At 46.3% G+C, this 132,409-nt stretch overlaps 3 protein-coding genes and 1 non-coding gene across 4 annotated transcripts in view; 1 reads left to right on the forward strand and 3 right to left on the reverse strand.

The window, feature by feature from the left end:
• Nucleotides 1-1,932, reverse strand: part of LOC109731943 (protein NRT1/ PTR FAMILY 8.3-like) — a 2,545-nt gene extending 613 nt beyond the window's left edge. The window contains exons 1-3 of the mRNA XM_020291121.4: nt 1,654-1,932; nt 1,159-1,261; nt 1-1,051 (exon numbers count right to left, since the gene is read on the reverse strand). The exon at nt 1-1,051 is cut by the window's left edge and continues 613 nt beyond it. Of these exons, the coding sequence (XP_020146710.1) occupies nt 1-1,051; nt 1,159-1,261; nt 1,654-1,698 (1,199 nt within the window). The 5' untranslated portion in view covers nt 1,699-1,932. The remainder of the gene's footprint in view (nt 1,052-1,158; nt 1,262-1,653) is intronic.
• A 20,936-nt stretch (nt 1,933-22,868) lies between these two features.
• On the reverse strand, nt 22,869-23,023 carry LOC120967730 (U1 spliceosomal RNA). The gene has a single exon (XR_005761451.2). It is a non-coding gene; the product is annotated as a U1 spliceosomal RNA (small nuclear RNA).
• A 7,828-nt stretch (nt 23,024-30,851) lies between these two features.
• Nucleotides 30,852-33,112, forward strand: LOC141026100 (uncharacterized). The gene is made up of 3 exons (XM_073502066.1): nt 30,852-32,412; nt 32,455-32,520; nt 32,688-33,112. The coding sequence occupies exons 1-3, from the start codon at nt 30,852-30,854 to the stop codon at nt 33,110-33,112; spliced, it is 2,052 nt and encodes a 683-aa protein (XP_073358167.1).
• A 3,495-nt stretch (nt 33,113-36,607) lies between these two features.
• Nucleotides 36,608-90,908, reverse strand: LOC109731946 (protein NRT1/ PTR FAMILY 8.3-like). The gene is made up of 5 exons (XM_020291124.2): nt 90,840-90,908; nt 90,285-90,599; nt 56,690-57,036; nt 54,906-54,962; nt 36,608-37,144 (listed from the first exon to the last, which is right to left on the reverse strand). The coding sequence occupies exons 1-5, from the start codon at nt 90,906-90,908 to the stop codon at nt 36,667-36,669; spliced, it is 1,266 nt and encodes a 421-aa protein (XP_020146713.1). The 3' UTR covers nt 36,608-36,666.
• Between the last annotated feature and the right edge of the window lie 41,501 nt (nt 90,909-132,409).

The following is a 132,409-nucleotide window of genomic DNA, read 5'->3' on the forward strand; positions in this document are numbered from 1 at the left end:
CAGATCACCTCGAAGGAGGCCAGCGACGCCGCGGGCACCGGCATCGACAGGATGGTCATTTCCATGGCGCTGCCCTGCTGCACGAACGTGGTGTTCATCTGCGAGAAGGCCGATGACACGATGACGCTGGTGATCCACACGGGCAGCAGGCGGAGGAGGATCTTGAGCTCCTCCACCTGAGTCACGGTGCACAGCTTCCACGAGGTCGCTGCCTCCGGCCTCTCCTCCATGTCCGACTCCGTGACGATGGCCGCCTTGTCGAGGAACTTGAAGTCGCTGGTGTGCGCGATTTTGGGCTGGGGCGAGTCGATCTTGTCGCTGACCTCGTAGAGGTGTCCGGCTTCGGCGGGCACCTTGACGCTGATCTTCTTGCACGCGGCAGCGACGACCTGGCAGAGGCTCTTGAGCGGCGTGCCGGCGGGCATGCGGCGCTTGTACATGGGCGTGGCGAGCACGAAGGCGGCGAAGGCGAGAGCGATGCAGGCAGTGGCGATGCCGAAGCCGAGGCCCCAGCTGATGTTCTGCTGGATCCAAACGAGGAACACACCGGAGATGATGGGGCCGAAGCTCACGCAGAGGTAGAACCAGCTGAAGAAGGACGCCTTGCCCTCCCGGTCCGCCGCGCTGTCGTCGTCGAACTGCTCCGCTCCGAACGGCAGAAGCGACGAGCGCACCCCACCGCACCCGATCGCCACGAGGTAGAGCCCCACGAAAGCCACGGTCTGCGAGCTCAGCCCCCACGTGCCGGCGGTGCCGGCGCACGACGCGCCCGCCGCGCACAGCGCCGCCGTGGTGGTGGGCACGAACGCGGAGAAGGTGACGAGCATCATGCCGAGGAGGTAGACGACGAGGGAGACGAGGATGGTGTTGTAGTTGCCCCAGAAGGAGTCGGCGATGATGGCGCCGAAGACCGGGGTGAGGTAGCTGGTGCCGAACCAGGTGGCGACGTTGGAGGCGCTGGCGAGGTTGGTGCCGTGGAGGATGGTCTCCAGGTACACCACCAGGTTTGTGGAGATGCCGTTGAACGCCGTGCTTTCCAGGCATTCGAACACTGCACCAACAATGGCGAAACTTCAGTTAAACCACTAGCTCCTCTCCATTTAATCCACATTTTCTGTAACTGGGAAAACATTTAGATGAACATGTAGCTTTGCTTACATAGAATAACTGCTGGTGCCTTGCTGCCGCCGCGCTTCTTGTGCTTCAGGAGCGGCACCTGCAGCTGCAGACTGTCGTCCTCTTGAACCTTTTGGCCATGACTCTGTAAAAGAGATAGATTGCAGGAATTGTTAGCAACCAGAACAGAATCTGTATTTTTCTTAACAAAATGCATCTGTATTGACGAGTTCTGGATATGATGCTGCAGCACGACTGTGACGTGGATGTGCATGTCTGATTAGGAAAGGAAGGGGCCTGAATATGCATGTTGTATTAACCACGTGTTAAAGAACATTTGGTCCCTTTTCTTTTTTCTGTTCTTGTAAGTTAAGACTCGGTCTAATGGAGGTGCACAAATGCTCTTCTTGTGTGGACGGATGCTGAAGCGTGGTTCTGGATTTTGCATTTCAGTTTTCATTGTGATCCTCCTTCCAGAACGAACAGGGCGGGCGCGGAGGAGGAAGAGGAGGATGGTGGCAGGGAGCTAATCGTTACCTCGGGCAGGAGCGGCGCGCGCTCGCCTCTCTCCAAGGCGTCCATGTCGCCGACGAGCTGTGTGTCTAGCGCAAGCGGAAGTTTGAGCTAATCCTAGCTAGTAGCTAGCTTTCAGTTTGAGCTGTGAGCTTTTTCTTAGCTCGCCTCAGGCTGTGGCTGCTGCTCTGTCTGTCTGCTGCTGCTGTGTTTCTGCTGCGAGACGGAGCTTATATAGCAAGCAGGATCAACTTGGACTTGGACAGGATCCAGTGGCTAATAATAATCAAATCTCTCTCACCAACAACTGCTCATGCGTGCGCATACGAGTTTGTTCTCAGCCGCACCGCACGACTCCGCTCGCCATGCCGCGAAGTTTCCACGCAGTAGGCGGTGGCTAGCTAGGTGCTTGCAGCCTGCAGGCTCGGGTTGCATGCAGCCACTCATCGCCGGTCTCCGGTCTCCAGAGTGTGTGCCATGTCGGATTGTTTATCTAGTGTAGTACGTAAGTACGTATAATACTCCCAGAAACGTGGTGATTTGCTTGGCGCCGGAAGGGGGACTGAACTGGGCGTGGCGCCAAGTTGGGATCGAAGGGACAAACGGACAGAAGTCGGGTTGATGTCTCATCCAGTGGCGCGGTAGGTGCAGAGGCTGTGAAGGATGATGAGCTGATTCTGTCAAGCGGAGAGAACGATGGTAGGTCAAACTTGTCGTCGACTGCCGCCAAGGCTGCGTGGTACACAATCGTGTACTAGTATTTTCGTGTCCATTCAGTTTGTAGGTGAGCTTCTGAACTGTTCCTTCCTTGATTTGGAGGATGCGATCGGAAAGGAAAAAAAAAACAAATATCAGTCAATCAATGTGTGCTGAAGAGTGCAACAGTGTATTTGACCCCCTCGAGGACCACGAACGGTCTGTATGCACCTTGCTGACCGATGATCCCAGCTCTAAGGTCATATGCGTTTGACTTCACCTAGCGGCTAGCATTTGTTGAGCACCTACACACTTAAAAGTCTCCAAACACAGTCAGGCTGCTCTTTCTTCCTTCCTTCATTCAGACGTTCCTTCTTGCCTTTTCCCTCCACTTTTGTTGACAGGATATTCTCCACAAGGGAAGCTCAGTCCTGCAATCAAGTTCCTACTCTTCTCTTAGAGCATCTTGAGCCGGACATAGCCCATTTGTTCGCGTCGTAGTCATCCCTCTTATATCCAATCCCTCAAATCCATACAATCTCATGCAACGTAGATCAACACAACATAGATAAATTCAACACATAGCATACGATTGGACATAGCAAGTTCATCATTACAACTTGACATAGCAAGTTGACAAAATATGGACACTTCGACTACCATAGCATTGCTAGATCTACACTAGATTGATATACTTCACCACTTCCTTGCCGGGCCCTTCCCCTTAGCGTCGGCGTTAGTAGGCATTGAAGTCCTCGTCATACGAGTCAGCATCCGGAGGGCCACCGTCGTCGCTAGAGGTGCTGGAGGACTCGAACGAGAAGGGTGGTCCGGCCAGACATCGAGTGGGGTGGGGCCTGCTCCTTGTCAAGGCAGCTAACTTTAGCCGCAGCGGCCACCTTCTCCTTGGCGAGGCACTTGGACTCATCAAGCCACAATGCATTGGCATTTTTGCGGCGACGGATGAGTACATTTTGCTTCACTTTTTAGCCCTTATTTTTGCGTCGTAGTCATAGGATTTTCAGAATTTTATCGCATTCGCGCTACCTACTTTGTTGTTTTTGTCAGAATCGCAAAGAAGCAGGAGATTTAAGCATTGATTGGAAATCACCTATTTCTGGGTGAACGCCATGCTAATTGATGTAATAATAACCTAACATACAGAGAGAAAATCAAAGTGGGAAGAAAACCAGCAATGCAAGCCTTACCAGGAGAGAAGGCGGTGTGCAGTACGGCCAGCTCCCCATGGTCAACGATTTCATCCACATGTGATCGGATCTCGCATTCGGCGAACAGAGAGGCCACAACCATGAAACAGGAGTAGAAAATCACCTCCAAGAGGGATCTAGAGGGGAAATCAGCGGAAGGGCATCGCCACACCATCACCTCGACAAAAGGAGACTACGACATCAACTATCATCATCATCATCATCCACATCCTTGCCATTGACCCCTCCATTCATTTCTTTGTAATACCGAACCCTAGTGTGGATTCATGCGCATGTTGTATTAATCATCCATCTGTAATTGCCATGAACACCATGATGATGTTTATTATCTCTATTTCTGAGTAGAACCCTAGTTCCCACGGATATGGAGAACCCCTAGTATGTGTACGAACTGAACACCGATAAGAGGCAATGATTTCTTATATGTTTGAGTTAATTATTATTCATTATGTTGTGTGAAGTCGATCACACAACATTTGCCTTAGTGGAAATGAAGGATGTTACTATTAGTGGGAAGCGGGGATGTGGAGGTAGTGTTGTGACAGATGTTATCTCCCTCCTTTGCCGAGCTATGATAAGGGAAATAACAGAGACCCCAAAGCCTTAATCTGCATCCATTGGAAGACCCTTAATCATCATTGCTTGCACTGGCAGGAGGGGATGGCGGTGGCATGCGTGATATAGAGTTGCGGCAGTATGCATGTATATTTATGTCGCTCTGCCAACACATTAAACATATAACATGGATTGGTCAATCGAGAATTGTGCTTGTGCGTAATAAAATAGCAAGCATACCAGTGGTGAATCTGGACTCCTTAAGAAACTCTTAGCCCTATTGTAGTTTCCATCACTTTTCATTACTCTTTTGTTCTTTACTACTTTTCTAGCAACACACTTTAGTTCTCTTTTAAACACTCTTGCGGTGTTTCTTCCTTCACAAAGTTTTTGCTTTGGATCGCAAATAACTTGCGGGCACTTAATGATAAACCTCTATAAGAGGCAAAGGCCATTTCTTAAGCTTTTTGTGGGATCAATACTCTTACTTCGAAAAGGCTACAACTGTATCTTGTATACTTAAGACATCAAGCTTTTACTAACGTTGTTGTCGGGGAGCTATGTGCCTTTGGTCTTAATTTGCTTTGAGTTTTGCACTAGTAGAAAAAGGCCCATTTATCCCGGTTTATAAGGCCCATTTGTCCCGGTTCAGGAACCGGGACTAAAGGATCGGGACTAAAGCCCAGTACCTTTAGTCCCGGTTCTTATACGAACCGGGACAGATGTGGCTCCACGTGGCCACTGCGGCTTGCCCAGGCAGGGGGGCCTTTTGTCTCGGTTGGTAGCACCAACCGGGACCAATAAGCACCCACGCGTCAACAGTTCAGGGGCTAGGGTTTTTGTTTTTTTTCTGAAACAGTGGGGGTTTTGGGGGGTTTTGTAGGGTTAATTTAGGGGTTTCATATATTGTGTTAGCTAGCTAATAGAGAGAAGTGTCCTCTCTTATCTCCGTGCTTGGTCGACGCTACGTACTATACGTATAGAGAGGACTCGACACGCTAGCTAGTAAGTAAAAAAGGAAACCATTAAGTACAGAAGATCGTCATGAACATATACAGAGAGAAGTGATCGACCTCTCCTTCTCCAAGAGATTGGTAGAATAACAAGTTTTCGTATATCTATCCGACGCTACTGGCTACATATATATATATATATATATATATATATATATATATATATATATATATATATATATATATATATATATATATATACAATGTGTAAGATCTCTTACAATACCCTAACATCTGAACTCAAGTTCCACATGATATTCTCCGGCTTTATTGATGACGTGGTTAAGAAAGAATCCCGCCAATTCCTCTTGAATTGCTCGCATGCGATCTTGTGGTAGGAGTTCATTCCGCATCTGTGACATCTAATTTGAAGAAGGGGGTCAATACATATATATGAATGAAACTCAACAAAAATGATGGTAATAAAATAAAATTATGAATATTTTTGCTTACGCACTTCATATTGTCTTTTAGAGTAGCCCCGCCTATTCTTGGTCGTCGCGTTGTAGATGAACTCGCAGACGTAGTATCCACAGTAATTATTCCCGGCTTCTTGCCACAAGCACTTTACGAGAAATAAAGGTCAATCAAACTGATAATGAAGCATTATAAATGGCATTGATGAAAGTAGCTAGAATCAACGGGAGATGCGCGGAACTAGCTAGCTAGCTAGTAGTACTTACTTTTGGGTATTTCCATCGCAGATCCCGCGGCAGTCCCAGAACTTGTGTGGTGAATACTTTCCAAACCCTGCGAGACAAAGAAAACAATTACTTGATATCAGGAAATGAACAAAGTTGCCGATATGGTGCGATAATGATCGATTGAACTTACTTGTCGAGCATTTTAGACATGTCCGCATAGTCCTCGGGATCTTTTCGTCTCGAGTCTAAGACGGTTACTAGTCCCTGCTCAAGCTTAATCTCTAGGAGAATATAGTGGAACCTGCACACACATGCATAACTCATCAATTACATTACTATAACCTCAAGTAATAATTAAGGGAAACCGAATATGCACAAGACAGTAACACTCACTTGAAGTTGTAAGGAAAGAGTATTGTATCTTTGTTTTGATTTAGTACCAACAATTGTAGCAAGTTGGCCTCGGTTTTTTTGGCATGAAATGTAACCGTAAATTCATCTATGAGATTTGTGTTAATGAACCCAATATCATAGATTTCAGCTTTTCTGCATTCGATGATCTTCAATCTGCATAATATAGTGAGGATAATTATATATACATGCAATGAAAGAGCTGAGCTATATATAGAGACTTAATGACAGAAGTAGTATTCATAGACAGTAGAAAGTGACCGTTAATTTATCGAGGGCCTTTTGATTGAAAAACTGGAAGAACTCCTCAAATGGAACAGACAACAGTTCAATTCCAACGAGGTCGTGCTCCTCTTTAACTCTCAGCGTCAAAGTATCCTTCCCAGACTCTCTGCAGGTTTCCATGTACCAATCATGGAATCTTCGCATCATCGTTGTTAGAGTAGTTCCATCTTTGACGAGAGGCTTCCTGTACTGGTATCTGAATTCGTCCACCTCCATTATATCAAAATGTGCATCGCCGTCATGCATGTAATCTGCAGGATTGGTGCCGGGCAAGATCCCTGGATGATTAGCGATGATATCGCTAGACACCTTGAGCGGGGGGCATGATTTGTTCGCTTGTTCGCCGAGCTGGGGATTTTTTTTCCCACTTCTTCGTTTTGCTAACCTTCGATCACTGCAAGTAGTTCCCAACCGCTCCGCTTCGATATATGACCTTTCAATAATGCGCTCATAGTTGGTTTGCGGCGGAGACGGTGGTGGTTTCTTCAGGGCATTGATAGTGCGCTTTGCTTTCACCAGAACTATCTTCTCCTCCGGAGGTGGATTTTTCTTTGCTTTCACCGTTTCAAAGAAGTCCCTCACTTTGGCTTTACAGATCTTCATGTTTTCCTCGTCGGTCCTCTCGTATGGTAACTTCTCTATAGGCTTGAGAGATGGACCGAATCTGTATTGCCTCCTGCCTCTTGCTGTACTGCTAGACGCCGGAGCAGGCCGAGCAGCTGCGGCTGTCTTCTTTCCTTGCTTACGAGGCGAAGAAGGAGGCGGGGTGCTACGACGCGCCGGAGTAGCCGGAGCGGGGGCGGCTCTCTTCCGCCCTTGCTGACGAGGCGGGGGAGGAGGCGGGCTGCTCGGACGCGCCGGCGCAGGGGGAGAAGGAGGCAGAGTGCCGCCACGCGCCTGAGCAGCCAGAGAAGGAGGCAGAGTGCCCTGATCACTTGGCGGAGGAGGAGGCAGAGGAGGAGGAGGAGTGCCCTGACTCGCTGGAGGAGGAGGAGGCGGAGGCGTCCAGTTAGGAAGGTTGATGAGCTCCTTCCGCCATAGGCATGGAGTCTTCAGAGCAGAACCATCCGAGTCTCCCCTTCACCGGTAGGGTGGTCAAGCTCGAGCTCCTCAAATCCCTCCGTTATTTCATCCACCATCACCCTAGCATATCCTTCTGGAATCGGACGGCAGTGAAAAGTTGCGCCGGGTTCAGGAGGTGCAACAGAGCCGACAGCCGCCTTGACTTTGAATTGCTGCCATTCCGTCATAAGGTGGCAATGTTGAGACTCCGTGATAGCATCCACGGGGTAGCTAGCAGGAGCCATGAAGACAGGCTCCTGAAGTAGCTTGGTGGAAGCCACGCTGCTTCTCCACTGAAATGGCGGGTAGCTTCGGCAAGTCGCTTGCTGCGAACTGCTTCTCGTTCCTCTAGCGCTTGTACCCTTGTGTGCAACGCCTGCAGTTGGGTCTACTCCACTTTCTTCTTCCTCTCCCAGCGTTTGTAACCGCCTGCGTCGGGAAACCCAGCCTTCCACGAAATGGAGCCTGGCGTGCCTTGTGTCCGTCCAGGGTGCTCAGGATTCCCGAGGGCCATTGTGAGCTCGTCGCTCTCTCTGTTGGGAACAAACGTCCCTTTCCGCGCTGCGGCGATATACTCCTGAAGCTTCGTGATGGGTATTTGTAGTTGCTCGTTCGTCCAAACGCACCTCCCTATTTCAGGGTCCAAGGTTACCCCAACCCCGAAGAACCAAGTCCTTGAACGGTCTAGCCAGTTGAATGTCTCTGGTTCGGCCCCTTTAGCAAGCAAGTCATTCTCAGCCTTGTCCCACAACGGCCGGGCTTTGAGGTAGCCACCTGACCCCGTGCGATGGTGATGCTCCTTCTTCGCAACATTTTTGTTGTTTGTCGTTGACATCTTCTTACTCTTGTCCGATGTCTTGTGGGCCACAAATGCGTCCCAGTGATCTCTGATCTTCTCAAACTGGCTGGTGAATTCTGGAGTCTTGTCTTTGTCGACAAACTTTGTTTTCAGCTCATTCTTCCACCTCCTGAATAGATCCGCCATCTTCTTAAGAGCATGAGCCTTGACCAATGGCTCTATAATTGGCTTCTCCGGATCCTCCTCTGGCGGTAGGGTGAAATTTGCCTTCAGCTCGGTCCAAAGATCATCTTTCTGCCTATCGTTGACATAAGACACCTGAGAGTCTTCGTTCTTAGGCTTATACCATTGGTGGATGCTGACCGAGATGATGTCCCTAACAAGAACCCCGCACTGAGCAGAAAATGCTTCCTTGGTCCGGATGGGTTCAATCAGTTGGCCATCGCGCGCGATTGCTGTGATCGTGAACCTTTCATCCTGGCGCAACCTTTTCTTCGGGCCTCGTCTCGTTACTGAAGTTTGGCTCGATCCGGAGGGCTAGAAAAGAAGAAAGAAGAGAGTTAATATGTGTACATACCAAAACAATTAATGCATCAATTAGCTATAGTCAGCACATGCTTAATTAATATATATACCTGGCCGGACTCCATTCGGTCACCGGAGCCGTCGTCACGGTGTCCTTCTTCCACCGGCATTCGGTCACCGGAGCCATCATAATCATGTCCCTCCTCCTCCATTGTTCGATCACCATAGCCCGCTTCTTCACCCTGTCCTTCCAGACCATTGTTGTCGTTGAGATACGACAAGACATCAGCTCCGGCTGCGATTATGTGCCCCAACACATGTTCTGCTTCCTTGTCTCGTCCGTGCTCCATAGTTTCTGCAAATATTACAACATGGCAATTATTATACAAACATGATAGCAGGTGGATATATTAGTGGCAAACGTAGAACTAGCTAGCTAATCACAGCAAGGAATCGTATTAGTGGCCTCGACGCTTCTCTAGGGTTTGGGGTGGCCCTCGACCCTCGACCGCTCGGCGATCCACGACCCTCTACCCTAGTTCCCGACCCTCGACCCCCTCATGTCACGTTTGTCTAGTGTCAAAGGATTCAACAAAACCATGTCTTCATCATTAGGCGAAAGTAATAGGCGCATGATGGTACGAACACTACTAGAAAACAGGTTATTAATGGCGCACATTAGGTGCGCCATTACTAGCACGCCATTAGTAAGTTTTAGTAATGGAGCACATTTGGTGCGCCATTACTATCCCAGACAGTAATGGCGCATCTAATAGTGCGCCATTACTAACCCTTAGGTGCCCTACTAGTAATAAAGCCAAGTGCGCCACTAGTAACCTTAGAGGTGCGCCACTAGCTAAAAAGCTAGGTGCGCCACCAATAAAGGCTGAAATGCGCCACTAATAGTATATTTGGAAAACAAAAAAAATACAAATTTACAAAAAACAACCTATAAGGAAAAATAATTTAAAAACAAAAAATGAAATAGAACCATCATTTTTATTATAGCAAGAATATTACCATGTCTTTATAAGTATCCAATAAAAAGAAAATTGCACAGAAATAAAACAAAATCCTATAACTAATCTTCTACTCCCTCCGTCCAAGAATACCTCTCGCAAGGGGAGGAAATTTTGAACTGAAGTGCATTTTACATTACAACCCGTCATATTTCAAATCAAAATCAATCGAGTCCACGTCCGATCGGCAACAGCGCCTCGTCCTGGCATCGAGGAGAGCCAGAACTCATCTCTTCGGTAGCTCGTCACCACCCTCCCGGCAGCCTCCGGCATCACGTACCCACCCTCCCGGCGTCGATCAACTGCTTTGAGGTAGCAGATTCCTCCTCTGTGTCTGCTCCTGCAATTAACACTTTGAATGCAATTAACAATTTGAATGTTAACATGGGGCAAAGACAAGATGGATCAGTATATAACAATGGAGTACATGCACAATTAGATGTTCAAGCTGTTTAATGTCACTCCCATCATCACAATTTCATCTCAGGAAATGGAGTAGAATAGATTTAATTGGATGTTTGAATGATATGGTTACTTACAAATGTCAGGGCTATTACGGTCAGTTAAGTTATTGCACCAGATTAAAGAGGAGCCAAAGAATTTACAAGTGGTCTAGTGCATATGCAAGTGCAAGTTACTCAGTTAAAATTCAGTACTCCATTGCCCAAAATAATTCAGTTAAAATTTTGTTAAAAGATCACTGAATTAACCAAGTACTCCAGGTTAGGTCCAGTTACTCAATGCATAATTTCTAAACCTATCATCAATGGAAGGTCACCAATTTTAATTGAGCAGTAGCTAATTGAGCAAACACACTGAGCTTATGCATAACACATTAGCTGCGGAAAGTACTCACCTTGCGGTGATTATTTCACAGGGATAAACCTCCAAATATAACCACTATACCACACTATATAAATTGTGAATCAAGGAACTGCTGCAATTGACATGAGAAGATCAACAATATATGCTCACCTCCAGGAACAAAGTCAGCTCCATATATATGCTAGCTCCAGGGTAAATATGCCACAATATCACACCTTGTGAAAAGAGCATCTTATTAAACAGTCGGTCACAAACATTCTAATTTCTTAACATAATTACAGTAAGTTACTTACTTGTGGTATACACAGGGGATAATTATCATATTAATTACCTTGTTTGAGGTAAATTAATTGCTAAAGTTAACATAAAAATGTAAATTAGATGAACTGTAAACTGTTCAAGGAAACAGAAAGTGCAAACCGCATAACAAACAAAAATAGCAAGATTAGCCTCTTGTTTACCATTAAGTTTGGACTTCGGACAAAACGTGTTTTGATTGATCATACAGTAGATTTACGGGGCATCTCGCTGAAGGACGGGTCCTTGGCGATCTGCTCCGCCATCTCCTTGATGCTCGGGTCCTGCACCCACGCCACAACAAAATCCACGATTCAAGTTAATTGTCACAGAAATTCCCATGAAATCGAAACAAATTCACAGGAAATTCGAGCTTGTGTAAATAAATCTTCCCAAGAACTCAACCTTGACAATGGAGAGAACAGAGCCGAGTATTTCTAGTTTTGCAGAAACTGTAAAATGCTTCAGTAGAGCTTGGATCCGCGCCGATACGGGGCGGGGGAGGCCACCGTGGCTGGTGGCGGAGGGGGTGGCACCTGTGAAGCTCGTGGGGCGGATCTGGCCGGTTCCCGGCGAGTGGAGACGGCGGCGGCTCCACCACTGCCAGATCCAGCGCCGCCGCTGCCTTCCGATCCGTCGCCGCCGAGCTCGGGCTCCTTGGCTGCGACTGCCGCGAGGAGGCGCGAAGGGGACCGAAGAGAGAGGAGGGCAAGGGCCGCCGCGTAGGAAGAGGAGGGAGCACTTGCCTACAAAACCACAATGGCGCATGGATCGGGGCTGGGGCGAGGCCGAGAGACGTGTGTGTGTGCGTGGGGTGAGGGAGAAGAGGATAGGGTTCTGTGCGAGAGAGAGAGGAGAGAGATGGTGGACGGTCGGGCTGCGGCACTTACCTACAAAACCACAATGGCGCACCTCCTAAGCAATGCGCCATTAGTATCAAAAATAGCAATGGCGCATCAGGGAAAAGTGCGCCATTACTAGTTACAACTAGTAATGGCGCACTGTGTCTGGATGCGCCATTAGTATGTTTGGACAGGCGCACTAGTTAAAAAAAACATACTAATGGCGCACTGTTCCACAGTGCGCCATTACTAGTTTAAACTAGTAATGGCGCACGGTGGAAAAGTGCGTCATTAGTAGTTTTGCAAAAAAGGGAATAAAAAATATAATAGAAAAAACAACATTAGTGCCGCACTTTCCGGCAGGTGCGCCATTACTAGTTAACTAGTAATGGCACACTGTGTCTGGATGCGCCATTAGTATGTTTGGACAGGCGCACTAGTTAAAAAAAATTGTTTTGATACTAATGGCGCACCCTGGGCCAGGTGCGCCATTAGTAGTTTCAACTCTAATGGCGTATCAGAAGGTGGTGCGCCATTAGTATATACTAATGGCGCACCGCTTGTCTAGTGCGCCATTAGTGTCAATCCCATCTATAGCCCTTTTTCTAGTAGTGGAAGCTCTTCAAAGTTGTTCTGGAACGGAGTCCCAGATATGATAATTCGCTTTTTGGTACAAAGTTCAGCAGGAGCCTTCCGAATATCGCTATTTGGAAGGCATTTGCTGAAATTCGTACCAAAAGGCAGATTATCCTATCCGGGACTCCGTTCCAGAACAACTTTGCAGAACTTCGTACCAACATGCCCCGGTTACTTCTGGCTAATGATGAAGGCATGGATTTCTTCAATACTTTGACACTATGCAACCTCTCGACCCCTCAGCGATCCTCGACCCTCGGCCCCTCGACGACCCTCGACCCTCAAACCCTCGGCCCCTCGACGACCCTCGAACCCTCGACCCTCGACCCCTCGACCCTCGAACCCTTGGCGACCCTCGACCCTCGAACCCTCGGCGACCGTCGACCCTCTACCCTAGCTAGTTCCCGACCCTCGCCCCCTCAAACCCTCGGCGACCCCCGCCCCCACCCCTCATGTCAAAGTTATTGGGGAGGGGGTATTGACCCCCCCCCTCATGTTGAAGTTATCGGGGAGGGGGTATATCGACAATGACATACCCGATAAAAAATAAGAAGAGGAAGAAGAAAAAAAGAGGAGAAGAAGAAAGGAATAGAGGAGAAGAAGAAAAAATAGAAAATATTCCTTCTTTATTCTATTTTTTCTTCTTCTCCTCTTCTTTTACTTCTTTTTTCCTCTTCTTATTTATTTCTCCTCTTCTCCTCTCCTCTTCTTCTCCTTCTTCTTCTCCTTCTTCCTCTTCTTATTTTCCTTTTTCCTCTCCTTCTTTTTCTTCTAAATATGAACATATACATAAATTGACAAAAAATATGCACAAAAACATATACATAAATTTTCCTATACATACACAATTGTTTGACAAATATGCACATATATATGAACATATACATAAATTGACAAAAAAAATACATTTATGAAAAAAAATGCTATGAACATGTACACACATATATACACATACACACACATATACAAAAAAATACATTTATGAAAAAATGCTATAAAATAAAAATGCAGGGCAGGGGCGGCGGGGGGGGGGCACGCGGCGCCAACGCAGGGTAGGGGCGGCGGCACAGCGGCAGCGAAGGGCAGGGGCGGCGGCGTGGCGGCAACGCGCGGCGGCGACGGCGGCCAGTACAGGGAGGAGGAGGGGATCGGGGCGGCGCTCACAGCAAGGTGGCGTCGGCGACGAGGAGAGGGCTCGGGGGCGGCGGACGGCGAAGGTGCGCTCGGGCCGAGGGCAGGGGCGCGCGGGCTCGGGGACGACGTCGGCGAGGCACGGGCGACAGCGACGGCGCGGTCAGGGGCGACGGCAGGGGCGGCAGACGGCGTCGGGGCAGCCTGGCGGCGTCGAGGAGGTCGGCGTCGTCGGGGGCAACTGGCGATGAAAACCAAAATTTTCACAAGTGTTTCTTATATAGCAAACCCTTTGGTCCCGGTTGGTGGCACCAACCGGGACCAATGCCCACCTTTGGTCCCAGTTCGTGCCACCAACCAGGACCGAAGGTCTCTTTTCAGCAGCTCAAAGGGCGGGAAACAAAGACCTTTGGTCCCGGTTGGTGGCACGAACCGGGACCAAAGGGGGCAGTCGTACCGGTTCGTCCCACCAACCGGGACCAAAGGTGGGCATTGGTCCCGGTTGGTGCCACCAACCGGGACAAAAGGGTGGCACAGCGGTGGTGTGGTGGGAGTTTAGTCCCACCTCGCTAGCTGAGAGAGCTCAGCACCTGTTTATAAGCTGCGTTGCGGCTCAGGTGCTGAGCTCCTCTCTAATATGCAGGCAGTACTTGCCTACCCTTGTCACTGCCATGTTGGGCCTATTGGGCCTGCGGGCCTGCATCCTGGCCCATGTACAGATGGGTTTCTAGTCGTATGCAGGCCGTGTGGCCCAGTAGGCGGCATTTTTTATTTTTTTCAGTATTTTTGTTTTATTTTTTGAATTATTTATTTTCTTTTGTTTTTTGCTTTATTTTTTAATTCTTTTTGCTTTTAGGTCAGAATAATTATAAACTTTCTGTTAGTGCCATTAGTTTCCAAATTTGAATAGTTTAAATTTGAATTCTTTGAAATTCGTGCGAATCACTAGTTTGTGAATAACTTCACTATAAAAATATATTTTGAGTGATTCTTTTTCCTGCTATTTAATATTACTGCGTTTTATCATTATATTCAAAAACAGATTTTGTTATTTTAGTTTCTATCAAAAAAATTCTTTATGAAAATTCTATTTGCTATTAAAGTTTCTAACAAAAAAATTCTTTATGATAATTCTTTTTGCTTTTCATGTTTTGAACAGAAAATACTTTGATAATTTTAGTTGCGTCAATTTTATATAATTCTAGTTTAAAAATACTAGAGGTTTATAAAAGCTTTTTAGTTGATTCCTTTTGCTATTAGAGTTTTATAAAAGTTTTTTAGTTGATTTTCTTTTTGCTATGAAGAATATTATAGTTTTGTTTTAGTTGATCATAACAGAATATTTTAATTGATTATTTTTAGTTCATTCTTTTAGCTATTAGTTCATTTTTTTGCTATTAGTTCATTCTTTGAGCTAAATGACCCTGAAATTGAAAAGCACTACAAATGAACTCTGAAAAGGTTGAAAGTTGGCCTCGTATCATCATTTCACCCACATAGCATGTGCTAAAAAGTTGAGAGGGTTACAGGAAAAAATGGATGCACTTCATGTACAAAATGGGCAATCTCTTTCGAAGTATCACAGTTTCGGACGAAACTCGTCTGTTACAAAGGGATTTGATTTTTTGAACTTATTTGAACTCTAGACTTTTTGTGTGTTCCAAATGCACCATTCAAAGCCACATCATCAATTTTCAACCCTTTCTGACTTTATTTGTTATTTTCCATGCATTTACTGATTTTTTTGAGCTAAATGACCCTGAAATTAAAAAGCACTACAAATGAACTCTGAAAAGGTTGAAAGTTGGCATGGTATCATCATTTCACCCACATAGCATGTGCTAAAAAGTTGAGAGGGTTACGGGAAAAACTGGATGCACTTCGTGTACAAAATGGACAATCCCTTTCGAAGTATCAGAGTTTCGGACGAAAACCTCATCTGTTACAAAGGGATTTCATTTTTTTGAACTTATTTGAACTCCAGACTTTTTGTGTGTTCAAAATGCACCGTTCAAAGCCACATCATCAATTTTCAACCCTTTCTGACTTCATTTGTTATTTTTCATGCATTTACTTTTTTTAGCTAAATGACCCTGAAATTGAAAAGCACTACAAATGAACTCTGAAAAGGTTGAAAGTTGGCATGGTATCATCATTTCACCCAAATAGCATGTGCTAAAAAGTTGAGAGGGTTACGGCAAAAACTGGATGCAATTCCTGTACAAAACGGACAATCTCTTTCGAAGCATCAGGGTTTCATACGGAAACTCGTCTGTTACATGGATATTCTAGATCAAAGGCATCATCATAATAGTCGTGGAGAGAAAGTCTTCACTTTTTCTTCGCTTCTGTCCTTTGCTTATTGCGCCGTAACCATGGATAATCTTCATCGTTTAACAGGGTGCTTGGGTCAGCCTTGACTTTGAAGGGAAGAATTTAATGAAACTTTTCATAATCTTCGGACATGTCTGTCTTGCCCTCCAGTCCCGCGGTGTCTCTTTTTCCTCAAGAAGTATGTGGCGCTTTGGCTCATCGTATGATGTGTTTGCTTCCTTACCTTTTCTTTTTCTCGGTTTGGTAGACATGTCCTTCACATAGGAAACCTGCGCCACATCATTGGCTAGGACGAACGGTTCATCTGTGTACCCAAGATTGTTCAGATCCACTGTTGTCATTCCGTACTGTGGGTCTACCTGTACCCCGCCTCCTGACAGATTGACCCATTTGCACTTAAACAAAGGGACCTTAAAATCATTTTTGTAGTCAAGTTCCCATATGTCCACTATGTAACCATAATATGTGTCCTTTCCCCTCTTGGTTACTGCATCAAAGCAGACACCGCTGTGTTTGGTTGGTGCTCTTTTGATCTTGGGCGATCGTGTAAAATGTATTCCCATTTATCTCGTATCCTTTGTAAGTCAATACAGTCGAAGATGGTCCCCTGGACAACGAGTACAGATCATCACAAACAGTGTTGTCACCTCTGAGACGTGTTTCCAACCAACTGCCGAAAGTCCTGATGTGTTCACATGTAATCCAGTCGTCACACTGCTCCGGGTGTTTGGAGCGCAGACTGTTCTTGTGTTCATCGACATACGGGGTCACCAAGGTAGAGTTCTGTAGAACTGTGTAGTGTGCTTGAGACCAAGAATGCCCGTCCCAGCATATTATTGAGTCCCCTCCAAGCGTGCCTTTTCCAGTCGGTCTCCCCTCATACCGCGATTTAGGGAGACCAATCTTATTAAGGCTAGGAATGAAGTCAACACAAAATCCAATGACATCCTCTGTTTGATGGCCCATGGAGAAGCTTCCTTCTGGCCTAGCGCGGTTACGGACCTCTCAAAGGGGAACATATTCTATTGAAATACAGGGCCCAGAATGGCAATCTCCTCAACTAGATGAACTAGGACGTGCGTCATGATATTGAAGAAGGATGGTGGGAACACTAGCTCGAAACTGACAAGACATTGCGCCACATCACTCCTTAGCCTTGGTATAATTTCTGGATCGATCACCTTCTGAGAGATTGCATTGAGGAATGCACATAGCTTCACAATGGCTAATCGGATGTTTTCCGGTAGAAGCCCCCTCAATGCAACCGGAAGCAGTTGCGTCATAATCATGTGGCAGTCATGAGACTTTAGGTTCTAGAACTTTTTCTCTGGCATATTTATTATTCCCTTTATATTCGACGAGAAGCCAGACGGGACCTTCATACTGAGCAGGCATTCAAAGAAGATTTCCTTCACTTCTTTGGTAAGAGCGTAGCTGGCAGGACCTTCATACTGCTTTGGAGGCATGCCATCTTTTTCATGCAAACGTTGCAGGTCCTCCCGTGCCTCCGGTGTATCTTTTGTCTTCCCATAGACGCCCAAGAAGCCTAGCAGGTTCACGGAAAGGTTCTTCGTCACGTGCATCACGTCGATTGAAGAGCGGACCTCTAGGTATTTCCAGTAGGGTAGGTCCTAAAATATAGATTTCTTCTTCCACATGGGTGCGCGTCCCTCAGCGTCATTCGGAACAGATAGTCCGCCGGGACCCTACCAAAGATTACGTGTAAATCATTGACCATAGCAAGTACGTGATCACCGGTACGCATGGCGGGCTTCTTCCGGTGATCTGCTTCGCCTTTGAAATGCTTGCCTTTCTTTCGACATTGATGGTTGGTCGGAAGAAATCGACGATGGCCCAGTTACACATTCTTCCTGCATTTGTCCAGGTATATACTTTCGGTGTTAGCTAAACAGTGCGTGCATGCGTGGTATCCCTTGTTTGTCTGTCCTGAAAGGTTACTGAGAGCGGGCCAATCGTTGATGGTTACAAACAGCAACGCGTGCAGGTTAAATTCCTCCTGTTTGTGCCCATCCCACACACGTACACCGTTTCCATTCCACAGCTGTAAAAGTTCTTCAACTAATGGCCTTAGGTACACATCAATGTCGTTGCCGGGTTGCTTAGGGCCTTGGATGAGAACTGGCATCATAATGAACTTCCGCTTCATGCACATCCAAGGAGGAAGGTTATAAATACATAGAGTCACGGGCTAGCTGTTGTGATTGCTGCTCTGCTCCCCGAAAGGATTAATGCCATCCGCGCTTAAACCAAACCATATGTTCCTTGGGTCACCTGCAAACTCAGCCCGGTACTTTCTCTCAATTTTTCTCCACTGCGACCCGTCAGCGGGTGCTCTCAACTTCCCGTCTTTCTTACGGTCCTCACTGTGCCATCGCGTCAACTTGGCATGCTCTTTATTTCTGAACAGTCGTTTCAACCGTGGTATTATAGGAGCATACCACATCACCTTCGCAGGAACCCTCTTCCTGGGGGGGCTCGCCGTCAACATCACCAGGGTCATCTCGTCTGATCTTATACTGCAATGCACCGCATACCGGGCATGCGCTCAAATCCTCGTACGCACCACGGTAGAGGATGCAGTCATTAGGGCATGCATGTATCTTCTGCACCTCCAATCCTAGAGGGCATACGACATTCTTTGTTGCGTATGTACTGTCGGGCAATTCTTTACCCTTTGGAAGCTTCTTCATCAATATTTTCAGTAGCTTCTCAAATCCTTTGTCAGGCACAGCATTCTCTGCCTTCCACTGCAGCAATTCCAGTACAGTACCGAGCTTTGTGTTGCCATCTTCGCAATTGGGGTACAACCCTTTTTTGTGATCCTCTAACATGCGATCGAACTTCAGCTTCTCCTTTTGACTTTCGCACTGTCTCCTTGCATCAACAATGACCCGACGGAGATCATCATCGGGCACAATATCGTCTGGTTCCTCTTGATCTTCAGCATCTTCCCCCGTTGCAGCATCACCATATTCCGGGGGCACATAGTTGTCATCGTCCTCTTCTTCTTTGTTGTCTTCCATCATAACCTTATTTCTCCGTGCTTGGTCCAAACATTATAGTGTGGCATGAGACCCTTATAAAGCAGGTGTGTGTGAAGGGTTTTCGAGTCAGAGTAAGACCTCGTATTCCCACAGCTAGGGCATGGACAGCAAATAAAACCATTCTGCTTGTTTGCCTCAGGCACTTCGAGAAAATTATGCACGCCATTAACGTACTCGGAGGTGTGTCTGTCACCGTACATCCATTGTAGGTTCATCTGTGTGCATTATATATAATTAAGTGTGTCAAAAACCATTACAGAACATCATTGATAGATAAGTGATCAAATTAATAGAAGTTCATCATCACATTAAAACCAAAGTACATACATAGTTCTCATTGGACAACATATAGCTCTCCAGAGCATCTAATTAAACCATACATTGAAACTATGTAAAACATTTCAATGCAACAACAAATGCGATCATAATTGCAACCAAGGTAACAATTGATCCAACGGCATAATGATACCAAGCCTCGGTATGAATGGCATATTTTCTAATCTTTCTAATCTTCAAACGCATTGCATCCATCTTGATCTTGTGATCATCGACGACATCCGCAACATGCAACTCCAATATCATCTTCTCCTCCTCAATTTTTTTATTTTTTCCTTTAAGTAATTGTTTTCTTCTTCAACTAAATTTAACCTCTCGACAATAGGGTCGGTTGGAATTTCCGGTTCACATACCTCCTAGATAAATAAAATCTATGTCACGTTGGTCGGCATAATTGTCATAAACAATAAATGAACCAAATAGTTATAAAAGATAATATATACCACATCCGAATCATAGACAGGACGAGGGCCGACGGGGGCGGATACCAAAACCATCGCACTATATAATAACAAGCAATAATAAAAGTAAGAAAATTAGATAAGTATCTATCTAAAGTAACAATTTTTTTCTTTCAGAAAGAAGATAAGAACAAGGGGTTCACCACGGTGGTGCCGGCGACGAGATCGGCGCGGGCGATCGACGGCGGTGAAGACGGGGACGGGACGTGACAGACCGCTAAACCTAGACAAATCTCGGACAAAATGGAGCTTGGAGGTCGAGCTTCGAGAGGAGAAAGCTTAACTTGTGTGGCTCGGGCATTTCATCGAACACCTCATGTGCATAGGAGGTGAGCTAGAGCACAACAAAGCTCTCTCCTCGCCGGCCAGAAAAAACAGAGCAGTGTGGACTGCTCTGCTGCGGCGATGGGGTATATATAGGCAACTCATTGGTCCCGGTTCGTGGCAGGAACCGGGACTAAAGGCCCCCTTCTGTCCCGGTTCCAGCCACGAACCGGGACCAATGGTTGTGGGCCATGAGCGAGGACCATTGGTCCCGGTTCGTGCTAGGAACCGGGACAAATGGGTCCAGACGAACCGGGACAGATGCCCCACGAGGCCCGGCCGGTCCCCTGGGCGCCCGAACGGGACGTATGCCCCCCATGGGTTCCGGTTCGTGACTAAACCGGGACTAATGGGCTGGCCAGGCCCCAACCAAAGCCCTGTTTTCTACTAGTGTTGGTTTGTTTTGTGTACTAAGTTTCTTCACAGTTTCTAAGAACCATGGACGAGTTCGAACATTTGTATCAAGGGCCGTATCCATTCTCCCCCTTAATTTGCGCCCACTATCATCTTTACCCCTAAAAAATTCAGTGCTCAACTTTGTCCCTCTTCCATCAAAAGCCCTTATTGAAATAACCTTTGGTGTCGTTTTTGTCCGGTCAAAGGGGCATCGAGACATCGCTTGTACATAGTTACCCCTCTGTGCATGTTTCACTTACATGTGGGACCTAACCTTGCAAAAAGAAAAGAAAAAAACTCTCTCACACACACACACCTCCCCCCTCTCTCTCTTACAGGTGGACCCACCCTAGAAAAAAGTCTCTTCTTTCTGCCGTTTCTCTCTTCCTCCAGAGCACGCACGAACCTGCCAGAGAGCAGGCCTTCTTATTCCCGCCTTTTATCATACCATGCCTAGTGCAATGTTTTTCTATGTAACAAACAGAGCAGGTTACCAATAGGAAGATGAACCACCTGTCTTGTCCATCCCATTAACAAACTGCTTGTTCTTCTTTCCTCTTCTTGGTGATATTGACTCCATCTTCGTATCTCCCATTCTATTAATTCAACTAAAGAAACACTGTCATTTCAGGTTAGCATGAATGGTTCGGATTACGTACTAAGCATAACACGTTATCCCTTAAGACGTCCACTGAATTTGTAATGCATCCAATTGTTTCAACGCCCTTATAAAAGGCACATATATTTACCAGTTTGCATCAGGTTGATTGTGATGAGGATCATTAAAAGTAGGTAAGAACAACAAAGTCAATAGTTCAGATAGCTATGTATGTTCAAATGGTTTCTTGTACCGATGCACCAACAAACTCAGAGAAGTTGCAAAGTTTTGACACCTCAAATTTACCATTACAGTTCTCGTGTTCATACTTCATAATCCTCTTTGTTTGAGAACAAAGAACACGTGCGACGAGAGATATGTAATGAATGAACGTGTTGAACGGTGAAATGCATGATTTAATTCCTGGTCTCTTTTAATGAGTAGGTTGAACGCTTGCATGTTTAGGAGAAACTTGGAATTCCGATCACAGGGTCGTTCCGGTTTCTTGGTTGTTAAGAGATCCCAAAGCTCGGCTATATTAAATTTCTAAGAGTAATAGAGCTACGCAATCAGATGTGAACTTAAAACCCAGGTTTGTTGACTGTTTCTTGGCTCTCCCTTCCCACACAATTAAGCTTCTGTTCTGCGCAGTCATCAATAACATTTGTAAGTAAATTTTCTATTGAGTTTGTAGCGTGCTTGAAGCAATCAGAGCCAATCATAAAATCAATTTGCAGACAGATGTGAGTTTTACCTAGTCCTATTTGGTATACTGGTTGTGTTTCCGCGGACGGGTTGGTACAACTAATTCCTGTACGTTTATCTTACTAAAATCTAACCACACCCATATTATCTGACCTGTGATTGATTTTGACCCAAGGTTTGGAAAATTTGGTGGACAAGTTGGTGAACAGGAGTGCTAGCCATAAAGATGCATGGAAGAATATTAGGGACCATAGAAAAAATGGGTGCGCTCATACCGTTGTCGATTTATTTTGGATAAATTGACCTTGTCCTGGTATGTAGATTCAAAGGAGGATAAATTAACCTTATCTTGGTATCCGTGAGTATGACATAGTGTTCACCAATAACTTGAGCCGACATAAACCATGGACGACGCGCGTTCAATCAGTCACCTACTTATGCTTGAATTTCTTTCCCTGGAGTACTGCACATGCATATTTGTCAATTGAGTCTTGAAGGAAGAGATGGAACATGACACCTGGATATATGGAATCCTTAATATTCAGTTCCTCGAGCTTGCACAGCATAATCTTCTTCAGATAAGAAACCAGGAAAAGAGCACAAAGCACATTTGCAGTCAAAGCTAGTTCTAAATTTCTCCGCATTGTTTGACGAATCGTCTCAATCTAAACCTGTCTCTTTCAAAAAGGGCAAAAAAGCGCATTCTGCATGAAAAGGAACACGTGCTACTAAAAGAAGCAGTATGTTGAACAGAATAAATCTTTGCTGTCAACATACGTTGCCTTGTTTTTCTTTCTAGTAAGCGATGTGTTGTGAACTGCAGTTGCTTTCACTCTTTTAGACTCCAGATATTGACGCCGTGAAGTGAAATTTGCTCTTAGTGCAGTTCAGACTAAGGGATCAAACTAGCTGCAAAATTCGAACTGAAACTTGGCCCGGTCAAAAACGGACAGGAGAGAAAACACACAATTTCAAAGACTTCATAGTTTAGAATAATAATAAGGAACGAACTGCAAATGAAAAGAACCAAAAATTTGAAATTGATATTTGGCAGGGGCCGCGCGAACGCGTACCCCCTCTAATCATGAGGTCCACTCTCTCTCAAAGGGGAGATGGTAGGCCAGCGCGCCCACAAAATGCAATGTAGGCCACTAGCCTGGGCTATGACTCTTCTTGATCAGCCATAGACCCCGTCCAGGTAAGTAAGTTTCAAGGTTGCCCAATGCCCTGCTAATATAGGATGCGCTGCCTCTGCTACCTCCCTCGACAGGCGATGTGGTACTAAACGAAACGGAAGTATTCCTCGCCTGGTGCTCGCTGCGGCTTTCCAGGACGAGGAGTTCGAACGGGCCACTGTGTATGGGCCTATTGGTACCAATTACCAACCGGGCCAAACTGGCATCGGAAAAAGAAAAGAGTTAACCGGGTCGATGTCGTCATCTATCCTGTGGCACGGTAGGTGCCAAGTCCCAAGAGGAGCAGAGGCTGAGAACTGAGATCGGATAGGAGATGTGTAGATTCTGTCAAAGTGTCAAACGAAGAACGATGACAGGTCAAACTTGTCGCCGAATACCGCCACGGCTGCGTGATCCTCTATAGTTTATCCCCCCTTTTCATTCATTCAGTTTCCAGGTGAGCTTCAAAACTGTTCCTTCCTTGATTAGTAGGAGGATGCAAATCGATAGGCTTTTCTGTGCTAACGAACAAATGTCAGTCAGTCAATCAATGTGTGCTCAAGACTGCGCCAGTGTATTTGAACGGGTTGTCCGTGCACGGTGTTCTGCTCTGAAGTGATACGCACTTGCCGTCAGGCTCCGCACCTGCAGCAGCTCAATGAAGTGTGCAATTTGTAGGCAGGGAAGTTTCAAAAAGAAAAATGTGCAATTTTTCTTTTTGAGTTTGTAGCTCGCTTGAAGCAGTCAAAGCTGAAGAGATAATTGATTTGCAGACGGGAATTAAACTAACCCTAAACAGAGAGTTTAACTAACCTAATTAGCTGGGGGTCCCACTAGTCAGCGCCTCAGTGGCTAGTTAACGGAGTCGTTGGCGACTAATTAAACAGGGACACGTCAGCCGGCCGGGCTTAGCTGCCGGCGACCATCCCGCGCGGCGGAGTACCATCGACGGCTGATGTGCTGGAGGCACTCGGGGAAAGCCCATATGTCACACCTGCTACTGCGTAGCGGTGGACTAGCAAGGAGAAGGAGAAGCTATGAGTGTGTTGGGCTGAGCCCACGGGTTCCGACTTGGGCCGTCTGTGGCCAAGTCTGATGGTGTGTGTGTCTGTACTTAAAAAAAGTAGACGTTCCCTCGCGCTAGGGTTTTCTTCCTCTCGGGGCGATCTCGGTCGCCGCCGTTGAGAACCTTTTTTTCCCTGTCTCCGCCGCGATCTCCTGCCCTCTCTCGGTTCGGGGGTGCTGCTGCGCTCATCAGCCTGAGGCGGGCTAGGAGAGGGGGAGGTCCTAGGGTTTCTGCAAGGCCCGAGTCGTTCTGATCGGGTTAGGTTTCGACAAATCATGGCATCGGATGGGGCTTCAGGATCTCGTCCGAGTGGAACGATGGAGACGGACGATGTTACAGCTCTGATGAAGGAGCTAGGTCTTCGGGAGGAGGATCTCGACGACGTGATTTTTGATGAGAAGGAGGCTCCGGTCGAGGCGGCGCGTTGGATTGCGTTGGCTAGGGTTCACTCGCCAAAGACATACAGCCAGTATTGGTTCTTCAAAAACATGAGAGCCGCTTGGGATCTTGCCCAAGAAGTTCAGTTTAAGCCCCTGGAGGATAATCTCTATACAGTGCAGTTCTCCTGCTTGGGGGATTGGGAAAGAGTAACGAGGGACGGTCCTTGGCACTTCCGAGGAGATGCTGTCATCCTCAAGCCGTATGATGGATTGACAAAACCGTCCACATTGCAGCTTGATACCATAGAAATCTGGGTGCAGATTCATGATGTACCTCCACTATATGCTCATCTGGTCCCTTCATTAGCAGCAAAGGTTGGCGAGGTCATCTACGCCGAACCCCAATCTCAAGACTTCGCTGGCAACTTCCATCGAGTTTGGGTCCGGATCAATGTTGATAAGCCTTTGAAGAGCGCAGTTTCTATGATAAGAGAGGGTAAGCGCCAAATATACAGGATCAAGTTTGAAAAACTTCCGGACTGGTGTGCGGTCTGCGGCATGTTGGGTCATCAATTCAAGGAGCATGGTAATGGTATACATCCTCCGTCAGCTTTGATCTTCAAGGATCTTAGGGCATCGTGGGTCATGAGGACAGGACAAGGCCCGGGAGGGGGACGTGGAAGAAGAGGAGGACGACGGGGTGGCCGAGGTGGCCGTGGAGCAAACCCCCGATCGGATCAGGATGATGGTAATGGTGGGAAAGACAATGAGAGCTCTGAATCTGATGCAGTTATGGACGATGCTGAAAACAACAGAAAGAGGGCACAATATGTGAAGCACTCGGCGAACAACGGAGCAAACAGATCTGGTCCGGGGGTGATGGTAGCGCTAACTTCTTCGGCGTCTATACCACATAGTCCGAGCAGCAAGCAAGACCAAAAGAGAGCCAAGAAAAACATAGACGCAGCGGATGAGGATTTGGAGAAAGGTGTCGGTCATGGCAATACCGTCACTTCTTTGGCGGGCTCCTTCGAGGAGCGCCGCCGAGCCCAATGAATGCGCTATGCTGGAACTGCCGTGGCGCGGGTAAACCTGCGGCAGTTCAAGAGCTTCGCGAATTCGCGAGGAAGTTTACCCCTACCCTACTTTGTATCGTTGAGACACAGATAGATGGTCAAAGGGTAGAATCTATGGCTAGCTCTATAGGCTATGATAATTCCTATGTTGTTGATAGTTAGGGAAGGAGTGGTGGAATTGGCTTATTTTGGAACAATGCAATAAAAGTTGAGATCCTCGGTTATTCGTGTTACCATCTTGATGTTTCAGTTACAGAACAGGGGGAGGATCCATGGCGGATGACGTGTGTCTATGGGGAGGCGCAGACCCATCTTAGACACCAAACGTGGACTGTACTTAAAAATATCAGTACTTTAAGTGGCCTTCCATGGTTATGCATAGGTGATTTCAATGAAGTGCTACGTCCAAGTGAGCATGAAGGTGTAGGAGAACGCAGTAATGCACAAATCCAGGCATTTAGAGACACGGTTGACGTTTGCATGTTGCTTGATTTGGGCTATAAGGGCTGTTTCTGGACCTTTGAGAAGAAAGTGACTGGTGGCTCTTTTACTAGATGCCGTCTTGACAGAGCGTTGGTAAATTCAGATTGGCTGGCGAGATTCCCGTTAGCCTCTATAACACACGAGGTTGCGGCGTCATCGGACCATGTGGCTTTGCTGTTGGATCTTGGCAGAGTTAAGCGCGAAAATGCAAAAAGGGAGTTTAGATACGAGACCATGTGGGAGACTCACGCAGGTCTGAGAGATATGTTGATTCAAAGCTGGGAAACCGAAGTTCCCTGCAACTCTATAGAAGATATACGAATCAAGATCGAGAACTTGGCTAAGGGACTGGACAGATGGAGTAAAGACACGTTCGGAAGCGTGCGGAAGGAGATCAAGTAGCTAAAGAAAATGCTAGAAGAGCTTCGATCCGATCCCTTACGGACGGGGCCGTCACATATTGAACTCAAAATAAACGAACGTCTCATTGAAATGTATCACCGTGAGGAGATAATGTGGCGCCAGAGGGCGAGGATAGATTGGCTCACGGCGGGTGACAAGAACACCAAATTCTTTCATCTCCGGGCGAGTTTGAGGAGGAAGAAAAATATGATAAAAGCGTTACATAATTCTGTGGGAGCGATTGTAGTAGATCCAGATGAGCTAAAAGCCATGGTAAATGATTTTTACCAAACGCTATATACTTCCGAGGAGGTCCAGGGGATGGATGCAGTACTTGCTCATGTGCCCAGGAAAGTGTCTGAGGAGATGAATGCCATGTTGAATGCATATTACACTAAGGAAGAGGTGAAAACATCACTGTTTCAAATGTTCCCGACAAAGGCTCCAGGGCCAGATGGTTTTCCGGCACATTTTTACCAGCACCATTGGGATATTTGTGGGGATGATGTAACAAGGGTGGTGCTGAAAATAGTCCATGGAGAAGAGAGTCCAGAAGGTATAAATGACACCGTTCTTGTTCTAATACCGAAGGTAATAAACCCCACCCTCCTTTCCCAGTTTAGGCCCATAAGCTTATGCAATGTGGTGTATAAAATTGCATCTAAAGTGGTGGCCAACAGACTGAAGCTAGTTCTACCAGACATTATTTCGGCTGAACAGTCTGCTTTTGTTCCGGGGAGGCTTATCACCGATAATATTATATGTGCATACGAGTGCTTGCATTTCATGAAGAGGTCTAAAGCTAAGACTAACAGTTATTGTGCTCTCAAATTGGATATGATGAAGGCTTATGACAGATTGGAGTGGTCGTATTTGAGGGCTATTATGATCAAGATTGGCTTCTCTCATCGATGGATTAATACAGTTATGAGCATGGTCTCTTCAGTGTCCTTTTCTGTTCTTTTTAATGGTGAGAAGCTTGACTCTTTCAAACCAACCAGAGGTATCTGACAGGGAGACCCAATATCCCCTTACTTATTCTTGATTGCAGCAGAGGGCCTATCGTGCCTCCTGAAATCCAGTACACAGTCATCAATTGCAGGTATTAAGGTGGCCCCAACCGCCCCAACTATAAACCACCTTTTGTTTGCAGGTGACAGCCTGTTGCTTTTTAAGGCTAATGTTGAGGGGTCAGTTGCAGTGTCAAACCTGTTGGAAACATATTGTAAGGCTTTGGGGCAACGTATTAATCATGACAAATCATCCATCTTCTTCAGTCGGGGCTGTCCAGGCTCTATGAGGGAAGCAATAAAAACCTCCTTGCAGGTTCATAATGAGTCCTTAAGCGAGCGTTATTTGGGCATGCCAACGGACGTGGGACACTCAAAGAATGGAACGTTCAAGTACCTGAGAGACCGGGTGTGGGAGAAGGTAAAAGGATGGATGGAAAAATTACTCTCTGCTGCTGGAAAAGAAGTCTTGATCAAGGCAGTTGCGCAGGCAATTCCGGTGTACTCTATGTCATGCTTCCGGCTTCCTAGAGGGCTATGTGATAGTATATCTGCCATCATTAGGCAATTTTGGTGGGGGAGTGAGCAAGGCAAACGGAAACCAGCGTGGGTTGCTTGGGATACTATGACACAACCAAAACAGATGGGTGGACTTGGTTTCCGTGATTTGGAGATGTTTAACTTAGCTTTGCTTGCGCGGCAAGCTTGGAGAATAATGAATGATGAACGCTCCCTCAGTGCTCAGGTTTTGAAGGCTGTTTACTTCCCAAATTGTACATTATTAGAGGCAGATTTGGGTGCTCGCCCATCTCAGATATGGTGAGCTATATTAGATGGAAGGGAGATACTAGCTCAAGGAATCATCAGAAGAATTGGGGATGGGGGCAGAACGGATATATGGTTACAAAATTGGATCCCTCGTGATAGTTTCAAAAGGCCTATTACATCCTTAGTGCCTAATCCACCTCGGCGGGTATCTGATCTTATTGACGCTACTACAGCACAATGGAAAAAGGGGCTGGTTCGCTCAGTTTTTGTCTCGTTTGATGCAGAGGAGATCCTAAAAATTCCAGTGTGTATGCGTAGGCAGTCGGACTTTTGGGCTTGGCACGAAGAACCAAATGGCTGTTTCACCGTTCGGTCTGCATATAGGATGATACTACGCACGAAGATGAGCAGAGAGGGATGGTGGAACGAGGCTGACGGCTCATCCACGGGGCAGACCAGCAGGATTTGGAGCACTATATGGCATATCCAGGTACCCTCGAAACTTCGTATGTTCCTATGGAGACTTGCTAGACATTCTATGCCCAGCGGAGAAGTGCTTCATCATCGCCATATGGCCGAAACAGATACTTGCTGCTTGTGTGGGGCTATGGATACATGGAGACATGCACTTCTCTCTTGTGCTCTCTCAAGAAGCGTATGGGCTTTCGCACCAGAGGAGTTGGTCGAGAAAATCATCACACACCAAGAGGAAGACGCAAAGGACTGGTTATTTGCTATACATGAAATGCTAGATGCTCATGATTTCACCGGTGTGGTGGTAACCATGTGGGCAATTTGGGCAGCAAGAAGAAAGGCAATTCATGAGGATATATTTCAATCTCCACACGCTACAGCGGCTTTTATTAATAAGTATCTGTCAGATTTGGAGATAGTTAACAAAAGGGAGACGCAAGCAGTACCAAGGAGATTCATGCGGAATGCAACGTGGGTGCCTCCAATCCAAGGTTGTGTTAAGATCAATGTGGACGAAGCAGTGGCCGTGAGGAGGAAGCACGGTTCTGTGGGAGCGATCTGTAGAGATCAACAGGGTAACTTCTTGGGGGCTTCGGCCATTGTTTTTGAGCATATCACAGAGCCCCAAACGTTGGAAGCCCTAGCTATAAGGGAAGCTCTCTCGTTGGCGGATGATCTATATGCACGAGATATACAGGTTGCTTCGGACTGCAAGGTGGTTGTCGACGAGCTGCATCATGGCAAGCTAGCTACTTATGGAGCTACTCTTCGGGAGATTTCGGAACACTCTACTAGTTTTTTCACTTGCAACATAGGTCATGAATTTAGGAGCTCAAACTATGAAGCTCACAATCTAGCGAAACATTCTCTCTCCCTCGCGGTTGGCCGCCATGTGTGGTTAGGACAGCCGGGAGATCTTCATTTCGTCCCTGTAAACATTGTGACGGGTTAATAAAGGTTTCGCGAGATTGTCTAAAAAAAATGTACTAATAGACCTGTCCTCTGTTGGGCACGGCATGAAGGAAAAACGTCTGAATTATTCTCATCTCCTTCTCCTACCTCACCCACTCTCTGTTCTTCCTCATCCCCACTCCGATCCCCTTCTCTGTGGCGACGATCTTCGTCGATCGGTCGTCACATTTGGTATCTCAGAGCCAGCAAATTTCTCCCGAAAAATTTTCCACCGCGGTTTTCCTCACTCCCTTGGTCCGATCGGTAACACCCACTGCCATAGGTGCGATTTCACTCCGGTGAGGTCGCCCGAAATCCTCGGCGGGTTCGATCTGCTCGGGGCGGGAACCACGGCGCCCTCCAAGCCCTCCGCGCAGGCGCGACAGGTGATTGCCGCCATGGAAGGACAGACAGCCAACCTCACTGCTCTTATGGAGAAGCTCCTGTCCAGATTTGACGAGGAGAAGGAATTGGCGGAGAAGAGAGCCGAGGCGCAGACAGCGTTCAACACTCAAGTCTCCCACGAGTTGAAGAGCCTGTCCAAGCAGATCGGGTTTACTCAAGCCGATGTAGACGATGTTCGCAAGGTTGCTTCCCCAACGGCCTATTCCGTCATGGCACCGGAGTCACAAGTGGAAGACCCCTCCACGGCGGGTGTGCGTACATCGGCGGCCCACCTCGGCCTCCAGCAACCTGCGCCGCCTCCAAGCGCGCTCCCAATTCCGCGGGCCATCACGGGCCATGCCTCCCTCGCACGGCTCACCAACGAGGGGCCTCCCCTGCTCGCCCGCCCAGATTAGCCTGGAGTAGTGGATCGGCTCCATCAACCACCTCTGCGCGACGAGCACAGCACCACGCCACGGGAAGAATACTCCGTCCGGCCACCCAAACACCAGTTTCCCCGTTTTGACGGCGATGCACCCCATGTTTGGCTGGATCGCTGTTTAGCTTATTTTGAGCTGTACAGGGTGCCACCGCACAACTGGGTAGCGACGGCAGCTCTCTATGTTGAAGGGCACGCAGCACTGTGGCTGAGAGCATTTCGTCAGACAAATTCAGATATCACTTGGGACAGGTTCCAACGTGCTGTAGTGGAGGAATTTGAGTCCACAATGCACAATCTGCTGCAGCTTCGGCAAACAGGGACAGTGGCAGAATATAGATGGCAGTTTGAAGTTCATATGTACAATTTGCTCGCATTGGATGCTTCTCTCAGTCCTAAGTTTTTTGTCACTCAGTTTCTGTTGGGATGAAGGATGAGTTACGAGCCGCCGTGCGTCTTCAGGCGCCCAACAGCATCACGCGCGCCACAGTGTTCGCTCGCATCCAGGAGGAGGAACTGGACATTCAGCATCCCCGTCTTCGGCCGGTGTCTGCAGGTAGACCACCACTTGTGGCTAGCCTGCTACTGGCGTTGGGCCGCCCTCCCCCAGCTCCGGTCTTGCCCAATACAGCAGCTCCCTCACAACGTGTTGTGCCAACTCTCAAACCTGCTGCTGACGATTTTGGACGCGAACGGCAGCTATGCGACTACCGACGACAGCATGGACTCTGTTTCAGATGTGGGGATAAGTACTCAAGAGATCATCAGTGCAAACGATCAACTCAGCTACTTACAATCAAGGTGGGAGATCATGGTGAAGTATTATCTAATGAAGCAGTCCGAGCATTGCAATTGTTAGACGAACCAGATGCAACAGCCGACCCGGTGTGCTGTCTACTCTCTGCACATGCTGTTGAAGGGACTGAAACCGCTGAAACTATCCGGTTGCAGGCCACTGTGGGCACTCAAACAATATTGGTGCTGGTGGATTCTGGAAGCACCCACAGCTTCGTCAACTCTTCCTTTGCAGCAGGAATCGGTGCAGCAACCAGCACAATATCCCCGATATCAGTGCGTGTAGCCAATGGCCAGAGATTACATTGCACGGCCATGGTGCCCCAACTGCAGTGGTGTATACAAGAGCACCAGTTCACTACAGATATGCGTGTGCTTGACTTAGGGGTCTATGATGCAGTACTGGGTGTGGATTGGTTAGCACGCCACAGTCCAATGCAGTGTGATTGGCAATTGAAAACTATGCAATTTGAGCGTAAAGGCAAAATAGTGCACCTGAAAGGAGTGCGATCAGATGGGCAGCCAGCACTGACTGCTCTAGATGCAGCTACTTTGTGGCAAATGCATGACGCCATTTGGGGGGCGGCCTTGCTGGAGATTCAGTTGACACCGCCAAGTTCAGACTCTAACCAGCCAATTCCACCTACCATTCAGCGTATTCTGACAGAGTTCAGTGACATCTTTGAAGAACCAACACAACTCCCTCCACACCGGCAGTATGATCACGCGATCAATCTGGAACCTGGTGCAGCACCGGTCAGTTGTCGACCCTATCGGTACTCTCCGTTACAGAAAGACGAGATAGAGCGTCAAGTGGAAGAAATGCTTCGCACGGGCATCATTACCCACAGTATGAGCCCTTTTGCTGCCCCTATCTTGCTGGTCAAGAAGAAGGATGGAACCTGGCGTTTTTGTGTTGACTACAGACGCCTCAATACTGTCACGATTAAGAACAAGTTTCCTCTCCCCGTCATTGATGAGCTGTTGGATGAACTCTTAGGCGCTGCTTTCTTCTCCAAAATTGACTTGCGAGAGGGGTGCCATCAGATTCGCATGTGTGCGGGCGATGAGGAAAAGACAGCCTTCAAGACACATCACGGCCATTTCGAGTTCCGCGTCATGCCCTTCGGCGTCACCACTGGCCCGCCTACATTTCAATGTGTGATAAACTCGGTGTTCGCCGGGCCAAATCGTAAGTTTGTAATCACTTTTTTGATGACATTCTTGTCTTCAGTGCTACCTTGCAGGAGCATGAAGCTCATCTACGCACGGTCTTCTCCATCCTCCGTGAGCATCAATTGTACGCCAAGCCGTCCAAATGCTCATTCGCACAACCTTGAGTTGAGTACCTGGGCCATGTGATCTCTAGGGAGGGTGTGGCCACGGATGCGAGCAAGACCAGTGCCATGCGCGCATGGCCGACACCGACAAATGCCATAGAATTGCGCGGTTTTTTGGGCCTTATAGGCTATTATCGCAAGTTCGTGCCGCGCTATGGGATTATTGCCAAGCCCCTGACTCAGCTCCTCACCAAGAAAGGATTCGCATGGTCAGTGCAAGCCCAAACAGCATTTGATCTTCTCAAGGAAGCCATGGCGAGCACACCCGTGCTGGCATTGCCTGATTTCACCCGCCCTTTCTCTATTGAGACGGACGCATGCGACACAGGGGTGGGCGCGGTCCTTGTTCAGGATGGTCACCCGATCGCCTACCTCAGGAAGGCGTTGGGCGTGCGCAACCAGCGTCTGTCAATCTACGAGAAGGAGTTCCTTGCAGTGATCATGGCCGTGGACAAGTGGCAAGCCTATCTCCAGCGCAACCCGTTCGTCATTGTCACGGACCACAAGAGTCTCTGTCACCTCGGCGATCAACAACTCGATACAGAGTTATAGCGCAAGGCTATGTCCAGGATGGTGGGTCTCCAATTCTCATTCAAGTACCGTCGCGGCGCGGACAATGGCGCGGCTGATGCACTGTCCCGCGTTGGACACATGCTCTCCCTAGATGCTCTCTCAGTCTGCCAACCCCAATGGCTTCAGGAGGTCAGCAATTCTTATGAAACTGACACAGACAGCCAGGATTTGCTGCAACGACTAGCTCTATGTAGCCCAGATGCACAAGGTTATGAACTTCGTCAAGGCATCATTCGCCTTCAGGACAAGATTTGGATTGGCGCCAATACATCCCTCCAGACCAAATTAATCAACGCATTCCATGCAAGTGCAATTGGGGGCCACTCCGGTGTGACAGCAACATACCAGTGCGTCAAGAAGTTGTTTGCTTTGCGTGGTCTGAAACCAGCAGTGGGAGATTTTGTTCGTCAGTGCCCTATCTGCCAACAAGCCAAGCATGAACACTTGAAGACACCGGGATTACTCCAGCCACTGCCAATTCTAACAGAACCGTGGCGGGACCTCACTATGGATTTTGTCGAAGGCCTACCGGTGTCTGAAGGCTACGAGGTGATCATGGTGGTGGTCGATCGCTTCACCAAATATGCCCACTTCGTTCCCCTTCGTCATCCCTTCACAGCAGCAACAGTAGCTCGAGCTTTTTGGGACAACATCATCAAATTGCATGGAGTACCTCACTCGATTGTATCTGATCGTGACCGGGTGTTCACCAGCGCGATGTGGCGTGCTCTCCTCGAAGCGGCAGGTACCAAACTCAGTTATTCCACAGCATATCACCCTCAGACGGATGGCCAGAGCGAACGAGTCAATCAATGCCTCGAGATGTATCTTCGATGCGCGGTGCATGACCAGCCCAAGAAGTGGCGGCAATGGTTACCTACTGCCGAGTTCTGGTACAACACCACCCACCACTCCTCTCTGAACACTTCACCTTTCAAGGCGCTCTATGGTCAGGAGCCCAATTTGGGAGGCTTGCCCACACTTGCCATCAAGCTGCTAGATGATACCAATGTTGATTTGGACTGGGCAAAACATAATGATGGTCTGCATGACCAGCTGGCTCGGGCACAGAACAGGTACAAGAAAAAGGCTGATCGTCACAGGACAGATCGCTCCTTTGAGGTGGGGGAACAAGTTCTGCTAAAATTACAACCTTATGCTCAATCTACTGTTGCAAATCGTCCCTGCCCCAAGCTAGCATTCAAATTCTTTGGTCCATTCACCGTCGAGCAACGGATTGGTTCCATGGCTTATAAACTGCAGCTTCCATCATACAGCCGCATCCATCCGGTCTTCCATGTATCGCAGTTGAAGCCATTCACACGAGACTACTCTCCAGTCTTCTCGGAATTGCCTCGTCCGCCCGACCTGACGGCTGCACCACTACAACCTGAGCTGATCTTGGATCGCCGCATGGTCAAGAAAGGTAACACCTCCGTCGTGCAGATTCGTGTGCAGTGGTCCTCACTCTCCCTAGACTCGGCTCCATGCTGGGGGGGGGGGCTGCGTAGCGGTTGACTAGCAAGGAGAAGGAGAAGCTATGAGTGTGTTGGGCTGAGCCCACGGTTCCGACCTAGGCCGTCTGTGGCCAAGTATGATGGTGTGTGTGTCTGTACTAATAGACATGTCCTCTGTTGGGCACGGCAGGAAGGAAAAACGTCTGAATTATTCTCATCTCCTTCTCCTACCTCACCTACTCTCTGTTCTTCCTCATCCCCACTCCGATCCCCTTCTATGTGGCGACGATCTTCGTCGATCGGTCGTCACACCATGCCCGCGCGCATCCACTGGACCCGGTGGTGGGTCGAGGGATGGCTGGGAACAAGGACGGCGACGACCTCGTGCGGCGAGCGCTATGGCTTCAACGGCGCCAGTGCTACGAAGCACTAGAAGGCTGGCTAAGGGGCTCATAGGCCTCCTGGTAGCTTCAAGAGTTTGGCTTCGTGCTCGGTTTGAGCAGCAGGGATGGTTAGCGATGGCGAGCTACGCGGCGGCGGCAGCGAGATCTCGGCCATGGCGGAATAGATAGCTAGGGCTCGAGCGCGAGAAGGGGAACAGGAGTAAAACGGGGAGGGGCTCCCGGCGCATCCGATGGCGTTGTCGGCGAGCTCGGGGGAGCGTTGACGGCGGCGAATCGACGCCGGCGATCGGTGAACAGAGGCGGCGGTGACGAGCTCAAAGGCTTGCTGTGGTGCTCCCGGGCTCGTGTTCATCGGTGAGGAGATGCAACATTGTTCGCCGGAGCTTTTAGACAACTTCGGGAGACGAGGCGACGGCGGTGGGCGCGGTGGTTCACGCCGGACGCGGTGGTGTAAGGCGGCGTCAGCGGAACGCCGTGGTGCCTACCCAATTTTTCAGGCTGGAACGACGATGGAAGGGGAACGGGCCCAGTGGGCCTCAACCGAGTTTTTCACGTGGCCGGTGCGGGTTGTGAAATCCATCGCTGCGCAGATTAGTACCGTACCGGAAGTTTAATTAGGACGTGACCAGTTTATTAGACGGAGCCTGCCGACTTCATCGTCAACACGGGGATAATGCACGGCTGTCAGCTGCGAAATATGCCAAAGCGCATAAATAAAGGAGGCCACTGAGCCCAACCCGTGATCCAGCATTATAAAGTGCACACGGACGAAAAGATGGCCTTCGAGCCCATCCGTGACCCAGCATCGATAAGTGCGCACGGACCAAAACAAATGCAGCGAAAAGATCCCCTATACGGGCACAGTTGCTAAACATTAGCACCGGGCTTTTTATTCAAATTCCTTTTTTTAATGGCAACTACTAGGCGCCGGTCACCGCGGGCCCTCTTCGTTTGCTGGGCTGCTGCTATGGTTGCAGCCTCGTGGCACTGGATGTCCGGCCGCGGTAGTCTTGCAGCGGTTGAAAATAAATAAAGAATCCTTCAATTTTCAATCCACACTAAACAAATCAGTACCAATCTCATAAAATAAAATAAAAACGGCCACATGTTGGACCGACTTCAAATGAAAATTTAGGCAACTTATACATATATCAAAACTGTATATGATTACGTATTTGAAAACTCCAAAGGCGCAGATAAAGAAAAGGACACATTTTAAAAAATATTGTAGATTTGTGTGACATGAATCGAGTCCCATTAAATAGGATACGATCCTACCTTTACCTTGACTATCCATTTTATACCCTTTGATTTAGCCACCTAAATTTTTTGCAAAGAAAAATATTTAGGCACCTGGATTAGTTAGTGTTCTCACTAAGCAAAGTTCTACTCGCATATTAAATGCAAATTTCTGTCCCTGGATTGAAATAGAAGAGAAGCACACATTCAGGCTGTCATCTTGTAATCTTTCTACAATCCAAGAAAGGGCACCAACAAAAATTCAAAAAAAGGTTCCTGCCATAGGATTACACTACGGGCATGAAAAGAAGAGAGAAGTGATATCCTACATTTTCTTCCTACTGTGTCTTGTGTACATATGTACCTGGCTAAGCTATTTAGTGTTCACCAATTGGCGATTGTGCAATGTAATCTTGAAGCCCTTTCCGAGCGATCACGAGATGATCGTCTTGAGCCTGTAGTTCTTGACGATTCCGCTGTACACGACGAAGTTGAGCGTGCACATTGCAGCCATGGCCCAGAAGAAGTAGTCGAGGTGGCCCTTGTTGAGGTCGTCGGAGATCCACCCAGGGCTGTCTCCCGTCGCCGTGAAGGCCTCCACGATGGCGTAGATGAAGGAGCTCATGTAGCTCCCCAGCGCGATGGTGAGCAGAGCCAGCGACGTGCACATGCTCTTCATGGTGTCCGGCGCCTTGTCAAAGAAGAACTCTAGCTGCACGATGTAGCAGAAGACCTCCCCTCCAGCAAGGAAGAAGTACTGGGGCAGCTGCCACGAGATGCTGATCTCTACCCCACGCGCCGCGCTGTCGAGCCGCTTCATTTCCACAAGCGCTGCCACCGCCATGGTGAGCGTCATGAGGAGCCGCCCCGCGCCCATTCGCTGCTGCTGCTGCGACGGCTCGCCGTCACCGCTCGAGGAGACACTAGTAGAAAAATGACCTAATGTGAAGCACATTAATCCTGGTTTGTAACTGAACCCGTTAGTACCGGTTCGTGGCGAATCTTTAGTACCGGTTTGTGCCACGAACCGGTACTAAAGAGACTGTGGCAGGCTGTTGGCGGGCTGGGGCCCACCAACCCCTTTAGTACCGGTTCATGCTACAAATCGGTACTAAAGAGGTTGCGGCAGGCTGTTTTCAGCATTTTTTTGTCCCACCTCGCTCCGCTAATAAGGTTTTTACCACCTTAAATATGTTACTTCTGAGACTATCACAAGCACTTGGTCTTCACTTGAACTTTATGTGTAGAATTTGTGGCCGCAATATGAGTCTTCACCAGTTCCTAAACTGATGAGCACTCATATTGACAATTCAGATTGTACACAAAAAGATCATTGATGATCAATGTATTTTTAATGTATATTTTTACATGTTTACACATAGCAGTAGCGCTACTGCTAAACCATTCTATCTTCCCCCAACTGGCCTCCCCTCACTCTCTCCTCTCTCCACTCACACTCACTCGGTCTCCCCTCTCAATCCCCCCGCGCCGGTCCTCTCCCACCGGCCGCCCCTCTCACTCTCTCCTCTCAGGCCTTGAGGAAATGGTGTAGACTGCATGGAGCTATGTCTCAGGCAAAAATTGGATGCACTTCATGTACAAACTGGACAATCTCTTTCGAAGTATCAGGGTTTCGGACGAAAACTCATCTGTTACAAAGGCATTTCATTTTTCTAAACTTATTACAACTCTAGACTTTTTGTGCATTCATTATGCACCATTCAAGGCCACGTCATCAACTTTCAACCCTTTCTACCTTCATTTTCTATTTTTCATACATTTATTGATTTGTTTTGAGCTAAATGACCCTAAAATTGAAAAGCACAACAAATGAACTCTTAAAAGGCTGAAACTTGGCATGGTGCCATCATTTCACCCACATAGCATGTGCAAAGAAGTAGAGAGGGTTACGGCAAAAACTAGATGCACTTCGTGTACAAACTGGACAATCTCTTTCGAAGTATCAGGGTTTCGGACGAAAACTCATCTGTTACAAAGACATTTCATTTTTCTAAACTTATTACAACTCTAGACTTTTTATGCGTTCATTATGCACCATTCAAGGCCACGTTATCAACTTTCAACCCTTTCTGCCTTCATTTTCTATTTTTCATGCATTTATTGATTTGTTTTCAGGTAAATGACCCTGAAATTGAAAAGCACAACAATGAACCCTTAAAAGGCTGAAACTTGGCATGGTACCATCATTTCACCCACATAGCATGGGCAAAAAAGTAAAGAGGGTTACAGCAAAAACTGGATGCATTTCGTGTACAAACTGGACAATCTCTTTCGAAGTATCAGGGTTTCGAATGAAAACTCATCTGTTACAAAGGCATTTCATTTTTTAACTTATTACAACTCTAGACTTTTTGTGCGTCCATTATGCACCATTCAAGGCCACGTCATCAACTTTCAACCCTTTCTGCCTTCATTTTCTATTTTTCATGCATTTACTGATTTGTTTTGAGCTAAATGACCCTGAAATTGAAAAGCACTACAAATGAAATCTTTAAATGCTGAAACTTGGCATGGTACCATCATTTCACCCACATAGCATGTGCAAAAAAGTAGAGAGGGTTACGGCAAAAACTGGATGCATTTCATGTACAAACTGGACAATCTCTTTCGAAGTATCAGGGTTTCGGACGAAAACTCATCTGTTACAAAGGAAATTCAAAATTTTAATAACTTACTACAACTCCGGACTTTTTTTGCGTTCAGTATGCGCCATTCAAAGTCACGTCATAACCTTTCAACCCTTTCTGACATAATTTGCTATTTTTAATGCATTTACTGATTTGTTTTGAGCTAAATGACCCTAAAATTGAAAAGCACTACAAATGAACTCTGAAAAGGTTGAAACTTGGCATGGTATCATTATTTCACCCAAAAAAGCAGAGAGGGTTATGCCAAAACTGGATGGACTTCGTGTACAAACTGGACAATCTGTTTCGAAGTATTAGGGTTTCGGACGAAAACTCATCTGGTACACCGGCATTTCAAAATTTTAATAACTTATTACAACTCCAGACGTATTACCAATTTGAATATAATGATAAAACACACTAATATTAAACATAAGAAAAAAGAATCACTGAAAAATCTATTTTTAAAGTTAAGTTATTCACAAACTAGTGATTCACACAAATTTCAAATAATTCAAATTTAAACTATCCAATTTTTGTACCTAAAGCAAAAATATTCACAAAGAAACTCTAAATGCAGCAAAAAACTACTCAGAAATAAATAGAAGAAAATATATAAAGCAGAAAAGAAAAAAACTATATAAAAAATTTATTTGCGCGCTGCCCAGTGGGCCTACTCGGCCTTGGGCGTGGTAATGCAGGCCCATAAGGCCCAGCAGGCTCACAGGGCAGCGCGGCAAAGTTAGGCCCAGAAGCGTGCTTTAGAGAGGAGCTCGAAGGAGCAGCCGCGGCTGGGTTTATAAACCAGTGCGGCTGCCCTTCGCTCGGCGAGGTGGGACTAAACTTTGTGCACCGCAGAATGTGAGCACACCCTCTTTATTACCGGTTCATGGCTCTAACCGGTACTAAAGGGCGGGTCTTTAGTACAGGGTGGAGCCACGACCCGGTACTAAAGAGGGGTCGCTTCCCGCTGCTTGGGCTGCCAAATTTGACCTTTAGTACCGGTTGGTGGCTCCAACCGGTACTAAAGGCCTCTCCTATATAAACAGCACTTACAAAAATTTCAGTTAGTTTATGTTCACCTGCAGCTTCGTCACGCCCGTCCCTGCGCCGCTCCCGTTGTGCGCGCCCCGTCGCCTCCCCAGCCTGTCGCTGTCGTCGCCGCCCCCGTCGCGCGCGCCCCGTCGCCGCCCCAGCCCGTCCCCGTCGTTTGCCGCCCCGCGTCGCGCGCCGCCCCAGCCTGTCCCGGCCCGTACGTCGTCGCCGCCCCCGTCGCGCGCGTCCTGTCGCCGCCCCGACCCGTCCCTGTCGCCTCGCATCGCCGGCCGTTGCCCCGCTGTAACATCGACTACCCCGGCGGCCCCCTGCCGCTCGCCGGCGCCCTCTGCACACACACACGCACACACAAGTAAACACACACAAGTAAATGTTAGATGAATTAGCTAGGTATTAATGTTAGATGACTTAGTTTTTTATAATTTTAGTTATAGATGAATTAGATATATTAATGCAAAATGTTAGATGAATTAGATATATTAAATTTAGGTATATGATATTTGATCATCTAATTAAAATTTTACTATATATAAACTAGATGAATTATTAGAACTAGTAAATGTTTTTTATACTTTTAGTTATAGATGAATTAGATATATTAATGTCAAATGTTAGATGAATTAGATGAATTAGATATATTAATGTCGAGTGAAGCCATTGGAAATCTCATACAGTTCAGTCATATACTTCAGTGACAGAGACGAAGTTCTTCTGGTCTCTAAGGAATTTGTTCTGACTGAGGAGTTAGGAATTCGCCAGTGCGGATTGCCTACACAGTGAGGAACATGATAGCCCTGAGGAATTTGAACCTCAAATTTCTGACCGTTGCTGTGCTATGCGCCAGCTGTCCCAAAATATCTACCCACCTAACGGTCATATCATTGAAGGGCATTTATGTCTTATCATGCGGGCTGCTCCATAGGCTATAAATAGCCGCCCCTACAACCACTAGCTGGTTGGCTGCTCCGAGAGAAAATTACACTTGTCAATTGAGAGCATCCCATCCTCCGAGGACTTTGAGCAAAAATCATCAAGTGAGGAAAAACCCCAAACCCAAACACCTACAAACCCAAAGAGATTGAGCATCACTGAAGAGATTGATCCTACGTGGATCCGACGCTTGTTACCTTTGAAGACTGTGCTTCTTCCAAACGGTTAGGCGTCATGGTCTAGGGCATCCAAGAGGAAACTGTGGATCGCCGAGTGACCGAGTTTGTGAAGGTTTGGAAGTCACCTGAAGACTTACCACGAGTGATTGGACGAGGTCTGTGTGACCTTAGTTCAAGGAGAATACGGTGAGGACTGTGTGTCCGGGACTGGGTGTCCTCAGGTTTAAATACCTAGCCGCTCCAACCAGACGTACAACCGAGACAACAGTTGGAACTGGTCTACCAAATCATTGTCTTCACCAAGCCAACTGGTTCTATTTCCTCAACTCTTTCATTTCCTCATTGCTGTGTTGTGCAAATTGTTCATATCTGTGTTTGAAGAATTTGACTGAAGACTTTCTCAATTTCCTCAGTCTGTTTGTGTTCATCCTGTGTTATCCTGTGTTTACGCTTTCTGTACTCTGTGCTTTTTTTCATTTCATCATGATGACTATGCTTGTGTTCTGCTATGCATACTTTTGAGTACTTATTCCGTTGCAAGTAGTTCTTCGCTAAGGAATTTCCTCACCCACAAATTCCTCAGTGAAGAATTTATAAAAATCGCCTATTCACCCTCCTCTAGTCGATATAACGCACTTTCAATTTTTTACTATTCTACTAGCGTATCCCCTGCCATGCAAGAATTTTTTTCTTGGATAAGATAGGTTTCAATCATATGAATACTATGGAGGTAAAGAGAGTTTACTTGAAGACCGAGCATGGTTATACCTTCGACGTCAAATTATACAATGCAGACACCTACACCTATTTTGAATGCAAAACTTGGCAAGCACTATGCAAGGCTTATGCATTTGAGCCTGATATGGTTATCACCTTTGATATTCGTCCGAAAGATGATACTGAAGGTAATAGAGACATCTGGGTGGATGTGCAGACGCCTCCAGTTCTACCATTATGTGAGTTTCTCAACCATATTTATGTCTTCGATATTGTTTATTCAAAAATAGTTGACAACTAATTTCTGTTGACAGCTTATTTCTGTAACGCCCATGATGCGGCTATATCTCCCACGTGTCGAGGCACGACTTAGAGGCATAACTGCATTATGGTTTTGTCGCAAGAAGGGTCATCTTCACACAATCCCATGTAATGAACAAGAATGGGATACAGAGTTGGCTTACAATTGCCACTTCACACAATACATAAATAAATCATACATCAATCAGAGTACACACATAGGTCCGACTACGGAACCAAAATAAAAGAACACAACCCCAAATGCTAGATCCCCGATCGTCCCAACTGGGCTCCACTACTGATCATCAGGAAACGAAACATAGTAACAACCAAGTTCCTCGTCGAACTCCCACTTGAGATCAGTTGCGTCACCTGCACTGGTATCATCGGCACCTGCAACTGTTTTGGAACTATCTGTGAGTCACGAGGACTCAGCAATCTCACACCCGCGAGATCAAGACTATTTAAGCTTATAGGAAAGGATGGGGTAATGAGGTAGAGCTGCAGCAAGCACTAAGCATATATGGTGGCTAACATACGCAAATAAGAGCGAGAAGAGGAGCAACGGAACGGTCGTGAAGCTAGCAATGATCAAGAAGTGATCCTGAACTCCTACTTACGTCAAACATAACCTAAAAACCGTGTTCACTTCCCGGACTCCGCCGAAAAGAGACCATCACGGCTACACACACGGTTGATGTATTTTAATTAAGTCAAGTGTCAAGTTCTCTACAACCGGACATTAAAAAATTCCCATCTGCCACATAACCGCGGGCACGGCTCTCGAAAGTTTATACCCTGCAGGGGTGTCCCAACTTAGCCCATTATAAGCTCTCACGGTCAACGAAGGATATTCCTTCTCCCGGGAAGACCCGATCAGTCTCGGAATCCCGGTTTACAAGACATTTCGACAATGGTAAAACAAGACCAGCAAAGCCGCCCAATGTGCCGACAATCCCGATAGGAGCTGCACATATCTCATTCTCAGGGCAACACTGGATGAGACATCCTACGAGTAAAACCAGACCTCGAGTTTCCACGAGGGGGCCCCGCAGTCTACTCAGTTCGGACTAGCACTTAGAGAAGCACTGGCCCGGGGGGGGGGGGTTAAAATAAAGATGACCTTCGGGAGCGCGACTCCCAAGGGAAAAGAAATAGGTGATAGGCAAATGGTAAAACCAAGGTTGGGCCTTGCTGGAGGAGTTTTATTCAAAGCGAACTGTCAAGGGGGTCCCATAAATCACCCAACCGTGTAAGGGACGCAAAATCAAGGAACATAACACCGGTATGACGGAAACTAGGGCGGCAAGAGTGGAACAAAACACTAGGCATAAGGCCGAGCCTTCCACCCTTTACCAAGTATATAGATGCATTAATTAAATAAGAGATATTGTGATATCCCAACATATCCATGTTCCAACATGGAACAAACTTCATCTTCACCTGCAACTAGCAACGCTATAAGAGGGGCTGAGCAAAAGCGATAACATAGCCAAACAACGGTTTGCTAGGAAAGGTGGGTTAGAGGCTTGACATGGCAATATGGGAGGCATGATATAACAAGTGGTAGGTAGCGCGGCAAAGCAATAAAGCGAACAACTAGCAAGCAAAGATAGAAGTGATTTCGAGGGTATGATCATCTTGCCTGAAATCCCTCTAGGAAGAAGAACGAGTCCATGAAGAAGACAAACGGATGTAGTCAAATGAATCCTCACAACTTCGGAACGAAACCGAAGGTAACGCGAGAAGCAACCCGGAAAGAAACAAACAACATAGTAAACAACCACCACATACACATGGCATGACGCATAAGCAAGTATGATGCATGCCCGATTTAATGAGGCATGGCATGGTAAAATGCAACAACCAATACTACAAATTAAGTGGAGCTCAATATGCAACGAGTTGCGTATTGACAAAACAGCACATCAATTATTTAGTTCGCTCTTGCTTATGCTACTCATCAATATGAAATGTTTTTAAACATGGCAAAAGGTGAAGCATAACAAAACTACCTATTTTGGCAAGTTTAAATGAGGCCGGATATAACAAACGACAATTCCGGAAAATCCTCATATGCATATTTTAGAGTTGGTACTGTTCTGCCATAACACAATTTTAATGTTGTTAAACAGCAAAATAAAGTGCACCAAGTTAATCTATGCATTTTTCTACCCAATTTACATATAAAGTTTATTAAATTCCGAGTTACGGTTATTAAGCTATGAAATAAATCATTTTAACATGGCATTCGAGCAAATTTAAACAAACTGCAATTTAAACATTTCAAACATGGATGAAAGTGGAAAATTATGAAACTAGATGAAATTCTAAGCATTTTACATGTTTGAATCATTTTAATCCGATGCACGGTTGATGAGATATTAAATGCATGAACATGGAGGGTTTCTCTGTAAAACTGCAATTCCCTGGATAATTAGCAAAATCGCAGATTTGGGAAAAAACGTACGCGGGCCGAATCTGGCTAGCCCGATAGTGCAAAGGAGAGGCTGGGGGCTGCTCACCCTGGGCCAAGGCCCGGCTGGAGAGGAGGAGGCCCAAGCGACGCAGATCTGGGCTTCGGGCATGCTTGCGGCCCAGGAGGCTGGCCATGCTGGCGCGGTCGAGGACGGGGTCAACGCGGGCGAGGCGCTCGTCTCCTCGTTCATGAAATAGGGGATCAAGCAGCAGGAGGAAGGAAGCGGCGGCGCTGGAGGGTGCTGGTGGCCGGATTCGGCGATGCGGCGGGGGCAGACAAGGTCCTGGAGGCGCTCGGGCAGAGGTGGGGGAAGTCCATGGCGCTGGAGCCTTCTCGGTTCTCGCGCACGACGCACAGGCAGAAGGCTGCAGCGCTACAAAGAGAACTGAGAGAGGGGATGAGATCTGAGTGGAGGAGGAGACCGAAGGAAGGATAAGGGCGCGCTGTGGGACGGCAGAACTGACCGGATCCAGGACAAGGACGCGATCTCCGGCGAAAGAAGGTGATTCCCGACAGCGGCGAGCTCCGGTGGTGGTGCCACGGTCTACTGCTGCTCCTGCGTGAAGAACACAGGGAAACGAGGAGAGTTTAGCACCGGGAGAGAGAGGGACGACGAGGGGGAGGCAAGGGACGCCGAGGCTTGGCCTAGTCGTGGTCGTGGTCGCCGGAAGGCACGTTGGATCGGGAATAGCGGCGAGCACGAGGGAGCGAGAGGTTCGCGGGGCCTCTGCTTGCGGGAGGCTGGGAGCAAGGCTGCGGGTTGGCTCGGGATGGATCTGGGAGGATCCCAAGGTGGGAGGCGAGTGGGTGGATGGCTGGCGGCGGGTGAGGGGATTTGGTGGATGGGACAAGCCTCCTAAAAACTAGGGTTAGGCTGTTTAAATAGCTAGGTGGACTAGCTTAAGGCAAAACGGACCCTCCGATCAAAATTGAACGGTTGAAAAAATAGGCTGTGGAGTCCAATAAACAAAACGGAGATGTTTTATAGATGTTAGGGGATGATCCGGACCCAATGGTAACGATAGTCCGGTTCGGGTTCGGGGAAGTTTTCGGACACGGGCGAGGGGTCGATGCACTGTGCAGAGAGGTTCAAATGGCCGGACAACAAAAGAACAATCGGTCTTGATAAAGGTCAACAGAGACGAGGAAGAAGCGGCAACTATCAACGGGTGCAAGTTTTTTTTGAGAACATGTGATGCAATGCTCATGATGACATGATGAATGCAACAAACGAAATAAAACACACGGCGAACACGAAATATATGGAAGGCGTCTGGAGCATCAGTCTCGGGGCGTTACAACACTCCACCACTACGAGAGGATCTCGTCCCTAGATCTAGGATGGCACCGGAGAAAAATGGAAGGGGGAGAGGTAAAACAAAGTTGCTTCGTTGACAAACGAGTGAAACCACGAACCTTGAGAGATTGAGCGAATTAAAAGATAGAATACAACGAAGATGAACAAAGTTGAAAACAATCCGTTAGAAAAGGGGAACAAGGAACATTACGGGAACCTTGTAGGTTGAAGGACATGAAACAAGAGCTTAACGGATCAGAAGGAATATGAAAGCACACCGGTAGAAAAGAGAAACAAGGAACTCCATGTGAACCTTGGAGTTTGCAAAGCTATGAATGACGAGAACAATGGACGAGAAGTACATGCAAGCACTCCGGTTGAAATGAGATGTACAAGGAACGATAATGATCAATTACGATAACACTCCGGTTGGAAATGGAAGGCATAGAATATGAACTTGGCAAAAAGAAAGCACTTGGATGAGACTCCGGTTAGAAGAGGAATGATAGACACAGCACTCCAGTTAAAACAAGATAAAGAAGGAATAAGAATGATATAATCTGGACAGCACTCCGACTGAAAATGGAAGGAATTAACATGAACTTGAGAAGATGGGATGATACTTGATGAAATCAACAACAAACTACCTCCGGAACTATTGAAAAATGGCACAAGGGGTAAGAAAGATTTCAGACAACACTCCGGTTGAGAAGGTAGGCAAAACTTGACAGAATGGGAAGAACTTGAAAAGAGGGCACGACACTCTGGTTGGAAATGGAGAAGCACGAAAAGAACACGGTCCTCACAAACCGAGAAGATGAGTGAAGAGAGCAACATCACAATGCCTCTGGAAGAAATAAATAATAGAAGATAGATCCTTGGAATAAAGAATGGAGAAGAAAATGACAACTTCTGCCACAAATGAGCTTGGAAAGCATCTTTCCAAGAAGGTTATAAGGGAGTTGTTGGGAAATCAACAATGAAAAGAACAAGCTTGTTGTGGGCTTATGGAACACATCTAAAAATTATGAGGTGACAACCCGCCACTAACGGAAACAATTGCTTGCTTGAGATCAACGAAGAGATGAAAACTTCTCTCGCCGAGAGGATAGGAGAAAACTTGGATCATTGATAGACACCACAATTAGCAACATTCCTTCGAGAAGGCTTTATGTGAAATCTATACTGAGATAACTCCAACAAAGAGATTGGTGGATTTAAAATATCTCATTCTTGACGACATGAACCGCGAACGGAAATTTTCAAGAATGACATAACACCATCTCAAGAGATAAGGTAGAAAGAATTGCACTTCGGAATGCAAGATGAAGAATGCTTGAACTCCTCAAAACAAAACATGTGTTGAGAACCATGTTTATTTTAGAGTATAGCTTGACGGATCTTGACTCCGAGAGAAATCTTGAAGAACAATTGAAGAATGAAAGGAATCCTTGATGAACCACCATGTAGAGCCTCCATGAAGAACTCCGGTAATAAAAGAATGATCAAACGAAAGGGAAAGTTGAAAAGAACTCCGGGAGAATCCTTGCAATGATTAGATGAAGCTTTGAAATGATATAATTGAAATAACTTCGAGCTACGGAAAGAAAAGATGAACAACTTGGAACCGAGAATTTGATATCATGAACGAACTCTGGAAGAAGGAATTAATCACTTGGAGGAAACAAGAATAAGAATTACATTACGCGTATCCTTCACCAATTTAGATTGATGACAAGCAACGGATTTGCTATACTACTTATTCTCGTAGAAAGGATTAAGATAGATATAGCACAAACTTGAATAGGGTCTTGATGGAACCACCGATGGGATTTGGGAACAACGAATGAATTAATATGATAACCAAGAAAGAGAACTCTTGAACAAACCACCGTAAGAATTGGAAATGAAAGAAGTAAAGGGATGAATCACCGGTAAGAATTATAAAAAACGAAGATACTTCAGAGAATTTAGATACATCAGAACGCAGGGATCATGAACTGTTTAGAGTATATTTGAACGATGCACCGGTAAGATTTTTGGAGAACGAGAGCTGAAAGCTGGAATGAATAATTCTGAGATGATGGGCTCCGGAGAATCAAACTGAAAAGACTCCTGAAATGCTCCGGATGGGTGAAAAGAATTCTCACAATCGAAAACAATTATGAGAGGATGGCATCAAACTAGAACCATGCATCTTCAAGAGAATGGACAAGATTCAAGAGAAATTCTTCTTCGTTCTTCAAATGTTGAGAATGATGACGAGAAACACCACCATGAATTTTTAGGCACTCTGGAATGAAAATTAGAAAGGCTGAACCAATGATGAAAAGAATTTGAAAGATCTTGGAGAAAGACATTTGACTGATGATAAATCATTCTTACGTCAAACTTTGCAATGAATTTGAGAATAACTCCGGAAAGAATTAGGTAAGATCCTGGGAAAAGACCTGTGGGTTAGGGCCCACTCAAGAGAAACACCGTTGAACAATTTAAAAGAGAGATTGCGCCGGTTGAATTAAATGGCTTGAATGAGATAACAACCTCGAAATAGCTTGAACGGATCTTGAATGAAAACACGAATCTCCTGAGATATCTTCAACACTCCGGAACACATGGAAAGCGAGAGGTGAATGATTAAGAGATACACCGGCATGAGAAAACATTTGAAATGAGAAAAGGAATATGATCAGCACCGAAAGCTTGAATTGAGTCCATCGGAGAAGAAAAGAGAATGATGAACTTGAAGCTCTGTTAGTATCTTCCTGAGAATCACCGGATAAGAACATTGACGAAAAAGGATGGAGAGACTTCACATCCATAAGATGGATACATGATTAAGAAATCTGAGTCCTTGAAGAAAGAGGGTGGGAGGGCGGGAAAACAAAGGCAACTTGGGGCAGATGGAATAAACACCGTTGCAAAGAACTAAGAATTGATCTCGTGAATGTTGAAATGATCAGATCCACTTGAAGAGAAGCACGTCGGTTGGAAGAGAATTGGCATGAGAATCTCGATGATCAAGAAGGCTTAGTATCCACATAGAAATATGGGAACACCGCTTAGGGAAGGTATGGAATCAACACTTGGCATTGAAGCAACTCGAATACCTCAAATTAAAACAAAACAAAGGATTGGCTCGTAGAATAAGCCGGAAACAAACATATGATAGATCCCATATCGTATCATGTGTGTGTTGGAAAGATATCCTACGAGATACTTGAATTCCCACTTATAAACTCCCGAGATTTTCTGGTTATGCAATCTGGTGTTGGGGATACAGGGGACGCAATATATCTCACCCAAACTAACAATACCAAGATCAAGTTGTATCCATCCTTCAACACATAACCAAGAAAGCTTCGGAAATCGTGTACCTCAACCTTCGAAAAGCATCCGTTATACGAGTTATGGCAATACTCCCGAACTCCCGCCCCAGTACTGGGTGGCGTCGAGGTGATCTCACCAACAACTGCATAAAAGAGATTTTCGATGTCGGCGAAACTCAGGTATTCCAGAACTGCAACGATAAAATTGTGACGACAACACCTCGGAGCTCAACTCCCCGGGACACTGCCACAACCCCTAAATGTCAGGACGCACCAAGAACAATGTTCTCGTCACAAAACCATCGGAACAATTCCAAGATACCCGTGTGATCCTAAATTTTTTTAGTGAAATTTGAGGAGAGGAAAATCAAAACATCTACGTCAGGAGACCTCACCAGAGCGACGAAGGGACTGAGAAGTAAAAAGAATCCTACTCTCCGATATATATAATCCTAAGACTCAAACCATTTTGTTCTAGACTCAACAACGCCAGCGATTCGATCAAGAAGGGGGCTGATAAGTCGGGGATGGCTCTGATTACCAACTTGTAACACCCACGATGCGGCTATATCTCCCACGTGTCGAGGCACGACTTAGAGGCATAACCGCATTGTGGTTTTGTCGCAAGAAGGGTCATCTTCACACAATCCCATGTAATGAACAAGAATGGGATAAAGAGTTGGCTTACAATCGCCACTTCACACAATACATAAATAAATCATACATCAATCAGAGTACACACATAGGTCCGACTACGGAACCAAAATAAAAGAAGACAACCCCAAATGCTAGATCTCCGATCGTCCCAACTGGGCTCCACTACTGATCATCAGGAAACGAAATATAGTAACGACCAAGTTCCTCGTCGAATTCCCACTTGAGCTCAGTTGCGTCACCTGCACTGGTATCATCGGCACCTGCAACTGTTTTGGAAGTATCTGTGAGTCACGAGGACTCAGCAATCTCACACCCGCGAGATCAAGACTATTTAAGCTTATAGGAAAGGATGGGGTAATGAGGTGGAGCTGCAGCAAGCACTAAGCATATATGGTGGCTAACATACGCAAATAAGAGCGAGAAGAGGAGCAACGGAACGGTCGTGAAGCTAGGAATGATCAAGAAGTGATCCTGAACTCCTACTTACGTCAAACATAACCCAAAAACTGTGTTCACTTCCCGGACTCCGCCGAAAAGAGACCATCACGGGTACACACACGGTTCATGTATCTTAATTAAGTCAAGTGTCAAGTTCTCAACAACCGGACATTAACAAATTCCCATCTGCCACATAACCGCGGGCACGGCTCTCGAAAGTTTATACCCTGCAGGGGTGTCCCAACATAGCCCATTATAAGTTCTCATGGTCAACGAAGGATATTCCTTCTCCCGGGAAGATCCGATCAGTCTTGGAATCCCGGTTTACAAGACATTTCGACAATGGTAAAACAAGAACAGCAAAGCCGCTCGATGTGCCGACAATCCCGATAGGAGCTGCACATATCTCGTTCTCAGGGCAACACCGGATGAGACATCCTACGAGTAAAACCAGACCTCGAGTTTCCACGAGGGGGCCCTGCAGTCTACTCAGTTCGGACTAGCACTTAGAGAAGCACTGGCCCGGGGGGGGGGTTAAAATAAAGATGACCCTCAGGAGCGCGACTCCCAAGGGAAAAGAAATAGGTGATAGGCAAATGGTAAAACCAAGGTTGGGCCTTGCTGGAGGAGTTTTATTCAAAGCGAACAGTCAAGGGGGTCCCATAAATCACCCAACCGCCTAAGGGACGCAAAATCAAGGAACATAACACCGGTATGACAGAAACTAGGGCGGCAAGAGTGGAACAAAACACTAGGCATAAGGCCGAGCCTTCCACCCTTTACCAAGTATATAAATGCATTAATTAAATAAGAGATATTGTGATATCCCAACATATCCATGTTCCAACATGGAACAACCTTCATCTTCACCTGCAACTAGCAACGCTATAAGAGGGGCTGAGCAAAAGCGATAACATAGCCAAACAATGGTTTGGTAGGAAAGGTGGGTTAGAGGCTTGACATGGCAATATGGGAGGCATGATATAACAAGTGGTAGGTAGCGCGGCAAAGCAATAGAGCGAACAACTAGCAAGCAAAGATAGAAGTGATTTCGAGGGTATGATCATGTTGCCTGAAATCCCTCTAGGAAGAAGAACGAGTCCATGAAGAAGACAAACGGATGTAGTCAAACGAATCCTCACAACTTCGGAACGAAACCGAAGGTAACGAGAGAAGCAACCCAGAAAGAAACAAACAACATAGTAAACAACCACCAGATACACATGGCATGACGCACAAACAAGTATGATGCATGTCCGATTTAACGAGGCATGGCATGGTAAAATGCAACAACCAATACTACAAATTAAGTGGAGCTCAATATGCAACGAGTTACGTATTGACAAAACACCACATCAATTATTTAGTTCGCTCTTGCTTATGCTACTCATCAATATTAAATGTTTTTAAACATGGCAAAAGGTGAAGCATAACAAAACTACATATTTAGGCAAGTTTAAATGAGGCAGGAAATAACAAACGACAATTCCGGAAAATCCTCATATGCATATTTTAGATTTGGTACTGTTCTTCCATAACATCATTTTAATGTTGTTAAACAGCAAAATAAAGTGCACCAAGTTAATCTATGCATTTTTCTACCCCATTTACATATAAAGTTTATTAAATTCTGAGTTACGGTTATTAAGCTATGAAATAAATCATTTTAACATGGCATTCGAGCTAATTTAAACAAACAGCAATTTAAACATTTCAAACATGGATGAAAATGGCAAATTATGAAACTAGATGAAATTCTAAGCATTTTACATGTTTGAATCATTTTAATCCGATGCACGGTTGATGGGATATTAAATGCATGAACATGGAGGGTTTCTTTTCAAAACTGCAATTCCCTGGATAATTAGCAAAATCACAGATTTGGGAAAAAAACGTACGCGGGCCGAATCTGGCTAGCCCGATAGTGCAAAGGAGAGGCTGGGGGCTGCTCACCCTGGGCCAAGGCCCGACTGGAGAGGAGGAGGCCCAAGCGGCGCAGATCTAGGCTTCGGGCGTGCTTGCGGCCCAGGAGGCTGGCCATACTGGCGCGGTCGAGGACGGGGTCAACGCGGGTGAGGCGCTCGTCTCCTCGTTCGTGAAACAGGGGATCGAGCAGCAGGAGGAAGGAAGCGGCGGCGCTGGAGGGTGCTGGTGGCCGGATTCGGCGATGCGGCGGGGGCAGACGAGGTCCTGGAGGCGCTCGGGCAGAGGTGGGGGAAGTCCATGGCGCTGGAGCCTTCTCGGTTCTCGCGCACGACGCACAGGCAGAAGGCTGCAGCGCTACAAAGAGAACCGAGAGAGGGGATGAGATGTGAGTGGAGGAGGAGACCGAAGGAAGGATAAGGGCGCGCTATGGGACGGCAGAACTGACCGGATCCAGGACAAGGACGTGATCTCCGGCGAAAGAAGGTGATTCCCGGCAGCGGCGAGCTCCGGTGGTGGTGCCACGGTCTACTGCTGCTCCTGCGTGAAGAACACAGGGAAACGAGGAGAGTTTAGCACCGGGATTGAGAGGGACGACGAGGGGGAGGCAAGGGACGGCTAGGCTTGGCCTGGTCGTGGTCGTGGTCGCCGGAAGGCACGTTGGATCGGGAGGAGCGGCGAGCACGGGGGAGCGAGAGGTTCGCGGGGCCTCTGCTTGCGGGAGGCTGGGAGCAAGGCTGCGGGTTGGCTCGGGATGGATCTGGGAGGATCCCAGGGTGGGAGGCGAGTGGGTGGATGGCTGGCGGCGGGTGAGGGGATTTGGTGGATGGGACAAGCCTCCTAAAAACTAGGGTTAGGCTCTTTAAATAGCTAGGTGGACTAGCTTAAGGCAAAACGGACCCTCCGATCAAAATCGAACGGTCGAAAAAATAGGCTGTGGAGTCCAATAATGAAAACGGAGATGTTTTATAGATGTTAGGGGATGATCCGGACCCAACGGTAACGATAGTCTGGTTCGGGTTCGGGGAAGTTTTCGGACACGGGCAAGTGGTCGATGCATTGTGCAGAGAGGTTCAAATGGCCGGATAACAAAAGAACAGTCGGTCTTGAGAAAGGTCAACAGAGACGAGGAAGAAGCGGCAACTATCAACGGGTGCAAGTTTTTTTTGAAAACATGCGATGCAATGCTCATGATGACATGATGAATGCAACAAACAAAATAAAACACACAGCGAACACGAAATATATGGAAGGCGTCTGGAGCATCGGTCTCGGGGCATTACAATTTCCATTCAAGCAAACATGTCCGGCGCTTGGTAGACAGGACCGTCCACTGTGCCGGGGCTGAACTAAACTGCGAGGAGATAAGTCATTATGTTTCATGGCTTGAGGATCTTGATGCTATCAAGAGAAGTTATTTTCCTGGACTTAAAAATCTTAGTACTCAAAATGTGCGACCAATAGTGTTTGTATTGAACTACGGTCACATCTATTTAGGAAAGATGGTAAGATTTTTACTATTTGTCCTCAGTGCATCTTTTGCATACATTATTTTTCAAGCTAAACTTCATTGCTAAGTATGTTACTATACGATGTTCTTCAACAGGGACTCTCGATGACAGTTGTGCCTCAGTGGATCGGTACTAAAGGTCACATGTCAATGGTTAGCTTACGGCCAAGACATCCTACATTGCACAAGAGTGCATTCAGGATTTCTACAACCGAGGAACGCTTCATAGTGAAAGACTGGAGCAAAATTGTGAAGGATCGCAGAGAAGTACTAGTGGGGAGCAATCAGAAGCGCAGCCCACGATTAGGAGACAGGTTCATCTGCATGCCCCAATATGATGAATCAGGAGATCTATACATGTTCTATGCTATTTTACCAGAGAGAGAGAGCAACAGGAGTGATTAGCTAGTTCATGCTCTTAGTACTTGTCCTCTCATGTCCGTGTTCTTCGTCCTGAACTTAATCTCCAAGTTATTTGCTTTTGTGGTCTTATGAACGCTTATAATCTCATGACTCGATGATATCTTTGCTTCTGGTACGTACAAGTGAATGTTTCTTCTTTAAGCTAGTGTTGGTGGTGATTAGATAGCGGTAATGAATATAATGATTAAATAGTGGTAATGATGACTATGTGATTAGTAGCTAGCTAGTACTGTTGTTGGTGATGATATGATGCAAGAGTTTTTATATTAATATGATGATGATGAGTTATCATTTATGAAAGAAACTGCAGATTAGTTTCAACTAGATGGACCCTAGCTAAGTGATCAGGTATATGCCATATCCATATTACTTGATCACTTAGGACGTCCTAAGTGATCAAGTAATATGGATATGGCATATACTTGATCACTTAGCTAGCTAGGATCCATGCATCTAGTTGAAACTAATCTGCGGTACTTTCACCTAATGATTTAACAACTCATTATAATGTAAAAACAATCTCTAAATTAAATTGAATACACAAAATTAAAGGAAAAATAAAAAATAAAACCAAAACCCCCCAAACCTTCAGTACTGGTTGGTGTTACCAACCGGTACTAAAGGTCTCCCCGCACCCGGCCCTGGCTCGTGCCACGTGGTGGCACTTTAGCGGCGGTTCGTGTCGAACCGGTACTAAAGGGGGGACCTTTAGTCCCCACCCTTTAGTGCCGGTTACAGAACCGGCACTAAAGGCCCTTACGAACCGGTGCTATCTCCCAGTTCTGCACTAGTGAGAAGCTCCTCAACGCCGGCACGATCACCTTGTTGTAGAGGATCACCCATGTGTCGGGGAACGCAGTAATTTCAAAAAAATTCCGACGATGACGCAAGATCTATGTGATGCATAGCAACGAGAGAGGAGAGTGATGTCTACGTACCCTCGTAGACCGAAAGCGGAAGCGTTATGACAACACGGTTGATGTAGTCGTACATTTTCACGATCCGGCCGATCCTAGTACTGAAAGTACGGCACCTCCACGATCTGCACACGTTTGGCTCAGTGACGTCCCACGAGCTCTCGATCCAGCTGAGTGTCGAGGGAGAGCTTCATCAGCACGACGGCGTGATGATGAAGCTACCGGTGCAGGGCTTCGCCTAAGCACGGCAACGATGTGACCGATGTGGATTATGGTGGAGGGGGGCACCGCACACGGCTAAGAGATCAATGATCAACTTGTGTGTCTGTGGGGTGCCCCCCTCCCCCGTATATAAAGGAGTGGAGGAGGGGGGAGGGCCGACCCTCTATGGCGCGCCCTGGAGGAGTCCTACTCCCACCGGGGACTCCCCCTTCCCTAGTTGGACTAGGAGAGAAGTAAGGGGGAGAGAGGGAGGAAGGAAAGGGGGCGCCGCCCCCCCTTCCTAGTCCAATTCAGACCAGACGAGGAGGGGGCGCGCGGCGTGCCCTGGCTGCCCCTCTCTCTCTCCACTAAAGCCCATTAGGGCCCATATACTTCCTAGGGGATTCCGGTAACCTCCTGGTACTCCGGTATATGCCCGAACTCTCTAGAAACCTTTCCGATGTCCAAACATAGTCATCCAATATATCGATCTTTATGTATCAACCATTTGGAGACTCCTCGTCATGTCCATGATCATATCCGGGACTCCGAACTATCTTTGGTACATCAAAACACATAACTCATAATACAAATCATCATCGAACGTTAAGCGTGCGGACCCTACGGGTTCGAGAACTATGTAGACATGATCGAGACACATCTCCGATCAATAGCCAATAGCAGAACCTGGATGCTCATATTGGCTCCTACATATTCTACGAAGATCTTTATCGGTCAAACCGCATAACAACATACGTTGTTCCCTTTGTCATCGGTATGTTACTTGCCCGAGATTCGATCGTCGGTATCTCAATACCTAGTTCAATCTCGTTACTGACAAGTCTCCTTACTCGTTCCGTAATGCATCATCCCGTAACTAACTCATTAGTCACATTGCTTGCAAGGCTTATAGTGATGTGCGTTACCGAGAGGGCCCAGAGATACCTCTCCGACAATCGGAGTGACAAATCTTAATCTCGATCTATGCCAACTGAACAAACACCATCGGAGACACCTGTAGAGCATCTTTATAATCACCCAGTTACGTTGTGATGTTTGATAGCACACAAAGTGTTCCTCCGGTATTTGGGAGTTGCATAATCTCATAGTCGTACGAACATGTATAAGTCATGAAGAAAGCAATAGCAATAAAACTATACGATCATTATGCCAAGCTAACAGATGGGTCTTGTCCATCACATCATTCTCTAATGATGTGATCCCGTTCATCAAATGACAACACATGTCTATGGTCAGGAAACATAACCATCTTTGATAAACAAGCTAGTCTAGTAGAGGCATACTAGGGGCACTTTGTTTTGTCTATGTATTCACACATGTACTAAGTTTCCGGTTAATACAATTCTAGCATGAATAATAAACATTTATCATGATATAAGGAAATAAAATAATAACTTTATTATTGCCTCTAGGGCATATTTCCTTCACCATGTCATGACGCAGATCACCTCGAGGGAGGCCAGCGACGCCGCGGGCACTGGCACCGACAGGATGGTCATTTCCATGGCGCTGCCCTGCTGCACGAACGTGGTGTTCATCTGCGAGAAGGCCGATGATACGATGACGATGGTGATCCTTACGGGTAGCAGGCGGAGGAGGATCTTAACCTCCTCCACCTGAGTCACGGTGCACAGCTTCCACGAGGTCGCTGCCTCCAGCCTCTCCTCCATGCCCAACTGCGTGACGATGGCCGCCTTGTCGAGGAACTTGAAGTCACTGGTGTGTGCGATCTTGGGCTGGGGCGAGTCGATCTTGGGCTGGTGTGCTATGAATTTGAACTATGTGTTGTTTCGTATTTTTTTCGTATGTGTTGTTTCAATTTTTTTCCAAGCACCGGCAGGTCGTGCGTGCTGAATTTTCTAGCGCCTGCTGGCGTTACATCGGCGCGCTAAATTTTGCAACGCCTAAAAAAGCAAACAACATCTCCGCGCGTGAAAACGCTATTTTAGCGCTGTAAAAAAAATAGCGCGCCGCGCAACCGCGCGTTTGTTGGCGATGCTCTTATCAGGCTGATAACGAGGCACGAGTTTTCTTTATCCAGATTGATACTAGTAACCAGGACGTTAACTGAAAACAGACAATGTCAGCCAATTCGAACACTTCGTGCCTGATTGTCTAGTGTAGTTCTAAAGAAGATGACTCGCCTAGTGTAGTTCTTACTCTTCCCTTAATTAATTGGAAAAGATACCAAGGCTGTTGCTTTTTGTCAAATCTCCCCTTTTATCATATCGCGCCAAGTGCAATGTTCCTCGTATATAATGTGTAGTACTCATTGTGAATCTGTTGGATCTGACGATGTGCCTGCACATCAGAGTTTGTGCTTCTTACCTCTTCTGAATCTGACAATTGACTTCATCTCTAGCTACCATTGTACTTCATCTCTGTATCTAATGACTTCATCTCTGTAGCTATACTAAACTAAACAAGCACTGCCATTTTAGGCTAGCGCGCATGGTTGCATAGTGGGGATTACGTACTAGACTCTTACGCGTCATTTCTGAAGATGTCCACGGAATTTGTAGTTCATCCAACAGTTTTTTTAGAGCACGCGAAAGGCGTGCCTTAGCTTTATAGAAGGGCAGAAAAATATTTACAAGCTATTACAAACCGCAAGCATCACCAAAAGGCGTGCCTACATCCTCCTTGACCAGCTCCTAAGCGACTACTCACAAAAGTGTAGCACTCCACTCCCTCTCGCTAAATCCCATAATTGGCGTTCCCTGAGAATGTTCCTGGCCGTATCTAGTTCATTACACATGTTGTTCCTACCAAAAACCCTACCATTCCTCTTGAAAGTGCTAGTTATCGACTAGAGGGGGGGGGGGTGAATAGGCGATTTTTATGAAAGTCTTCAAAACACGGGGGCTTTGAAGACAAACGATAGAAATGAACCTATGGATATGCAGCGGAAGGTAGACTACACTGGACAAGCCATAGTCAAGTAAGCAATGAAGTGAAAGGACGAAGACTATCAGCAGCTAGGTAGTATGGATCAGAATGGAAGATAGTATGAAGCCAAACAACAATAGTCGTCACACAGTGAAGTCAATCAGATCAAGCAAGCAGGCAATGACTTCACGAAGATAAACAGTAAGTAATGAGAGGTAAGAGATAGAACCAGTTGCTTGGTGAGGACATAGATTTGTTGGACCAGTTCCAGTTGCTGTGACAACTGTACGTCTGGTTAGGGAGGCTGAGATTTAACTCAGAAGACCGCGTCTTCACCTTATTGCCCTGGAGCTAAGGACACTTAGTCCTCACCCAATCACTCTGGTAAGTCTTCAAGGTAGACTTCCGAACCTTCACAGACTTCGTTCACCGGCAGTCCACAATGACTCTTGGATGCTCAGAACGCGACGCCTAACCGGCTGGAGGATTCACAGTCCTCAAGTGTAACAAGTCTTCAGATCACGCGGACAGAAAGACTTCAATGATGCCAAACACTCTTTGGGCTCTGGGTGGTTTGGGCTTTGTCCTCGCAAGGATCTCTCTCTCAAATGCGTCGGAGGTGGGTTGCTCTCAAACGACAAAAGCCGTGCACTAACTCTGAGCAGCCGCTAATTTATGGTGTAGGGGGTGGGCTATTTATAGCCAGGAGTCAACCCGACCTGATTTGTCTGAAATGACCCTGGGTCACTAACGAACTGACACGTGTCCAACGGTCAGATTTCAAACACACGCGACAGCTTGACCTGGGCTACAAGTAAAGCTGACTCGTCCAACTCTGGATAAGAGTTGCTCTCATTGTCTTCGCTCAAAGAAATAGGATTTGGTTGAGCATCACATCAGTCACTCTGACTTTGTTCACTTGGACCCCACTTAACAGTGCGGTGGTTCCTATGACTCAACAAAGAAGAAAAGGAAACTACGAAACAACTATGTCTTCGCACTCCATAGTCTTCATGCAATGTCTTCTCATGTCATAGTCTTCGTTGTGAATATCTTCACAGACCACCATTGTCTTCAATGTCTTCACACATTTTTAGGGGTCATCTCTGGTAGGTAAACCGAATCAATGAGGGACTACTACCTGTGTTATCCTGCAATTCTCACAAACACATTAGTCCCTCAACCAAGTTTGTCGTCAATACTCCAAAACCAACTAGGGGTGGCACTAGATGCACTTACAATCTGCCCCTTTTTGGTGATTGATGACAAACAGGTTGAAGTTTTCAACGGGGATAAAAGTATGTGAAAGTTTAAGGATTGGGGCATTGTCTTCGTAAGTAGAAAAGGCTCCCCCGTGAAGATGTGCATATAAGTAGTTTGCTTTTGAATGCAAATGCACATGGCAGGTTTTACTTGTGGAGATCCTCTTCAACTTATGAAGACAATTCATCATGCACATAAAAGATATAATGAAGATAAAGACATGCATAATGAAAAATGGACGTCTGCGAAATGACTTCATGTGGAATTTATCGTCGCATCACAAAGTAGCAGACGACCATCGAGTTTAAGTGTTACTGAAGGAAATATGCCCTAGAGGCAATAATAAAGTTATTATTTATTTCCTTATATCATGATAAATGTTTATTATTAATGCTAGAATTGTATTAACCGGAAACATAATACATGTGTGAATACATAGACAAACAGAGTGTCACTAGTATGCCTCTACTTGACTAGCTCGTTGATCAAAGATGGTTAAGTTTCCTAGCCATTGACATGGGTTGTCATTTGATTAACGGGATCACATCATTAGGAGAATGATGTGATTGACTTGGCCCACTCCGTTAGCTTAGCACTCGATCGTTTAGTATGTTGTTATTGCTTTCTTCATGACTTATACATGTTCCTATGACTATGAGATTATGCAACTCCCGTTTACCGGAGGAACACTTTGTGTGCTACCAAACGTCACAACGTAACTGGGTGATTATAAAGGTTCTCTAGAGGTGTCTCCGAAGGTACTTGTTGGGTTGGCGTATTTCGAGATTAGGATTTGTCACTCCGATTGTCGCAGAGGTATCTCTGGGCCCTCTCGGTAATGCACATCACTTAAGCCTTGCAAGCATTGCAACTAATGAGTTTGTTGCGGGATGATGTATTACGAAACGAGTAAAGAGACTTGCCGGTAACGAGATTGAACTAGGTATTGAGATACCGACGATCGAATCTCGGGCAAGTAACATACCGATGACAAAGGGAACAACGTATGTTGTTATGCGGTCTGACCGATAAAGATCTTTGTAGAATATGTGGGAGCCAATATGAGTATCCAGGTTCCGCTATTGGTTATTGACCGGAGACGTGTCTCGGTCATGTCTACATAGTTCTCGAACCCGTAGGGTCCGCACGCTTAAAGTTCGATGACGGTTATATTATGAGTTTATGTGTTTTGATGTACCGAAGGTAGTTCAGAGTCCCGGATGAGATCGGGGACATGACGAGGAGTCTCGAAATGGCCGAGACGTAAAGATCGATATATTGGACGACTATATTCGGACTTCGGAAAGGTTCCGAGTGATTCGGGTATTTATCGCAGTACCGGAGAGTTACGGGAATTCGCCGGGGAGAAGTATTGGGCCTTATTGGGCCATACGGGAATAGAGGAGAGAGGCCAAAAGGAAGGAGGCGCGCACCCCCCCTCTGGTCCGAATTGGACAAGGGGTGCAGCCCCCTTTTCCTCCTCCCTCTCCCCCTCTTTCCTTCTCTCCTACTCCAACAAGGAAAGGAGGAGTCCTACTCCCGGTGGGAGTAGGACTCCCCCCTTGGCGTGCCCTCCTCCTTGGCCAGCCGCCTCCCCCCTTGCTCCTTTATATACGGGGGCAGGGGGCACCCCATTGACACAACAATTGATCCCTTGGATCTCTTAGCCATGTGCGGTGCCCCCCTCCACCATAATCCACCTCGGTCATATCGTAGCGGTGCTTAGGCGAAGCCCTGCGTCGGTAAAACATCTTCATCGTCACCACGCCGTCGTGCTGACGGAACTCTTCCTCAAAGCTCGGCTGGATTGGAGTTCGAGGGACGTCATCGGGCTGAACGTGTGCTGAACTCGGAGGTGCCGTGCGTTCGGTACTTGATCGGTCGGATCGTGAAGACATACGACTACATCAACCGCGTTGTGCTAACGCTTCCGCTTTCGGTCTACGAGGGTACGTGGACAACACTCTCCCCTCTCATTGCCATGCCTCACCATGATCCTGTGTGTGCGTAGGAATTTTTTTGAAATTACCACGTTCCCCAACAGTGGCATCCGAGCCTGGTTTTATGCGTTGATGTTATATGCACGAGTAGAAGACAAGTGAGTTGTCGGCGATATAAGTCATACTGCTTACCAGCATGTCATACTTTGGTTCGACGGTATTGTTGGATGAAGCGGCCCGGGCCGACATTACGCGTACGCTTACGCGAGACTGGTTCTACCAACGTGCTATGCACACAGGTGACTAGCGGGTGTCAGTTTCTCCAACTTTACTTGAACCGAGTGTGGCTACGCCCGGTCCTTGCGAAGGTTAAAACAGCACCAACTTGACAAACTATCGTTGTGGTTTTGATGTGTAGGTAAGAACGGTTCTTGCTCAGCCCGTAGCAGCCACGTAAAATTTGCAACAACAAAGTAGAGGACGTCTTACTTGTTTTTGTAGGGCATGTTATGATGTGATATGGTCAAGACATGATGCTAAATTTTATTGTATGAGATGATCATGTTTTGTAACCGAGTTATCGACAACTGGCAGGAGCCATATGGTTGTCGCTTTATTGTATGCAATGCAATCGCCCTATAATGCTTTACTTTATCACTAAGCAGTAGCGATAGTCGTAGAAGCATAAGATTGGCGAGACGACAATGATGCTACGATGAAGATCAAGGTGTCGCGCCGGTGACGATGGTGATCATGACGGTGCTTCGGAGATGGAGATCACAAGCACAAGATGATGATGGCCATATCATATCACTTATATTGATTGCATGTGATGTTTATCTTTTATGCATCTTATCTTGCTTTGATTGACGGTAGCATTATAAGATGATCCCTCACTAAATTATCAAGGTATAAGTGTTCTCCCTGAGTATGCACCGTTGCGAAAGTTCTTCGTGCTGAGACACCACGTGATGATCGGGTGTGATAGGCTCTACGTTCAAATACAACGGGTGCAAAACAGTTGCACACGCGTAATACTCAGGTTAAACTTGACGAGCCTAGCATATAACAGATATGGCCTCGGAACACTGAGACCGAAAGGTCGAGCGTGAATCATATAGTAGATATGATCAACATAGTGATGTTCCCATTGAAACTACTCCATCTCACATGATGATCGGACATGGTTTAGTTGATATGGATCACGTGATCACTTAGAAGATTAGAGGGATGTCTATCTAAGTGGGAGTTCTTAAGTAATATGATTAATTGAACTTAAATTTATCATGAACTTAGTCCTGATAGTATTTTGCAAATTATGTTGAAAGATGTTAGTAGCAATGATGCGGATTGGATCCGTGATCTAAGGATTATCCTCATTGCTGCACAGAAGAATTATGTCCTTGATGCACCGCTAGGTGACAGACCTATTGCAGGAGCAGATGCAGATGTTATGAACGTTTGGCTAGCTCAATATGATGACTACTTGATAGTTTAGTGCACCATGCTTAACGGCTTAGAATCGGGACTTCAAAGACGTTTTGAACGTCATGGACCATATGAGATGTTCCAGGAGTTGAAGTTAATATTTCAAGCAAATACCCGAGTTGAGAGATATGAAGTCTCCAACAAGTTCTATAGCTAAAAGATGGAGGAGAATAGCTCAAGCAGTGAGCATGTGCTCAGATTGTCTGGGTACTACAATCGCTTGAATCAAGTGGGAGTTAATCTTCTAGATAAAATAGTGATTGAAAGAATTCTCTAGTCACCATCACCAAGTTAGTAGAACTTCGTGATGAACTATAGTATGCAAGGGATGACGAAAATGATTCCCAAGCTTTTCATGATGATGAAATCGATGAAGGTAGAAATAAAGAAAAAACATCAAGTGTTGATGGTTGACAAGACCACTAGTTTCAAGGAAAAGGGCAAAGGGAAGAAGGGGAACTTCAAGAAGAACGGCAAGCAAGTTGCTGCTCAAGTGAAGAAGCCCAAGTCTGGACCTAAGCCTAAGACTAAGTGCTTCTACTACAAAGGGACTGGTCACTAGAAGCGGAACCACCCCAAGTATTTGGCGGATAAGAAGGATGGCAAAGTGAACAAAGGTATATTTGATATACATGTTATTGATGTGTACTAGTGTTTATAGCAACCCCTCAGTATTTGATACTAGTTCAGTTGCTAAGATTAGTAACTCGAAACGGGAGTTGCAGAATGAACAGAGACTAGTTAAGCGTGAAGTGACGATGTGTGTTGGAAGCGGTTCCAAGATTGATATGATCATCATCGCACACTCCCTATACTTTCGGGATTAGTGTTGAACCTAAATAAGTGTTATTTGGTGTTTGCGTTGAGCATGAATATGATTTGATCATGTTTATTGCAATACGGTTATTCATTTAAGTTAGAGAACAATTGTTGTTCTGTTTACATGAATAAAACCTTCTATGGTCATACACACCAACGAAAATGGTTTGTTGGATCTCGATCGTAGTGATACACATATTCATAATATTGAAGCCAAAAGATGCAAAGTTAACAATAATAGTGCAACTTATTTGTGGCAGTGCCGTTTAGGTCATATCGGTGTAAAGCGCATGAAGAAATTCCATACTGATGGACTTTTGGAACCACTTGATTATGAATCACTTGGTACTTGCGAACCGTGCCTCATGGGCAAGATGACTAAAACGCCGTTCTCCGGAACTATGGAGAGAGCAACAGATTTGTTGGAAATCATACATACAGATGTATGTCGTCCGATGAATATTGAGGCTCATGGCGGATATCGTTATTTTCTCACCTTCACAGGTGATTTGAGCATATATGGGTATATCTACTTAATGAAACATAAGTCTGAAACATTTGAAAAGTTCAAAGAATTTCAGAGTGAAGTTGAAAATCATCGTAACAAGAAAATAAAGTTTCTACGATCTGATCGTGGAGGAGAATATTTGAGTTATGAGTTTGGTCTTCATTTGAAACAATGCGGAATAGTTTCGCAACTCACGCCACCCGGAACACCACAGCGTAATGGTGTGTCCAAACGTCGTAATCGTACTCTACTAGATATGGTGCGATCTATGATGTCTCTTACTGATTTACCGCTATCGTTTTGGGGTTATGCTTTAGAGACGGCCGCATTCACGTTAAATAGGGCACCATCAAAATCCGTTGAGACGACGCCTTATGAACTGTGGTTTGGCAAGAAACCAAAGTTGTCGTTTCTTAAAGTTTGGGGCTGCGATGCTTATGTGAAAAAGCTTCAACCTGATAAGCTCGAACCCAAATCGAAGAAATGTGTCTTCATAGGATACCCAAAGGAGACTATTGGGTACACCTTCTATCACAGATTCGAAGGCAAAACTTTTGTTGCTAAATTCGGAATTTTTCTGGAGAAGGAGTTTCTCTCGAAAGAACTGAGTGGGAGGAAAGTAGAACTTGATGAGGTAACTGTACCTGCTCCCTTATTCGAAAGTAGTTCATCGCAGAAACCGGTTTCTGCGACACCTACACCAATTAGTGAGGAAGCTAATCATGATGATCATGTAACTTCAGATCAAGTTACTACCGAACCTCGTAGGTAAACCAGAGTGAGATCCGCACCAGAGTGGTACCGTAATCCTGTTCTGGAGGTCATGTTACTTGACCATGACGAACCTACGAACTATGAGGAAGCGATGATGATCCCAGATTCCGCGAAATGGCTTGAGGCCATGAAATATGAGATGAGATCCATGTATGAGAACAAAGTATGGACTTTGATTGACTTGCCCAATGATCGGTGAGCCATTGAGATTAAATGGATCTTGAAGAGGAAGACGGACGCTGATAGTAGTGTTACTATCTACAAAGCTAGAATTGTCGCAAAAGGTTTTCGGCAAGTTCAAGGAGTTGACTACGATGAGAGTTACTCACTCGTATCTATGCTTAAGTCTGTCTGAATCATGTTAGCAACTGCCGCATTTTATGAAATCTGGCAAATGGATAAACAAAACTGCATTCCTTAATGGATTTATTAAAGAAGAGTTGTATATGATGCAACCAGAAGGTTTTGTCAATCCTAAAGGTGCTAACAAAATATGCAAGCTCCAGCGATCCATCTATGGACGGGTGCAAGCATCTCGAAGTTGGAATATACGCTTTGATAAGTTGATCAAAGCATATAGTTTTATACAGACTTGCGGTGAAGCCTGTATTTACAAGAAAGTGAGTGGGAGCACTAGAACATTTCTGATAAGTATATGTGAATGGCATATTGTTGATCGGAAATAATGTAGAATTATTCTGCAAAGCATAAAGGAGTATTTGAAAGGAGTTTTTCAAAGAAGGACCTCGGTGAAGCTGCTTACATATTGAGCATCAAGATCTATAGAGATAGATCAAGACGCTTGATGAGTTTTTTCAATGAATACATACCTTGACAAGATTTTGAAGTAGTTCAAAATGGAACAGTCAAAGAAAGAGTTTCTTGCCTGTGTTACAAGGTGTGTAATTGAGTAAGACTCAAAGCCCGACCACGGCAGAAGATAGAAAGAGAATGAAAGTCATTCCCTAAGCCTCAGGTTCTATAAAGTATGCTATGCTGTGTAGCAGACCTATTGTGTACCTCACCATGATTTTGGCAAGAGGGTACAATAGTGATCTAGGAGTAGATCACTGGACATCGGTCAAAATTATCCTTAGTGAAATAAGGAAATATTTCTCGGTTATGGAGGTGACAAAAGGTTCGTCGTAAAGAGTTACATCGATGCAAGTTTTGACACAGATCTGGATGACTCTAAGTCTCGATCTAGTTACATATTGAAAGTGGGAGCAATTAGCTAGAGTAGCTCCGTGCAGAGCATTGTAGACATAGAAATTTGCAAAATACTTATGGATCTGAATGTGACAGACCCGTTGACTAAACTTATCTCACAAGCAAAACACGATCACACCTTAATACTCTTTGGGTGTTAATCACATAGCAATGTGAACTAGATTATTGACTCTAGTAAACCCTTTGGGTGTTGGTCACATGACGATGTGAACTATAAGTGTTAATCACATGGTGATGTGAACTATTGATGTTAAATCACATGGCGATGTGAACTAGATTATTAACTCTAGTGCAAGTGGGAGACTGAAGGAAATATGCCCTAGAGGCAATAATAAAGTTATTATTTATTTCCTTATATCATGATAAATGTTTATTATTCATGCTAGAATTGTATTAACCGGAAACATAATACATGTGTGAATACATAGACAAACAGAGTGTCACTAGTATGCCTCTACTTGACTAGCTCGTTGATCAAAGATGGTTAAGTTTCCTAGCCATTGACATGGGTTGTCATTTGATTAACGGGATCACATCATTAGGAGAATGATGTGATTGACTTGGCCCATTCCGTTAGCTTAGCACTCGATCGTTTAGTATGTTGCTATTGCTTTCTTCATGACTTATACATGTTCCTATGACTATGAGATTATGCAACTCCCGTTTACCGGAGGAACACTTTGTGTGCTACCAAACGTCACAACGTAACTGGGTGATTATAAAGGTGCTCTACAGGTGTCTCCGAAGGTACTTGTTGGGTTGGCGTATTTCGAGATTAGGATTTGTCACTCCGATTGTCGGAGAGATATCTCTGAGCCCTCTCGGTAATGCACATCACTTAAGCCTTGCAAGCATTGCAACTAATGAGTTTGTTGCGGGATGATGTATTACGAAACGAGTAAAGAGACTTGCCGGTAACGAGATTGAACTAGGTATTGAGATACCGACGATCGAATCTCGGGCAAGTAACATACCGATGAAAAAGGGAACAACGTATGTTGTTATGCGGTCTGACCGATAAAGATCTTCGTAGAATATGTGGGAGCCAATATGAGTATCCAGGTGCCGCTATTGGTTATTGACCGGAAACATGTCTCGGTCATGTCTACATAGTTCTCAAACCCGTAGGGTCCGCATGCTTAAAGTTCGATGACGGTTATATTATGAGTTTATGTATTTTGATGTACCGAAGGTAGTTCGGAGTCCAGGATGAGATCAGGGACATGACGAGGAGTCTCGAAATGGCTGAGACGTAAAGATCGATATATTGGACGACTATATTCGGACTTTGGAAAGGTTCCGAGTGATTCAGGTATTTATCGCAGTACCGGAGAGTTACGGGAATTCGCCGGGGAGAAGTATTGGGCCTTATTGGGCCATACGGGAATAGAGGAGAGAGGCCAAAAGGAAGGAGGTGCGCACCCCCCCTCTGGTCCGAATTGGACAAGGGGTGCAGCCCGCTTTTCCTTCTCCCTCTCCCCCTCTTTCCTTCTCTCCTACTCCAACAAGGAAAGGAGGAGTCCTACTCCCGGTGGGAGTAGGACTCCCCCCTTTGCGCGCCCTCCTCCTTGGCCGGCCGCCTCCCCCCCGGCGAGCAATTACGGCGAGGCAGCGGCTTGGCAAGGAGTTTAGGTGGCCAGGCAGCATCAGTGAGGTGTACTGATGCCGTTCCCCCGCTAATCCTGGTCGGTCTTGGCGTAATGGCGCCGGTCCACGGTGGGGTGGCCGCACGGGCATGACGGCGGCAGAGAGCGCGCTCCGCACCCAGCGGTTCACGACGAGGGTGGCAGCGCGCACTGGGGAGTGGAAGACCACGCGCCGATCTCCGGTGGCTTGGGCGGCGCTGGGTGGCGGCGTCTGCGCTGCGCCTCTCTCGGGCGGCCGCAAAGCCGCCGCTGGCGTCGGTCACGGGGCGGCGCACCTCCTCCAGCTCGTCGCCGACGCCCGCAAGCATCCAGGCGCTCGTGTGGTGCAGAGGACAAGGGGGAGGGGACAGGAAACACGGCGACGCCAGGCACTGGCGAGATCGACAACAGACACTGAAGAAAACGACAGTGATTCAGACACTGTTAACTGAATTTGACTGAACCTTATAGAAACAGTGTCCAGTAGGTGTTCGACGAAATGATTTGGTATGAAGAAAATTTTTCCTGGGGCTGGGACTTGGTGAGGTGACCTCTCAATGCACCCAGAGGCTGCCTGATTTTTCTCAGAATTTTTGCAGAGGGATTTGAATGAATTTCATCAAATTTGGCAAATCTGGTCCAAACTTGCAGCAAGTATAGTTTGAAAAATTTGAACTGAAGACCAGTGGATCTTCATGGATCTTGGTTGAGGGTTCAAAGGACTAGGAAGGGAAATTGGTTTGGGGCAAAAATCAAAACAGAAATGGTAGCTCCTTTGTAAATCTCCAAGAGCTAGAATAGAAGGCAGAAATTGTTTTGATAAGAAATAAAGGGGAAATTTTTTATGGAGAGGTCCAACTTGCTGGATTTGAAGTAAATCATGATCCAAAGATGAGGAAAGGTTTATGAGAGTGGATTTGCACTAAGGTCATGGCAAGAGAGATTTGTTGAAAGGGGCAAAGAATCATTCCAAAAGCCATAGGGCATTTTCAAAAGGCATTTTTCCCAAGTGAAAAGCATTTTGGTTTGAGTCCAAATAAAAATGGAAGAACCTCCAAGACCAAAACCAAGTCTTGGGTGAATCCAAATAAAACCCTTGCCATAAAAAAAATATTTTGAAAGGGAGGGTTCTTTTGAAGACAAATTTTTTTTAAAACACCTCCCTCAAGTCAAATAATTTTTTTGAAAAGGCCAAATAAAATTTTGGGTGTCACAACACCTACCCCCTTAGGAAAAATCTCGTCCTCGAGATTTCAGCTGATCCTCGAATAGATATGGATATTCTGCCTGGAGAAAATCTCCCCTTTCCCATGTAGCTTCATCCTTAGTGTGGTTGCTCCACTGAACTCTGAAAATTTTTGTTGTTTTCCGTCGGGTCCTCCTTTCAGACTCTTCCAATATCTTTACTGGCCATTCTCTGTAGGTGAGATCTGGTTGCACATCAATGCTCTCATGGGATACATGCTTTTCCGGGTTGTTCACACATTTTCTTAATTGCGAGACGTGGAATACGTCATGGACGTCTGACAGCTCCTTGGGTAGGTCTAGCTGGTAGGCTACCGTGCCTCTTCGTGCAATTATACAGAATGGTCCAATAAATCTCGGGGCTAGCTTCCCCTTAATTTTGAACCGTTGCAGGCCCCTCATAGGAGACACTCGTAGGTATACGGAATCACCGGGTTCAAAGCTGACCTCATGATGTTTTTGATCGTAGTAGCTCTTTTGTCGGCTCTGTGCTGTCTTGAGTCTGTCCCTGATCTGTTTAACTTTCTCCTCGGCCTCCTTGAGCATGTCTGGGCCGAAGATACGACTGTCACCTGTTTCTGACCAATTCAGTGGGGTACGGCATCTCCGTCCGTACAATGCTTCAAAGGGTGCCATTTGTAAGCTGGCTTGGTAACTGTTGTTGTAGGCAAACTCGGCATATGGCAAACTTTCCTCCCAACTGGATCCATAGGTGAGCACACAGGCTCTCAGCATGTCCTCTATTATTTGGTTCACACGTTCCGTTTGTCCATCAGTCTGAGGGTGGTACGCTGTACTGAAAGCTAGCTGCGTGCCCAGAGCTTGTTGCAGGTGATCCCAAAATTTGGAGACAAATTGTGTGCCTCGGTCGGATATTATAGTCTTTGGGACTCCATGCAAACAAACTACACGTGAGAGATAAAGCTTGGCCAGCCTTTGTGTGGAGTAGGTAGTCTTCACGGGAATGAAATGAGCAACCTTGGTTAGTCGGTCTGTGATGACCCATATGGCGTCATTTCCGCGTTGTGATCGAGGTAGTCCGACGATGAAGTCCATTCCTATTTCATCCCATTTCCATTCCGGTATCCTGTTTGGCTGGAGTAGCCCTGCTGGCTTTTGATGCTCGGCCTTGATGCACTGACATGAATCGCAACAAGCAATATATGTGGCTATATCCCATTTCATTCGGTGCCACCAAAATCTTTCCTGAATGTCCTTGTACATTTTGGTTCCTCCAGGGTGGATCGAGTATGGAGCGGTGTGGCTTTCGGTTAGGATTTGTTGCTTGAGTTCCTCAATGTTAGGTACGCAAAGTCTGTCTCCGTACCATAATATTCCTTCACTGTCTGTGACGAACTCTGAAGCCTTACCAAGGTTCATTTTCTTTCTTATACCTTCGATGCTGGGATGTCCCTGTTGAGCCTTCTTAATTTGTTTCACTAGGGTGGGTTGTATCTCCAGATTTGATATGGTGCCCTCAGAGACTAACACCATGTTGAGCCTAGCGAACTCTTGCTGAAACTCAGGCCTCAAGTTTTGTGGACCGTCGTTGTCCGGGCTGGGGTTTCGACTAAGGGCATCGGCCACTACATTTGCTTTCCCTGGATGGTAGTGAATACCGACATCATAGTCCTTGACCAATTCCAACCAGCGTCGTTGGCATAAGTTTAGCTCTGGTTGAGTGAAAATATATTTAAGGCTCTTATGGTCCGTATATATTTCACAGCGATTTCCCAACAGAAAGTGCCTCCACTCCTTGAGTGCATGTATGACTGCTGCTAGCTCCAAGTCATGTGTTGGGTAATTTTCCTCATGTTTTCGCAGCTGCCTGGAGGCATACGCGACAACTTTGCCATCCTGCATTAGTACACACCCGAGACCCTTTCGGGACGCGTCACAATACACTTCAAAACTCTTGTGTATGTCTGGCACAGTTAAGACCGGTGCGGTTGTTAGTTTCTTCTTGAGTTCTTGGAAGCTTTTCTCGCATGCTTCCGTCCATACAAATTTCTTGTCTTTCTTGAGCAACTGTGTTATTGGTTTTGCCACAGTGGAGAATCCTTCAATAAATCTTCTGTAATATCCGGCTATTCCCAGGAAACTCCGCACCTCTGTCACGTTGGCGGGTGGCTTCTAGTCAAGTATGGCTTTGACTTTCTCTGGGTCTACGGCCACGCCTTCTTGGTTTAATATGTGGCCTAGGAAACCAACTTGTCTTAGCCAAAATTCACACTTGCTAAATTTGGCATACAACTGATGTTTCCTCAATTCACCCAAGACAATTCTGAGATGCTCAGCATGCTCTTCTGGTGTCCTTGAATATACCAGAATATAGTCGATGAACACCACAACAAATTTGTCCATGAATTTCATGAACACTTTGTTCATGAGGTGGACGAAATATGCGGGGGCGTTCGTTAGTCCAAAAGGCATCACTGTGAACTCATATAACCCATATCTGGAAGTGAATGCTGTCTTGGGGATATCTTCTGTCCGTACTTTCAATTGGTGATACCCCGATCTCAAATCAATTTTTGAGAACACCTTGGCTTGTGCGAGCTGGTCAAACAAATCATTTATCCGTGGCATCGGATATTTGTTTTTGATGGTGACCATATTGAGGGCTCGATAGTCTATACACAGTCTCAGTGTCCCATCCTTTTTCTTGGCGAATAATACTGGCGAACCCCATGGTGAGGAGCTGGCTCGAATAAATCCTTTGTCTAATAAATCCTTTATCTCCTTCTTCAACTCCACCAATTCTGAGGGTGCCATTCTATAAGGTTTCTTATAGATGGGAGCGGTGCCAGGTGCTAGTTCGATGCTGAACTCTATCTCTCGGTCTGGTGGCATGCCTTGTAGTTCTTCAGGAAATACGTCAGGGAACTCGCATACCACTGGAACTTTTCTCAGTTCTGAAATGTCCACTTTGTTTAGCTTTGGTTGCCGTGACCGTGGCCTTTCTTGAGCTGTAACCTTTATTGTCTTGCGTGATGGTGAGTGAGAATCACGGTCCGATTGAAACAGTCAATGAATCCTTTGTTGGTGGTCAACCAGTCCATCCCTAAAATGACATCCAGTCCTTTATTTTCCAACACGATGAGATTTGCTTGGAACTGTAGTCCTTCGAATTCAATGATCACTCCTTGGCAGTAACTCTGAGCGATTTGCTTATTTCCGGGGGACTTGATGATCATAGATTTTTCCAAGGGAAGTATCGGAAAACCATGTTGCAAAACAAAACTCTTCGAAATGAACGAATGGGAAGCTCCAGAATCAAACAAAACCGTGGCAGGTACTGTGTTGACAGGGAACGTACTGAGCACGATGTCTGGGGCATTCTGCGCTTCTTCCCTGGTCACATGGTTCAGGTGACCCTTCCTGTGGTTGTTGTTGGGATTGAAATTGTTGCGCTTGGGGGCTGGATTGTTTCCACCATTGTTCGGCTTGGGGGCCGAGTTCCTCGGTTTTGGGCACTGTTTAGCATAGTGCCCTTCTTCTCCACAAGCATAGCATGTGACCCCTGGATGGTACGTGAACTCCTTGTCCCTGGCATGAAACTGTCTGACGGGCCTTAGATCAGTAGTCGTGGATTTCCTTGCTTCTGTCCTTGGAACCTCAGCCTTGCTTTGGTTGTTGCGAGCAAGGGTCGTCTTGTCCCTCTTTCGCTTACGGATATCTTCCAGACTACGGCGCTCATTCTCCAAGGTGATGGCCTTGTCAACCAGAGTTTTAAAATCCGGGAAAGTGTGTACAATCAGTTGGCATCTTAGCGCCGGTGCCAGGCCGTCCAGGAATTTTTCCATCTTCTTGTTCTCTGTCATGTGCTCGTCGTAGGCATAACGAGATAGCTGGGTAAACTGACCGTTGTATTCTGTCACTGACATGCCTCTTTGCTTGAGATCGTCAAATTCTCTCTTCTTGATTTTTATGATGCTCCTGGGGATGTGTGCCCCACGAAAGCCTTCCTTGAACTCTTCCCAGGTGATGTTGTGTTCACTGGGATGCATGTGTAGGAAGTTTTCCCACCATGCTGCAGCTGCTCCAGTAAGGTAGTGTGGTGCATACAACACCTTCTCATGATCTGAACACTGAGCAATAATCAGCTTCCTCTCGATGTCACGAAGCCAATCATCGGCTTCTAGCGGCCTATCGGTGTGAGCAAACGTTGAAGGGCGAGTCTTCTGTAATTCAGATAACTTGGAATGTGGTTGATAGGGTTCACGGTGGTTTCCCATATTGATGACGTGATTCATCATCTCTTGGTGCTATTGCTGGCTTTGTTCGAAGAGACGACATACTTGAGACAGGGCTGCTTCGCTGTCCTGTTGACTGGACTGACCCTGAGTGAAGTTGTTGCTTGTCTGTGTCCCATAAACTTCTGCTGGCTGATTGGGCATGGAACGAGTCCACGGACGAGACATTTTTCCAGTATGGGGTATTATTTTGCAAAACTCATAAGAAGAACTATGTGGCACAAGGAAAATCTTGCAAAGGCAAAAATTTAAAAGACCTCAAGATTTTTCAAGAAAATAAACAATTCCGCAAGGAGACGAACTGCTTAACCCAAATCTTACACGCGAAAAGCAAACACACGATACAACACTCAGGATGTGCGTACACAATCCTGACATGTTATTTAGACTAGCACAGCTCTCCGGAAAGTAGCGAGCACACTAATACAAACTAGCGTACAGATAAAACACATCATACAAGCAGACATAACGCGCGGCTACTCGGCGTTCTCAGTCGGAGATGGTGACGATGTCCTTTCCCTTGCCGAGGGCAAGACTCAGCGGTGCAGGGGATTCAACCTCCACCTCCTCTCTAGCCAGTTCCTGGCGCGTAGCACTGCGCTGCGGTGATGGTGCGGGGGCGACAGGCGGCAGTGCGGGTGCGGCAGGCGGTGCAGCTCTGACTGGAGTAGGAGCGATGACTCTGTCGAACTCCTCAGTGGTAGGCAGACGGCAAGCAGTGGCCAAAACGGCCGGTGCATAAGAGGCTGAACACGAGACGAATGTCAGAGGCGGTGCTGTGAGGAGAAGCTCCTTCCTGCTGGCAGGACCGCCCCGGACTAAGTCCATGCGGGCAGCCACAAGATCGTCCACGAGGTTGTCGAAAGACTCCTCCAGAGCCTTGAGATACTCCACAACCATCTCGATGGCTTCATCTCGCTCTCCCCGATGGCAGGCGAATGCATAGTGACAAGTGTATGGCACATGGCATGGGAGGTAGCGGTAGCGACGAGTCTTCATCATAGGAAGGATATCCCGAAGGCGAGCTATCGCCTCACGGGCAGCCATCTGCATGGCATGCCTCTCCGTAGGCATGGCCCTTCCCGCAAAACGAAAGTGGCGAGATGCAGAACGCCCTCCCTTGAATTGCACCACAGCTTGGTGCATAGACACGTCGTCGCTGAGTTTGTGCTGGTAAAGCGTGAACTCCGGACGAGTCGCTGGCCCGATCGTGAGCTTGGTGATGGAGACGAGGAGTTTGACAAACCCCTCGGGCACGTTAGTGAACACTCGAGTCTCGCAGTTGCTGCCAGCCATCTACAAAAGTAGGCAAAAATTCTGAGTAGTCATGTCATAAATTTATGATGACCAACAGAAAAATTAGCTACATTTGCAAAATGCTGAAAAAGCACAAAAGACGCTAATAACCGATTAGCGATCGCACCTAGTGGCTTCCTACAGTCAGCCTGGCTCTGATACCAAGCTTGTCACGACCGGTTTTTCAATAGAAGACTTATTGAGAGACCAATCCCTTTTACGGACCAGTAAAGAAGAATTCCTTCTCACTGATAGACAATATCTTGGTCACAGAAGAAAAATACCAGGAGTACTGAATATAATACAAGGTTGAGCGGGGACTGCTCAACAATTTATTACATGCACGCCGATAAAACATGACGGCGGATAGGGTGGCATAACTACTAACTCACGATAAGAACGGTGGTGGAAATATCACAGCGGAGCGGGTGATATGACTCCTGCAAACTACAGCTCTTCGAGCGTTGGGGTGAAGCTCGAGGAGGTTTATTGAGGGTGGCGGAAGCGTATGTACTACACGTGACCAATATCCAGGATCGCACAGGACTGACTGGGATTCCTCTAGGCGTCGGACTCACTATCAAACTCTTCATCCAAGAGGTCGCCTTCGTCAACATCTGGCCAAATCAACAAGCCAGGTGAGTACTATGAAAGTACTCGCAAGATAGTTCGGACATAAGATATAACAAATGTGAACATGAAGCATATGAACAGATTAACAAGTGCGTTCAGACATAGAGACAATAATGCATGTGAAAATAACAAAGAAGTCGGGCGGTAGTCCTCCCGAAATCCCAAAATAAATACTGGGTGCCAAACGAGGGTCTGAATGACTCCTCGAGAGGAAACTGCAAGAATAATAATGCCGCAGTCGGGCGTCGGGGCGACACCACATAAAGGGCTTATAATAGAAATTAAAAGACAGTGTGTGCCACAGTCGGACGTCTGAGCGACATCACATAAAGGGCTTACATTGAAAGTAAAAGACAAACATGCCACAGTCGGACGTTTGAGCGACATCACATAAAGGGCTTACATTGAAAGTAAAAGACAAACATGCCACAGTCGGACGTCTGAGCGACATCACATAAAGGGCTTATCTTCATAACTTAGTAGTTCATGAATTTTAAATCATATCGAGAGAATAAACAGGCATGAGATAAACAACAGGGTTAGTCCATCCACAGGAATAACGTTCAGCCAAGTTTACTACTCAAGCTCACTTACCGGAAAGAAGAATATACCACGAGGTTATGACATAGACATGGATACGCTGATCACGATACTTGACCTTGGATACGATGACTCGGAAGGATTTGACTCTGCAGAGTTTGTACTTTAACCACAACCAACGGATTTCAGTAGTCACGGGGACTAGTTCCGTTTACGGTGTTTTGGAAGAAACACATCTAACCAGTACACACCCATTCAACATTCCGAAGCCAGGGATCACCCTCGGCAACGTTCAAGAAAAACCTTGAGACAGGGAGGCTACAACCTCGCGTAGCATGGGATCAAATTTCTATACGCGCGCTCTAAGGGGTGCCCCCCTCTCGGTCCCAACCGGAAACACCCATGCCCCCTGACCGGATGACTGGCTTTAATCCAGGGCCATGGAACCATCATCCCGGCCCCTCTGTTTGGTGTGTACACAGAAAGAGGTTACCAACTTACTAAACCGCATTCTGGCAGAAAACAAGTGGTAGCACGGAAGGGGGAAGAACGATAACGTGACTCCGTCCACGTTAACGTCGGAATTTATCAGATGACGCAAGGCTGGCATGCTACAACAGTACCACCTTACTGCCCTTCATGTCACCACATGACTAGGCCATCTCTCATCAGAGATCACAGTAACTTTGGAACACACGGGTAGTTGCCTCACAAGCAACGAGATACTCACCGATACTCATATGCCACGCACAACCATTCACGCAAACATGCAAAACACCTATCATATCAAAGGTTCAAACATGCTTGCCTGGTTCGGAGAAGTCGGAGTCTAGCTCAGCGAAGTTCGCGGCTCCGTCACCTCTTCCGGAACCTACGGTATAGCGAAGAAGCATACTAACGTGAAAACCAACGCGTGCATAAAAATTGTTCCAAAATTTTTCCAAATAAATCCCATAAAAAACTAGACAAAATTATAAGACTGCCAGAAAAAGAATCACTCAAAAATCGCTTTTTAATAAAAAGTTATAAGGGTTTCTATCCAGGGACTCATCTGTAATGAAACAGAAAAGTTCCAGGGGCTAAACTGAGAAAACAGAAAACGGTTCGAATAGAAACGCGCCAGCCCACAGAGAAAACGTACTCTGCCCGAAGGCGCCAACAGAAAACGCTTTGGGGGTGAAAGAAGAGAGGCTGACGTGTGGGGGTCCACATGTCAGGTTTGAAAACCCTCGCCGGCGCCCGAAGGCTGCGGAGGTCGCCGGCGTCGAACCACGGCGAGTCAGGGAGATCGGAGTGTACCAAGAGTATCAGCGTGCCCTTCCACGTCGGTGGGTGGTGGACTCGAGCATCGGGGAGCACCACATCGACGGCGACACTTTCTCCGGCGGACGGCGGCTCGGGCGATGGTGGGGAACTCCGGTGGTGTGCTGCAAACTTCGAATTGAAGCGCGGGTCAGAAGGAGGGATGTACTAGAGAGCTACTGGCAAGAGATGGGAGGCAGAGGTGCACGCACGGGAGCGAATCGAGCTGGATCCCGTGGCGGGTCGCGGCGGCCGGAGTCGAGGAAGGAGACTCCCTCGGGGCTCTTCCAGTGGCTAGGCAGGGTCTTGGTGGAGTGCAGAGGTGGTGTGGGTACTAGCTGGAGCTCGGGGCCTCTATTTATAGGCGGCTCGAGGGGGTGGCCGAGAACGGGGTTGCTCCGGCGAGCAATTACGGCGAGGCAGCGGCTTGGCAAGGAGTTTAGGTGGCCAGGCAGCATCAGTGAGGTGTACTGATGCCGTTCCCCCGCTAATCCTGGTCGGTCTTGGCGTAATGGCGCCGGTCCACGGTGGGGTGGTCGCACGGGCACGACGGCGGCAGAGAGCGCGCTCCGCTCCCAGCGGTTCACGACGAGGGTGGCAGCGCGCACTGGGAGTGGAAGACCACGCGCCGATCTCCAGTGGCTTGGGCGGCGCTGGGTGGCGCCGTCTGCGCTGCGCCTCTCTCTGGCGGCCGCAAAGCCGCCGCTGGCGTCGGTCACGGGGCGGCGCACCTCCTCCAGCTCGTCGCCGACGCCCGCAAGCATCCAGGCGCTCGTGCGGTGCAGAGGACAAGGGGGAGGGGACAGGAAACACGGCGACGCCGGGCACTGGCGAGATCGACAACAGATACTGAAGAAAACGACAGTGATTCAGACACTGTTAACTGAATTTGACTGAACCTTATAGAAACAGTGTCCAGTAGGTGTTCGACGAAATGATTTGGTATGAAGAAAAATTTTCCTGGGGCTGGGACTTGGTGAGGTGACCTCTCGATGCACCCAGAGGCTGCCTGATTTTTCTCATAAGTTTTGGAGTGGGATTTGAATGAATTTCATCAAATTTGGCAAATCTGGTCCAAACTTGCAGCAAGTATAGTTTGAAAAATTTGAACTGAAGACCAGTGGATCTTCATGGATCTTGGTTGAGGGTTCAAAGGACTAGGAAGGGAAATTGGTTTGGGGGAAAAAATCAAAACAGAAATGGTAGCTCCTTTGTAAATCTCCAAGAGCTAGAATAGAAGGCAGAAATCGTTTTGATAAGAAATAAAGGGGAAAATTTTTATGGAGAGGTCCAACTTGCTGGATTTGAAGTAAATCATGATCCAAAGATGAGTAAAGGTTTATGAGAGTGGATTTGCACTAAGGTCATGGCAAGAGAGATTTGTTGAAAGGGGCAAAGAATCATTCCAAAAGCCATAGGGCATTTTCAAAGGAATTTTCAAAAGGCATTTTTCCCAAGTGAAAAGCATTTTGGTTTGAGTCCAAATAAAAAAGGAAGAACCTCCAAGACCAAAACCAAGTCTTGGGTGAATCCAAATAAAACCCTTGCCATAAAAAAATATTTTGAAAGGGAGGGTTCTTTTGAAGACAAATTTTTTTTAAAACACCTCCCTCAAGTCAAATAAATTTTTTGAAAAGGCCAAATAAAATTTTGGGTGTCACAAGACTCTTCTTGTTCTTTACTGCAGAATCCTTGGCAAACTTGTAGTTGCGCTTGAATAAATTGTCTTCATGACACCATAACAGAGACGATGGGTCGGCATCTGTAGGCTGTGGTCCACGGACCATGCAAGGGTAGAAACCCTGAGCAATGGCTTCAGATTTGGTCCTGGGTTGAAGATTTCTATAGAGAATACCCCCCAAGGACGCTTGATGGCATTCTTTTCAGCATATTGCTTGGTGACAAATCTATACATGAACCATTGCTCGGCCCAATATCTTCGAATCCATTGGATTCGTGTTTTGCATTGGCCATAACTCTCTTGAGGATCAGTTTTGTATAGCTCATAGAGATCTTCAGGCAGATCCATTGAAGTGCCCCCGCGGCGCTGCCTGCCGCCCTTTCTTGCTGACTTTTCAATGGCCATTTAGTTCAAACTGAATGGCTTCAAAGCTGTCAAAGGCTTCCGTCTGCTGGTCAGACAAGAACTGGCTTTGGGAGAATTAATGTGACATTGTAAGAATTCTGCAAATGAATGCAGACTATGAGAACCAAGGGATTCTCCCACGGACATGTACCTGTGACAGCATTAGAGATGCGAGGGAATGGGAAGAGGTCATATGCATTCTCAGAAGATTTTGAAGATAAATCAGTTTGAAGACATTGACCTCATAGCGCGAAGACATTCACTTATTTGGTGAGAGTTGGTTCCAGATTTGTACGAATCCAGGAATAGGTACAAGTGAGGAATCTAACTTGTTTTGGAGCATAAGTGAATATACTAGGCATGATATGAGATGTCGAACATGATAGATTCATTTGATAGGCATCGAAACCGCTTTTGGTGGAGAAGGATGAATCTATCAGATCAAAAAGGCAGTAAAGGGTGAGTTTTAATTACCACACGAAGAACTGCTAGACGGAGCGGAGTAGGAGGCCGAGCAGTTCAATCTCCCGTGCCCTAACTTGGCGACGGAAAATACCTACGGCAGCGGCAAAGAAGATGACGTCCGCGACCGGCGTGAGGACGGCGTCGATGAGGTCATGGCAGCTAAGCGCTTCGTCACCGGCGTCGTCGAGAGCTAGCGGTGGCACTAGGGTTTGTGCGAGGTGGCGAGGTAGGAGAAAGATTTTGATTGCGATGATATGTGTATTTATAGGGAAAGGGACAGCACAACGCAATTACGCAGGTGCCCCTTGTGGTTCACATCAGAGGGACACGTGGCGAACATGCAACACATTGGAAGTTGTTCCATGTTCCCACGCACGCCTGGACTGTCGGGGTGGTCGTTCTGGCTTCTCCGGGTTTCAGGCAATAAGGGTGTAGCATTTAAAATAGATTCAATTCTTGTCTCTATATCTTCTGCTAACAAGGACGCAGAGAAGACATTCGACAGTTTCAATAGAATGCATATGGCTTGGATAGATAGAATTTGGGATGGAAGCATACAAGAGGTTAGGGTCCGATCACATTCACTTAGATCAAAAGATTCAAGCAAGAAGACATAGCTATAAGTGAATGTTGTAGAGGACAGAACACAATACGTATATTTTAGAATAAGACCAAAACAATATTGAGAGGATAACCATGAAGTCAAATCAATGTCGAAGATAAATCAAATGCGAAGACTTTGCAAATGTAACGCCAAAAGAAACACTTCAAACAAAAGTTTGGTGGTGGCGTTACCCACCGTATAGGAAGTATTAGACCCAGACACGATGCACAATTATCGTGGCGCTCCGAAGTCAAATTCCGCATTAATGTATTCACACTCAGAGTGTAAGTCTCATTCATTGAAGATATATGTTACTTTGTGTATTGCACATCTAAGTCATCAATATACATAAGTGTTAGGATGTGTGTCCTATCACAGGACATTTGAGGATTCCAAGATATTTAGCTCACACCGCAACTTGCAAAACCTTTTCTCATCCAAGGGCTTTGTGAAGATATCTGCTAATTGCTCTTCAGTGTTGACGTGAATGATATCAATATCTTCCTTCATGACATGATCTTTGAGAAAGAGATGACGAATTTCAATGTGCTTTGTCTTCGAGTGCTGAACTGGGTTGTTGGCAATCTTGATGGAGCTTTCATTGTCGCGGTAGAGTGGCACATGCTTCAGATGGACACTGTAGTCCTTGAGAGTTTGCTTCATCCATAGAAGCTGAGCACAACAAGATCCAGCAGCAATGTATTCAGATTCAGCAGTGGAGAGAGATACACAGTTCTGCTTCTTTGAAGACCAACAGACAAGTGATCGTCCCAGAAAGTGACATGTGCCTCATGTGGACTTGCGATCAACTTTTTCACGAGCATAATCAGCATCTGAGAATCCAACTAGATCAAACTCTGAGCCCTTTGGATACCATAATCCTAGTGTTGGGGTGTAAGCCAAATATCGAAGAATTCGCTTCACAGCTAAGTGATGCTATTCCTTTGGTGCCGCTTGGAATCGGGCACACATGCAAACACTAAGCATTATATCTGGCCTAGATGCACATAAATAAAGTAAAGAACCAATCATGGAGCGGTATACCTTTTGATCAAACTCTTTACCATTGGCGTCGGGACTCAGATGACTTTTGGTTGGCATTGGCGTTGTGTATCCTTTGCAGTCTTGCATTCCAAACTTCTTCAAGCAATCTTTGAGGTATTTTTCTTGAGATATGAAGATGCCATTGCGTTGCTGATGGATTTGAAGAACAAGGAAGAACTTCAGCTCACCCATCATGGACATCTGATATTGCTCTTGCATCATGTGACCAAACTCATCACTGTATCTCTTGTCAGTGCAGCCGAAGATAATGTCATCCACATAGATTTGGCACACAAATAGTTCTCCATCATATGTCTTCGTGAAGAGTGTAGGATCTAGAGAACCAGGTTTGAAGCCTTTGCTCTTCAAGAAGTTTTTGAGTGTGTCATACCAAGCACGAGGGGCTTGTTTGAGGCCATACAGAGGCTTGTTTAGCTTGTATACCATATCAGGATGTTTTGGATCTTCAAAGCCAGGAGGTTGTGCAACATATACTTCTTCTTCAATCTTGCCATTGAAAAAGGCACACTTCACATCCATTTGATACAGAAGGAGGTTGTGATGGTTGGCATAGGCTAGCAGTATGCAAATGGGTTCAAGCCTAGCCACAGGAGCAAACGTTTCATCGAAGTCAATTCCTTCTACTTGAGTATAACCTTGAGCAACAAGACGAGCCTTGTTTGTGACGACTTGACCATGCTCATCTTGCTTGTTGCGATAGATCCATTTGGTGCCTATTATGTTGTGCTTGCGAGGATCAGGACGCTTGACCAATTCCCACACATTGTTCAGCTCGAACTGTTGAAGCTCTTCTTGCATAGCTTGAATCCATTCAGGTTCCATAAAAGCTTCAACAACTTTCTTGGGTTCAAAGATTGAGACAAATGCAAAGTGCCCACAGAAATTTGCTAGCTGTGTTGCTCTTGAACGAGTGAGTGGACCGGGTGCATTGATGCTGTCAATCATCTTCTCAATCTGTACTTCATTTGCAACACGCGGATGAGCTGGACGAAGATTTTGATCTTGCTGACCATTATCTTCATTTTGAGCATTGGCTTCAGGCTGAACATTGTCTTTAGGATGATCCGAAGGAGTGATGATAATTTCCTCTTTAGCCTGTGCCTCTGAAGGTATGATTTCTCCAGTTCCCAATAGCTTGATTGATTCACTAGGAGGTACTTCATCTAGCACATTTGTTAGGTGCTCTCTTTGCGAGCCGTTAGTCTCATCGAACCGCACATCCATAGTTTCAACCACTTTGTAGTGAAAGAGGTTGAAGACTCTGTAGGAGTGCGAATCCTTTCCGTAACCAAGCATAAAACCTTCATGTGCTTTCGGTGCAAATTTTGAAGTGTGATGTGGATCCTTGATCCAGCACCTAGCACCAAATACTCTGAAGTAACTGCCGTTCGGTTTCTTACCAGTCAGAAGCTCATAGGAAGTTTTCTTTAGAAGCTTGTGAAGATAAACACGGTTGATGATGTGGCATGCAGTATGAATGGTTTCAGGCCAGAACTTCCTTGGAGTCTTGTACTCATCAAGCATCGTTCGAGCCATCTCGATAAGAGTTCTGTTCTTGCGCTCCACGATGCCATTCTGCTGAGGTGTGTATGGAGCTGAGAACTCATGAGTGATGCCCAATGTATCAAGATAAGTGTCGAGGCCGGTGTTCTTGAATTATGTGCCATTGTCACTTCTGATATGCTTGATCTTGACGCCATAGTTCGTCATGGCACGATTGGCAAAGCGTCTGAAGACATCCTGCACTTCATTTTTGTAAAGGATTATATGCACCCATGTATATCTTGAGTAATCGTCAACAATGACGAAGCCATAGAGGCAAGCAGTGGTAGTGAGAGTAGAGTAGTGAGTAGGGCCAAAGAGATCCATGTGAAGCAGCTCGAAGGGTTGAGATGTAGTCATGATTGTCTTCGAGGGATGCTTGGCCCTAGTCATCTTTCCAGCTTCGCAGGCACCACACAGATGATCCTTCTTGAACTTGACGCCCTCGATGCCCATGACGTGTTTCTTCTTTGCGAGTGTGTACAAGTTCCTCATGCCCGCATGCCCTAGCCTCCGATGCCAGAGCCAGCACTCTGAAGCTTTTGCTAGAAGACATACGGCCAACTGTGGTCCTGCTGAGAAATCTACCATATACAGATCATCTTTCCGATATCCTTCAAAGACTAGATACTTGTCAGATTCCATTAGAACAAGGCAACGATATTTTCCAAATATCACAATCATGTTTAAGTCACAAAGCATTGAGACAGACATTAAGTTGAAACCAAGGGATTCAACAAGCATCACTTTATCCATGTGCTGATCCTTTGAGATTGCAACTCTACCTAGACCCAATACCTTGCTTTTACCAGTATCAGCAAATGTGATGTGACTTTTGTCTGATGGACGTGGTGTTGAATCCATCAGAAGACTTCGATCGTCAGTCACGTGGTTAGTGCATCCACTGTCCATAATCCATTCTGAAGACTTTGGTGTCATACCCTACAGTGCAGTTAGGGGGATAGGCTTCACCAAGGGTATTGTGAAGCATAAACATTTAACGAACAAGCGGATTATCAAAACTTAGATCCAGGTTAGGACTGATAGGATGACTGGCAAGCGATTCAGGAACAAAATACATAGTAAGACCATTTGGGCATTTTATCTTGCAGCCTACAAGATGTTTTAGGTCCCCAGCAATAGCATCGGACGCCTTTGATTTCTGGCTGGAGACCTTTCCCTGCAAAAGAGAATTAAGTTTTCTTTGAAGGAAATATGCCCTAGAGGCAATAATAAAGTTATTATTTATTTCCTTATTTCATGATAAATGTTTATTATTCATGCTAGAATTGTATTAAACCGGAAACTTGATACATGTGTGAATACATAGACAAAACAGAGTGTCACTAGTATGCCTCTACTTGACTAGCTCGTTGAATCAAAGATGGTTAAGTTTCCTAGCCATAGACATGAGTTGTCATTTGATTAACGGGATCACATCATTAGAGAATGATGTGATTGACTTGACCCATTTTGTTAGCTTAGCACTTGATCGTTTAGTTTGTTGCTATTGCTTTCTTCATGACTTATGCATGTTCCTATGACTATGAGATTATGCAACTCCCGAATAATGGAGGAACACTGTGTGTGCTACCAAACGTCACAACGTCACTGGGTGATTATAAAGGTGCTCTACAGGTGTCTCCGATGGTACTTGTTGAGTTGGCATAGATCGAGATTAGGATTTGTCACTCCGATTGTCGGAGAGGTATCTCTGGGCCCTCTCGGTAATGCACATCACTATAAGCCTTGCAAGCAATGCCACTAATGAGTTAGTTGCGGGATGATGCATTACGAAACGAGTAAAGAGACTTGCCGGTAACGAGATTGAACTAGGTATTGAGATACCGACGATCGAATCTCGGGCAAGTAACATACCGTGACCGATAAAGATCTTCGTAGAATATGTGGAAGCCAATATGAGCATCCAGGTTCCGCTATTGGTTATTGACCGGAGACGTGTCTCGGTCATGTCTACATAGTTCTCGAACCCGTAGGGTCTGCACGCTTAACGTTCGGTGACGATCGGTATTATGATATTTTGTGTTTTGATGTACCGAAGCTAGTTCGGAGTCCCGGATGAGATCAGGGACATGACGAGGAGTCTCAAAATGGTCGAGACGTAAAGATCGATATATTGGACGACTATATTCGGACATCGGAAAGGTTCCGAATGATTCGGGTATTTTTTGGAGTACCGGGGAGTTACGAGAATACGGGGGAAGAAGTATTGGGCCTCATGGGCCAAGTGGTGGAAGAGAGGAGGGAGGACAAGGCAGGGTGCACCCCCCCCCCCTAGCCCAAACCGAATTGGACTAGGGGGCCGCCCCCCCTTTCCTCCTTTCCTCCCTCTCCTTCCTTCTCCCTCCCTTCCTCTTGGTGGACTCCTACTAGGACTTGGAGTCCTAGTAGGACTCCATGCTTGGGCGCGCCTCTAGGGCCGGCCGGCCTACCCTCCTCTCCTCCTTTATATACTGAGGCAAGGGGCACCCCATAGAGATACAATTGATCATTGATCTTTTAGCCGTGTGCAGTGCCCCCCTCCACCATAATCCACCTCGGTCATATCATAGCGGTGCTTAGGTGAAGCCCTGCGTCAGTAGCATCATCATCACTGTCATCACGCCGTCGTGCTGACGGAACTCTCCCTCGAAGCTCAGCTGGGTCGGAGTTCATGGGACATCATCGAGCTGAACGTGTGTTGAACTCGAAGGTGCCGTACATTCGGTACTTGCATCGGTCGGATCGTGAAGACGTACGACTACATCAACCGCGTTGTTCTAACGCTTCCGCTTTCCGTCTACGAGGGTACGTAGACACACTCTCCCCTCTCGTTGCTATGCTTCACCATGATCTTGCGTGTGCGTAGGATTTTTTTTGAAATTACTACATTCCCCAACATTCTTAACCACCACATTTTCAAGGGTGGCTTCGAAGAAATGAGTCTAAGTGCAGCATCTGAGAACTTTGGCGTTGGAGCCCTGGCAAATAGCCTTGCAGGAGGAGAATAATACTCATAAGAATAAGCAGAAAAGTTCTTTGTTCTATGAACATAGCGGTTCGAGCAAACACGCTCATATTCATGGGTCTGAGTATGATTTCCCTGCAAAACATTGGCGTTAGGGTGACTCGGGTGAGTCCTCTGTCTGTATGAAGCCTTTGGACCATATGAAGCTTTTGGTCTGGGGTTTGTCTTCTTCCCAGGTGGTGTCATGACGACATTCACAAGAAGATTCTCAAGACAACTTTTGGGTACCCATATCTTCTTCATAGGTGGCCCATTCCTGCAGTTAGTACCAATATACCTGGCAAACACTTCACCATTCTGATTCTTAAACAGTTTATAGTTTGCATCAAAGGATTCATCAATGATGACAGGGTTACCACATGTGAAGCCAGACAAGGTGGATGGATCCACTGAAGGTTCCTTTGCAGCAACCCATGTGGTTTTGGGGTACTACTCAGGCTTCTAGTAAGAGCCATCAACATTCATTTTTCTCTCGAACCCAACACCCTCTTTCCTAGGGTTTCGGTTCAGAATCTGCTTTTTGAGGACATCACATAATGTCTGATGCCCTTTGAGGCTTTTCTACATCCCTGTCTCAAGCAAAGTCTTCAACCTAGCATTTTCATCAGCAATAGTAGTGGTATCCTCAGCAGAGGGGTTAGTTACCACATCAGCAGTTGAAGATATTGCAACAGTAGCAGCAGTAGAACATTCAGCAACAGAGGTAGCGTTATCACGCTCAATGCATTTTAGAACTGGTGGTTCAAATCCTTCCTGAGCGGGACTGATCTGTTGAGCGCGAAGTGACTCGTTCTCCCTTTGAAGATCTTCATGAATCGTTCTCAATTTCTCAAGTTCTTGCTTCCTTTGAAGATAATCATAGGAAAGCTTTTCATGAGTTGTTGAGAGCTTTTCATGATGACTTTCAAGTTCCTCGTACTTAACATGAAGATTTTTGACGTCTTCAATTAAGGACTGAGATCGGGTCATTTCCGCGTCCAACAGGTCATCGCTTTTGTCTAACAGTTTTTGAATATGTTCCATAGCTTTCTGTTGTTCAGTTTCAATTTTAGCAAGTTTTTTGTAGCTAGGTTTGGATTCACAATCAGAGTCATCTTCACTTGATGTTTGAAAGTAAGCATCGCGTGATTTTACCTTGGCACCACGTGCCATGAAGCAGTAGGTGGGAGCAGAGTCGTCCTTGTCATTAGCATCAGCGTTGGTGATGGAGCCATTGTCTTCAGTGTTGAAGATGGACTTGGCAACGTAGGTTGTAGCTAGAGCCAGACTTGCAATGCCAGAGTCGGACTCCTCCTCAGACTCCACCTCCGCCTCCTCAGAAGCAGACTCCTCTGAATCCATCTCCTTGCCAACAAAAGCACGAGCCTTGCCAGATGAACTCTTCTTGTGTGATGAAGACTTCGATGAAGACTTGGAAGAAGACTTTGAGGATTTCTTCTTCTTCTTATCATCAGAATCATATTCCTTGCTCTTCTTCTTCTTCTTCTTCTTCTTCTTCTTCTTCTCATTGTCCCACAGTGGACACTCAGAGATGTAGTGACCAGGTTTCTTGCACTTGTGGCATGTTCTCTTCTTGTGGTCACGGGTAGAAGCTTCATCATTTCTTGAGCTGGATTGTGAAGACTTTGTGAAGCCTTTCTTCTTAGTGAATTTCTGGAACTTCTTCACAAGCGTCGCAAGCTCCTTTCCAATGTCTTCAGGATCACCAGAACTGCAGTCAGATTCTTCTTCAAATGAGGAAATAGCCTTTGCCTTCAAAGCGCGAGTTCGGCCATAGTTGGGACTATAGATATCTCGTTTCTCAGATAGCTGAAACTCATGTGTGTTGAGCCTCTCAAGTATGTCAGACGGATCGAGTGTCTTGAAGTCAGGGTGTTCTTGAATCATCAGGGCTAGGGTGTCAAACGAGCTGTCAAGTGATCTCAGAAGTGTCTTGACGATTTCATGCTTGGTGATCTCAGTGGCGCCGAGTGCCTGAAGCTCATTTGTGATATCAATGAGGCGATCAAATGTGAGTTGGACGTTCTCATTGTCGTGTCTCTTGAAGCGGTTGAAGTGGTTGCGAAGGACACTGATCCTTTGATCTCTATGGGTTGAGACGCCTTCGTTGACCTTGGAGAGCCAGTCCCAGACTAGCCTCGATGTTTCCAGAGCACTCACACGGCCATACTGTCCTTTGGTCAGATGACCACAGATGATGTTCTTGGCAGTAGAATCCAGTTGAACGAACTTCTTGACATCAGCAGGGGTGACACCTTCACCGGTCTTGGGAACGCCGTTCTTGACGACATACCAGAGGTCGACATCAATGGCCTCAAGATGCATGCAGATCTTATTCTTCCAATAGGGGTATTCAGTGCCATCGAAGATAGGGCCCGTAGCGGAGACTTTGATTATCCCTGTAGTCGACATAGCTAAAACTCCAGGTGGTTAAACCGAATCACATAGAACAAGGGAGTACCTTGCTCTGATACTAATTGAAGAGCTGGATATTAACTAGAGGGGGGTGAATAGGCAATTTTTATGAAAGTCTTCAAAACATGGGAGTTTCGAAGACAAACAATAGAAATGATCCTATTGATATGCAGCGGAAGGTAGACTACACTAGGCAAGCCATAGTCAAGTATTCAATGAAGTGAAAGCACGAAGACTATTAGCAGCTAGGTAGTATGGATCAGGATGGAAGATAGTATGAAGCCAATCAGAACAAATAGTCACACAATGAAGTCAAACAGATAATGCAAGCAGACAATGACTTCACGAAGACAAACTGTAAGTAAAGAGAAGGAAGAGATAGAACCAGTAGCTTGAAGAGGACATTGATTTGTTGGACCAGTTCCAGTTGCTGTGACAACTGTACGTCTGGTTAGGGAGGCTGAGATTTAACTCAGAAGACCGCGTCTTCACCTTATTCCCCTTGAGCTAAGGACACTTAGTCCTCACCCAATCACTCTGGTAAGTCTTCAAGGTAGACTTCCAAACCTTCACAGACTTCGTTCCGGCAATCCACAGTGACTCTTGGATGCTCAGAACGCGACGCCTAACTGGCTGCAGGATTCACAGTCCTCAAGTGTAACAAGTCTTCAGATCACGCGGACAGAAAGACTTCAATGATGCCAAACACTCTTTGAGCTCTGCGTGGTTTGGGCTTTGTCCTCGCAAGGATCTCTCTCTCAAATGCGTCGGAGGTGGGTTGCTCTCAAACGACAAAAGCCGTGCACTAACTCTGAGCAGCCGCCAATTTATGGTGTAGGGGGTGGGCTATTTATAGCCAGGACGCAACCCGACCTGATTTGTCCGAAATGACCCTGGGTCTCTAAGGAACTGACACGTGTCCAACGGCCATATTTCAAACACACGCGGCAGCTTGACCTGGGCTACAAGTAAAGCTGACTCATCCAACTCTGGATAAGATTTGCTCTCATTGTCTTCGCTCGAAGACATAGGATGTGGTTGAGCATCACTTCAGTCACTCTGACTTTGTTCACTTGGACCCCACTTAACAGTGCGGTGGTTCCTATGACTCAACAAAGAAGAAAAGGAAACAATGAAACAACTAAGTCTTCGTGCTCCATAGTCTTCATGCGATGTCTTCTCATGTCATAGTCCTCAATGTGAATATCTTCACAGACCACCATTGTCTTCAATGTCTTCACACATTTTTAGGGGTCATCTCCGATAGGTAAACCAAATCAATGAGGGACTACTACCTGTGTTATCCTGCAATTCTCACAAACACATTAGTCCCTCAACCAAGTTTGTCGTCAATACTCCAAAACCAACTAGGGGTGGCACTAGATGCACTTACACTCTCGCAACAATAGTTGCAGCCGAAGATGAATACTCTGAGTCTTCTATGGAAGGAGTCCGACGCAAAATGACATTCTGGGGAGGCGTGGAATCAAATTTGAAGCGCTTGGTGAAGCCATCTTTGCGAAGATCTTCTTCAGCGGACAGGAAAGTAAGACTCTTCCAAGACCGCCAATAGGCCTCATGTGCTACGAATGCGTTCTTGGTGGCAAGATTGCGAATGCGATTAACATCCACCAAGAGGCTCTGCATCTGACGCTTTAGCCAGACATGGTGTCTATCCTGTTTCTGATGTAAGGCCACAAGAAGCTCTCGATTATTGAGTACACGACGTCGCTTTCGAGGCCTTTGAGCAATGGTGCTTTCAGTGGCTTCAGTGTTAGCTCGATGAGGTGCACGCATGTTTCTAGCCAGAGGATAGACTCGAGTTGCAGCAAGAACTCCCTCAATTGGTTGCGTGAAGCTTTGGCGATCAGCATTATGAAGATAAAGTGGCTCCTTGGTAGGCTCAGGGTAGATGGCGTCGACAGACATATCAACCTCAGGCAAAAAGACAATATGGTTGCGCGCTGAGGGCTTATAATCAACAGAGGAGTGAAGCTTGATTAGGTGCATCACCCATGGAGCATAAATCTTTAGGCCAAACAGATCAATTCCAGATGCAGCAAGCTGTCTGATGAAGAAATCCTGGGAATTGAATCTGATGCCATGGAGAATATAGAACACCAAAGTCTTCATGGCTCCTTCAAGTTTGGCTTCAGCTGAGTATCCCTTGACGGGCCAAAGAGTAAGCCTCAGAATATGATAGATGGTGCGGGGCAGGTACTCAAGGTCCTTGACGGAGAATTCCTTGGGATAATTAGCATCTTGAGGCAATGGCTTCATCATGCTAAGCATCTCACTCATATTGTGTTCAGGCTGCTGGAAGATACTCTGCAGTTCATTTTGGTGAAGCTGACAACCAGGCTCATAGAGTTCACCTGGAGTGGGCAGGGAAGTAAGCTCAATAATGTCTTGAGCTTTGGCTTCATGGTGCACATCGCCTATCATCCACTCAAGGATCCATGTCTTCGGATCCCTGTTGTAGCCACGAATGTGAAGTGTGGCGTAGAACTGCAGCAGGAGCTCTTCATTCCAATGCTTTTTGTCTGTGACGAACTGTAGAAGACCAACCTCCCTGAAGCAGTCAAGAGCTTCTTCCAAACAGGGCAGCCCAGCTATAGCTTCACAGTCAAGGCGCATGTGTTGAAAGATTCACCCTTGATTGTATAGGATGCAAGAGTAGTAGCTGCACTGCTGATAGCTCCAGAAGCGATCAGATGAGATCTTTGGCTTCGAGTAGGGATTCTTTGCGCTATCAAAGAAGGTGTTATTGGCTCTGAAGCTGTTCACACTGAACGATCCTGGGGAGGTTGCAGCACCTGGAAGCCTTGGCAGCCTGGGCTTTGGCTTCTGGACCTGCTCCACATGGTAATCATACTGCGGTCCTGGAGCCGTGGGTGGAACCAAAATGTGCCATCTCACGGTGACAAGCTGGCCGTGATCATAGGCCTGTACAATGGTGTGAGGCCTAGGAGGTGGAACAGTGGCTTCAGCATGCACATTGGCTTCAGATTGCACTTGAGCTTCAGGCACATCATAGGCTTCGGGCTCCACATTGTCTTCAGCCATGACAACGTCATTGGCTTCGGTATCATTATTGGTGGCAGCCTCCGTGTTCTCAACCTCAGTGTCCTCAATGACAAGAGGGTCGAGCACAATCACATTCTCCTCGAGAACGACTTCTTGAGTGAGAGGGGGTGTGGCAACTCTTTCTTGTTCTTGTCTTGGTTCTTGATTGTCATCGGCTGATGCAGCCGGAATGTCTTCAGCAGCTTTAGCTTCAAACTCGGGGACATTCGCAGTGGGAGTGGCTTCAGGAAACACTTGGCGTGCTACTGAGCTTTTTTGCACTTCTCCTTCTGGAATGCTCGACATGGTGACCTGTGGCCTAGGGTCTTTGCGAAGCCTGCGAAATGCGAGCGACGCTTGTGGTGATGGAGTGGTCTACACCGTGTAATTGTCGTCGTCAAGCACCGGAGTGGTGGCTTGAGGTGGTGGAGTTCTGGGTGTCTCATCATCAATGGGGGTGTCTTGTTGAGGGAGATCTGCCCACGAATCATCCTGAGCAATTGGCGTCAAGGGATGACAAATGCTGATGAGTTCGCTGTTCGTAGGAACAGGCGATGATACCGTTGGTGCTCGAGTTGAGGAAGGACTTCATCATCATCTACATTGTCTTCACGACCAATGTCTTCACCTGTGATGGGGTCAACAGCTGGGGCTTCTTCATCTTCACGAGCCTCTGTGGGAGCAGGCTTGTGGATCACCATGCGACGCTCTTGAATGGTGGAGGTAGGACGGGCAACAGAAATGGGCTCAACAACAAGGGGCGTGGAAGCCGCAACACGCTCTTTCTTTGAAGACTTCTTTAATTTCTGCTTTGATGGAGCATCATCAGAAGTATTCATGTGCTTGCGCTTCTTGGCTTCGGCTTCAGCTGCCCTTGTCTTTTTCAGTTCTGAAGCTACTGTGGGGACCTTAGGCTTCGAGCATCTCATGCTGGCAGGGAAAACAATGCGAGGTGCTTCCTTCCTTGATGCTTCAGCTTGGGCCGTAGCAGGCTTCTTCTTCTGTTTGGCAGCCATCTTGGGATCAATGCCAGGATGTCCAAGAGCCTTGCGCTTCTCAGCCTCATTGTGTGCTTGAACATATTTCTGCGCGAAGTACTTCATGCGCTCTCTTGAACCTTTTGCTTCTTCCCGCTTCTTGTGAAACTGTTCCTTGAGGTCATGCATCATTTTCTTGAAGATTTGAACATCAGCCACGCTGAGCTTGGCCATGTTCTTCTTGAAGTGAGCCTTCTCATAATCAATTTTGTTCTTCAGCTCAACAATCTTCTGAGCCAGAGCCAGCTCATTGGCAATAGCTCCATGGAATGTGACGCCGATGTCCACAGGAAGCTGAAGATCATCAATACTGATAGTCTGGTCACCAAACCACTCGTCGATGAAGTTGTTCAGAATATCCACATCAAAAAGGGGCAGATCGTTGAAGATCTCCGCCTCTTGCTTGCTCTTTATTAGCTGTTCGAGAGCATCATCACCAAGATCTTCGTCGCTTGACAGATCAATTTCTTCATTTTCGTTCCGCAGAACGGCAGCTGGGGTCAGTTCTTGCCCAGTACTCTTCATGGGCTTCTTCTTCTTGGACTTCTCAGTCTTCTTGGAGATCCGAGACAAGTCTTCAGACTGCACACTGGGTTCAGGAGGTGCAGTGGCCAATGGCTTCACATTTGAAGCTTTTGGAGTGGCAGAGGGCCTTGAAGCCTTGGTTTTCTTCTGCGTCTACGGCTTTGGTGGTGATGGCGCTTCTTCAGAGTCAGCGTCATCAGCAGATTGATCTACAGTGGCCCTCTAAGCTGCGATGTAGGAGAGGAGGCCGTCAAAGCTTCCAAAGGGGCCGATGACATTGGGATTGGCATCGTGTGTGCCATCAGCTCTTGGTGCAGATGGTCCGGGGTTGAAGTTAACTCCCAGATCTCTCTTGTTCTTCACAGCAGAATCTTTGGAAAACTTGTAGTTGCGCTTGAACAGATTGTCTTCACGACACCATAATATAGATGATGGGTCGGCATTTTCTAGCGTCGGTCCACGGACCATGCATGGGTAGAAGCCTTCAGCAATGGCCTCTGACTTGGACTTGGGCTGCAGATTTCTGTATAGAATATCTCCCCATGGGCGCTTGATAGTGTTCTTTTCAGCATATTCAGCAGTTACAAATTTGTACTTGAACCATTGTTCCGCCCAATATCTTCGAATCCATTGGATTCGGGTCTTGCGTTGTCCATAGCTTTCCTCAGGATCAGACTTGTATAGTTCAAACAGATCAGGAGGTAAATCCTTAGCTGTATCTCCACGGCGTTGCCTGCCGCCTTGTCTAGCTGACTTTTCTGTGGCCATTATATTCAGACTGAATGGCTTCAATACAGTGAATGGCTTCCTCTTGCTGGACAGACAGGAGCTGGCTTCAGGTGAGTGAATATGACGCTATAAGAACTCTACAAATGAATGCAGACTATGAGAACCAAGGGATTCTCCCACGGACATGTACCTGTGACAGCATTAGAGGTGCGAGGGAAGGGGAAGAGGTCATATGCATTCTCAGAAATTTTTGAAGATAAATCAATCTGAAGACATTGACCTCATAGCGTGAAGACATGCACTTATATGATGAGAGTTGGTTCCAGATTTGTACGAATCCATGAATAAGTACAAGTGAGGAATCTAACTAGTTATGAAGCATAAGTGAATATCCTTAGCTAGTTATGAGATGCAGACAAGGACAGACCCAGATTTGGAAGACAAGAAACCACTTTTGTTTGAAGTGGATGGATTTGACGGATCAAAAAGGCAGTAAAAAGTAAGTTCTATTTACCCTTGGCGAACTGCTAGACGAGGTCGACAAAATAATATACAAAACCGACAGCACTTAAATAGAGTTCAAGAAAGGTTAGCCCTGCTGGGGAGCTACAGCGCAAGCAGCTGAGCAAGATGATGAGACTGCGCTTGTTCAACACTTATATCTTCCTCACTCTGAAAGATAAACAAGTAGACAGATGACAGGTTTTGCACATAAAAGTATCAGTGCTGACAATTCATCACATTTCTTACTGACGAATAAAGTGACACAGTTTAAAATTGCATTAACACAATATGGTATTGTTCAGGTCAACACATGGCAGGAAATGACATTGTGAAGGAGTTGGCAGCTTCACGACACCACTGGATTATAGATCAAGCACTCATAAGTATCAATGGTTAGTGTGCTGTCAATTTATACCATTTCAGATTGGCAAATAAAGAGACGGTTTAAATAATAGTAGAATGATATGACATTGTTCATAGTTAAGACATTGCAGAATATGACATTGTGCTGTAGTGGGTAGGTTCACCACACCACTGGATTACGGATGAAGAACAGAAGCATACATGTAGTGCAAAAGAAGATCACTTGCTCTGTATAGTTTAATTTACATGGTATGAAGAAGGAACTTGGTTGTACAACTGAAAACTTAAATTGAGAAAGGACAAACTTTTGTTTATGAACTACATAATAAACTTTAAACAAGCAATTTGATGCAAACACCAAAAATAAACAGCTTTTGCAGTCATGCCTAACCAAATATATACAACAAAGTTTGAAGGCTTGAGATGGACAAACTTACATTATTGGTGAAGACAGGCTCTATAAAGGCCTTGTCCATGCTGATGGGGGGGGGCAATTCAAGAAGTTTACCATAGAATCTTCTTCAAAAGCATTGCCTTTATTCTACATTTTGTTAAGAGTAAATATAGATGTGATAATATACGAAAAAATGGAGAATATTTAAGATAAGATGAAGAGTGATGCTACATAACCAAGTAGCTATAAATGTAAGTGCAGCGATACATGCAAAAGGTACAGCCAAGAGCAATGCACAGCTAAACTTCTTCAGTACCAACCTTATGGTAAGAGTAAATATAGATCTGATGTGTAGAAAATGGAGGGCAAAATAAGCTGCAGAGTGATGGTACATGAACAACTACCTGTCATTATAAGTACACTGATAAAGGACAGCATTTTCTTACAAGAACAATGCAGAGCTAAAAATACATTGGCATTGGATATATTCTACACTAATGTAACCATTCATACAGATCAGATAATTTGGAGCGAACAATTGATAAGCAAGCTATCATGCATACTGCTGTCACATAATGAACTAGGTATGTATGCAAGTACAGTGATACAGGACAACAGGTACTAACAAGAGCAAAGCAGCGGGCAGCATATTTGCTATATCCTGTCGTTCTTGTCAAACCAGAATTCTTCTTCGAGCAGATTTCCTGCAAAAAAGATCCGTAAGGCACATGCGGAAAAGTAGAAGTTCAAATTGTCATGTGATTTCATAGACAATACCTCATCCTGGGAATGAGACCAGTGCATAACAAGGTTTTTCCATTCAATGTCTTGTAAATTTAGCAAAGGAGACTCCACCGGAAATTCGTTTATAGACTTGCCATCAAAGTGTGATTTCCTCAGGTAACACCGATACTGCTGCAATGCCTCCTTGAAAAGCACAAGCAAGCTTTGCTCGTCATGACTATCCAGATTGACCCTCGCCTAGTTACAACAATGTAATGTAAATCATTGATGTGTTCAATCAGCAGAAAACAGGAAAATAATAACCATGAATAATAGCACTTACACGTAAGTTGGACAGGAAGATGTGAAAATGGTGTTTCTCTTCACAATAATCTTCCCATGATGGGAATATATGCACGTAGTCCCTAACAACATTGAAAGCATTGTCTTTTAAACTGGGAATAAATGGAATGGGGTTCCAATCTGTAGGAATTGGCCGTCTCTGCAGTTGGAATAGGTCTTCGGCCGGTGGACTTGTTGTACTTTTTGCTGGAGTGGGATTTTTCTGTGGTACAGCTGGTGCTATGGCAAATGAAATCGGTATACCTTTGGCTGGAGTGCTAGTCCTGTGTGGTGGGGCTAGTGGTGTGGCCAGTGAAGTATGGGTACAGTCTGCTGGAGTCGGTCCTACGTTTTGTGTCACTGGTTGTACAGCCAATATAAGTGGGGGGCTGTCTGATTTCTCCGGCACCACCACGTTTTTCAAGGACTTTGCTGTTGCTCCTTCAGGTTCGGCAATCACCCTCTTCCTTTTTGATGTCTGATGCACAAGAACAGCATTTGAGTGGAAAAACATGGTATGATGACAGATGGAATATGTATTGATAATGGATGGGCATGGCATCTCAACATATATGATGAGTAAACTAAGCAGACGGCGGTGCAACAGAGTAGAAGAAATGCAAGACAACATATGCAAGATACCCGCAATCAATAAAACATTGCCAAATTAGAACAGGCACCTTGATGGGTGAACAGGACAGGCCATCTGCCTTTGACTCCTCGAGGTTAGAATAGTCATTAGGATCATATTCTGAACAAGAATCAACAGGTGGGGAGCGTATGAGTTTCATTGCATCCAGAATGGCACTCAATGCCTTGGTGCCAATTTTGTAAGTCATTTCAGTGTTTAGCTTCAAGAGTGGACTGCTGCTAGTGCGACACAAAGCAGCTACACAGATCATAGTGTAGATATAACGGGAAAAGCTTAAGCATCATAGTAAAATCAGCAAAGTGGAACTTGCTGGAATATATGTGCTAGTATTGCCGGTACGGCTAGAAAGGCTTCGGATACCAGCTCTCTTCAAGTGAAGGTGCGGTACTGTTAATATCAGTGTAACTCTCAAAGGCGACACAGCTCCCCGCATTTCCTTGATATTCTTATAGGATTCAAGTGGGCAGGCCACTACAAATCCTATTCCTATGTTTACAAGATCCTACGAATCAAAGAGGCTCAAAGTGTCCATCACAACCGACCGTATAGACCTCTACACTGCAAATGTCCCTGCTCATCTTCAGTACAAGGAACATACTGTACTACTATCATACTCCCTCCGTTCCAAAATATAAGTCTTGGTAGAGATATCCACTATGGATCACATACTGATGTATCCAGATACATTTTAGAGTGTAGATTCACTCATTTTGCTCCATATGTAGTCCATGGTGGAATCTATACAAATACTTGTATTTAGGAACGGAGAGATTACATATTAAAGAAGAACGGAAGAGGAACATGGTAAAGAAGAGCAAGCAGATTTTGGATAATAAAATGTTGGTTGCGCAGTGCCCACACATGATGAACCAGAGCGCATTAAGAATGCAACTCCCAGCTGTCTCTCGACCATTTCAGGCGGTTGGATGAAGATCCTACGTCTCCTAACCCTTCTTCTTCCTCGTCTCTAATTCTTCCCATACAGAACACCGCACGGGCCGCCGGCCGGACCACCGGCCCCCACCGCCTGTGTTCCACCGCCACCCCCACCCCCCACCCCTGCCCCAACCCCCACCAGCGTCGAGTTTTCTTCGTTCGGCGAGGCCCCACAACCACCCGAGCCCCTTCGATCACACCGGCGAACTCGGGAGAGCTCTGAAAAATCGACTGACCCAATTTTGAAATTTAGTCTACTGTGATTTAACTAGTGTGGAATATAAAAGCGGAAAACCATAGCATTGGAAGTATAGTGTTGAGCGTGTCATGGCGGATCTGAAGGTGCAAACCGGACAAAGGCAACTTCGCAACCTAGACAAGAAATCAGAGTAAAGCAGTGGCAATCTATTTTCTTGATGCGATAAATAAGTTGAGCAGATACGAAAGAGTACCGCCTCTCGTGCGGCGCCGTGTACGCATCTGCTGAGAATTTGACGGTGCTGCGGTAGCGATGGCTGTCGGCAGCGTGGAAGCAGATCTAGGAGGGTAGACGGTGGCGGCGGGGCGCGGTGGACGAGACGGTCGTAGGAGCGGCACCGACAAGGTGGACGACGGCAGGGATGAAGCGAGAGGACGGGATGCAAGGATCCCGGTCCGAAGCCGTGGATGAGAGAGGTCGATCTCTTGTAATGGACGGCGGCGTCGGGGTATCAGCTCCGGCATGGTCGAGGAGGACGGCGGTGGATGGGGTGGAGGACGGCGGCGGACGGAGGAGGGTGGGGTGGAGAGGGTGTTTTGGCGCCCACGGAGTACGAATGGGGAAAAGGGAGGTAGAGAGGAAGGGGGAACCATGTATTCAGGGCGCGCTTGTCTCAAATGCGAGGAAATTTACATACTTAGCCCCCGTTTCAAATTTCTACTACATCACAGCAACATTAGTCGGTTGGGGATAGGACGGTAATCTCGCATACACCGAATATTTGCCGACGAGAGTTTGTTTTTGGCGCCCACCGTGTATGAATATGAATCGGGGAGGGAGTCAATTTCGGCCGAGGACACACTGTGTTTTGGCGCCCACCGTGTATGAATCCGGGTGAGAGGCGGTTACGTCACGTTTGGGTGAAATTACAAACCTACCCCTATCGAAACCTATAGAAATCCAGCAGATAGGCTTTACGTGGCAGGGACAGGCAGTAGTGATTTCCATCTCGCAGATTTTGGTTTCGGGCGGTTACTGCGACTTTCCCCGCTTCGTTCAAATTTTGCAGAGTGCACGTTTACCGTGCCAACTCAATTCGAATCCCGTTTGTATTCTATTTTTTCGGGTGGGATCCATTTTCAATTGGAATTACATTCTATATACATCATTTTTTATATATACTTTCAAAAGCACGACAAAGAATTCTGCTCCTTTATATGTATAATATGATTTACAAACACAACGATCTCGAAATCTTAAGGTTGAATTCGAAAAAAATTAACCAAATTATGTTCTACTAAAATGTATGGATCAGTAATATCTACATATTAAATAACATAGATGTGCGTGAATTCATATGAGTATGCATGTTTGATAGATCAATTTTGGTTCGAGTATGGATTACATGTATCATCATCTCGAATTCAAATATTTGAATCCCTTTTTTGTTCACTCCTTTCACGCCCATCTCTCTCGCATGCATGCTCCTTCAGGTAGCTATCACTCTCTTTTCTCTAGCTCGCCCTAACGCTCACTTCATGTTTCTCCTATCCTCGCAAACATGGTCTCTCGACGTCTCCCTTGAGAAGTGTCACACTCTCCCTATCATTATACATTACACGGTTTTCATTATCTCTCATGTCTCTACTGTTCTCTGGTATCACTCGGTACCTAAGCTTTCTTTTTCACCGCCACACACACAGTCTCCACTCGTCTTTCACTTTGTCTTTCTCTCTATGGGATTCTCTCACACACCCTATATGTCTCTACATATGACTCATACCGGTAAAATTACTCTCTCTCTCCTGTAGACACAACATTTGTTGCGGTGTCCTTTTCGTCTCCATCCCAGATTGACATTATTCATTTGTTTACCGATCAGACAACCCCGACTACTGTCTCCTCTTTCTCTCTCACAGACACACACACACAACTCCTGCTTCCACTCCCCTTCCCGACTACCGTCTCTCTCTCACACACACAAAACTCTCGCTTTCGCACCCCGACTCGTATTTCTCTCACAAACATTTATCGACTAGCTAGCCTCTAGATAGGTTTATACACCCGCACACTCGTGCTTCCACCATCGCATACATGTCTCTCTCCCGCTCCGTGTATCTATGTAGATTTTTCTTCCCTTCTTGAGACATGCCCTCTCGATCGTGCACACACACTATCGCCTCATTTTAAGCTGATACCTATCGCACACACACTCCTTGTGTCTTTGTCACACATGCACTCCGTCCTCCTCCACTCTCCCTCTCTCTCACACACACATGGGCTTTTTGCAACAACTAGCAAGATGCCCATGCGTTGCACGGAAGATCAAGATGCATTTGTATGAGTAGTTTATCTTGTGGGGGAAAGGGATGAACGAGGGAAGGCCTTATTTGCAAATGTGGAGAGGGGTGTGGGTATCTTTTTGCAAAATTGCCATAGTTTCCTTCCTATCCGTCAGATATAGATCGGACGGCCTATATTGCAGGATGGCAGGCACACGATCATCACCGACAATGCTTTTTATAAGAGTAGGGATAAAAAGTAGAGTTGGTGATGATGGTGGGCCTGCCATCCTGCAATGCAGGTCGTCCGATTTATATCTGACGGATAGGAAGGAAAATATGGCGAGTTACCCGCACTCTTCACCACATTTTCAGATAAGGCCTTCCCTCGTTCATCCTTTTCTCCCACAAGATCTTCAGGTTCCGTGCAACGCACGGGCATCTTGCTAGTAAGAGTAGAAATTAGACATATACGACTTCTCGAATCTTGAAACCAACAACATTCCTCCCTTATCTCATCAAAACCGCCAAAGGAATATATTTTGAGTGAAACATAACATATTTTTAGTGATATACGTATTTCAAAACTAGACTTTTTTTATCAAATTGGTGAATATGTATTAATCTACTTTGATCGTGTGGCAACGCATTGGCACATTGCTACTAGTTATTATAATTTTTTGGACACCAGACAAACGGTGGAGTACACATATGAAGAGAAGAGGTGCACGCACGCAGACGGCCTCTCGCTATCTCGCACACATGAGTGTTACGTAAAGGCGACGTTAACAAATAAACCCTAAAACCCTAGGTGCACGATTGCTGCATTCGCGGGTACCGGGTACGTGGTGGAGCACCTTTGTAGGAATAGTCAGCTCGCGTGATAATTTGATCCGTAGGAGTTGATGGCCGGGACCACAGGTGAATGACTTGGAGCGCGGTGGCTCGCCAGTTGCCACAGATCGAGTAGCCACGTTTAAAATATCGTTTTTAGCGGGGTTAATAGTTTCGATTTTCAATGGCGCGTTATAAGTAGTAAGTAGTTTTTAGAATGATTGGTATGGAGCGAAAATGGAATTCATAGTACTACGTACCTCCTTGGTGTATGGTTGTATGGTTTTTTTTGCGATGGAGCTTGTATGGGTTTATGTTGCAAGATGTTGAACCTGGTAGTTCTAGGGCAAATACTATGGTTTAGATTTAGATGCTGGTTTTCAGTAATGAAAATCGGAAGGGGAAACCCTTCTTTGATTAAAAAAAACTACTACCTCCATTCTGGTTTACTAGTCCCCATCGTACTTTGGGTCAAAGTTTGTCCACGAATTTTACTTGTAAAATGTGAATGGAAAACGAGATTTTCTTATACCCAAACAAAAAAGGACTGGAGGGAGTGTTTGCTCTGACACGGACGCGGCCTCTCATAGCGCAGGCATTGAACCGGCGCGCCGGCCAAGAGGGCCGCACTCGCTGCAGGCCCGGCTGAGCACACCTCCTCGCCGCGTGCAACCAGCTTAAGACTGCCCTGCCTGCCTTCATTGAATCCGCGCGTGTGCCGGCAACACGTCCTTCCGCGAGCCGGCAGGCATTTTAGAACACAAAAATGACTAAAATATAATTAATTTGCGCATGGTCTTGACTTGTTGTGCTCGCACTGGTAGCTGGAACTAGTAGAGGATTTTCTTTATTTATAACTCTCCTCACATTTTTTTGGCTTTGAAGTGAATCATGGTTGTGGACATTATGTATGAATGTGCAGATATCTGTGAACATGAGTTTGATGTGGAAGTTGAACTTGGAATGCCGGGCTTGCGCGTGAACTATACCATGTCCAATGATTCGTCAGTTATTGTTTGGAAAGTAATTGTTGTTATTACATGACCCAAAAAAACATTTTGTGCCACATCAGTAGATGCACGAACATCACAACAGGCATGCTGACTGGATAAACATTTGAACCTAGCTATTATGAAGGAAATTTTGTATTGACAACAGTTTTAGATAGCATGAGACACCTAGCCTGCTCTGCCTCTGCTAGCTTATTTCTGGCTTCTTCCATCTCTTCTTTGGCTTGGGTGAAGAGAGCATCTGTTTGCTCTTTTCGCTTCTTCAGGAACTCAGCTACATTCTCAAGGGCTGCTGCACGCTTTCTTTCAGCCTTTACTAATGCCACGAGGACACGAACAGCTGACGACTCCACCTGGCTTGTGTGTAATCCAGCATCATCTGGGAATTTGCACCTTGTGTCTAATCTAGCATCATTAGTTAACTGGAACCTTGTGTGTAATCCAGCCTCATTTTGGAAACATGATCTCGAGGTTGACCATACTTCCCTCCTCGCAGGAACTGCATCCTGACATGAAGTTACTTCTTTTTTAGATCAATACTCAGAGCAACCTAGATCCATTTAGTAGAAGCCAGATAAACAGAACTCAGAGAAGTGAATTCAAAAGGAAATAAAAAATAAAAACAGACTACAAGGTGAGAACACCCACTTCCACATCAAGCTAAAAACGAAAGCATTAGGACGATTAAGACTCTTCTTATTACACATCGAAGAACACCACGCTTAAGAGAAACAGAAACTACAACATATACACATCGAAGAACACGAGGCTACATGAAAGTAATTGAAAGGGTGTTACTTACCAAAGCTCGTTTTACAGGTTCTGTGCAGCTCCTCTTTAACTTGCCACGCTCCTTGAAGATGTGCCGAATTTTCCATGTTTGGTCTTCATTGCTCCTCTGCATGTTCGCACTCGTGGTTTTAAAATCTCAACATGGCAAGAAAAATATACTACTAGTAATACTCGCGCATATTGTGGGCAACATTAAAGCACTCGTCTGCCATGTTAGAGCATCTCCAACAGAATCGCGACGCGCGGCGCTTTAAAAAAGCGTTTACAGTGCTGAGATCGAGAAGTAGATACTAGAGAGTAGAGGATAGTTCTCAGCATAGATAGATAAAAAAAGATAATTCAACTACTCCTCGTCGTCCGACTCCTCCTCGGTGATGTCCTCCTCCGACGTCTGACTGTAGGCGTGAAGATACCGATCGTCGTCGGATTCTCAGGGCGACGCTGCTCCTAGCCTCATGTTGAATTGAGCGTTCGCTTTTCGCCTACGCTTGTCCTCGCGATAGGAGGCTCGCTCCGCCCTCCTCTTATCCCTCTCCGCCCTCCTTTGCGCGTAGAACTCGCGCTCTTTGACGATGTCCTGCGGGAAGTGTTGGCGCCACAGCGCCATGGCTTCCTCGTCCATCTCGGCGATGCTGAGACGGTGCTCCCGCCTCCGGTTGTCGCGACGATCCTCGTCAGTGCTAAGCCGCGGCAGAGGCGCGAGCTCCTGCGCCTGCTCCCACGTCGGCATGTTGGGGAAGTTCAATGTTCCATGAGGCCACCGGAGGCGCCACACAGCCGCGTCGTACGCGCGGGCGACCTCGTTGGCAGTGTCGAAATTGCCGAGGCCGAGGCGCATCCCGCGGAACCGGATCTCGGCGGAGAAGCCGCCGGAGGGCCGCGCGCGGACGCCGCGGTATCCTCAAGTTTCCCGGCGACGCGGCGGCATGGTGGCGCGGCGGCGGCGAGGCGAAAAAGAGCGGCGAGAGAGCGGTGGCGAGGCACGGAGCGGGGAGAGAGCGGTGGCAAGGCACAGAGCGGTGGGAGGGCGTTGGATTTTATAAAGCGCGCCGGACGTCGCGCGCCAAAACTAGCGCACGCCCGGCCGCTTTTTCCCGCACGCGCGCGATCGTTTCCCGACGTCTCTGCTATCTCTACTCTCTTCTCTACTGTTATATTTATTTTATATTTAATATTTATCTCTACTTCCTTTACTGTCTACTTTTTTTCTCTATACTTTTTTTTCTTGCAATATAGGCCGTCCGATTTATATCTGACAGATAGGAAGGAAACAAATGGGAATTTTGAAAAAAGATACCCATACCCCTCTCCAGATTTGCAAATAAGGCCTTCCCTCATTCATCCTTTTCTCCCACAAGATAAACTACTCATACAAATGCATCTTGATGCGTGCAACGCATGGGCATCTTGCTAGTTCTAAAAACCTTTCCATCATTTGCCACACTACTGGTTGCAGATGAAAAACCTACCCAAGCACAGCGCGATATAGGAGCGACGCACAATTACAAGCTGATATTCTGTTGGACAATGGAGGCTATAACCAATTACTTTTACGGGAACAATAGCACCCAGGAAATTTGAAGGGTAGGTCTGAACAAAATTGGAACTGCACATGTACTGCTAAGTGATTCAACATTGAAGGTTGAGAGGAGGACACCAGGCTTGCCTTCTGGAGATCGAAGGGCTGGCCTACAACGAGACCTATCCGACGCAGGACATCCCTGTCGTTCTTAAAGCCTACAGTAACGAATTTCACTCTTTTGTCCTTGAGGAAGTTCTCAAAATCTTGGCACTCAACGTCGGCATGGCATATGTGGTAGACCAAGCAAATGTTATGTACGCAAACCTGGATCATGGCGGGCTTCTTCCTCTCTTTGTCCTTTAGATCCTTCTCTCGTCCCAGGACTGTGGTGTACTCAACATCTAGCTCAGCGACCCACTCATCCGTTGAACTGTTGAACATGTGTAGGAAGCGAGCAAGCCATGCTTTCACCGTCTCGGATCCACGTGTGTAGATGACGATGAACTGATTGCCAGTGATGGCTCTAACCTTGTACTCAGCGGCGACCATGGAGATTTGGGAGGCCATGGATTTTGGAGGAGGGTTAGGAGAAGTTGAACTGTTGTACCCCGCAAAAAAAGAAAAAACTCGGAGCGAACTAATGTGAAAGGACGGGACGACTGGGAGCGAACTGTTGTAAGGTAGAAGACGGGGACGAGTAGGGCGTGCGAACGGCATGGGGTTGCTGGCTTGCCCGGTGGATAAACGGCTGCAAGCCCCCAAAGATTTCTCGAGAACTATGCGGGACCCACTAGATGTCATGTCTACTAGACCTATATCGTAGGCCTGACGGTATAGCTTCTGCCTGTTCGCACGCCATGCCGGCGCGTGGATGTAACTTCACTTAATTCCGTCAAATGTCGCGCCTCCCACGACCTTTGCCTCCCTCGCGCGGTCGCGCCCTTTGAGACTTCGACCGGCTATAAATGAGAAATTTTTTTGCCTTTTTTTTAGACAAGCATTTTTTTGCCTACTCCACATGCATGATACTCCCTCTGGTCCTTTTTACTCCCGTCAACCATTTGCAAAGTGTTTGACCAAATTTATACTTTTTTTGAACACCACCTTATATTAATTAACCAGCCACACTAGTACACTCATTCGATACAATATTCACCACACAGGGCGGTACGTTATTTACAAGAATACCATCTAATCTATTGTCAAAGCTATACTTAGCGATTAAGTGTGCTACCTTATTGGCCGAACGGCTAATCTTTGACAATTGAAGATTGTTGATCAACTTCGAGATGCTCAACGCTTTCATCTTCAGGTCACGCATAGTAGACGTGTCATAGTCCCCCGATGCAAGAGACGCTACCACAAAAGCGCAATCAGTCTCTAAAATTACAGGATTATGAAGAGAAATACCTATGTAGAGACCGGCAATGCAAGCCCTAAGCTCCGCTTCCTGCACGCTTTGACAGGCATCAATGAAATCCCACGACCAAATTTATACTAAAAATATCAATATCTACAATACTGATTATAATGAGTATAAGAACTACGTTTTATAGTGAGTGTAAAAATATTGATTTGACATTGTGAATGTTGACACATTTTTCTATAAGTTTGGTGAAAGTAGAGGTACATTGACTTCAGACAAAACTTAAATGCACAATGCAGACTAGTTCCTCCGTCAAGGTGCATGCCATGTCCTATCTTGTCATCACAACAAGGTTAGCTATTAGGCTGGCCATAGTGGGGGTAACATAAGTAGTATCATGCACTTGGGACTCGCAAACATGCTAATGTGGTAGGCAACTAAAGAAGATAGAGATGGTTATAGTAACATAGGTAGATACCGTAACATAATACTCCCTCCGTTCCCAAATATAAGTCTTTCTAGAGATTTCAACAGGTGACTACATACGGAGCAAAATGAGTGAATCTACACACTAAAATATGTCTACATGCATCCGTATATTGTATTCCATTTGAAATGTCTACAAAGACTTATATTTAGGAACGGAGGGAGTAAATGTGATGCTACTATGTGTCATGCATGGCAATAAATGAGACCACCTATGATACTAATCTATGATACTATGCACTATAGAGGTGGTAACATAGACTAGTAACATATGCATGTTACTAGTCTAAGTTACTCCCCACTATGACCAGCCTTAGAGTACCACTACCTCCCTTCTAGTTTAAAGGGCTCGATTCAAAAAATTCACCTACTCTTAGCAAGATAGTAGAGGCGGTGGAATAGTTTTTGAAGTCTGCAAAAGTACTCAACTAGTGCTGTCGTTCTTCACAAAAAAAATGTGTTTACCAATGCATGCATGAACACTAGTTACTCCAACCCCCCTCTCTTCTTTAATTCTTTGCCACATCAGCATGTTTGCTATTCCCGTGTGCATGATACCAGCTACGATACCACCATTATGGCCAGCCTTAATCATCGCATGCAATAATTTAGTGCACCTTGAAATATGAACATGTGTGGGGCGTGTATGTTTTTAATGACTTGAGACTATACCTAGCCCGGCATGCAAGATGACTTATTATGCACCGTTCCCCATACCTGCAGGAAGCCCGTTCGTCTCCAAATCTTTTCCTCTCCATGTGTGGAAACAATATGCCTGCCAAACTCTCCTTCTCCCTCCGGCGGTCCCACCACTCCACCTCGTGTGAAAAAATCTGCATGCATGACTCTCCTCCCCCCACGCTCATCCAATCCATTGTGACCAGCTATATTTCCACCCCTTCGCTCCCCCGTAATTTACTCCAACAAATATGCCCACGTAGCTGTTACTTAACTGCAGGTGCATTGGGTCACTGACATATGGGCCCAACAGGGGTCTGGCCCACATGTCAGTGACGCAACTGGACCTGTAGTTAAGTCAGTGTAGCTCAGTCCATATCTTACGTAGGTGTGCCATTGCTCGCTATAAATACTGCGCCTCCCACGACATCGCTATCTCCTCCCCCTCACGTTCACGTTCATCGCTATCTCCTCCCCCTCCCTCTCACGTCGACCACCATGGCATCACCCCTCCCAAGCCCTAGGAGCCCCTCGCTGCACCGCGCGGACGGTCACGCGTCGCCATTCCGTTCCTCGCCGCCACTAGTCGAGGAGGACCCGTCGGTGTTCCGCTCCTCGCCGCTACGCGACGCGTCGCCGTTCCGTTCCTCGCCGCCACTAGTCGAGGAGGACGTGTCGGTGTTCCGCTCCTTGCCGCCACTAGTCAAGGAGGACGCGTCGGCGTTCCGCTCATCGCCGCGACGCGTCGAGGTGGCCGCGTCGGCGTTCCCAATCTCACCAGCACACGCGCCGGAGGACGCGTCGGCTCCCGACTACGAGGGGAACGCCGCGCCGCCCGCCGAGCCCCCCAGCCTTGAGGAGCTTTGGAAATAAATGGATGTCGCCTTGTGGGAGGCTTTGCCTCCAGCAGAGCGCGCCAAAATAGAGGCGGAGAAGATGGCCGAGGAAGAGAAGCCCACCGCGGAACAAGCTGCCTGGGAGGCCTATGTCGCGTCCGAGAGAGTCAGCCAATTGGCTGTTTGGCAGAAGGCTCGTGCGAGGGCCGTGAGGGTGGCGGAGGACACCTGTGCCGACGTCCTGAGTGCAGTCGGGCCCAAGCGCCTCATGTACGCTTGGTGGTACGTGGACCGGGTGCACGCTTCCAGCGAGGAGGAGTACCTGTTGGCGCCGGATCACCACACCGGTGAGATCGCGCTCGCCCGTCGGCAAGCCGCCAATCAGCACCTCGCGAGTTGCGAGGCTGAGGAAGAGGCGTTGTGTCGGCGCGCTGGGAAATGGCCGCACACCAGGGCACTCGTGGCGCGCCGCAAGCGCTCCTGCGAGCGCCGTGGCTTTTAGGAGGAGTATAATTTTTGTTTCGTAAGGCGATCTCATTAGTTTTGGGACGCAAATGATAAATCCCGAACGTTCATGAATTTTTAGCGTCCTTAATAAGTATGTAAAAGGGAAAGTTTGGAAACCTTGTGTATTCGTACGCATTTTGCAAGTACGTGCATATAGCACAAACTTTACTATATACTATCGCACTACATGTCTCTCTCGATATATGCTTGCAGACTGTGCTACTCCCTCCGTCCAGGTCAATAAGTCATCTTTGGTTGTGCACCGTGACCAAGAAGGATGGAAGACTTATACACCTAGACGGAGGGAGTACTACTATTACTTATGTACGTGCAATTGCACGTTTTAACATTACGATGCGGTTTTTGTAAAAGTAGACAAACAACACTAGTCAAGCTTGTGAAACGATTCAATGCAAAACAAATGCAAAAATGCTCGTTTGATTGTTTACCTTTAGCTTCCTTCTGTGTGGTTATTTCTCTATCGTCCTTTGTACGGAGTATCTCACTGGTTGGAAAGGCATGCAAATTCCCAAACCACTTCCTACACCCTATATCGAATTTTTTTGCCTAACAAGTTGTTCCGTGCAATTGGAATTCCAACTTGAGTACTACTACTAGTAGAAGTACTAGGGGCCAGTTCTTTTAGGCTTCTAGATTATTAATCCCATAACTACTACCTCCGTCCTGGTTTATTGGTCCCCATTGTAATCTGTGTCAAATTTTGATCATAAATTTAACTAATGAATGTTAGTGCATGTCACATGCACTAATATTTTATCAGTTAAATCTTTGGTCAAAATTTAAATTACAATGGTGAGGAATAAACCAGGACGGAGGTACTACTAGTAGTAGTTTAGAAGCCCAAATAAATGAGTGAGGCGCCTTAATGTTACTCTCCACTATGACTAGTCTTATGGGAAAAGCTGGGGAAGCCGCCAAAAGAACTGTCCCTAGGAGTAGTAGCTAGGGATACTAGGAGTAGTAGCTAGGGATCGAGTGTGCGAGATGAACCGGAGAAAGTAAATGCAGAGAGATGAAATGCAAAAAAGACGGAGGGATGTGATGGTTCCTTGTCCGTTTATTTTACCAGGCTACTTATTACTGGGAGTGGTTGGGTTTTGTGATATGACGGCTTTACTGCCGCGCCACGAGCGGGGCGAGACTCCCGTGCAGCGCCGCCCTCTACACTAGTACTACATCGGTCGTGGTTTATCCCCCATTGAATTTGACTAAAGATTTAACTGACAAAATGTTAGTGCATGTCAACAAAAACAATATCGTTGGATTCGTATTTGAACATAGTTTTCAATGATATAATTTTAGGTGACATGCATCATCATTTATCGTACTATACATAATGTTAGTTCAATTTTTGGTCATACTAATCTATAGTAAGGTGCCCGTGCGTTGCACGGAAGAGTGAAATGCATTGATCGGGGAGTTGTTTATTTTGACAAAGGATGTGGGGGTCATCTCATGTGTAACGGGTATCGATAGGTTTGTTCGGATATTATTTCATCTCTAGAGCTCACAAACATCCGGGTGAAATAGGTAAAAAGGTATCTTTTGCAAACAAAAGCGTTCAACAGTTCAACCTGCATCCAAAACTTGTGAAGAAATAACTCTTATTGTGCTTTGCAAGAAATGATCTTCAAGAATTAGTTTTTGAGTATCCATTGTTATACATGTTGGCTACAGATGACATGGCACTTTCTTATAGTCAACAGTTGGCTATACTATTTAGGGACAATTCCATTTTTACCCCTAGTTGGTTCCTACCCATGGGTTTTGCCCTTAATTTTCGAGCTTGCTCAGTTTTGCCCTTACTTTTTCCGTCGAGGTCCCTCGAATGCCCTTTGACCGTTTGACCAAAACTTTGAAAATTCATAACTAATTCATATGAACACAGAAAAATGCAAATAAGATATCAAAATGTTCAGATAAACATTACCTTTATGTGCATATCATTTGCATTTAGGACAAAAGCATCGTTTAAACTACCTGAGGTAGTTAATATTATTAACATTATTAAAAATAAAAAGGTATAAACAATATTTTTTCATGAATAAAAATTACATGCAAATGTAGGTGATGTTTTCTGAACATCCTGATATCTTATTTGCATTTTTCTGAGTTCGTATCAACTTGTTATGAAGTTTCCAAATAATGGTCAAAGTCGTTAGAACATTCATAACAAGATGATATGAACTCAGAAAAATGAAAATAAGATATCTGGATGTTCACAAAACATCACTTACATTTGCATGTAATTTTTATTCATGAAAAAAATATTGTTTATACCTTTTTATTTTTAATAATGTTAATAACATTAATTACCTTAGGTAGTTTAAAGGGTGCTTTTGTCCTGCATGCAAATGATATGCACATAAAGGTAATGTTTATCTGAACATTTTGATATCTTATTTGCATTTTTCTGAGTTCATATGAATTAGTTATGAATTTTCAAAGTTTTGGTCAAACGGTCAAAGGGCATTCGAGGGACCACGACGGAAAAAGTAAGGGCAAAATTGAGCAAGCTCGAAAAGTAAGGGCAAAACCCGTGGGTAGGAACCAACTAGGGGCAAAAATGCAATTGTCCCTACTATTTAAGTATTAACCATGCCCTTATACACCTAGACAGAGGGATTAAATCAGGAGGACTTGGAAGGGGCAGAGGATATGTAAGAAATGGTTCATCATAAGTCTTTCACCAGTACTGTAGTAAAAATTCATACATGGAAGATTCTACACTAAACCATAAATGGATACACTTTTCTTCATGCGCGATACTCCAATAGAGCAAGATCATGCATGGAAGTCTCCACATGCATAGACAGCGGATTACATTGAGCGAAGACTAATGATCAACATTTAACTTGATAATGCAGATGTCCAGGTGAACCTCCTTGGAGTCCCCGTGCACCTTGTTGGGGGTCAAATAATACCGTGCGTCTTCCATGTCCACATCGGCGGGAAGGTCCCACATAGTAGTAGGATACAGAGTAGAAACATGAATTCTACCACGATTTCGAACAGGAAGGACATAAACACATACAGTGCAACGGGAGCAGCACCGTTGGCGTTGAGGTTGTCTCCCATGTCCAAACACCACGTAGACACGGTCTTTGAGCACGGTTCGTAGTCATTCCATGCTCGGGCATTGAAGTTTGTAACTATTTTAGATTAGAATATACTACTCCTCCGGTGCTAGTAGTAGAGCAGAGTCCTACTCTACTACTCTACTCAAGCAAGTTAGGGCATAGCACTGTAGGGAGTACCAGTACTGTGATCACTCAAGCAAGTTGTCTGGCATCGACAATACCCTACGCTGCTGGTATGTGTCTCGTAAGTCAAGCGGCGTGTTGTAGTCATCATCACCTGTCCACTTCCCGCAGCACATATTCGCTTCTCCATCTTTGTCCGCACATAATCTCGTCCAATCTTCCATCCCCGCTAAGGCGCCTCCCCCCTCGTCTGAAACCCAAGCACTAACAATGGCAAAACCGAGCAGCGTCCACCGAAAGAGTGGCTAGAATTCGCTCCCCACGGAGGTAATCAAGCTCATTGTTTCGCGTGTGGACAATCTCAGTACCATGCCGCTCGCCGCGTGCTCATCGGGGCTGTACCATTAGTCAAAGCCCTCAGGCCGGAGCTTTTTAAGCCAGCTCCTTGCTTGCTGATGCCGCCTGATATTCAGAAACGGCGTGTCACGCATCATAACGATCGTAGGGTGGCGAGCTTCAACCCCCTTGACTGCGATCCGATCCCCGTCAGCCTCAACTACATTAACGGTATGTACTAGGTCGGCATGAACACGTCTTGGATGGTGCTCGTCGACGGTCGCGGCAGCTGGATGCTCGTGGAGGTCGACACCCGGCGATTGATCCCCCTTCCTTCGATTAACACTGCACTGCTTTGGCACCGCGGCCCAGAATACTCGGCATCTTATAGTAGCCAACATGATACCAAGTTTGATTTGCTCAAGGTTGTAATCTGCCAAGTGCCCACAAGATCTGTGAATTATAAAGACTTCAGGCTAATTGCGTTCTTCAACCGCGGTCTCGCCTATCTGACAGGTCACTGCGGTAAGTGGATAAATCTGCACGTCCATCGCAGGATCTGTAACATCCCAAATTTTCAATTTGGAATGTTATACATTAGATCATCATTACATGCATATTTTATTGCATTTTGGCAAATCCTCGAAATCCTAAGCAACTCAAGGACCCTAGGAGAGAGTTGGGGATTTTCCCGGTTTTCATATTTGATTTTTTATCAAATAATGAAACGAAGATTTTTGGTTTTAATTATTTTTCTCTCCAAAAATATTTCGTATTAAAATAAATGAGAGGAGAAAATATGACTTCTCCAAAATAATTGAAATATTGTAGGAAAAATATTAAAATCAAATATTGGATTTTATTCGGATTTTATTTGCAATTTTAATTGCATTAGAAAAATTGCACGTTTTCAAAACTGCATTTTTGGGCCAAGAAAATGTTCATCTCATTCAAATTATTTTAATTAGACGGTGAAAATTTGTTTTGGCATTTTTGGATTTTTATTTATTTTTCTACGATTTTTTTAGGTTCGGCGAAATTATTCTAACAAAAAAAACTCGCGAAGCGCGCCGACTGGGCCGAAACCCAGCCGACGGCCCAGCCCAGCCCCGCGCCCCGTCTCCCTCCTGGAGACCGAGACGGAGACCGCCGCCCCCCCCCCCCCCCGAGTCCCGCTCGCCGCCGCCCCTTGCCTCCTTCCCAAAGGCAGCACCGCCCCTCCTTAAATACTCCCCCCGCCGCCCTCTCCTCACCCCCGCCCCGACCCGAAGCCGCCCCGCCGCCGAGAGGACCCGCCGGAGCAGGAGCCAACGCCGCCGCCTCAGGAAGCCCCGTACGCCGCCGCCCACGTCGCCCCTCGCCGCCCCCGACGACGCCCGGGCCCCGCCGCCCTCGCCGCCCTCTCCCGAACGCACTGGAGCCCCGTCCCGACCCCGCCGGAGTTCCGCCGGACCGAGGTAGCAGCCGCCGCCGCCGTGCCGGTTTTTTTAAACCATTCGGTTTTTTCCAAAACCCTAGATTTATTTTTTTATATAGATCGGTTTTTTTTCTTTGGTTTAGTTAGTTAGTGAACGTTCACCGATCCGTTTGTTTTAACGAACGTGTTCGTCGGTTTGTCGCAGCTAACGAACGTCCGTTCGTTTCACTGTTCGTCAGTTTTCTTTTTCGTCGAATTTTCCGCGATTATTCCTGATCGCGATTTCTGATCAGATTTTCGTTCTGGTTTATCTTTTAGCTCGTTTATCGGAATCAAAAGATTTAAGCGCCTAGAGTTTCGTCTCGAAATTCTCTTTCATTTTAACCTATTCAAACAAGTTTTTGCTACTGTAAAATTTGACTTAGATCCAGATTGGTAAACGAAGCTTGTTTCTTTCGCTGTTTGACTTTCGTTGCTTCGTTTGATTCGATTCTTTTTGCAAACCGGAGTTCTTAAGTTGAACTTTCTGGTTAGATCTTTATTTGAGTTTTACCTGTGCATTAGATGAGTGCTTATTGTTTGCGTGTTTGCTTGCGATAGAGTACCCGGAGTGCGCCGCTTGCTACTTCGAATCTCTAAGTTTCAAGGATCATCAGCAAGGCAAGTAACACTTTGATCATACCTCTTTTACTACCCAGTTTTATTGCATTAGACCAAACCTCAAACATTGCATGGTTAGGATCTAATTAAACTGTGGGAATTGGGAAGTAGTTGAGGTAGTACATATTACCTGTTTATTATCAAACCTTTGGGAGTTACTTCTACGTTTGCTTATATTGCTATGCTATGCTAGTAGACGTGGATTGGGTTTGAGTGTTACCATGACAGATGTGAGATTGTTAATTAATGGTTAACCTTAAGGTGGCAACTAAAACTCACGTCTGGGTGGATTGAGGTACCTGGGTATTCCAGGATTGCCTGTTTTCTTTTGGACCGCCACCCAGGTTCAAAGGGATCATGAGATTATTGATGATAGAAACTTTCGTGTGCAGCCGCAAGCTATTATGGGCTCTAGCATAGTTGAGTAGGTTGTGTGAGCTCTTGAAGAAGTAGACTAGCAGATGTAGGGGATGTAGGTGGTACTGTCTACCCGGAGTAGAGAGTTAACGCTTCTGAAAGACTGTGTCTCGTTCATCTGTTTCTCAAACATCATGAAGTGCGAGAATCCCAACGGAGGAGATCGAGCCTGGTGGGGAAAAGTGCACAAACCTCTGCAGAGTGTATAAACTAATCATGGTTAGCCGTGTCCCCGGTTATGGACATCTTGAGTATCTAGTACTTGGATTATCATGTGAATCTCATCATGTTACTTTAATTAATCTTATTGGGTTAATGATGATACTTAATTGGGATTGAGGATGCTGTCAACCATTCTCAATGTTTAACAACCACCATGATAGTTAAATAAAATTTATTCCTTGTAACCATAGAGCCTTCTACCAGCCATATATGCATGTAGTATAGCATTATGATGTTCATTACTCTCTATGTGTTACATTGCCAGCATATTCCATGTGCTAACCCGTTTTTGGGCTGCAACGTTTCATGTTGCAGACTTTTCAGACGACGAGTAAGGTGCCTTAGGTCGAGGTCTTATACTCAGTGATGTCGTTGGAGTTGATGGACTCACTTATCTTCCAAGTCTTCCGCTGTGATAGTTTTTAGATGGCCTTAAGCCATATTTGTCATACTTATTTCTCTCTTGAGATACTCATTGTAATAAGTGTGTGATTGCTACTCTGTTATAAATCCTCCATTTGTACTGTGCGTGTCAGCATTACTGATCCAGGGATGACACTGGTGCACGGTAGATCAGACTGCTTGAGGTCTGGTCGCTACAAAGGTGGTATCAGAGCACACACTGACTGTAGGACACGACCACTAAGCTTAAACCCTAGAACACTACTCTATTCTCATTTCTGACTCCTCTCCACTTTCTACTCTTTTAGGAATGGCGGATGCAAGGAACAAGTTCATGCAACCAGATGAAGATACACCTTTTGGACGACACTTGAAGGAAGTCACTAAGTACCTGAACATCGGAATACCAAGCTTCACCGGGACTTACAAAGCCACACTACCAGAAGAGGAGCGCTGGAAGATTCAAGTTCAAGTTCCAGGAAGGACGTTTACGCCAGTCACTGAGCCTATAGAGTTTCCTTTGATGCACCAACCTGGAGTTTAGGGAAGAGCATGGCAGCCCACATCTCTATGGGATGCATTGGAGAAGTCTACCACAGGGAGCTTAAGGATACTATTTATCAGATTTGTGGATGCCGAGATGAGCAATGGGAGATGATCAGCACCAAGAAGGATGGATCAATTGCAGCTTTCATCCAGGAGCAAAACCAACACATTCGTCGCTAGGAGAACCAGATGTGCGCAGACATGTTAGATCTGAAGAAGGCATTGACCAAGATCATGGAGTTGGAGGAAGAACTCAAGTCTACGCGCGATGGATATGAGGAGGAGATCGCCACGTTGTTGGAGAAGAATGACGACCTGATAAAGAAGATTGGAGTATTCATGGGAGACCCAGCACCAGGAGGAGAAGATGACGATTCTACTTGCCCGGATAACTACATCATCATCGACGACACCGACTCAGACCCCAGTGAAGATGAATTTGTTGATGAAGCTGGAGCAGATATCATGGAGTCTTCGACCGATCAAAATTTCTAGTAGACCACCATAATTAGTAGTAGTATTCCCCCATGCATATAGTATAGTCCGAGCACTTTGTAACGATAGTTAGATCAATTGTATGCCTTGTTTGAATTGATTGAGTGATATTGATTGTGTTTGTCTCATGAGCATATGGGTAGTGTTTTCCCTCTAGACCTCATTCTATTCTAAATTCTCATCTTTTCTAAACCTATCAGATGCCTTCGAGACGCGACACCGGATTTGTTTTCCCACCGGAGATCACTCAGTTGATTCAGCAGCAGAATGCCCTGATGCAAGTGTTAGTACAGAACCAAGGCAACTACAACAACAACAACCCACCACCACCACCTGTTGATCACTTAGCCCGTTTCTTGAGGCTAAATCCGCCGGTGTTTTCCAGCAGCACCGAGCCAATTGTTGCAGATGATTGGCTCCGCAAAGTTGGAAGGGAGTTGACCACTGCAGGATGCACAGATGCGGAGAGAGTGTGTTTTGCCGCACATCAGCTTGATGGACCCGCAGCATCATGGTGGGAGAATTACACAGCCATACACCCTATTGATACTGTCACATGGGACCAGTTTCAGCAAGCTTTCCGTACTTCCCATGTTTCAGCAGGAGCTATGGCTATGAAGAAGCGTGAGTTTCGCAACCTACGCCAAGGAGGGCGCACCGTAGGCCAGTATGTGGAGGACTTTAGTAAGTTAGCATGTTATGCTCCAGATGACGTTGCTACAGATGCAGCCAAGCAGGAGAAGTTTCTCGAAGGACTGAATGATGAGCTGAGCATGCAGTTGATGGTAGCAACCTTCAACAACTACCAGGAGTTGGTAGATAGAGCTCTCATGATTGAAAGGAAGCAGCAGCAGATTGAAAACCGTAAAAGGAAGTATGGACAAGGGAAGTACAATTCTGGAGCTTAGCAGAAGCCACGTTATACCCCGAAATTGGGAGGACAGTTTCAGCATACCCATGGAGGAGGTAGTTCGCACAACCATAATGGCTCCAAGAATGGTAATGGGAATGGAGGAAGCAACGGCCAGAACCGTACCAACCCTTCAACCCCAGCTAAGAGAGACCTGAGCCAAGTCACTTGCTTTAAGTGCCAGAATACTGGACATTATGCCAATGAATGTCCGGAAGCCCAGAATGGAAATGGCAATGGAAGCTCTGGGAAGAAGCCGAACCCTTTCAACAAAGGACATGTGAACCACGTTAGCGTGGAGGAGGTAGAAGCTCAGCCAGATGCAGTAATAGGTAAGTTTTTGGTTAAGTCATTTACTGCACTCGTTCTTTTTTATACTGGTGCATCGCATTCATACATATCAAGGGGATTTGTGGATAAGTATAAACTGCCAACCCAAGCCCTTTGGTCACCCATGTTAGTAACCTCGCCAGGAGCAGAGTATATGGCTAGTTTATGGTGTGACCGGTTACCATTAAGGATTGGTAACTACGTGTTTCCCTCGGACCTAATAGTACTGGAATCGCAAGGATTGGATGTGATATTAGGCATGGATTGGTTATCGAAGTATGGAGGGAACATTGAGTGCGCCAGTAAGTCGATTTTGCTTACCACCCCAGAAGGGAGAAGGATTAAGTATGTATCCCGGCATGTGCCGAAGAGGACTCAAGTAAATTCCTTATCAGGAGTTGCACAGGAAGAAGTACCAGTGGTGAAGGATTACCCGGATGTATTTCCAGAAGAGTTGCCAGGCATGCCACCAGATAGAGACATAGAGTTTTTGATTGAACTTTTGCCAGGCACAGGGCCAATATCTAAGAGACCGTACAGAATGCCCGCAAAAGATTTGGAGGAGATTAAGAAGCAGATTATGCAGTTACTGGATAAAGGCTATATTCGCCCAAGTTCGTCACCTTGGGGATCACCCGTACTTCTAGTGGAGAAGAAAGATGGATCCTTGAGGATGGTTGTTGATTATCGTCGATTGAATGAAGTGGCCATCAAAAATAAGTACCCACTGCCGATGATCAATGATCTGTTTGACCGATTACAAGGAGCTAAGGTATTTTCCAAGATCGATCTACGATCAGGATACCATCAGTTAAAGATTCGAGAGCAGGATATACCCAAGACGGCTTTTACCACCAGGTATGGGCTGTACGAGTATACCGTTATGTCATTTGGTCTGACTAACGCACCTTCCTATTTCATGAACCTGATGAACAAAGTGTTTATGGAGTTTTTGGATAAGTTCTTCGTAGTGTTCATTGATGACATTTTTGTCTACTCAAAGAATGAAGAGGAGCATAAGGAACATTTACGTTTGGTACTTGAGAAGCTCAGAGAACATCAGTTATACGCCAAGTTCAACAAATGTGAGTTTTGGTTGAAGGAAGTTGGATTCCTCGGACATGTTATATCCGGAGAAGGAATAGCAGTAGACCCCGCCAAAGTCGACACTGTGACAAACTGGGAATCACCCACATCAGTTGGAGAGATCCGGAGTTTTCTTGGACTTGCAGGATACTACCGGAGGTTCATTGAGAATTTCTCGAGGATTGCTAAGCCCATGACAGAGCTGTTAAAGAAGGACACCAAGTTCAATTGGACTGAGGAATGTGAAGCTAGTTTCCAAGAGTTGAAGAAACGTTTGGTTACATCACCAGTGCTGATTCTGCCAGATGAACGCAAGGATTATGAAGTATATTGCGACGCTTCACGTCGAGGACTTGGAGCAGTGCTAATGCAGGAGGGAAGAGTTGTTTCATATGCTTCACGACAACTTAAACCCCATGAGAAGAATTATGCCACCCATGATTTGGAGTTAGCAGCCGTAGTACATGCGTTGAAGACATGGAGACATTTTCTCATCGGAAATCACTGTGAGGTGTACACGGATCACAAGAGTTTGAAGTACATTTTCACTCAGAAGGAGTTGAATCTCAGGCAAAGGAGATGGTTGGAGCTCATTAAGTATTATGATATGAGATTGCATTATCACCCAGGGAAGGCTAACGTAGTAGCTGATGCGTTGAGCCGCAAGAGCCATGTTAACACCCTCATGACCGGAGAGTTACCGAAATTATTAGCTGGGGATCTTCGCGAGCTATGTTTGGAGATAGTTCCAAGAGGCTATTTAGCAACGTTGGAGATTCAGTCTACCTTGATGGAAAAGATCAGGGAAGCTCAGAAGACAGACAAGGAGATTGCAGAAATAAAGAAAAGGATGAGTAAAGGAAAAGCCAAGGGATTTCGTGAGGATGAGCACGATACCTTATGGTTTGAGGACCGCGTTTATGTGCCCAATGATCCGGAGATCAGGAAGTTGATCTTGCAAGAGGCCCATGATTCGCCGTATTCGATTCACCCAGGAAATACCAAGATGTATTTGGATTTGAAGGATACTTTCTGGTGGACCGGAATGAAGAAGGATATTGCGGAGTATGTAGCAGTTTGTGATGTATCTCAGAGAGTGAAGGCAGAGCATCAGAAGCCAGCAGGATTGCTACAGCCATTGCCGATACCCGAATGGGAATGGGATAAACTAGGCATGGATTTTATCACGCGAGTGCCCAGGACTCGTTTAGGCTATGACTCAATATGGGTTGTAGTCGATCGTTTGACGAAAGTAGCTCATTTCATCCCAGTGAAGACCACTTACACATTTGCTAAGTTGGCAAAGATATACATGACCAGGATCGTATGTCTGCATGGAGTTCCGAGGACCATTGTATTAGATAGAAGAACCCAGTTTACTTCGAAGTTTTGGAATCAGTTACATGAAACTTTGGGTACCAGGCTAGAGTTCAGTACAGCCTTTCACCCACAGACAGACGGACAGACCGAGAGAGTCAATCAGATTTTGGAAGATATGCTGAGAGCTTGTGCGCTAGATTATGGATCTAGTTGGGACGACAATTTGCCGTATGCAGAATTCTCTTACAACAATAGTTATCAAACCAGTTTGAAGATGGCCCCTTTCGAAGCTTTGTACGGAAGGAGGTGCAGAACACCCTTGTTGTGGAACGAAGTTGGAGACCGCCAGTTGTTTGGACCAGACTTGATCAAGGAATCAGAACAGAAGGTGAAATTTATTTGCGATAGGCTCAAGGTAGCCCAGTCCAGGCAGAAGAGTTATGCGGATTCTAAATGCAAGGAGACAGTTTACGAAGTCGGAGACAGAGTTTACCTACGAGTATCACCACTTCGAGGAGTTAAGCGCTTTGGAGTTAAAGGAAAGTTAGCGCCACGTTTTGTAGGACCATACAAAGTTTTGGAGCGTATGGGAGAAGTTGCCTACAAGCTACAATTGCCAGAAGGATTGTCAGGAGTTCATGATGTATTTCACGTTTCCCAGTTGAAGAAGTGCCACGCAGATATGGCTGAGATACCACTGAGAGATACGGTGCCATTGGAAGTGATTCAGCTGGATAGTGACTTGACCTATGAGGACAAACCAGTTAAGATTCTTGAGTATGCCAGCCGAGTCACCCGCAGCAAGGTTATCAAGTTTTGCAAAGTTCAGTGGAGTCACCATACCGAGGACGAAGCCACCTGGGAACGAGAGGAAGATCTACGGAAGAACTACTCTCACCTATTTTCTAGCCAACCCACATCTCGAGGGCGAGATTCATCTTAAGGGGGTAGGTTCGTAACATCCCAAATTTTCAATTTGGAATGTTATACATTAGATCATCATTGCATAGCATATTTTATTGCATTTTGGCAAATCCTCGAAATCCTAAGCAACTCAAGGACCCTAGGAGAGAGTTGGGGATTTTCCCGGTTTTCATATTTGATTTTTTTATTAAATAATGAAACGAGGATTTTTGGTTTTAATTATTTTTCTCTCCGAAAAATATTTCGTATTAAAATAAATGAGAGGAGAAAATATGACTTCTCCAAAATAATTGAAATATTGTAGGAAAAATATTAAAATCAAATATTGGATTTTATTCGGATTTTATTTGCAATTTTAATTGCATTAGAAAAATTGCACGTTTTCAAAACTGCATTTTTGGGCCAAGAAAATGTTCATCTTGTTCTAATTATTTTAATTAGATGGTAAAAATTTGTTTTGGCATTTTTGGATTTTTATTTATTTTTCTACGATTTTTTTAGGTTCGGCAAAATTATTTAAAAAAAAACTCGCGAAGCGCGCCGACTGGGCCGAAACCCAGCCGACGGCCCAGCCCAGCCCCGCGCCTCGTCTCCCTCCTGGAGACCGAGACGGAGACCGCCGCCACCCCGAGTCCCGCTCGCCGTCGCCCCTTGCCTCCTTCCCAAAGGCAGCACCGCCCCTCCTTAAATACTCCCCCCGCCGCCCCTCTCCTCACCCCCGCCCCGACCCGAAAGCCGCCCCGCCGCCGAGAGGACCCGCCGGAGCAGGAGCCAACGCCGCCGCCTCGGGAAGTCCCGTACGCCGCTGCCCTCGCCGCCCCCGACGACGCCCGAGCCCCGCCGCCCTCTCCCGAACCCGCCGGAGCCCCGTCCCGACCCCGCCGGACCGAGGTAGCAGCCGCCGCCGCCGTGCCGGTTTTTTTCTAAAACCGTTCGGTTTATTTTTTTTTCGAAACCCTAGATTTATTTTTTTATATAGATCGGTTTATTTTTTTCTTCGGTTTAGTTAGTTAGTGAACGGTCACCGATCCGTTCGTTTTAACGAACGGGTTCGTCGGTTTGTCGCAGCTAACGAACATCCGTTCGTTTAACTATTCGTCAGTTTTCTTTTTCGTCGGATTTTCCGCGATTATTCCAGATCGCGATTTCTAATCAGATTTTCGTTCTGGTTTATCTTTCAGCTCGTTTATCGAAATCAGGCGATTCAAGCGCCTAGAGTTTCGTCTCAAAATTCTCTTTCAGTTTAACCTATTCAAACAAGTTTTTGCTACTGTAAAATTTGGCTTAGATCCAGATTAGTAAACGAAGCTTGTTTCTTTTGCCGTTTGACTTTTGTTGCTTCGTTTGATTCGATTCTTTTTTCAAACCGGAGTTCTTAAGTTGAACTTTCTGGTTAGATCTTTATTTGAGTTTTACCTGTGCATTAGATGAGTGCTTATTGTTTGCTTGTTTGTTTGTGATAGAGTACCCGGAGTGCGCCGCTTGCTACTTCGAATCTCTAAGTTTCATGGATCATCAGCAAGGCAAGTAACACTTTGATCATACCTCTTTTACTACCCAGTTTTATTGCATTAGACCAACCCTCAAACATTGCATGGTTAGGATCTAATTAAACTGTGGGAATTGGGAAGTAGTTGAGGTAGTACCTATTACCTGTTTATTATCAAACCTTTGGGAGTTACTTCTACGTTTGCTTATATTGCTATGCTATGCTAGTAGACATGGATTGGGTTTGAGTGTTACCATGACAGATGTGAGATTGTTAATTAATGGTTAACCTTAAGGTGGTAACTAAAACTCACGTCTGGGTGGATTGAGGTACCTGGGTATTCCAGGATTGCCTGTTTTCTTTTGGACCACCACCCAGGTTCAAAGAGATCATGAGATTATTCATGCTAGAAACTTCCGTGTGCAGCCGCAAGCTATTATGGGCTCTAGCATAGTTGAGTAGGTTGTGTGAGCTCTTGAAGAGGTAGACTAGCAGATGTAGGGGATGTAGGTGGTACTGTCTACGCGGAGTAGAGAGTTAATGCTTCTGAAAGACTGTGTCTCGGTCATCCGTTTCTCAAACACCATGAAGGGCGAGAATCCCAACGGAGGAGATCGTGTCTTGTGGGGAAAAGTGCACAAACCTCTGCAGAGTGTATAAACTAATCATGGTTAGCCGTGTCCCCGGTTATGGACATATTGAGTATCTAGTACTTGGATTATCATGTGAATCTCATCATGTTACTTTAATTAATCTTATTGGGTTAATGATGATACTTAATTGGGATTGAGGATGCTGTCAACCATTCTCAATGTTTAACAACCACCATGATAGTTAAATAAAATATATTCCTTTGCAGTAGGGAAAAATTGGCTTTTTGCAAAACCGTAACCATAGAGCCTTCTACCAGCCATATATGCATGTAGTATAGCATTATTATGTTCATTACTCTCTATGTGTTACATTGCCAGCATATTTCATGTGCTGACCCATTTTCGGGCTGCAACGTTTCATGTTGCAGACTTTTCAGACAATGACTAAGGTGCCTTAGGTCGTGGTCTTGTACTCAGTGATGCCGTTGGAGTTGATGGACTCACTTATCTTCCAAGTCCGCTGTTATCGTTTTTAGATGGCCTTAAGCCATATTTGTCATACTTATTTCTCTCTTGAGATACTCGTTGTAATAAGTGTGTGATTGCTACTCTGTTATAAATCCTCCATTTGTACTGTGCATGTCAGCATTACTGATCCAGGGATGACACTGGTGCACGGTAGATCAGACTGCTTGAGGTCTGGTCGCTACAGGATCATACATCCTCCATAGTTCTCTGATGCCATTGAACACAAGGGCTTCATTTACGCTGTTGACTCCTATGGCTGGACATATTGCTGGCCTACTCCAGTCATCGCTACAAACGGCTGTTACAGCAGTATGTTACTTTCCTATCATATCATGATGGCTTGCTTATATTAGTGTCAACATTTGCTGAAAAAATATTCATGCTCATAACATGCTGTTCTTAAGATTGACTAAATCAAGAGCCCTTTTTTATTTGACTCCAACTTGATATGATGTTGTAGGCCACCTGGTGTCCCTACCCTTCCTAATCCCAGAACCTTTCAAAGAAAAGCGGCATGGCAGTTGCAGGTGGTTCCTGGCTCGATCAGACGACGGCGAAACGTTGATGATCGTTCGCACGTACCGGACGTGTTGTTTCGCGGAATACAATCACAGTCACTGCAAGGTCTTTGAGCAGGATCCCGGCTTCTCTGGGCCTTCAGAAATTTTTGACTGTTGGCTGGTAAGTAGCCTTGGTACACGCTCTCTGTTTGTCGGACTGAATTATCCGATTAACCAGGAGATAACCGACGGCAAGGATCATGATGGCAGTGCGGTTTCGTTCATCAGGCAAAACTGTGTGTACACAGCGTACCATGCGTCTCTGCATGCACCATACCCTGATATGTGCCGCCACGCTCTGCAGCCCAAAGTAGGAGAGAGGGTCGCAAGTATCAGACTTCGACCTACTGGCTGGAGTTTCCCCCGTCAGGCACCCATCTGGTTCAAGCCGTCAGCCAATCTCCATAGCTTAATAAATAGTAACGTCTAACTGAGCCAGTTAGTTAGATGCGTACACTTGGTGTAGTAGGATCTTTATTTAGTTTGATGCATACACTTGTTCTTTTTTGGTAGCCCTTTTGTAATGATGGCTGATGTTTGGTTTGGAAGAGAGAGCTGCGTCTTCACTCTTCTAGCCTGCTTACTGCTTCTGTTGCACCCCCAGCCCTGGTTGCTGTTGCTGCTGTTTTCAATGTACAATCAGTAGTATATTTCGTCTGTTGGTTGAATAAATGTGTTGTTAGAACGAAAAACACAATGTTTTGGAAGTCGTTGCACGGTTCGATCCTTTAGTGCCCCGTACCGAACGTAGCGCATACTATTTTTCGTACGGAAGACATTTTCCACTTGTTGATAATATGCAGCCCACTGATGAAGGCCCAATAGAGAAGCCCATAATTAACTGGAAGGGAGGCTCTCACATGAATCCGGCCCAGGTACATGCCCATGGTCCCCTAAACATAAATAAGTAAATAAAAAAATAAATAAAGCTAAATGCTCATGCACCAGTTCTTTGGGAAAATAGGTAGCCCAGTATTTCTTTTTGAAGAATACCCAAGCTAGGCCTATTTGTTTTCTCCGAATTACTGGGCTGCAAATCTTTCAAGACGAGGAGGGATGCATTCCGGCCTGGCTTAAGTGTATGGTCAATGTCTGTTAAAAGTAATATCAAAAGGGGTTGAAAATTCCAAAAAAATTATAGCAAATGGGATATAAGTTTCTTTTTTTGTTTTTGTTCTTCACTGATATCTTATACGTATTTCATTGGATTTAACATGACATAGTACTAATTTATTTTTAAATTTGTTTTAGTATGGCTATTAATTTTTGGATTAAGAATATTTTGTTCCCCAGCAAAAATTTGTGAATTTTCAAAATTTCCCACATATTTAGTTAATTTTTGACCCTGGTACTGACCAGAAAATGGCCAGCAATTCTAAAAATGGAAAACGGGCTGCAATAAATTCCATATGAATTAGAAAATGAGTAACCATTATAAAAATAATAGCAAATGGGCTATACACGCCACAGATTTCGAGGCTGACTTGTTTACGCAAGGCTTTGTTAGTGAACACACGATTCTAGCAGCAGTGACTGTTGGATGTCCATCCAACGGCCGACGTGCTTCTTCAATCTCTGATCTTCCTGCTCCAGCCACCTAAACTAGCGCCGACGGGACTGCCTGCTCCCTCCTCTTGTGGCCCGCTGTGATGCCGCGCAGGCTTCCCCGGCCCACCCTACTCCCTCCGCTGGCCTGGCCGCACGCAATCAACTGCCTCCTTATTACGCGAAAAAATGATTCCTCCCACTGACATCTGGGGCGCACCGGTTGGAGGCTGACCTGTGGGCCTACTAAGTTGACGCGTACGCAGGGCTTGTCAACTTAGTCAACAAACGATTCTAGCAGCAGTAACCATTGGATTTGAATCGAACGGTCCTGCTACTTCTTCAATCGCTGCTCTTCTTGCACCAGCCGCCCAAACCAGCGCCGGGGAGACCGCCTGCTCCTGCCTCCAGTGGCCGGCTGTGCTGCCGTTGAGGCCTCATCGCCCCCTACTACTCCCACCGCTAGCCAGGCCCTGCGGCGACGGCAGCCGAACCAGTGAACCCTCGTACTCCTCTCCGCGTGGGCATCCACTGCCGCGTCTTCCCCGGCTCCGCGTCGTCCCTTCCTAGGCCTCGCCGTCGTCCACCACCTTGGTGCTCTCGGCGCTGCATGGTCAACGTGGTCAACGACATTCCATCGGAAGAGTACTGTACGTGGAGAGGCTGACAGCTGGGTCCACGGCCACAGCCCAGTTTTTTTTTTGATTTGCCAAGTAAGTCGCTTTGTCAGGCCTATTGGGTTGCAAATCTTTCAAGACGAGGAGAGCTTTCATTCGGCTGGCCGAGAAAATGGCCCATCAGTAATGAGAAATGGGTTGTACATTTTTTTAAACACATCAACCCGGCAATTAGTTTCAAATATCTTTATTTTTCATTTCGAGATTTTAAATTACATTAATTTTTATGCGTGGAGAATTTGTTGGATTTTATATTGATATACATTTATTTTTAAAATCAGTTTGAATGTGAGTCAAAATTTCGGGATTAAAAACAGTTCGGACCACACCGAAATATGCAAAATTTCGTATAATTTTTTAACCGTGGCCACAATATGGGCTGTAATGCTAACAAAAAGAATATGGGCTCCAAAAAAACTTAATAATTAGCAAATGGGCTGTAAATTATTAGAAATAATGGCAGATGGGTTGTATGTTGTTTTCCATAGAATTGAGGCTTTCCTAAAAAAAGGTTGACGCACAAGCACTGACTGTTGGATGTCCATCCAATGGCCGTCGTGCTTCTTCAATCTCTGCTCTTCCTGCTCTAGCCGCTCAAACAAGCGCCGGCTCTGCTGCCGCGCAGGCCTTACCGCCCCACCGTACTCCCATCACGGGCCTAGCCATCCCTCTACTCACCCACACCTGCTGTTATTCTCCGGCGACGGCAGACGAACCAGTAAACCCTCGTACAGTCGTACTCCCCTCCGCGTGGGAAACAACTGCCGAGTCTTCCCTGCCTCCGTGTCGTTCCCTTCCTAGGCCTCGCCGTCGTCCACCGCCCTGGTGCTCTCGGCGCGGCCTGGTCAACGTGGTCAACGACCGACATGCATCTGAAGTGGACTGTACGTGGAGAGGCCGACAGCTGGGTCCACGGCCGCACGCAAGGAAATGCCTCCTTATTACACACAAAATAATGATTCCTCCACCTGAAATCAGGGACCCGCCGAAAGGGCCTCTGTATTTCGCGAAAAAAACGTTACCGCCGCTGACAGCTCGGACCCACCAGCTATATCTTCGCACGCAAGGAAGTGCCTCCTTATTACGCACAAAAAAATGAATACTCCCCCTGTTAGCTGGGACCCAGTATAGTGGCAGGCTGACTTGTGGGCCTACTAAGTTGACGGGGACGGAGGGCTTTGTCACCTTAGTCAATATGCACGATTCTAGCTCCAGTGACCATACGATGTCCATCCAACGGCCGTAGTGCTTCTTCAACCTCTGGTCTTCTTGCTCCAGCCGCCCAAACCAGCGCCGGTCGTGCCTCGTGCTCCTGCCTCCCGTGGCCGGCTGCGATGCGGCGGAGGCCTCACCACCCCCTACTACTCCTACCGCTGGCCAGGCCATCCCTCTACTCACCCACACCCCCTGTTATTCTGCGGCGACGGCAGCCTCACACCGCAGCGAACCAGTGAACCCTCGTACTCCTCTACGCGTAGGCATCCACTGGCGCGTCTTCCCCGGCTCCGCGTCGTCCCCTTCCTAGGCCTCGCCGTCGTCCACCGCCCTGGTGCTCTCGGCGCGGCGTGGTCAACGTGGTCAAGGAGCGGCTTCCATCGGACGTGGATGTACGTGGAGAGGCTGATAGCTGGGTCCACGGCCGCAACAAGGAAGTGCCTCCTTATTACGTGCAAAATAATTATTCCTCCACCTGACAGCGGGGACCCACCGGACGGGCCACCGTATTTTGCGAAAAAACATTTTCCCCTGACTGCTGGGACCCACCAGCTACATCTTCGCACGCAAGGAAGTGCGTCCGGGTAAAAAAACAATTCGCCCCCCTGACTGCTGGGACCCACCAGCTACATCTTCGCAGGCAAGGAAGTGCCTGATAGTCGGGACCCACCTGGTCGAAGCGTAGTAGCGTTGTCATTCTGGTCGCGAACGTGTACGTACATATATACTGGTGGATGTAGAGGCGCGCACGTGTCGTAGTAGAGGCGCGTACGTGTCGTAGTAGAGGCGCGCACGTAGCATGTACACGTACGTACAGCGGCCAGGGTGCAAGAAAGAAAATACGGCCACGTATGTGTACATACGGGTGGGGTCTCGAACGCCTACTCGCGCATACGTACGGCCAGGACTCGTGTTCATGGCTGGGTCGGAACGGAGAAACAGCGTCGTCGTCGTGTTCATGGGGAGGCAACGGAATGCGTCGTGTTCATGGGGAGGCAACGGAATGCGTCGTGTTCATCGGGAGGCAACGGAACGCGTGGGAGCCAACCGGCTGGATCAGAACGGAATGCGTGATCGTGTTCATCGGGAGGGCTTGGATGGAACAGGCGATGGAAACGAGGCCTGGCGTACCGCACAACGGAGGAAACGGACCTCCTACGTTCGGAACGGGGTCCTGTTGATCGGGAGGGGTCTGGCGTACCGCAAAACTGAGGAAACGGACCTCCTACGGTCGAAACGGGGGTCCTGTTGATCGGGAGGGGTGTGGCATACCGCAAAACGGACGAAACGGACCTCCTACGGTCGAAACTGGGGTCCTGTTGATCGGGAGGGGTGTGGCGTACCGCAAAACGGATGAAACGGACCTCCTACGGTCGAAACGGGGGTCCTGTTCATCGGGAGGGGTGTGGCGTACCGCAAAACGGGACTCCACGGGACACTGTTCATCTCCACCATCGACCTCCTCCAGCCTCCACGGGCTCCTGTTCATCCAGCCTCCACCGCGCGCTACTCTACCGGCTACTGTTCAACCACCCCTCCACGGGCACCCCTCCACCGTCTACTGTTCATCCAGCCCTCCACACCACGGGGTCCTGTTCAACCACCCCTCCACGGGCACCCCTCCATCGTCTACTGTTCATCCAGCCCTCCACACCACGGGGTCCTGTTCAACCACCCCTCCACGGGCACCCCTCCACCGTCTACTGTTCATCCAGCCCTCCACACCCTGGGGACCTGTTCATCCAGAGGCAACGCCACCGCTCACTGTTCATCCAACCCCCCCCCCCCCCCGCAATGCTCACTGTTCATCCAATCGATCGGCTTCAGTTAGCAGCAGTAGCGAAGGAATCGCTCGATCGGGTTCAGTTAACAGCCATCAATCGATCGCTAGGGTTCAGTAACGCGTAGCCTGCAGTGCAATCGCTCGGGTTCAGTTAGAGCCCAACGCCTCGCTCGGGTTCAGTTAGAGCCAACGCCTCGCACACATGCGCGTACGTGTACGAGAGAAACGCGCATCGCTCGGCCCCCGACCTCCCACTGTAACCGGGAACTCCGTGAAATTTTCCTCGCCCTCGCTTCTACCACGGTTTTTTCCATCATGGACGGCCCAAAGAATGTCATGCAGCTGCGTCTCCGGCCCGCCCAAGACGAAAAGCCCATTTTCTGTCATGATTTTTTGTCATAGAAGTAGGAGCCCACCACATCTATGAGGATACCGGGTTTTGTCACAATTATCGTCATAGAAGTGTCATATGTATGACAGAAAAAAAAATCGTTCGGCCCAAAATGTCACGGATGTGTCTTTTTTTGTAGTGCTCTTCAGGAAGTCTTTGAGAGTGTCATACCAAGCGCGAGGAGCTTGTTTGAGGCCATACAGTGCCTTGTTGAGCTTGTATACCATATCAGGACATTTTGGATCTTCAAAGCCAGGTGGCTGTGCAACATACACTTCGTCTTCAATCTTCCCATTGAGAAATGCACTTTTCACATCCATTTGGTACAGGAGGATGTTGTGATGGTTGGTATGGGCTAGCAGTATGCGAATGGCTTCAAGCCTAGCCACGGGAGCAAATGTTTCATCGAAGTCAATCCCTTCAACTTGGGTGTAACCTTGAGCAACTAAACGAGCCTTGTTTCTGACAACTTGACCGTGCTCATCTTGTTTGTTGCGATAGATCCATTTGGTACCTATGATGTTGTGCTTGCGAGGATCAGGACGGTTGACCAATTCCCACACATTGTTCAGCTCAAACTGTTGAAGCTCTTCTTGCATAGCTTGAATCCATTCAGGTTCCATGAAGGCTTCAGCAACTTTCTTGGGTTCAGATATAGAGACAAATGCAAAGTGCCCACAGAAATTTGCTAGCTGTGTTGCTCTTGAATGAGTGAGTGGACCATGTGCATTGATGCTATCAATTATCTTCTCAATATGTACTTCATTTGCAACACGAGGATGAACTGGACGAAGATTTTGCCTTGCTGACCATTGTCTTCATCTGCAGTATTGGCTTCAGGCTGAGCATTGTCTTCAGGTTAACACGGTGCAATGATGATTTCTTCTTCAGCCTGCGCTTCTGAAGGTATGATTTCTCCAGTACCCATCAGCTTGATGGATTCACTAGGTGGGACTTCATCTAGCACATTTGGCAGGTTCTCTCTTTGCGAGCCGTTAGTCTCATCGAACCGCACATCCACAGTTTCAACCACTTTGTAGTGAAAGAGGTTGAAAACTCTGTAGGAGTGTGAATCCTTTCCGTAGCCAAGCATAAAACCTTCATGTGCTTTCGGTGCAAATTTTGAAGTGTGATGTGGATCCTTGATCCAGCACCTAGCACTAAATACTCTGAAGTAACTGACATTTGGCTTCTTACTAGTTAGGAGCTCATAGGATGTCTTCCTTAGAAGCTTGTGAAGATAAACACGGTTGATGACATGGCATGCAGTATCAATGGCTTCAGGACAAAACTTCCTTGGAGTCTTGTAATCATCGAGCATTGTTCGAGCCATCTCAATGAGGGTTCTGTTTGTTGGGTTCTACGGTAGGGTGCGTCGACTGCAAATAAAAATTTTCTACGCGTAGAACAACCAGCAACATGCTACGGGAGATGGATCACAAATCGTTACCACTAGACGCGAGTGCCGTGCAGCGGAAGTAGAGTTAGGGCAGCACGTTCCCGGAGTCGTCTCCTCCTTGCCGGTCTCCCATGTAGCCAATCGGATCCCACGAACAGGTTCGCCGGAGCGGCGCAAGTGCATCGCCTCTAACGGTATCCACGCGTGCAGGAGGAACACCGTGCGGCGGACTGCTAGGTCCGAGACCACATTCAGCGGCAAGTGGAGGTGTCTATTCGCAACACATGCAATCCCTAGTGACAGCACCGAAGCGATCACACGCATGAGTGTGCCGCACCTCCACTTTATATAGGCGTCCGTCGCGGGCTCAACACTTGGGCCTCACACGGACCCTAAAGCCCACAAGTCTACTAGGCCACAATCCGAATACAGCTCGTATCACATCCGACCAGTGTCTTCGGATCCGACCTCGTAGGTTCCTTCCCTTAAGCACGCGACCCCTTAGGTTCAAGCCGGCTTGGTCGCAGTTCGGATCACCTCCAAACTGCATGGTTGGTAGCGGCCTCTAGCAAGGCATGCCGCACACCAATCAGTCTATGAAGCTGGTTAGGCGAACCTGCACATCATACTTTCAGTCCTTTTGCCACACGATATATGTTGTCGGGCTCAAGGCGAGTCTGTCATCCTTGTGCTAGCCCGACCTCTTTTCTCGTTCCAGTGATGCCGACCATGATAACCCACAACTGTAGGGGATCGCAACAGCTTTCGAGGGTAGAGTATTCAAACCAAATTTATTGATTCGACACAAGGGGAGCCAAAGAATATTCTCAAGTATTAGCAGATGAGTTGTCAATTCAACCACACCTGGAAACTTAATATCTGCAACAAAGTGTTTAGTAGCAAAATAGTATGATAGTAGTGGTAACGGTAGCAAAAGTAATATTTTTGGGTTTTTGTAGTGATTGTAACAATAGCAACGGAAAAGTAAATAAGCGAAGAACAATATGTGAAAAGCTCGTAGGCATTGGATCGGTGATGGATAATTATGTCCGATGCGGTTCATCATGTAACAGTCATAACATAGGGTGACACAGAACTAGCTCCAATTCATCAATGTAATGTAGGCATGTATTCCGAATATAGTCATACGTGCTTATGGGAAAGAACTTGCATGACATCTTTTGTCCTACCCTCCCGTGGTAGCGGGGTCCTATTGGAAACTAAGGGATATTAAGGCCTCCTTTTAATAGAGTACCGGAACAAAGCATTAACACATAGTGAATACATGAACTCCTCAAACTATGGTCCTCACCAGGAGTGGTCCCGATTATTGTCACTCCGGGGTTGCCGGATCATAACACATAGTAGGTGACTATAGACTTGCAAGATAGGATCAAGAACTCACATATATTCATGAAAACATAATAGGTTCAGATCAGAAATCATGGCACTCGGGCCCTAGTGACAAGCATTAAGCATAGCAAAGTCATAGCAACATCAATCTCAGAACATAATGGATACTAGGGATCAAACCCTAACAAAACTAACTCGATTACATGATAGATCTCATCCAACCCATCACCGTCCAGCAAGCCTACGATGGAATAACTCACGCACGGCGGTGAGCATCATGAAATTGGTGATGGAGGATGGTTGATGATGACGACGATGACGAATCCCCCTCTCCGGAGCCCCGAACAGACTCCAGATCAGCCATCCCGGGAGAGTTTAGGGCTTGGCGGCGGCTCCGTATCGTAAAACGCGATAAATCCTTCTCTCTAATTTTTTTCTCTCCGAACACGAATATATGGAGTTGGAGTTGAGGTCGGTGGAGCGTCAGGGGGCCCACGAGGCAGGGGGCGCGCCCCCACCCTCGTGGACAGGGT

The sequence above is a fragment of the Aegilops tauschii genome, chromosome 6 (assembly GCF_002575655.3).
Source record: "Aegilops tauschii subsp. strangulata cultivar AL8/78 chromosome 6, Aet v6.0, whole genome shotgun sequence".
Classification (NCBI taxonomy): domain Eukaryota; kingdom Viridiplantae; phylum Streptophyta; class Magnoliopsida; order Poales; family Poaceae; genus Aegilops; species Aegilops tauschii.

Excerpts from the sequence above, each read along its gene's own strand:
- LOC141026100 (XM_073502066.1), top strand. The coding sequence starts at position 30,852 with ATGAAGGATGAGTTACGAGCCGCCGTGCGTCTTCAGGCGCCCAACAGC. Across the intron at positions 32,413-32,454 it reads GGTGTTCGCCGGGCCAAATC|TGCTACCTTGCAGGAGCATG; the intron begins GTAAGTTTGTAA and ends TCTTGTCTTCAG. Across the intron at positions 32,521-32,687 it reads ATCCTCCGTGAGCATCAATT|GCTATTATCGCAAGTTCGTG; the intron begins GTACGCCAAGCC and ends TGGGCCTTATAG.
- LOC109731946 (XM_020291124.2), bottom strand. The coding sequence starts at position 90,908 with ATGCGCCTTGACTGTGAAGCTATAGCTGGGCTGCCCTGTTTGGAAGAA. Across the intron at positions 90,600-90,839 it reads CTCTTGACTGCTTCAGGGAG|AGTATCTTCCAGCAGCCTGA; the intron begins GTTGGTCTTCTA and ends AATGAACTGCAG. Across the intron at positions 57,037-90,284 it reads TAAAGATTTATGCTCCATGG|TTCAAATTCATAGCACACCA; the intron begins GTGATGCACCTA and ends AACAACACATAG.